The sequence below is a fragment of the Diceros bicornis genome, chromosome 1 (genome assembly GCF_020826845.1).
Source record: "Diceros bicornis minor isolate mBicDic1 chromosome 1, mDicBic1.mat.cur, whole genome shotgun sequence".
Classification (NCBI taxonomy): domain Eukaryota; kingdom Metazoa; phylum Chordata; class Mammalia; order Perissodactyla; family Rhinocerotidae; genus Diceros; species Diceros bicornis.
The window spans coordinates 32627865-32772043 of NC_080740.1; the positions used below are offsets into that span (position 1 = coordinate 32627865).

General features: G+C 36.4%; 1 protein-coding gene across 2 annotated transcripts; it reads right to left on the reverse strand.

The window, feature by feature from the left end:
- Positions 1–5554: 5554 nt before the first annotated feature.
- PJA2 (praja ring finger ubiquitin ligase 2) lies at positions 5555–76409 on the reverse strand. 2 transcript variants are annotated; one of them, XM_058538292.1, is made up of 11 exons: positions 76338–76395; positions 73145–73357; positions 60326–60443; positions 58529–58729; positions 56023–57073; positions 46663–46848; positions 30917–31102; positions 24575–24686; positions 11551–11665; positions 11047–11168; positions 5555–8797 (listed from the first exon to the last, which is right to left on the reverse strand). In XM_058538292.1, exons 3-11 carry the CDS (start codon positions 60354–60356, stop codon positions 8672–8674), a joined length of 2130 nt encoding a protein of 709 aa, XP_058394275.1. In that variant the 5' UTR covers positions 60357–60443; positions 73145–73357; positions 76338–76395; the 3' UTR covers positions 5555–8671. The 2 variants fall into 2 exon arrangements, with proteins under 2 accessions (XP_058394275.1, XP_058394281.1); XM_058538298.1 differs by lacking the exon at positions 73145–73357 and having other exon boundaries at positions 76338–76409.
- Positions 76410–144179: the final 67770 nt, after the last annotated feature.

A 144179-nucleotide genomic window follows, 5' to 3' on the forward strand; every position in this document is an offset into this window, starting at 1 on the left:
CTACGTTGCAGTGTTCCACCAGTAACGGGGCTCAGCTTCCTTCTCTCCGCTACAGCTAGCTTCCTCTTCAATCCACTCTCGCATATCTTCTCCCACTCGCAGTTTCTAGTTGCTCTTACTTTCTGCTTTGTCATCACTTCAGCATGACATGGCTACTCACAACTTTTAATATCCCTCCTCGTGCAACCCTTTTGCTTCAGCTCTCATTTCCTGTCAGGCATTCCCTATTTCTCCACAGAAATTAGCGAGAGAACCAGGCTGGCCTGCCTTACCTCAGCGTCTGGTCCCTGGCCAACCTCTGACTGGATGGGCCTTGAGTCAGGTCCCACCACCAGTCTAATCAGCTGTGGCTGGGAGGAGTGGGGTCTTGTGACCTGCAGCGTCCCACCCCTCTGGCAGGGGCTATGAGAGTTGGGAGACAATTCATGGGTTTCTTGCCTTTCTCACGTCTTCTGAGGAAGAGGCATTGACAGCTTTGTTCTGTACTATCTTTTTAAAGAGTTTGTATAGAAAAGTCTTAGAAGACAGATATATTATCCTCCCCTACCCCCAGGTCAGAGGACAGATTTGTTACCTGACCAAGATAACAAATAACTTCTTGCTCTAGGGCAAAGGTTAGGCAGACTTGCCAGCAGCCCCCTTATAAGACTGGGGTTACCTAAGCTCGAATTTTCCCATCTGTGACACAAACTCACTGTGTTTTGCAGCATCCACTGGGGCCAACCTCTGCACCATCCCCGAGGGACACAGGGGCAAAAGGAACTGATGCAATTATGAAGCTCGTGCTGCCCGCTGTACCATAAGAAATAAAACCCTTTGTTTCTGATCCAGGGGTCTCATATATTCTGCCAGAGTCTATGAAACTTGTTAGCTTGTAAGATGGGTAAAATCTCAGACCCTCTGCAGCTCTGGACAGTGAGAAGGGATATTTCTAGCAGAACAGTCGTGGCAGGCACTGTGGTGAAGCCATGTAATGCAGCCTTCTACTCTGCTTCCTCTTAATAGTCTTACCTACATATGGGTTAAATAAGCTCTAAGGGGTTCTCCAGGGCCTTATTTTGGGGAGAAAAATGTATTATACAGCAGTGGGGTTGGCAGGGAGACAAGAACCCAAAGGACTGCGCAACATTTGTGCCCTCCCTGAGAAAACCTGGGCACGCCCCAATTTGGCATCTTTGTATACCATGGTGCCGCTGTCACGTCAGGCAGGGGCTGTCTCAACACGACTGTGCATGTGCACAGCACTTAGTACCCTTGCTTCCCAGTGTGCTTTCTCATTTGGTTCCTTCAGCTGCTCTGAGAGTCACAATGTAGCAAGTCTGAGAAGTTGACAGTGGTGCTTACTTGTCAAGCCCTTAAGATGGTTTTCAAGGTATGTTAGCCCTGGTCCATCAGCACAGTTACCAAAACGTATACAATATCTTGCACCAGAGGCTACATGGCCAGCAGGAAAGCTTCAGAACTGCCTGCTTTATGTTCTACTTTCTGAGTGAAAACACACTGGATGCTTATGTGTAAATGCCTTAGAGCACAGGGAGAAGGGAAAAGTAACAAAAATATAGCACAGGAAATAAGAGGGACCGGACCACTTTTCAGTTTTGCTTCTCTCCATCCTGCTCAGCCCCATCTCTGGAAAATAAATTCTTTTCAAACTTCCCTGGTTGTGAGACATCGTGACCTGCTGGGTGCCATAGGGCACATAACCTCTTAAGAGATCATCAACCTACACATACTGCTGGATACATAGCTATAGAGCCTTTGGGCTTGAGGGTGGTTGCTGGTAGCAGCCACCTCGGGGGTGCTCAGCACTTGTTATTCTTCCTCCCCTGTTGGTTGTTTCTAGCTTGGATAAACACAGAGGGGTTCCTAAGGCCCTGTGACCCAGGCATTCCCCCGACCAAGATGAACCCTTCCTATACAGTGAATCCAGCTGCTTTGATGGAAAACACGTAATAGTCTCCTCACTACCACGGACACTCCAGGAAGCAAGGGAGTTTGGCTCTTGTTTACGGTGGTGCCAGAGTAGGCACTTGATAAAAGTTTGTTAAGTGGATAGCAGCTCAGGGTATGCAAACAGTTAATTTGTTTGGATTAATGAAAGCATTTTTTCAGTAGATTCAGGGAGGGTGCCAGGCTGATATGTCCTAATATATTATTTTCATAAGCTCACTAATTTTTATTTAAAATCTTTAAACATCTTTCAGGGCTATTTACTCATTCAGCTGTGGGCCGTAACGAAGGTGTTCTCTTGTGATTCATCATCATCCAATTTAGACTAGAGCTTGTTTTCCAGGCAAGGTTGATTCTGTAAGCTCCCCATCCCTATCCTCACCTGCCTTAAATGTGAATTTAAAGGAAAACAAAAACTGACATTCTGTAATGGCACCAAACCTAGGGTACTGCAATACCAGAGTTGAAGGATCCTTGGTCCGGGTCAAGAGCAGGAATTATTTGTTGAGCCAAAGGCTGGTATGTAATGAAGTCCCTTATAATAATAGTTGCCTGTAACACTTGGGTTTTTTTTTAACAAGAAAACGTAGACAAATAGAACTAGGGCATAGCTTAAATGCCTGGAAAGAATTTAAAATTTAAAATTTAAGGATTGAAATCGAAAGGAAACCCTCTGTCAAATGTCTATTCCTACTGATGAAACAATTTGGGGGTGGGTTCTTTGCTCTTTGGAGTGATGTCAACTGTGAAGGCAAATGTTCACAGTTTCTTAAGGAAGAAATCCAGAGACCTTGGAAAAGGGCAGGGTAGTCGCTTATAGCCAGGCATCTGCATTAGTGAGACAACAGAAAGCCACACACCTCTCAGGCCACATAGGGTCTCTGCAGAGTAATTTACGGATTCTGAATTATCAGGCAAAGGCAGAAAGTTCTCATCAGATCCTAATGGTGACTAAGAAACTTCACTAATCAGGACGTTAGAACTTCGGTCAGTGGTACATTATTTAGAGCAAAAATATCTCTTAACAATGTAGTAAAACAATATGGCAAGAAAAAAAAATATTTTTCAGAATTTTGAACAGACTCCCTTTTTTAAACTCAGACTACATCTCAAACAACTTACTTAAATATTAATGTTGATCAGATAGGTTGCTCCTACCCAGGGAGGTGGCATGAACTAGGAAGAACCCTGAGGCTCTTGGCTAAGAACCAGATGCAAGGTTTTTATTTGCAAAGTTGAGACAATACAACCTATCCTGCAGAACTGTTATGAAGATTAGCTAAAACAGAGAGCCTAATACAATGTCTAATATTCAGCACTTCATAAATGGGAACTATTCTTATAAATGTAAAAATGCACATTTTTCAATGAATCTAATTAAGACAAAATGCCGTGTTACAATCAAAGGAAAAGAAATCACAGTAGCTTGCACAATTTTTTACTGACAGTGAATGGCCAAGAGGTAGTATCTTTCTAAAAAGACAAGACCTACTCCCTCCAATTTCCACTATAAAAACTGTATATGGATTATAAACTAAGAATACAAAATGGAATAAAAATGCCATATCTAGGTATGTAGCCTTTCAGTAAAATTAATACTAATTTTATTATTTTCATTTAATAAAGTTTCCCCTGTCAAATTCTTTCAAGTCCTCAGAGGTGATTAAGATGCTTTTAAGATTTCGTCTGAAATGTCCCTCAATCCTACAACGTAGTGCTAAAACCAAACAACGATGGAAAGCAACCGTATTTCCCCATGTCCCCATGCACATCAACAAAGGACCTTTTTTTCAAACCTTTATCCATGCACAAACAGTAGCACTGAACACATAATTTAGATTCATTACTTTACAGAGAAAACAGAAGCAGAGTGATGGACTTGTCAAGATCATGTTACTTCAAATACCACAATTTTTGAGAGGGAAAGAGTAGATTCCAAAAATCATAAAAATGAGCTTGACATTGATCACTTATCAAATTCTAGGGCAGATTAATAAGCAGACGGCATGCGAACAGTTGGAAGAAGAGGTAGTATGGTTTCACTAAGGATGAGGCATTTCCAGCTAACTTCATTTCCTTTCTTGATTTAATGTACTATGCAGATTAGGGTACTTCTATAGACAAGGCAATCTGCTTGTCGGCCAAACGTGACAACATTTCTTATGATGTGCTTTTAGGAAAGATGATGAAATATGAGCACATAAGTGACTGGTAGTTGCTTCAACTGTACCCAAAGTACTGATTAACAGATCAAAGTCACCTGGAGGCCAGTCTATTAGTGGCATTCTGAAGAGGGTCTGTATTTCATCCTGTTCTATTCATCAATAACTTGGACAAAGTCACTGAATACCAAATACATGCTTCATCACAACTGGAACTGACATAAGGCTAAGAGGAAGAATCAGAATTCATAAGGACCTTTGCAAGTTAAATTTAGTATAGATGAATGCAGTCCTTCAATTAGGTTAAGAAGAAATTGTATAAGTAATTATTAGGAGTGGACTCGCTTACCAGCAATGCCTGTAAAGTTCAGCAAGAAACAATGTGATATGCTTGCCTAATAATGATGGTGATGATAATATCAACATATACCAGTCATAACAGTCATATGACAATCACTTTGAAGTTGGCAATAATGCCTCTGGACCCTGCTCTCGTCAGATCATAGAAGAATTGTGTTTAGTTCTGAGCAGTAAAATATTTTAAGAGAGGGACTGAAAGAACCAATGCCAGGCTGGTCTGGAATAGATATCATGCAAGATTTGAGAGAAGTGTGAAGCCTGAGGGAAGATATGAAGAGGTGGCCACACAGAAGAGACAGAACCTTTCTGTCTAGGTTCACACATGTGCTATTTATAGGAACACTGGGTGACACTCTTCTAACAATGAAATCTATCCCTTGTAGGGGTGCTGAGTGGCTCCAACTCTGGAAGCAGTGGCTGGATGAAAATCATATGATATAATTACTATAAAAGGATTCTAGCACTACAGAAGAGGTGTACTGTTGCTGTTTCTAGCTCTGAGACTGTATTTTTCTAGCACATATTTATTCTATTAAGGGAGAATCAGAATTCTAAACTTTCTAAAGCTTGTAAACAAAATGATTAGTTTTCTATCTAATTTAACGTGGTCATAATCTATCAGCACTCAATTTACTCTTCTGAAATGGGTGAGGTCTTTTCACCCTTTGGAAACCATGAGGAATCCTTCTAAACAGGTAGACTTGATAATACTTCCATGCCTGATTTGGAGGAAGCACTGAAGAGAGACGGGCCTCCATCCTGGAACTGACGGTTTCTGCAGTCCTGAGTCAGTGTGGAAATTAGGCTCTGGTGAACCTACAAGGTTGTTAAGAGCATTAGGCAGGAGAGGTCAGGGACTACTCCTTCAGAGCCCTGCCAGAAGGAAGTCCATCACACACTTCTGTACAGCTGGGCTCCATGTTACAGCCTTCTTAGATCACAGTTCAAGGACTATAAAATCATGTACTCAGGAGCCTATCCCAGACTTCTTTAATAGCTGTGTTCTTTGTCATTAACGCTAAACCCTCCAGGGGTTATATTATACAAGTGATATGATTGCACAATTAAATGTTAGAAATGACCACTGAGTATATCCTGTTTATTTTTTATGATTTACACAGAAAATGATGGACTGGGGTTGTAGAACAAAAAACCAATCATTACATTTAGACCTGGGCTTTTGAAAAACTTGCATTCCATTTTAACAGTTCATATATATTTAACAGCTTATATATAAATCCAGATCACAAATAATCTTAAGAATTAGTTAGCTTAAGGACAAACAATTAAGAAACACAAAAGAAAACCACATGGATCCACCTTTAAATATCAGCATTCATATTACAAGAAAGAAAAAAATGTTTAAAAAAAATAAAATTATTAGGTCAAGTCACTTAACATATAATAGAGAAATAAGAGAAACAATGTCTTTATTAATATTTATACTTATTTCTAATTTACCTTCATATACTCTTAACTTTTTCAAAAAGATCCAAGATGTGATCAAACAATATTTTGGTGTCTGAACTTGTCAGCTTCAGCTTATATCAGCTTGTTACAACGAAAATCCTAAAACCTCAATTTTCTTTTTTAAAAAAATTTTAAGACAACTCTTATTCAACTTTTCTCTTTCATAGCAGCTGTTCAGAGTAGGGAGCCAGGAATGAAGAACAGAAACAGATGGAGAGCAAAAAGTACAACAGCTTTCTTAAGCTTAGCTCTCAACACTGCTGGTTGAGTTTGGAACCAAAACCTCTTAACAACTGGCAGATAATAGCTAAATCTTAACAGGCAAAGAAGAAATATTTTCTTTGGGACAGCTGCTATCTAGGATAAGAAAACCAAGGTCCCTTAATACTGCCTAAATATAATGTGTGGCTTATTACAGAGAAATCTGTAGCAGTGTCGATTTAACCAGTAAGTGTCACAACTGATCAACACTACTTAAAGGAAATCAACAACAACAACAAAAATCACATTAGCCACAAAGTTCCAGAAACCAGAAAAAAAAAAAAATCACACTAGCCACAAATTTCCACAATATACACATGAGAATTAATTTTAATCTGATTTGACTCCTGGAAACTGACTGTTCATCAATGAAAAGATGGAAAGATCACAGAGTAGAAAACAAGCAAAGATTAGTTTATACAACAGTGACTATATACATCAGAAGAAAAACATGCTAGCTAATGCAACATTAAGGCCTGAATGTAAGCATTTCCAAAGTCACAGAAGCCCCAAAGAATCCCTAAATTACAAAGTCACCACATTACATGCATGCAATGTTCAGTTTTGTTTTACCCATAAAAGGATACACAGTATTCTGCTGTAAATACCAGACATTTACACTATATGCAAAAATCAGAATGCAAGTGTTATGTTCCTTATATTTAAGCTTCAAATGTGCCAAGAGTGAAAATTCATTTATTTTTAAGAATGGAGAAAAGGGATGAAATATAAATACTCAGAGAAATTACACAAATAAAACGTAATTTCGCATTTGGGAAACCATATAAATATTTCTTTTACGTGTCCAACCCGAATTATCAACATACTACTTGGAGAGATGAACACTCACTATGTGCTTTACTATTTTACTTGCTCAAATAAGGTATTCTAACACCCATTATTCTCTGGTGTTGACATCAAATCACATCTGTAAGTTAAATATTACATCCGTGTTTGTACATACTTGCCTACTGGGTGTGATTACCTAAACGGAAAGCTATGCAATCTTAGTTTTGGCTTATATAACTACAAATATGACACTGTGGGTCAAATTCCCATAAAAAAGAATAAGCAAAGCTGACTTCCTCACTTTTGTAGAAGCTTGTGAATAGCTCTTTTAGAGGGTAAATCTGAAGTCAGGATCTTCTTTTCTCTTTCAGAGAAAGGAAAATAAGAAAGGAATCGTGTTACATGTTCAGTGCTGTTCACACAATCACTAGGCAATCATATAATCTATTCCCTTTTCACCCATGGCTTAATTTGAAACTATCTATTTTTATTTTAGTTCCAGGTAAATAATTTTGCCAAAATAAATTAGTGTAAAGAAACAAATGCTGATAATGTAATATGAATAATCCCTGTTCAGGAATACTTTAAAGGAATAAATTATAATACAGTAAGGTTTAGATATGTTGTAAAAAGGTATGACCAAATCTGGCCTATATTCCACCATTTTTAAGCTTTATACAAGTTAGTACAATTTAATCTTCAAGTTTTCTAAGGGTTCAGATTCTTTTTTGGAATTCAAATAACTGTTTAAACACTTTATGCATGTTTTTGGACTTTCCAAAATATTTCAGAACCAAAATTACCTTAAACTAACTATATGAAATATTTATTAAACAAATGTGCCATGAGTGTTTTGAACCTTCAAGTATAATTTTAACCAAGTAGAAAGGATTTCATAAGGCCATCTAACTCATCTCCTTGTACCAAGCACTGAGCACACTGGTTGTTCACATGCTTTACTAACCCGACCGCAAGACCAGCCACAGCACAGCATTTATATGCTTTACTAACCACACTTTAAGCACACCCACCATTAAAAAAAAATAATTTACTACCTAGCCATCTTAGATTACATTTAAGACTTAAAAATTTTGTGATGCTCTAGCCAGAATTTTAGCCTTTGCTTTGGCATTCTAAAAAGTGTTAATTTTAAACAAAGATGAAGGGTAGATACCTTCCTAAAAAACCACTCAGTATTATGAACCAAGAGGTTTTGATGTAGCAAAAGCAAAGGGACCAATGAAAAAGCATGCTTTGGAATTCTTTTTATTTCCAATGAAACCAAATTTTACTACTGTTGTGATCATAGTTTTCACATTTGATGCAAACAGGAGAGCTTAATTATAATCACTTAGTGGCAGTACTTCAGACAAAACCAATAATGTGTGCCACATACATGATTATTTCTTCTGGAGAGAGTTAATTGATAAGCTTGACTTTATAATTAATATCAACATATTCAACTAAAGCAAATGGATGCACTGCTGCCAACATTCAGCTCGAAAATGTTTAGTACTTTTTGCAAACCTAAATTTAGTTTAGAAAGGTTAATATTCTCTTTCTAAACTATGGCATAGGCTATATATGGCATTTTTAATATATTTATATATAATTATTTGCACATCAGATTTAGAAGGAATCTGCAGATTGACAGACTGATCTTATTCAAGTGTTGAGGTTTAAGGAGCTTCTGCGGTACTGTCATTTGAGGGTGGGGCATCATGATCAGGCTCGGAGGAAGCAGCTGCAGATGCTTCAATAACTGCAGGTGGAAAATGACGGCGGCACACAGGGCATGTTCCCGACTGGAGGGAGAAAAAAACAAGTTCAAGCCAATGGAAAGGTTTTAACTGCCACACAAGTATCTTAATAAAGAAAAAACAGTATCATTACCCTAAAACCAAATCAAATAACTTAAAAACAAAAACTAAATAAACATCAAACCCACACAATACAGAGAGGGAAAATTTTGATGCTATTTTCTCTTCATCCTAGTCAGACTCTTAATTTCCTTGAGGGTAAACAGTGTCTCTTAATCATGTTTGTACCTTTTAGGTCACTCATCTTTCATTTAGTGAGTATTAACTGAGAGTCTGCTATACGCTCTGCTCGGCACTGGTGCTGTGGTAGAGGGTGAGCAAGGAGTCACAGAGCATGTCCTCACCTGAACTGAATTATTATGATTTATTCAATGATGCATATCTTAGCGAAACCACAGACCTATTTAATGCAAATATTTATTACACCAAATCATCCCCCCAAGACCTTTATCATACACACTAAAGCCTCAATTTAGTGTAGCAGATATGGCAAAGCAGATGGACCTCAGCCCTTCTTTATAAGCAGTACCAGTCCTTTTCAAAAAGATATGGAGAGTTGGGTGCCTTCCAAATGATAGAACAATCAACCATAGACCTGGGAAGGAAGATGGGACAAGGAAAGCAGTTATACTGAGAGTACAACATTTTAGGACCAATGGAAGATTACAGAGATATGTCATCTGGTGATAGATTATCCCCTCACAAATCTGGTGTTTTTCACAAAGAGATCTCTCTGATAGCAGAGTGAAGAAATCACACTGTTGAAGGTGACAAAAATTTTTATCTTGGGAACCTTGTCCCCAGAGGAAAGGCTTCACACTAAGCAGTTTCCTGACGAGAGAGACTAAAGAGATTATTAGGGTTATAGCAAAGGGTTACAGGGTTACAGCAAAATCAATGACAATTCAGGGCTGTGTAACATATATAATGTTTACAATTCAAGAATTTAATTCAACAAACATTTATTATGCACTTGCCATACAGATTGGGCCCTAACAGCAACATTTCAGAGTCAGATAGATGAGCATAGTCTCGATCAACCACATACTAGCTGTGTAACATTGAATGAGTAACCATCATCAGAAAATGGGAATAAGGATATCAACATGTCACAAAGTTACTGTGAGGAATAAATGGGAAAACACACGGGAATCATCTAGCAGTGATTGACACACAGCAGGCACACAAAACACTAGATCCTTCTTAAGGCTCTGATACTATCACGGGAGTTTAAAGAAAGGGGATATTAAGGATAGAAAAGGTGGAATTTAAGCTAGAGCTACCTAGATCATCTAATCTTACAGATGGTATGGGGGAAGACCACATGAGGCTAAGCAAACATGAGCAAATGTACGGAGGGGTAAATCTGAAGAGATAGGCTGGGGGCTAGATCATAGAAGGCCTTGAAAGCCAAGACAGAACCTTTAGATTTTATAAAGGAATGGTGAACAGTTCTGCATAGAAATTTTAAGTAGAGTTTTGACAAAGATGAAGAGGCATTAGAAGGGAACCAACAGCAAAGAAAGAGAAAGGAAAGAAAAGAAGGGAGGAAGGAGAGAGGAGGAAGAAAGGGAGGGGAAAAGAAAGAGAGTTGTTGTAGGGAAGAGAAGGAGCTGGGAAAGTGATTTGGGAATTTCTACTGAACTGTATGAAAATACCCTTTATGCAAAAATAGAGTTCACAGAGAAGATTTAAGTAAAACTCTTTTTTCTTAAGTAATTCAAATATACTTAAAAATTATTGGGTAAATATTTAAGGACAGTATATAAAAATTTGAATAGGAGGTACCTGGTAAGTTATTAAACATTTCTCATATACATTTTCAGAGATAATGATCCATATTAGCAGAGTATCCGTATACTGTTACAGTACTCTGAGTAGTGCCAAAGGCTTCTTTGCTTGACATACTTTTGAAAAATTTCAGGGATATGATTAAATATCTAATTACTTTATCCTAAAATGATTTTTTTGATATTTAATCATTCTAAAAATGATTAAATACATTAAGTAGTGTTGTCTATATTGTTTTGTAGACAATGTCAGTAAAGTAAAATAGTTCAATATTACCATTTATCTGTAATCATTAAAAGGTAGCCAATTTTTAACAGTGAATTAAAAAGTATTACGAAGTATGTAGTTATATAAAACAGGCTTAAAAGACACTACTATCATGATTAACTTGCAGGAGAAACTATTAAAATATTAATTTAAAAAAAAGTAAATCTACAACTTACCTTCTGTAGCCAAATTGAGACACAAGGTTTGTGAAAGAAATGGTGACAGGGTAACTCGGTCGCTATATCATCCTTAATATACTCACTGCAACAGATTGGACAGCATTGCTCCTGACCAATAGCTGAAAACAACAAATAATTGGATCTATCAATCCCATCAAGTTCAATTTTAATAAACTGAAAATCAACATATTAACTCATAGATGATACCTATGAAAAACAAAAGAACCGGATCAATTAATTGGCAAACATGTTTCTGTCTAATACATGAGAGTTTGTAATTTAATAAACGTTGCTTTTATAGAAAAGTTGACTAGGGAATATTTGTCCCTGCCTATCACTTGACAAATTAAAAATATTCTACTAGGTGAAAGTTTGTCAGAATCTGGTTTTATAGAAAATCTAATGAAAGTTTCTAAAATCTATTTTATCTTCTAGGTGCACTGATAGTATATTTACGCATGCAATGTGTCATTCGACATTCAGGAGCCACTTTGCCCTTACCAGTGTGATCTTCAAGAACAAGGGTTTCTGGAAGACCATCAATACTCTCCTTACTGGCTGGTGGATTGGCCACCTCAACATCCACTGCAAGAGACTCTAAATGTGCCAGGGCAGTCTGAAAAAGAAAAGTCATAGTTCTTTGTTAGGAAACACTTTACAAACAGTAATAGAAAACTATTTTTAAAGGTATCTTTCAAAATTATATCCACGATTATTCTCTTCCTATTAAGTTTCTTTCGCTTGATTCTCCTTGCCCTTTTTGCCTCCTTCCAAAAGGAACCATCATTGCTACCATGAAACCAAAACACCAAAAAACATACCAAAAAAAGCCCTACTTTTCACAAGTACAACAAAAATCTATCTTGTCTCAATAACCATTTACTTGTTCATTATATACATATATTTTTTCAAAGAGTGGTTACCTCTTCTAACTTATGACTTCCTATGTAGAATCAGTAACATGAAAGAAAGCAAACATTTTGGGCAGGTTCAAATCATGGAAGATAAAATGTGGCCAAGGTTAGTAGATGTTTAAGGTATAGAAAAAAATAATGCATTTCTGAATGGCTATATCTATTACTGGCATAGAGTTAGCACACTCATATTACTAGCTCACTAGTATTACTAGGTTATCTGGATTGTGAACTTTTTTAGGGGTTCAAATGTCTGTATAAAGTTACTATTCTAACAAATAGAAAGAATATCAGATCATATGACCATCTAGTATGAGTCACTCTCATCCTTTTGTGGTTTGATTAGCCCTTCTGGCTAAAATTAGATTACAACTGCAGGTAGGACATATTTGCAAGACCCAATAGGTAAAAACAACCGAAGTATCCATTGACAGATAAATAGATAAACAAAATGTGGTTGATAAAGGTAAGTATATAGTGAAATTCAGAATACTCTGATACTGTAACATAGTGGTGTGTTAATCACTTTACTCAAGTATAAAAGTTAAAGGACAAGAGTATTAAAAATAACTATAGCTACAATAACTTGTTAATGAATATGTAATATAAAGAGGTAAACTGTGACATCAAAAACATAAAAGGGATAAAAGCATAGAGTTTTTGTATGCAATCAAAGTTAAGTTGTGATTAGCATAAACTAGACTGTTAAGATGTTGTATGTAAGCCTCGTGGTAACCACAAAGCAAAAACATACATTACATTCACAAAAGACAAAGAGAAGGGACTCCAAGAATACCACTATAAAAAAATCATCAAGTCACAAAAGAAGGCGTCAAGAGAGGGACAAAGAACAAGGGAACTACAAAACAACCAGACAACAAGTAATAAGATGGCATTAGTAAATCCTTATCTATCAATGATTACTCTAAATGTAAATGGACTAACTTCTCCAATCAAAAGGCAAAGAGTGGCTGGATGGATAAAACGACAAGACCCAGGGGCCTGCCTGGTGGCACAGCGGTTAAGTGCGTGCGCTCTGCTTTGGCGGCCCAAGGTTCACTGGTTCAGATCCTGGGTGCATACCAATGCACCGCTTGTCAAGCCATGCTGTGGCAGCATCCCATATAAAGTAGAGGAAGGCGGGCACAGATATTAGTCCAGGGCCAATCTTCCTCAGCAAAAAAAAGAGGAGGGTTAGCATGGGATGTTAGCTCAGGGCTGATCTTCCTCACAAACAACAACAACAACAACAACAAAAAACAAGACCCAACTATATGCTGCCTACAAGAGACTCACTTCAGCTTTAAAGGCACATATGGGCTCAAAGTGAGGGGAATAGTCAATACAAGTGGAAACATAAGAGCTAGGGTAGCTATACTTACATTAGACAAAACAGACTTCAAGCAAACATGATAACAAGAGACAAAGAAGGTTATTATACAATGATAAATGGTCAATTCATCAAGAGGCTATAGTAATCATAAATATGCACCCAACATCTGAGCACCTAAGTATATTGAGCAAATAAAAACAGATCTGAAGTGAGATTAGACAACAATACAATTAAGTAGAGGACTTGAACACCTCACTTTCAACAATGGATAGATTATCCAGACAGAAAATCAAAAAGGAAACATTGGACTTATTAATTATACTTTAGATAAAATGGACCTAACAGACATATATAGAATATTTCACACAGCAGTAGCAGAATACACGTTCTCTTCAAGAGCACACGGAACATTCTCCAGGACAGATCATATCACAGGTGTCAAAACAAGTCTTAGCAAATTTAAGAAGACTGAAATCAGACCAACTATCTTTTCTGACCAAAATGGCAAGAAATGAAAAATCAGTAACAGGAAGAAAACTAGAAAATTCACAAATATGTGGAAATTAAACAACATAGTCCTGAACAACCAATGGGTCAAAGAAGAAATCAAAAGCTATCTTGAAACAAATGAAAATGGAAAGACAACATGCCAAAACTTATGGGATGAAGCAAAAGCAGTTCTGAGAGGGAAGCCTCCTAGAGCAGTAAGTGCCTACATTAATAAAAAAGAAAGATCTCTAACAACCAACCTAATTTTATACCTCAAGGAACTAGAAAAGAATAAACCAAGCCAAAAGACAGCAGAAGGAAGGAAATAACAAAGGTCAGAGCAGAAATAAATGAAGTAGAGACCAGAAGAACAATAGAAAATATCAACAAAATAAAGAACTGGTGTTCTGAAAAGATAAAATTGACAAACCTTTACCTAAGCTGAGAAAAAAAAGAAGACTAAAATAAAATCAGAAATAAACAAGGAGACATTACAACTGATACTACAGAAATACAAAGGGTCATAAGAGACTATCATGAACAATTATACACCAACAAACTGGATACCCTAGAATAAACTGGTAAATTCCCAGAAACATACAATCTACAAAGAATGAATCATGAAGAAACAGAAAATCTGAACAGATCAATACGAGTAAGGAGATGAATCAGTAATCAAAAATCTCCCAAGAAAGGAACGCTTAGGATCAGTTGGTTTCCTGGGAAATTCTACCAAAAACCTAAAGAAGAACTAATGCCAATCCTTCTCAAAGTCTTTCAAAAATTGAGGAGGAAGGAACACCCTCAAACTCATTTTACAAGGCCAGCATTACCCTGATACCAAAGCCAGATCAGAACACTACAAGAAAAGAACAGCCTAATAACCCTGATGAATATAGATGCAAAAATCTTCAACTAAATACTAGCAGACCAAATTTAAAAAGATCATACACCACAATCAAGTGTGATTTATCCCTAGCATGCATGGATGGTTCAACATATGCAAACTGATAAATGTGATACATCACATTTATAGGATGAAAGATAAAAATCATATGATCATCTCAAGATACAGAAAAAGCATTTGAAAAAGTTCATATTTTTATCTTTTCATGATAAACACTCTCAACAAATTGGGTATAGAAGGGATGTACCTTGACATAATAAAGGCATACATACATGACAAGCCCACAGCTAACATCATAATCAAAAGTGAAAGGTTGAAAGCTTTTCTCTAGATCAAGAACAAGGGTGCCCACTCTCACTACTCCTATTCAACACAGTACTAGAAGTCCTAGCCAGAGCAATCAAGCAAGAAAAAGAAATAAAAGGCATCCAAATCAGAAAGGAAGAAATAAAATTGTCTTTGTTTGCAGATATAATCTTATATATAGAAAATCTTAAAGACTCCACCAAAAAAATGTTAGAACTAATCAATGAATTCAGTGAAGTTGCAGGATACAAATTCAACATGTAGAAATCAGTTGTGTTTCTACACATTAACAACAAAACATATGAAAAAGAAACAACAATCCCATTCACAATAGCATCAAAAACAATAAAATACTTAAGAATAATCTTAACCAACGAGGTGAAATTTCTGTACACTGAAAACTATAAGACTGATAAAAGAAATTGAAGATACAAATAATGGAAAGATATCCCATGTTTATGATTTGGAAGAACTAATATTGTTAAAATGTCCATACTACCATTACCCAAAGCAATCTACAGATTTAATGCAATCCTTATCAAATTTCCAAAGGTATTTTTCATAGAAATAGAATAAACAATCCTAAAATTTGTATGGAATGGCAAAAGACCCTGAACAGCCAAAGCAAAGAACAAAGCTGAAGTCCTCACACTTCCTGATTTCAAATTATACTACAAAACTATACTAATCAAAATAGTACAATACTGGCATAAAAACAGAGATATAGACCAATAGAACAGAATCAAGAGCCCAGAAATAAACTGCGGCATATATGGACAACTAATATTTTACAAGGGAGTCAAGAATACTCAATGGGGAAAGGATGATTTCAATAAATGGTGCTGGAACATCAGATAATCGCATGCATGAAATTGGACCCCTACCTTACATCACTCACAAAAATTAACTCTAAATGGATTAAAGACTTACACATAAGACCTGAAACTGTAAAAGTCCAAGAAAACACTGGGGAAAAGTTCCTTCACATTGGTCTTGGCAATGATGTTTTGGATATGACAACAAACGTATAAGCAACAAAAGCAAAAATAAATAAGTTGACTACATTAAACCAAAAAGCTTCTGCATGGCAAAAGAAACAATCAAAAAAATGAAAAGCCAATCTACGGAATGGGAGAAAATATTTGCAAATTATGTACCTGATAAGGGGTTAATATCCAAAACATATAAGAAACTCAAACAACAGTAAAAACACCCAAACAGTCTGATTAAAAAATGGCCAGAGGACCCGAATAGACACTTTTCCAAAGAAGCTACACAAAACGCCAACAGGTACATGAAAAGATGCTCAACATCACTAATCATAAGGAAATGCAAATCAAAATGACAATGAGATATCACCTCACACCTGTTAGAATGGTTATCATCAAAAAGATAAGAAATAAGTGTTGGTGAAGCTATAGAGAGAAGGAAACCCTTATGCACTATGGGTTGTAATGTAAACTGGTACAGCCACTATAGAAAACAGTATGGAAGTTCCTCAAAAAATTAAAAATAGAACTATCATATGATCCAACAATCTCACTTCTGGGGATATATATCTAAAGGAAATGCAATCGATATCTGCACTCCTATGTTCACTACAGCATCATTCACAATAGCCAAGATATGGAAACAACCCATGTGTCCATCAACAGAAGAATGAATAAAGAAGATTTGGTATATATGCACAATGGAATATTATTCAGCCACAAGAAAGGAAATCCAGCCATTTGCAACAACACGGATGGACCTTGAGGACATTATGCTAAGTGAAATAAGCCAGACAGAGAAACACAAATACAGTATGTGGATTTATATGTATAAATACACTACAGTATTTAAATGTGGAATCTAAAAAAGCTGAACTCATAGAAACACAGAGTAGGATGGTGGTTGCCAGGGGCTGGGGAATAGGAAAAATCAGGAGATGTTGATCAAAGGGCACAAACTTCCAGTTATAAGATGAATAAGTTCTAGGAATCTAATGTACAGCACAGTGATTATAGTTAACAATACTGTATTATATACTTAAAAGTTGCTAAGAGAGTAAATCTTAAACGTTCTCATCACAAGAAAGAAATGGTAATTATGTGATGTGATGGAGGTGTTAACTAACCCTACTGTGATCATCTTTTCACAATATATATGCATATCAAACAGACTGTACACCTTAAACTTACACAATGTTATATGTCAATTATATCTCAATAAAGCTAAAAAAATGTGGTACATACATAACAACAGAATATTATTCAGCCTTGAAAAGGAAGGACATTCTGACACATGCTACAACATGGGTGAACCCTGAAGGCATTATGCTGAGTGAAATAAGCTAGCTGCAAAAAGATAAATTCTAGAAGTACGATTCCACTTATACGAGGTACCTAATGTAGTAAAATTCACAGAGACAGAGAGAATGGTGGTTGCCACAGGCTGGGGAGAGGAGGGTAGGGGGAGTTATTGTTCACAATGGACTTAATGCCACTTAACTATATACTTAAAAATTGTTAGAATGGTAAATTTAAAAATGGTTAGAATGGTTAGAATGGGTATGTTACCACAATAAAAAATAAACAAACAAACTGGGCCTCCCAGGTAGGAGGAGGATTCTGCCTGACAGTTAACATTGTGTTCTCTTGGATGGTAAACATAATCTTCTGTATACTCCTCAGGACCTAGCTTAGATATTTTAGCAATGAATTATATCTTCCCAAAAAGGATTTGAGATGACTTACAATAAAGGACAGGGCCAAGGCTAAAGCAGTTAGGATTAAAAAAGGAGAAAGCACAAAAGGTTCATCATACGATTTAACAAATACAGTTAATAACAATGAACACCAAATTTGACACTGGATTTGTGGAGAGATATTGCAAAAAGAAGAATAGTATGCCAGTCATTGAATTATTGCCTCTCAGTTCCAAATTCACCTTTCATTTCTGCCCTGCGAAAACAGATTCAGGCCGTTTAAATATTTTTCCTTTGTCAGCTAGTATGATCTTAGGCTTTGTCAGTAGAGGGCACTGGAGAGACATCACAGGAGAAAGGGACTTTGCTTTTTGGCCCTAGTGGGCTTGCTGGGCAGGCCCATGCAGTGTGTGAAGCTTCCCTACTGTGGGCTTCTGCAGCACAGATGGCTTCTCCAGCACCAGGCTCTCCCAGTGTGAGTGGATTCTCCAGTGGCTGGCTCCAGAAGCACATGCAGTTCTCCAGTGCTTGACAGCCGCAGTGTAAGGTGTCCAGGAGCTTCCCGTGGCACCTATCTTGGGTGGTTTTGTAGCAGAGTGCTTCTAGTTAGTTACTTCCCTGTGAACAACTTCTCCAGCATTTCAGAGGGCAGATTTTTGCCAAGTTCCAGAGGGCAGATTTCCAGCAAGTTCTGCCAGCATAGTAGCACAAACACTTCTCTAAGAACCACGGTTGTGTCTGCCCCATCACAGTCTGGAACTCAGCCTTGGGGAGTGGGTAGGTGGAATGCTGTATCTCAGCCCTAAGGCTATTCCTTAAATCTGCTATGCCTATATTCTTCAGAGTTCACTTTATTTCCAAGTAGCCAATCCTTCATCACTCTAATCCCCTGTCGTAGTTAATAATTCTTCATATTAAACTTAAATCTGTCCAAATTATTGTTTTCTCTCTTGTGACTGAGCCCAGATTGATACAGAATTGATATCAGACATGGTCCTATCAAGCAAGAATGGGATCTGGGGATTGGTTTGGTTGGGCTCAGCGCTGAGCCCAATAAAAACGGGATGCTATCAATCCATGGCCTGTAGGGGCAGCACAATTAATCAAACTATCACTGTGGCTAACTGCAATCCCAAAGTGCCAACTAAAGCATGTGTCTTGGGAGCCCAGGTGACTGCTGCACTTGATCTTATGGCAGTAATGATGACTACAAAAATTTTGATACGGGATGGATCCTTTTGAGCGTTCTTGCACGCTTACAATGAGAAAATGACAAACTCAGACCCATTAACTCTGAGAGCGAAGCAAGTATGAGAACCAGAGAGTGTCTATGACAGTCCTAAAAACACCTCTTATTTCCAAAAATCAAATATAAAATTGTGTGAATTATTGAATTAAAATGAGTTTCTCAGTCTTGTCAAGTTTCTCAAAAGTTATATCATTGATTGGTTAAAGAACAGGATTCTGAAACTTAGAATGGGGACATCTGGTTGGACTCAGATGAAACTGACTATTTTGAATCCCCAAGACACTCTGAGCCTCCTTTTACCAATAGAAGGAGATTACTCTCCAGAGATAAGCCTTCCTCTACTTGAAAATCCTGTGATAATCTCACCTAGAGTATATATCTCTTAGTACTCCTATGCCCAACAGTAAAGTTACCAGAAAACTACAGCAGCCAAAAAAAGATAGGATAATTGAGGACACAGACTCCTCAGGAATGTAGGTTTGGGTCACTCCACTAAGTAAAGAATCCTAGCTGAGATTCTTGCTGAAGGCAGGGAAAATATAGAGTGGGTTATGGAAGAAGGAAACCAGAGCTATCAATTATGGCCTGTGACCAAAAACAGAAACAAGAACTAGCAGCTTTGCCTAATTTCTACCTGCCTGTTATATGTAAGTGTTTATTTGTATCTGCTATCCATTTTCTTTTTCTCTCTCCTTCTCATTTTTATGTCATACAGCAGTTAACTTTATAATTTAATCTTATATAAGAGACTATTCAGTGTGAGTAACTGAATTTGTTGAGTAATTAATATAGCCAGCGATGGATACAATGACTCTTGGGACTGTTCATCTGTTCATTCTGGGGAAAGGGTAAAATCTTCTTCATTTTTAATAGCTGTATCTTGTTAGGTAGCAATATGGTTGTATTGCTGTTGGATGGGAGTTCAAATGTGTGTAGAAAGGTATATACGGAACCCAAGTAGTCAAAGGGGTGAACTATTACAGTCATCAATTATTGCTTCTCAGCTCCAAATTCACTATTTTTTGTCAGCTCTGTGAAAATGGATTTTGGCCATTTAAATATTTTCCTTTCTGACAGCTGTCACGATGTTAAGCTTTGTTCCTACAGGATGCTGAAGAGACAGTATAGGATGAAAAGGGCTTTGCTTCCGATCCCGGTGTGCCTGCTTGACAGACTTCTGTGGCACGCGTGGCTTTCTCTGGCACCAGACTCCTGCAATGCACAGCATCTAGCTCTTGTGATGCACACCGCCAGCAGCACCCAGTGGTCAGCAGCTTCCCCTAGTATCCACCTTGGACAGTTCTGTAGCACAGTGCTTTCAGTTAGACATCTCCCTATGAATAGCTTCCCCAGCACTTTACAGGGCTGATTTCCAGCAAGTTCTGCCAGTGGAGCACCACCGTGACTTCTCTGCCATTCGGTGAGACACAGCTGTGCCATCTCCATCACGGTCTGGATCCCAGCCCTGGAGTGGAGCAGGGACTCTTCCTTAGAGGATCTTAGCCCAACAGGTGGTGACTGCTCCTTATATGTGCTTTTTCTATATTCTTTAGAATTATCTTTATTCCTTACTAAGCAATCCCTTGTTATAGCTACTAATTCTTTATATCAAACTTTCCCAACAGAAGATTAGGAAATGGAAAGTAAGAGCCTGTTATTTGTCCCTTCTTTCTCACAAAACCAAAATCATGAATCATGAATCTCCTCCAATTCCCTGTGTACTTCTCAAGATAGACTCTGCAAGAACTCATCTGTGCTACACATAAACAAATAGAAAGGGTACTATTTATAGAAAGTTCCATTTGGGGAGGTTATTCCAGGCTAACTATGCTTTGATACACGTTTGTCTCAATGAGCTCATTATTCCTTTCTGATGATTATCTGCAGATATGCAGTGCTAATAAATATTTGGAATTTCAGATATGTAAAAATAATTTACTGCCTTGGTACTAACATATATTTAAGGTGATCTGGGATCACTTATAAGCAACAAGAGCAAGAGAGACCATTTTATAGTCACTGCTATGAAAATCTATAAAAATATAAAAATCTATCTACATCTTAGGCAGTGTAATATATTTTCAAAAGTTAGTCTAATAGTCAGAAAGACAACTAAATAGCCCAAACAGCCCATCTGGAATATATCTAGGTTTAAAGTAACATAATCCTTTCTTAGGACAAATTTAGATTCTAAAGAATAAAACAGAACTTCATTTTCGAAGAATAAAGATTTATAACAAACGATTTAATACTGATTTTCAATGACCACTGAATCCAGATTTGCTTGATGATTACCACTTGGTTGATTGCTGATTTGAATGTATCTTTGAATATAGCCATTTACTGAGAATTAGCACTGTACCAGCTATTTTGCTAAGTGCTTTAACACAATCTCATAATAACTCATGAGGTAAATTTTATTATTCCCATTTTGTAGATGAAGATCTAAAGCTTAAAGAGGTTAAGTGAACTGTCCAAGGTCACACAGCCTAAATGAATCTATCTAACTCAAAAGCTCATGCTCTCATCTTGTGTACTACCTTCCCAAGGCCTACATCTCAGTGTATATCTAAGTATGTAAAGACTTTCCGAGGGGTCCACAGGCATGGAGAATCTTAAGAGACTCAATTTCTTTTTTTTTAATAATTTTATTTATTTATTTTTCCCTCAAAGTCCCAGTAGATAGTTGTATGTCGTAGTTGCACATCCTTCTAGTTGCTGTATGTGGGACGCGGCCTCAGCATGGCCGGACAAGCGGTGCGTCGGTGCACGCCCGGGACCCGAACCCGGGCCGCCAGCAGCGGCCCAGGAGACTCAATTTCAATTAACTTTCTCATGTAATCTTTCCTCAAACTGATCTGCCTAACAATGCACCTGTAGTCAAAGTATCACGCTGGTTTCTGTCCCCACAGTCCTTTTTATACTAACCTTTTCCCTACTTTATAAATAAAAGCATACTTCTTACCCATTCAAAGGGGCAATCGGAAATACTGGAGTCAAATTGAACTCTAATGACTGAATAACAAATCTTTGTGGATGGTTTCCAATCCTCTGCTTTCAAAAACATTGAAGAAGGATCTAAACAATTTGTCAAGTTGATGTGACTTTGGCAAATATCTCAGAAGAACTGAGTGACAATGTTATGATAAACCCCTTCCATACCTATCAATTTATTTATGTGAACAGGGTTTCTCAAGCTTACAGTCATAAAGATGAAAAACAGAAATAAAATCGATGCTGAACTATGTCTCATTCTAGAAATAAATAAAATTCACTCATAAAGTAATTAGGAAGGAAAAAGCCCCCACTTCATTAAGAGATGCATTTCCAGTAGAATTTTACTTTATGTTTAAATAACTATTTATCAAAATTTATGTTTTTTTTGATCAGTTAGAATACTAATAATTTTAACTTAATCTAAATCAATTTTTTTTACATTAAATTCTTGAACATATTTTTACCGCAAAGTAGTATGACAGGATAAGCAATACTACTTAGGATTTATGCTAAAAAATTTTAGATGTCAACATAAACGTGCAAAGACATACTTTTTTTTTTTAAATTTGTTTGGGAGTAAGTAAAAAGCTTTAATATCATTGTTTCAAACAGTTAAAGATCTTAAATATTCTGCCCTATTCTCACTCAAGTTTGAGACAGAGATATGAAGCAAATGTTGTATTGCCGATATTTTCACCAGTAGCCACTACCTGAAAAGAAAGATCTTTTGTAGTCTAGTAGTGGAAAAATAACAGAAATGAAAACCACTACTGTCAAAAAGCGACAGCGCTGCTTGAGAAAAAAACAAAAGCATTCAGTTTGTCTTATTTGTTTTTTTTTTCATTTAAAGAATGTTAGTGTTAAATCTAAAAGGAAAAATAATAAATTATTTCAGCTTCATTTTTCAAAATGATTATTGAGTGCATACTAGACATAGAAAAATAAAGATTTCTAGAGAGTGATAGGAAGATGGAACTGTATTGATTCTCTAGCGGTGAAACATGTCTCAATCAAATTCAAATAAAATAAAGCAGAGCACTAAATCTGAGGAAGCTGTTAAGCTGTGGGGAAGGGAGACACAATGCCATTAATCACAAACAGAAAGATAGATGGGTAAGAATAACTGAAAGTGGCAGTGCCACTGGGTTTGCTAAGAGCAGGAGCCAACAACATGGGGACTGTAAGTTCCCTGGACATACTGTGTTCGCTCTTGCCTCTTGTATTTGTCCACTCTGCTAGAATCTTTACCTAGCATGACCTCCCATGACCAATCTCTCTGGCTCTTATTCCAAGATGCCAATTGTCACATTTCCTGTTAGTAACAAATAATAAAACTTTTAATTCTCAAAACTTCTTTTTTAAGATATCTCCATATTGTAGGATATCATAAACCACTAGCATAATAACAGAAAAGACTGTTTAAAAGCACTATGAAACCAGACTCTAGAATGGACATACTCCATTGTGGTCACTTAAAATTTATTTAGCTCAAGGAAGTCAATGATCCTTAATCTTTATATATTATAATATTTCTGATGCAAGTTATCATGTTGTGTCATTATTTCCTACACATCAAAATTAGGCAAGGCAAGTTTAAATAATCTGGGAAAAGTCCTAAGTGTATCTTGTCTCATGATGTTCTTTTGGACTTTTCTCCTAGTACATAGTATTTCTGCTATAGTCACTTTGAGAAAAACATACCATAAAGCATAATTAAGAGCAACCATCTTCATGGAAGATTACTCACACATAAAAAAACTGATGCCAAAGCAGAGCTAACTTAAGTGAGTGTGCGTGAGTGTGTAGATAGAGAGGTCTATTTATCTACCTATCTATCTATCATCTAATTTATGAATCTAAACTAGACTTTCTAATCTCAGAAAATTTCAAGATAAAATGCCATTATAATGTCCCTGAAAGCTCACTCATTCATTTTTGTTTTCTCACTTTTGACTCATTCACGTTACTACTGTTTCTCTATTTTGGAAATCACTTTGGAAATAGTGATTTAAAGAAAGACTTCTTATAACGAAATCTACCAGCACAATGGAAGTTCCCAAACGTGAAAATGCTTGGGCTTTGGATTTTAGGAAAATACAATTACGAACAAATTTTTGTGTTTTAGTTAAATAAGGAAAAGAAGGCAAGACAAACCTAGGCACCAAACGTGCCACGTTTATTAAAGTGTGTATGTGCGTGCGGATGAGGGGGAGTAAATTTTCTAACTGCATTAAGCAGTAAGATAGTACTTAGAAGCTATGAAAACAAAAGAAGTGATTTGTAACATATCCTTAGAGATTTTCAATTTCATTTCACAAATACACCTGTGCAAGTGTGTATAAAATATTCAGATTCACAGACCTATATAATTCAATAGAGGAAAAGTGTATTTTCTAAATGCAACCAAAACATTTTCCATTTTGCAGTAAGAACTGGGAAATATTGCAATTTTAGGCAAACTGGCAGGCTGTCAAGTGTGATTTATATATACATATACTGGTGGCAATCACTATACAGTAACTGTTATTAAATTGATGAGAAAATTATTCACCTTTTCTTAAGAGAGCAATTATGAAAATCTTTAATTTTTATCATTTTTTGCATCCCACCAACAAATATACACGCATCAGAGTCACTAAAATACCTCCATAGCCTGGGCTAAGCGTTCTTCTAGGGCCATGTAGGTGAGGAACTGAGGATCCACATACGAAATAGCTTCAGCAACTCCTAGTCCATCCGCGAAGCCATCAAACAGGCTGAGAAAAAAAATACAACCATGATTTGGGAAATCTTTAAGGTGAAAACATAATTATATTAGCACAATGATAAGACAGCACACTACAAGCAGAAAACCTTACAATGTTTTAATACAGATTTCATCGGGGAAGGGGTAGGAAGAACCCAAAAGAAAAGTTAAATGCGAAGCATAGGAATTAAGATACCACTACCTCCCCCCTCAACAGGCTGCCACACTGACTGCACAAAGTTTGTAAGAAAATTCTCTTTTAATGTTTCTAGTTCTAACTGCGGGGACTGCTTAACGCTAAGATAAAGGTAGTACTTTTTCCTTCCTAATTCTTTCCCATATATTTCCCCTTCTGTTTATTTTAGTTTCCAATCTAAATTTAGGTGAGAACATGATAAAGAGAATTATTGTATTTATTTTAATTCTATCATTAGTCAAAGTCTCTTTTTCTTCTCTTATCCTGTACTGCTTAATTACTTTGGGCTTGAAAATATTTTATTTTCTCAAGTTATTCTCATCAATCTCTCTTCAATTCTTCTAAGAACTAGGCATCCTTCATTATTGTTCAGCTTGAAAAATATTTAGCTCCAAAATGCTCATTTTAATTATTTTTTTCTAAAGAATTATAAGCCCCTTGAAGTAAAATATTATGTCTTAATCTGGTCATAATCTCCTTTCTCTACCCCTAGACATACACCGATTCCTCCTTTTCCTCTAGTCTTGGAAATACTAAGTTATTTCAAAATTTGGAAACCCTAAGTACATCCTTAGTCCTCTTCTTTCTAATCTTGCTCCCTTGGAAACTGCATTCAAGTTCGTGTCTTCAGTTATCCTCTCTGCAAGTAATTCCTAAACCTCTACCTAATTCCAAACTCCCTCTTGAGCTCTTGACCTACATTTTTAATTTTCTCTGGAGCACTTTACCTCAATGAACCTCTACCACCTCAAATCCAAGATCTCCAAAACTAAGCTTATTTTGTCTATCTAAAGGCAAACGTCTGTTGACTTCCAAGTTCCTATCAGAACTTGAATATCATAGTCAGAAAAGTCCATAGTTACACAAGATAGCTCAAAATAGTTTTGTTATCAACCCTTGTGCCGTCATTAAAACTACAAATCTACTGGCAAGTGATAACAGAAGTATTCTTATGAACATATTATAGCTTAGTAGTATCTAGAAATCAGCAGACATCATATGGTACAAAGGAACAGATATTCTCATAAAATCACACATTTTAGAATTAGAATTAAAACCAAGAATTAGTGAATCTAACCTCCCTTGCAACACTAGAACTCCTTCATCTAGCAGTGAGATGTAGCACAAACACAAAGAGCCCTGGAGTCAGTTAGATAGGGATTTAACTTCACAATTACCTGAGTCATAGTTAATGTGAAAAATTTCACTGTTACTCTGTTTCTTCATCTATTAAACAAACTAAATGAGTAGATGCACACAGGTGCCTGGCACAGAGATGGCACAAGAGTGGACATTTAAGAAACAGTAGAACCATTCCCTCCATGCAGAAAGTACACTGCTTTCTAAGGTGGAATGTGCCAGTGTGGGAGAGCCCTGATAGAAGTTTGAAACATACGTGAAGTACATGCTCTAGTTCTGCCTGCTAAAGCAACACAAACTATGTCTACTTTCCCTTTGCAGAAAACTCCTTCAAATGGTTAGAGGTAACTCTCTCCCAATAATTCTTTTCTTCTCCAGGCTAAATAGATCCAGACACTCAGAGCGTGATATCTGGTTGTAATTTGGTCACTGTAGAATTATCAGCTAATAGCAAAATTTGAGTATCATTCATTTGGCAATCATCATGGTAATAATTGTTTCAGACAAGAATCACTAATGATACTAAAACTAGTGGATGGAAGTTTGATAGTTTGAGAAGAAAGAGGTCATTTACAAAGTGTGTTCCTACTCAATGCCTATCAATTATAAAGGGAAAAATGGCAACTGTACAGTGAAGAAATCTGAAAGATAATACCTTAACCAAGTGATGAGAATTAACATCACCAGTAATGGGACAATTTGACATCATGAGCTTTCTGATAAGAACTAAGAAGAACAAAACATCGCTTCTATGGTGGTCCTGCCAAAAATTTGTAACTTGAATTTAATCATGACATCAGACAAATCCAACCTAAGGGACATTCTACAAAATAAATGGCCTGTACTTTTCGAAAATGTCAAGGTTATGAAAGACAATGAAAGACTGAGGAAATATTCAATATTAAAAGAAACATGTTAACTAAGTGCAATGAGTGGTCCTGAACTGGACCAGAAAAAAATTTCTCTAATGGCATTAATGGGACAACTATAGACATCTGATAGGTATGTAGATTAGATAATAGTACTGTATCAGTGTTAATTCTTGATTTTGAAAATTTCACTGTGTTTTTAAGAAAATGTCCTTGTTTTTAGGAAATTCATTTTAGACTCAATAGGTAAAGAGGCGTCGTGTTTGCAACTTACTGATACAGGGGTCAGAAAAAAATACCATAAATATAGAGAAAGAAAGGAAAAAGAATGATAGGACAATTGTGGTAAACATTAACATTTAGGGAATCTTAGTGAAGGATATATGAGAATTCTTTGTACTATTTTTGCTACTTTTCTGTAAGTCTGAAATAATTTCACAATAGTTTAAAAATTCTATTATTAAACCATGGCTATATCCACACAGAATTAATTTCTCACAACCTCATTAGATTAATAATTATAACCCCAATTTCTTCCAGAAAAACACAGAGGTTAAGTAGTTATCAAAGAATAAATAAAAGGTATAGTTGGGATTTGTCTAAATCTAAAACCACAGTTTTCTCCACATTAACTCCTATCGCACCAATCTATGAGATACTCTGGGTGTTCTACAACAGTTCTGTGACTGCATCAAAACAAGCAAACTTTTGATAGCGGACTTCTCCATTTTCCTTTAAACTAAAATAAAGAACCAAATTATATATTCAAAACATATAAAGAACTCATACAACTCAATAACAAAGAAAACAAACAACCCAATTAAAAAATGGGCAAAGGATCTGAACAGACATTTTTCCAAGGAAGATTTAAAGATGGCCAACAGGCACATGAAAAGACATTCAACATCACTAATCATTAGGGAAATGCAAATCAAAACTACAGTGAGATATTACCTCACACCTGTCAGAATGGCTATAATTAACAAGATAAGAGATAAAAAGTGTTGCAGAGGATGTGGAGAAAAGGGAACCCTCATACACTGCTGGTGGGAATGTAAACTGCTGCCGCCACCAGGGAAAACAGTATGGAGATTCCTCAAAAAATTAAGAACTACCATATGATCCAGCTATTCCACTGCTGGGTATTTATCCAAAGAACACAAAAAAACGAATGCAAAAAGATATATGCACCCTTATGTTCACTGCATTATTATTCACAACAGCCAAGACGTGGAAACAACCTAAGTTCTGATGAATGGATAAAGAAGATGTGATATATATACACGTGGAACACTATTCAGCCATAACAAAGATGATTTGCGACAACATGGACGGACCTTGAAGGTATTATGCTAAGTGAAATAAGTCAGATGGAGAAAGTCAAATACCATATGATTTCACTCATATGTGGAAGATAACAGCAACAACAACAAACAAACACACAGATACAGAGATTAGATTAGTAGTTACCAGAGGGGAAGGGGGTGGGAGGAGGGTGAAAGGGGTAATAAGGCACATGTGGAAGATGACGATGGTAATTAGTCTTTGGGTGGTGAACATGATGTAGTCTATATGTAAATCAAAATATGATGTGCATCTGAAATGTATATAATGTTATAAGTCAATGTTACCTCAATTAAAAAAAATAAACAACTTTGGTCTTAAAATCAATGCTAAAATGTTTTCCATATTAAAAAAAAATACTACTTTGAAGCTCCCCAAATTTTGGGACAATCAACAATGTCTCCAAAATCTTAACATAACAGCCATATCCAGAAAGATCACCAATGAATTAGAATCTAAAATAAAAGTTTTCAAATTTAAGTTAAAATTATACTCAATAAAGTCTATTACTTTATTACTTTTTTAATGTTACTTTTTTACTTTATTATTTTACTATTACTTTTTTTTTTTTTTTGGTGAGGAAGATTGGTGCTGAGCTAACATCTGTTGCCAATCTTCCTCTTTTTCCTTGAGAAAGATTGTTCCTGAGCTAACATCTGTGTCAATTTTCCTCTATTTTGTATGTGGGATGCCACCACAGCATGGCTTGATGAGCAGTGTCTGCTCCTGGGATCTGAACCTGCAAAACCTGGGCTGCTGAAGTGGAGTGCGCAAACTTCACTACACCACCGGGCTGGCCCCTACTATTACTTTTTTACTTTATTACAGTTACTCCTTCAAATTTTTATGTGGAACAACCTTTTTTGAAAATGATTTAGAAATATATATTAAGATGCTAAAAAATATCACTTATCTCAGTAATGTCACTTCTATTAATCTGCCTTAAAGAAATAACCTGAAGTACAGAACAAGTTTTATGGAGGGGGAAAGTCCATTGCACTATTTCAATGGGGAAATGATCAATTAAATTTTAGTGCATCTATAGGATGGAGCATCTACATAATGGAGCTGTACGAAATTGTTTTTACACAATTTTGAAAATGTGCAAAGGAAAAAATTTCCTCATAAGAAACCATAATTGCCTCCCAACATGCACAGATGATGCTAAATAGATGATTCTGTCATCTGCTGAGCACTTTAAGGAATGACTTTGCATAATAGAGAGAGAGACATCAGAATTAAGGAGGAGTTCAGTCAGAGGGTAATGGGCAGACAGAAGAGAGGCAGGAAAAGGGGAGGGGACATCAAGATCAGCAAGACTAGGACTAGGCGAATCCACTGATTTTCCATAATGTTTGGGAAGCCAGAAAATGGGTTTTGGAGAACGGGAACGTTTAAGATGGAATTACAAATTATTTGTGTGGCTGTGATAAAAATCCCACCTCTACTTCCACAAAATGGTCAATAAAAGTCTGCTCTGCACATATAATTTTGTTTTCCCCTGGAGAGAAAGAATAGAAAATGGTAAGGAGGATTTCAAGGACATGTTGAGTTTCATGCCTGGAATAATTTAGAGAAGCACAAAGAAGTAGCTACACATACAGAAAGAGAAACTGAAGACACAAAGAAGGCCTTAAAAACTAAGTTCCAGAAACCTGCAGAGTTATCAGTGAATACGAATGAGTTTTTCTTATCTCTGTTTTTCTAAATTTTCTGTAATGGAATTTTAGCTGGAAAAACAAGACAAATTCTTAAAAATATATCTGTGCAGAGATGGAAACCAGGGTTGTACTAAGCCATATTTTTTCCAGAAAAAGTAACAAAAAGGGATCAGTAGAAAGAAACATCCTTTCTACATCTCAATAATTAGCTGCTTCCAAAGGCCTACTGTACACTTGAAAGATACGTCTAACTAAAGTTAAATTCTGACCATTATATCATGAGATGTAACAATTCTATAATCCACTTAATTTATATGCTACTTTTATTGGAAGCTCACTATTCTTTCTCAGCATAAAGTAAAAATATTTTCAACATCTCTGGGAAGGTACCATTTTCCATATTCTGCATTCAGAGAAGGAAAATTACATGCTTATGATTCTTCTGATTCAATCACAGGTTTTCAAATTCTTCAAGTATTATACTCACATGCCACATAATGACATTTTGGTCAATGATGGACTGCATATACAGTGATGGTGGGCCCATAAGATTAGTATCATAAACCTAGGTGTATAGTACCATCCAGGTTTGTGTAAGGACACTCTTTGCTGTTCACACAAGGACGAAACAACAGCCTAATGATGCATTTCTCAGAACGTATCCTAGTCATTAAGCAACCCATGACTGCATTTATTAAGGATCTTTTTTAAGGATTATACTAAGTGCTATATTCAACAAATAAAGAGTCAGAAATCTCAAACCATGAGTGTATAAATAACTAGCATATAAGATGAGCTTAAAGAGAGCTAAAGGTCAAAGAAGGAAGAGGTCACTGACTGAAATAAGTAGGAATGAGTCCATGTAGGAAGTGACATCTGAAATGAGCTTTGAAGAAGACGAAGACTGACAGATGGGAAAATCAGAATACTTCTTAGCTGTCAGAGATTCAGCTTTCATAATTTAGAATCATGAACAAACTCTACTCAATTAACAGTTAAGCATGGTAATAACACTGTGCTACACACATACCTCCAGTCCACATCTAAGTCTTCACTCACACTGGAGTCATCCTCAAGGTTATTGTTACCATCCAACATGAAAGCTTCCGGCTGTGCAAACTCATTGGCAGGCTCATTTCCCTCATCACTGCTGCTTTCATTGACTTCATTGTACTGTAACCAAGGAATTTCTCCCTCTTCCAAGGATGTTTGTTCTCTAATACAAACATTTTAAGGAAATAAAAAGTGTTATTTTAAAACACATCATAAAATTTTCTTTAAAGAATTCAACATAGTGAGATTCTTTATTCTTTGAATTCTAAACTCTTGGTACTTGTATGATTCCAAAAATCTGTTGTCTTCAACTGTACAATTATTTAAAGGGGAAGTGAATTTGTTATAGGGTCATATGTATATAGAAATAGCTCCTAATTACGTAATAACCTACTTATTTGGTATACGAATTACCTATGCTCCTGTAATTCCTCTTTTTGAAGGAGGAAAATAAGAAAAATTCACCTTAGACAACCTGAATTTTTAAACACTGCTCTTAGTAGTTTCTTTTCACAGTACAATAAAATCCATATTCCTCAGCCCTCTTCTCCAACTGTTACCTCTCACCACTCTTTCCCCCCTTTACTATACTCATACTATTCTTTCTACTCTTGGAACACATGGAGATCATTACCACCTTGGGGCCATTTCCTCTACCTGAAATGTTCTTTCACTAGATTTTTGCATAGCTACTCCCGCCTTGACATTCAGGTCAGAGGAAATGTCATCTCTTCAGAAGCCTGTCTTGACCAGTCATTTTAAGTAGCTCTCCAGTCACTGGCTACCACACCATTCTGCTTATTTTCATTATAGAACTTACTTTTACTTATCATTTTCTTATTTGTTTATTGTCAGTCTTTCTCCCACCAGAAAATAAGCTCACAGGAACAGAGGCAGACAAATGAATGGTACAGATAAAGAAAATAAGAGATAAAAGAAGCATGTCAAAACAACAGGGAAAAGGATTCTTCAATAAATGGTATTGGGACAACTGAGTACCCACCTGGAAGGAGAGACGTTAAATCTCTATGTCATTATTTACCCTTAAATAAATTCCACTTTTAAAAATGCCATGTGCACCCTCTTACCATCACTAAAACAACAGAAGTACTAGAAAAATCATGAGAGAAATTTTTACAAAAATCTCAGTGTCATTCTAAGCATGATGCAAAACCTTGAAGCCATAGACAAGCAGACGTTAAATTTTACAACATACACATTAAAGAAAACACTCAGGGAAGAGTCAAAACACCAAAAATTTGGACATCAAGATCAAATGGAGAAAAATTAATTCTAATACATGAGAAACAAAAGCATTTCAAGACTGCAATGAACTGAACAAAAGGTAAGAATTTTGTTTTTATATAATTATATTGGTAGGATTTTTAAAATTCATTTTATTTAACAGAAAATATCTTTTACTATATCAAAAGGCTAAATATTAGAGCAAACTCTTGGCAAAGTCAAATTTTAGTTTGAGTTTTAAGATGAGAAATGTTATACAACAATTTATATACCAACTTTAAGAGCAGTGCTAATTAGTATTCATTCTAATGTGCAAATTAGCTTTCATTTATGAAAGAGATGTAGACAATGTCCACATAAGAATCAACACATTTTATTTTATTTATTTATTCATTTTTTTTTTGTGAGGAAGATTGGCCCTGAGCTAACATCTGCCAAGCCTCCTCTTTTTGCTGAGAAAGACTGGCCCTGGGCTAACATCCACGTCCATCTTCCTCCACTTTATATGGGACGTCGCCACAGCATGGCTTGACAAACAGTGCATCGGTGCGCGCCCGGGATCCGAACCGGCGATCACCGGACCGCTGCAGCGGAGCATGCGCACTTAACCACTTGCGCCACCGGGCCGGCCCAAGAATCAACACATTTTAAATATAGAAACAGTATCTCTTAATATACCTAAACTCATAAATGTTTCTTTAATTTCAGATCCTAAACTATACTTCAGAATAACAGGTTTATAAGATTTAGTATTCAGTATAACCAGTCTAGTAAAATCAGAGAAATTAGCGTAACAAAATATGCTTACTTTGTAAAGTTTTAATGTCTAATATATAGATTGTGGATGTTTTCTTTTCACGCACCATAAAGTCCAATGAAATTTTAAACTCCAAGTGGATTCAAAATACAAAATCAAATGAAAAATTACTAAGTAACAGATCTTTGTTTACAACTTGATGAGAGCACTTGCCACACTATATTGTAATTCTTCTAGTGACTCACTTGTCTTCTCCTAGACTGGGAGCTTCTCAAGGGCATACATATGGTACTGTCTTTCATCATTATAGCCTCACCCCCTGTAACAAGTGCTTGGCACAAAATAGATACTCGCTCTCTATGTGTTGCAAAGGTAATAATAAATCCTTGAAAGACAATGTTTAACAAAACAAATAACTTAGAGATTATGCCTGGAATGGTCCTTGGAAATTTTTATTTCTAATATACTCTTACAAAAAATACATTTCTTTTTCTTATGATATAGACATCAAAATGACTAAGTTATTCTGTATTTCAGATATATAACATAAAACTCAAACATACTGGTGAAAATCATTCAGTATAAAAAATAAATATTAATTTATGTTTCTTTTTTAAATTCAAAGAAAAGAAAACTAAAATAAGAAATTTTCTGAATCTAAATAATTTATAACATATCATACATAAGCAATTCTTGGCTACATATTTTGATTAAACATTTGATTCTGTCTTTAATGATTCATTATAAGAGTTATAGACACAGAAAATAAGTGGTATATGGCATATTGCTTTCAACATGTTACATAAAGTTCACATAAATTCCTACCATCTAACATAAAACTTACCAGCCTAGAAGAGTGGCACTGTGCTGGGCCAGAGTTAGCTTGATAGCATAACAAAAAGAATTTTGCCCTTAAAAAAAAAGATTCTGAACAATAGCGTCAAAAGTGTCTTTCATTTTGTATAGCTAAGAACAGAACAAATATCCTCATGGGAATATAAGCATATAATGTAAGTTTAAATGCTTCAAAAACCTTGAAAACCTTTAGAGCATTATCTCAGTCTTCCTTCTCTCTCCGTATGCATACACCATACACACACCACCACACACATACTGTATGTAACACATTCACAAAAATTGAGATCTTCAAGCCCTTTTTTCATTTTGGTAATTCAAAAATCAACAGAAGTCAATATAGCGGCATAAGCAGACTCTGAACTCACCTCCTCCCACGGACACAGCCAATTTACAACTACTCGTGGAAAAACTACCCGAGAGAGAACTGAAAACTGGATAAGGGGAACTCCTGCAACAAAGGACAATCCTAATTGAGGTTGAAGAGGCAGAAACTACCTTCTGGAGAGAAAAAACGCTGCCTTCAAGCTGCCAACTTCATGGCAGACCGGGCGCAGCCCAAAGGTCCGCAGCCCTCCCTGGAGGAGCTGGGCTCTGAGCCGGGGAGCGCCCCCGCTGCGGGCATTTTGTGGACCCAGCACAATCGAGACAAGTGGCATAATATCTGACTTTGCCTGCTACTAAAGCATTGGGGAGTACCCCCAGAAAAGCTGGTTCACAAAGAAATTAAAACTGGCTCTTAAAAGGCCCACGCACAAATTCACCCATTTCAGAAAGCAACCTAAAATCACCAGAAAGAAAGGTGCACAGTGCTTTGGTGAAAAGAGACTCACCTGATAGGCTCTGAGTGCACTGCAGTGAGAGGTGAGACAGACCTCTCCAGGGACTGGGACATTGGTGGTGGCCATTGTTGTGGCCTGGTGTGGGTGTGCTGACACAGATGCCATTGGAGTTCTCCCTGGGGCCTGCCAGACCCAGGGTCTGCCCCACCCACTAGAGACCACCGATTTAATCCAGCTCAGACAGGGCAGGCAGCCCACTCTAGAGACTGGCCCCACCCAACAACAAACCCTCAGGCAACTTGTGGGCCTGCATAGATTGGTGACTGGATTCTCTGTAGCCTGGTGACTCAGCCCACTTCAGTGGGGCAGAGCGTGCACAAGGAGTGGATGGAGAGTGTGGGGTGGTGGTGGAGTGTGTGGGGCTCCCGCAGTGGAGAGACTGGGTCCACTTCAGGAGGTCGGGGCGCGCACATGGGGCAGGACTGTGTTGACTGCGTGTGTGGACCTGTGGGCGGCAGGGTTTGTCAGCTGCAGAAGACTTGTGCTTCTCAAAGACCCACATAGGGGGTTTGCCCCACCTTCCAAAGCCTGAAACAATTGGGTGCTCCCAAGCCTGAGGCCAGCCACACCCAGCTGCAATCCTCAGAGAGCTGACAAGAGACCTAAAGGCTGGAAGCTTATAGCATTTGTAAGCCCCTGAGCCTAACAACCTACCACGCTGGGGGCCTATTCAATTAAAAGAAATACTGAAACACATTGGTGGTATTAAAACTTGCAGCCAACTGTGCTGGGGCTCCCCACACCAGATAAAGAGACAGAAGGGCCCACAACAACTGCAAGCAGCTGAACACTACAACAGCTGGCCAGGAGCATAACTCAGCCTCCCTGGGTGCCTACAGGGAGAGTAAACAGGCCACAACAGAAGGACACATGGAGCCCACATAGGGGTCATCCCTGGAACATTGAGAACTGAGGGAAGCACACTGCAGACCTCCTAAGGCATCACTTATATAAGATCACCCATCCAAGAGAAGGAGATGTAGCTGACCTACCTAATACGTAGACACAAGCACAGGGAAAGAGGCAAAATGAGGAGGCAAAGGAATACATTCCAAGTAAGGGAACAGGACAAAACCCTAGAAAAGGAACTGAGTGAAACAGAAATGAGCAACCTACCCGACAGAGAGTTCAAACAAAGAGTGTTAAGGATACTCACTGATCTGGGGAAAAGAACAGATGAACTCAAGGAGAATGTCAACAAAGAAATGGAAGATATAAAAAAGAACCAATCAGGAATGAAGAAAACAATACTGGAAATGAAAAATTCACTAGAGGAACTCAAAAGCAGAGTAGAGGATACAGAAGAACGGATCTGTGAGCTGGACGAAAGACTAGAAGAAATCACCCAAGCTGAACAGGTAAAAGAGAAAAGAATTAAAAAGAGTGAGGACAGTCTAAGGGACCTCTGGGACAACATCAAGTGCACTCACATTTGTGTTATAGGTGTCCCGGAAGGAGAAGAGCGAGACAAAGGGACAGAGAATCTATTTCAAGAAATAATAGATGAAAACTTCCCTAACCTAAGGAAGGAAACAGACTTCCAGGTACAGGAAGCACAGAGAGCCCCAAACAAGATAAATCCAAAGAGGCCCACACCAAGACACATCATAATCAAAATGTCCAGAATTAAAGATAAAGAGAGAATCCTAAAAGCCACAAGAGAAAGACAAGTTACATACAAAGGAAACCCCATAAGGCTATCAGCTGACTTCTCAGCAGAAACCTTACAGGCTAGAAGAGAGTGGCACGAGATATTTCAAATGCTAAAAGGAAAAAACTTACAGCCAAGAATACTCTACCCAGCAAGATTATCATTCAAAACGGAAGAAGAGATCAAAAATTTCCCAGACAAGCTATATATGACAAACCCACAGCTAATATCATCCTCAATGGTGAAAAACTGAAACCTATCCCTCTAAGACCAGGAACCAGACAAGGATGCCCACTGTCACCACTCCTATTTAACATAGTACTGGAAGTCCTAGCCAGAGCAATCAGGCAAGAAAAAGAAATAAAAGAGATCCAAATTGGAAAGGAAGAAGTGAAACTGTCACTATTTGCAGATAACATGATTTTGTATATAGAAAACCCTACAGAATCCACCAAAAAACTTTTAGAAGTAATTAACGAATATGGTAAAGTAGCAGGATACAAAATCAACGTACAAAAATCAGTTGCATTTCTATACACTAACAACGAAGGAGCAGAAAGAGAAATTAAGAATACAATCCCATTTACAATTGCAACAAAAAGAATAAAATACCTAGGAATAAACTTAACCAAAGAGGTGAAAGATCTGTACACCGAAAACTATAAAACATTGCTGAAAGAAATTGAAGAAGACACAAAGAAATGGAAAGATATTCCGTGCTCTTGGATTGGAAGAATTAACATAGTCAAGATGTCCACACTTCCTAAAGCAATCTATAGATTCAATGCAATCCCTATCAAAGTTCCAACAGCATTTTTCACAGAAATACAACAAAGAATCCTAAAATTTATATGGAACAACAAAAGACCCTGAATAGCTAAAGGAATCCTGAGGAAAAAGAACAAAGGTGGAGGTATCACAATCCCTGATTTCAAAATATACTACAAAGCTATAGTAACCAAAACAGCATGGTACTGGCACAAAAACAGACACACAGATCAATGGAATAGAATCGAAAGCCCAGAAATAAACCCACACATCTATGGACAGCTAATCTTCGACAAAGGAGCCAAGAACATAGAATGGAGAAAAGAAAGTCTCTTCAACAAATGGTGTTGGGAGAACTGGATAGCCATATGCAAAAAAATGAAAGTAGACCCTTACCTTACACCATACACAAAAATTAAGTCAAAATGGATTAAAGACTCGAATGTCAGACCTGAAACTATGAAACTTCTAGAAGAAAACATAGGCAGTACGCTCTTCACCATCGGTCTTAGCAACATATTTTCAAGCACCATGTCTGACTGGGCAAGAGAAACAATAGCAAAAATAAACAAATGGGACTACATCAAACTAAAAAGCTTCTGCACAGCAAAGGAAACCATCAACAAAACGAAAAAACAACCTAACAACTGGGAGAAGATATTTGCAAGCCATACATCTGATAAGGGCTTAATCTCCAAAATATATAAAGAACTCACGCATCTCAACAACAAAAATACTAACAACCCAATTACAAAATGGGCAAAAGACCTGAACAGACATTTCTCCAAAGAAGATATACAGATGGCCAATAGACACATGAAAAGATGTTCAACATCATTAACTATCAGGGAAATGAAAATCAAAACTACACTGAGATATCACCTCACGCCCGTCAGAATGGCTATAATTAACAAGACAGGAAACAACATGTGTTGGAGAGGATGTGGACAGAAGGGAACTCTCATACACTGCTGGTGGGAGTGCAAACTGGTGCAGCCACTATGGAAAACAGTATGGAGAGAACTCAAAAAATTAAGGATAGAACTACCATATGATGCAACTATCCCACTGCTGGGTATTTATCCAAAGAACTTGAAAACACCAATGCGTAAAGATACATGCACCCCTGTGTTCATTGCAGCGTTATTCACAATAGCCAAGACTTAGAAGCAACCTAAGTGCCCATCAAGGGACGAATCGATAAAGAAGACGTGGTATATATACTCAATGGAATACTACTCAGCCATAAGAACCGATGAAATCCAGCCATTTGTGACAACATGGATGGCCATTGAGGGTATTATTCAAAGTGAAATAAGTCAGAGGGAGAAGGTCAAATACCGTATGATCTCCCTCATTAAGTAGTAGTAGATAACAACAACAAACAAACACATAGAGACAGAGATTGGATTGGTGGTTACCAGAGGGGAAGGGGGGAGGGAGGAGGGCGAAAGGGATAACTCGGCACGTGTGTGGTGATGGGTTGTAATTAGTATTTGGGTGATGAACGTAATGTAATCTATGCAGAAATAGAAGTATAATGATGTACACCTGAAATTTACACAATGTTATAAACCAATGTCATTGCAATAAACAAAACAAAAAAAAATCAACAAAATGCCATTACAATTTATGAGACAGACATTATCTAATCATGTCTCCAAATGGCCAATTCTAAAAAATGCAATCCAGTAGATGGAAGATGTCGAAGCCTGTACCTACCACCACCACCACCAAAGTCACAGGTATTTCAAGTGGCAAGGAAAACTGCCAACTTGTCCTTCTGAGCATTTTCAGCACAGCTTGGAGGAAATGAATGCTGCCACCATGACAGGAAGCTGAAAATGCCCCATCCTTTACCCTCACAACCTACGCCCAGTCAAAATCCTAGAAGACCACCAGCATCATCTATTCTCTTAACTTCAGGCTACACTGTTACCTCAAAGCTTCAGATAAATAGACTGTTGGTGTCTTTATGATTTATGCTTTATGATTAAAGACCCCTATTTCTCAATAACAGAAACTAAATTTAATGACATTATGTGAATAGCAATATTAAAATTATCAAAATATATTAATAAACTGATACTGAGTATTTTAAAGAAATTTTCATTAAAAGGTTTTAAAATATGCTATCATATAATCATGCATCATAGTATTTTCATTAAAAGGTTTTAAAATATGCTATCATATAATCATGCATCATAGTATTTTCTGAGAAAGGAAGCAAACGAAAGGCAGATAAACTAAACCCCTGAAACCACCAACTACAGTACTCTGATTTTACAAATCTGAGTGGCTTCATTTAGCTAATAAATCAGCAATTCAAGTATCTTTTATTTGCAGCACAGAACTTTAAATCTTTGGGTTAATCCCAACATTTTAAAGGGCTGAAGCTTCCATAAAATAATCTAGCTACATTACAAGAAATTTACATTATAGAATCCTGGAGAATGTACTAAACATTCCTAATTGGTATTTAACTTACTAGTTTTCATTTTAAACTCGACACATTTAAGTAGTTGCTAAGATTTAGGTATAGCATCTTTTTTTTTTGGTGAGGAAGATCAGCCCTGAGCTAACACCCGATACCAATCCTCCTCTTTTTTGCCAAGGAAGACTGGCCCTGAGGTAACATCCGTGCTCATCTTCCTCTATTTTATATGGGATGCTGCCACAGCATGGTGCCACACGCGGTGCGTCGGTGCGCACCTGGGATCCAAACCCGTGAACCCCAGGCTGCCAAAGTGGAGCGCATGCTCTTAACCGCTTGCGCCACTGGGCAGGCCCAATATAGGCTCATTTTTAATACTTCTAATTGTACAGCAAATTTTTAAGATTTCAAATCCCTATCTTGCAGGTGAAGTACAAAGGAAAGGAACTGAAATTTTAATTAAGAGTCAAAACAACCTAAAGGGGAATTACAGCTTACAAAATCAAGGGCACCCTGTTCCATGTCATCCAATCACAAAGATAGAATCCCAGAACTTAATTTGAAGAACCGTTTCTCTATTCTAGTAAATTTAGATTTATTTATCTAAATTAATAGGAAATTAATAGGAAAGGTAAATAAATAGGAAAGGCAAAATATTTGTTAAATTTTTATTAAAAATTTTTAAGAGTATTTACATAAAATGTTTGTAAAGTAGCCAGAATAGCTGGAAAAGCCTAAAGGAAAATATACAAGTGTGATGTTACTAATTTAACTTTAAATTCAAAAACATAAATCTCAAATGCTACCATCTAGCAATTATTCAGTGTATATACCTATTAAGTCTGCTGTCCAGCTCTCTGAAAGCCTATTTCCCACCTTTGCTTCTTTCTTTAAATTTCACAACCTTCCTATCCTCTCCAACTCTCAACATCCAGTAACAACGAGAATACTGAAGTCACCAGACTCATCTTTTCTTCCACCAGCGAATCTACAGACTCACCTAACTTGTACCAACATACTACCTTTCCACTAGTTACAACGGAAGAGTCTCTGCTCCTAAAAGCCCTCTCCTTGAGATCTGGATCCCAACCCTTCTCATATTTTCAAGGACTTCACTTTATCTTTCCTATCATTAGTCAGTTACTCTCTTCTAGAACATTCTATAAGCAAATAATAATGTTTCTAGTTTATGGGATGTAAGGACAACATGTTTCTAGGCCAAACATCTACCTGTGGTCCCTTTCCTTTCGTAAAGAAATAGGTACAGTAACTGTCTCCACTTTCTCACTTTTAATTATCTGTTTTTTAACTCCTTTTTTTCCCAAATACAAAATATATGCAATCTTTGTAATTTAAATTACAAAGCATATTATACTAAACATCCATAAACCCACCACCCAAACCAAGAACCAGAATATTACCACCGACTAGCATACATATTGTGCTCTACACCTATCCTACTCCCTTGCCCTTACCCCCCAGAGAAAAGTATTTTCTTGATGCTGCTGCTGCCATTCCATTGCTTTTTGAAAGAACTTCTATTTCTGTATACTTAAACAAGATACTTATTTCAGCTTGTTTTTAAGCTCTGTGAAATAGATATCACACACATTATTTTTCCAGGAATGGTTGTTTTCACTCAGCATTGTATCTCTAAGATTCATTCATGTTTTTGCATGTAACTGTGGCTCATTCACTCCCAGTGCTATATAATACTCCACGTATGAATACACCACTAATTTTTCTCTATTAATATTTGAGTACTATCCAGTTTTATAGCCTTCATGAAAAGTACTTCAATGAACATTCTTGTACACGACTTCTGGGCCATACGGGAAAGTTTCTCCAGCGTTTATAGCTCAAAGTGGAATAGCTGGGTAGTCTACTGTGCAAATGTTAATACATAATTTTAATGGTTTTGATGTATTTCATACCTCAGCAAGCACTGTGTAAGAAGTGATTCATATCCTCCACAACACCTGACATTGTCAAATTTCCTAATTTTTGCTAATCTATCAGGTGGGTAAAACATGATACCTCCTTGTGATCTTTCTGCTCTAAGCATCTTTTGATATTTTTATTCCCCATTAACATTTCCTCTTCAGTGAATTATCTGCTCAATGTTTTGCATTAGATTGTCAGGTTTTCTTACTGATTTCTAGAAGTTCCTTATACATTCTGCACATTAAGACTTTATATTCTCTAAATGTATTCTTCTAGTTTGTTTCTTTCCTTTTCAGTTCCTCTTCTTTTTATATGTTTTTGCCTTTTAATGTTTTCCCACCATGCCATGCTGACTAAAACCTCTGCCACAATGGCTACAGAAATGGTGCTGGTGAGCACACTTGTCTTGCTCCTGATTTTAAGGAGGGGAATTTTTTAATTCTTCCTTATTGAAAATGATTTCTACTTTTTTTTTTTTTGTAGATACTTTCTATCAAGTCAAGGAAATTCTGTTCTAATCCTAGTTTCTGAGTTTCTATCACGATGAGATGTTGAATATTACTAACTGACGTTTTTCTGCATCTATACAATCTATCATATGAATTTTCTCCAGTATTCTGCTAATGTAGTGAATGACATATACAGGTATTCCTCGTTAAACTACCTTGGCATTTCTGGAATAAACTCAGATTGGTAATTGAGTTTTATCTTTAAAAAAAAAAAACCACAAATTCAGATTTCCAATAATTCTGTTTAAGATTTTAACATGTTTTTAATGGATGAAATAGGCTTATAATTTTCTTCACATACTCTTTTGGTATTAGAGTTATACTGGTCTTATTAGAATGACTTGGAGAAATAGTTCTTTTTCTATTCTCTCAAAGAATGAAGTGATATGATCCTTAAAAGTTTAGCTTAAGAGAATTCAGCTCTAAAACCATCTAGATCAATTGTTTTCTCCATGGGAAGATTTTAAACCATTGAGTACACATCTATAATAGTTATAGTAGTATTCAGGTTTCCTATTCTTGAGTGTGTTTTGATAAATTCTATTTTTCTAGGAATTTGTCAATTTCTTCTAAGTTTTCAAATTTACCAGTACAAAGTTTATAGTACTCTATTTAGTCCATCCAATCTTTATTGTATTTGTAGCTGTAACCATTTCTGTATTTCAGTATTATTTATTTGTGTCTTGTCTTTATTTTCTTGTTTACTATCCAAATGGATTGTCTGATTTTCTTAATCTTTTCAAAGTATCAACTTCTGATTTCTTTGATCCTCTCTATTTTAACTGTATTCTAATTCATCGATTTTTGCTTTATCTTCCTAACTCTAATTCTTACCTCCTCATTTTCTTTGCTTATTCTAATATTCCTTTTTCTATTTTAAGTTAAATGCGTAGCTCCTCCATTTTCAGCTCTTCTTCTTCTTTTCTAACATAAGTATCTATAAAGATAAATTTCCCTTTAAATACCAATTTCATTGTATCCCACAAATTTTGACTGGTGGTATTTTCATTATTGTTCAGTTATGAGCATTTTAAATTTCTATTATGATTTCTTCTTTGTCCTACTGATTATTTAGAAGGATGAATAATTTAAAATTAACGGGTTTTTTTAATTTATATTTTTATTTATTTCTAAAGTTAACTGCATTGTGGTCAGACAATCCAGTCTGCAGGATATTGATTCTTTCTAATGTGTTAATCTGTGCTTTGTAGCCTAGTACATGTTCAGTTTTTGTGTGTTTGTGTATCCTACAGGATACAGTCTTCTTTAAACCATACTTAAATGAGTTGTTCAAATCTGCTAAAGATAGACAAATCTTTTTATATCTATGAATTATTCGTAATTGAGAAAGGTATTTAAAAATTTCCCAATATGACAACAAATTTGTCAATACTCTCTAGTTTGCTTAAATGTTCATTTATATATTTTGAGTCTAATTTATTAGGTGCATTCAAGTTTAAAACTGCTACATTTTATTGGTAATTGGACTTACCTGTAGTGACCCTCACTCTCCCCAATGATGCTTTTTTAAGTTCTACTTTGCTAACGTTAATATAACTATTCCATCTTCTTTTAGTTAGCATTTGCCTGAAATACCATTTTCTATCCTTTTACTTTCAATCTTTCTGTATACTTATGCTTTAAGTGTGTCTTTTGTAAACAGGATTTAACTCTCAAAAAAAACCCAATTGATTTGAAGCTTTGTCTTGTACAAGCAGATATTAGGCAATTTGTATTTATTACAGGACTGTTCCTAACCTAATTTTTCATTTTTCTTTTTCCTTTTTGATGCCTTTTTCTTCCTTTCTTTACTTTTATTTGGATTGACTTTAAATGTTCTTTTTCCACGTGTTAATTCCTTTTTCCTCCTCTACAGGTTTCAGTACATATAGACTATATTTATTCTCATAGTGGTGATTCTTGCAATTTTACCATACAAATTAACCTATGTCAAAAGTTACCTTTCAACCCTCTCCCAAACAAACAATACACTTCAACTCTGATCTTCCCCCTGCCAACTTAAATACTATTGCTGTCCAGTGTTTTAGTTCTGTCCCCCTCACCCACACTTTTATGTTTTTTAACAAATTACTGAGTTTTATTATTGTAGGATATCCATGCAAGTAGCTGATGACTTCCAAATGTGTTTCTGTTTAGACTCACAAATCTCTATATCTAAGTACAATCTGGGACATTTCTCTTAAACTTGAAAGTTAAATATCCAAGTGCCTACTTGCCATCTATGCTGCATGTCTGTCTAACTGGCACTTAAAACTTCCAAAAGGAGTTCCTACTTCCCAGTCCTCTCCCTAGACTTCCCTATCTCAATGACATTAATATCTATTCAATGTTCAAACCAAAAAGCCCAGTCATAACTGACTGATTCCTCATTATTCCTCAACTCACACCCAATCCATCCTATTCTTTATAATTTGAAAATATTTTCAAACCTGTTTACCTTTTTTAATCCTCACTACCATCTCGTAGTACAACAACCTAACCCATTCCCCACTTTTTTTAGTCCCTTTCCAATTCAATTTGCACAAAGCAGTTAGAACGTTCTTTTAAAAATGTGCGTCAAATCAGTTAATTTTCCACTTAAAATCTGACTGCTCTCTGGATAAATTCCAGATGCTATATGTCCTGCATAGTCCAGTTCTTACCCACTTCATCTCATATCACCCTTCTTTCCACTCATTTGCTTCATTACCTTCAGATATGCAAGCCCTTTCCTTTTTAATACTTCTGCTCTTGTCTTTCCTTTTGCCTAGAAAGCTCTTCCTCAACTGCTAATTCTCATCATTTAGATCCAGCTCAAAAGTCAATTCCTAAGAGTTGTCCTCCCTGACCACCCTAACTAATGTAGGCCTCTATCAGTTAGTGTTTACCACTTAGTGTTTTATTTCCTTCACAATAATCATCACAGCTTGTAATTTATCATGTTTGTATCCTGTTTATTATTGGCCTCTCCGACCACAATGTTGGCTTCACGAGGGAATCTTATTTGTCTCGTTCACTGATATAATCCCAGGATCCAGCACAACGTCTGGCACATATTAAACACTCAATATATTTGTTGAATGAATTAATAATTATTATTTCAAATTACATATGAAATATTTAATAAGACAACTGAACATAAAATTAGGAAGAGAAAAAACCACCACCTCAATTTACTACTGTCAAAATCAATTATGTTTGAAAATTTCTTTCTTTACAGATTTTCTAATATATTTTGTCCCCGGATTTTCTTACAGAGTTACTCTCAAGCTGGAAATTTACACCTTTGAGAAGTACAAATTTTAATGTTAATCCAAGCCAGAAGAGTTTTTTCCTAAGAAAACATATTTACCAAAATAGATCCCATGAGATTAGAACCAACCTTATCATAGGAAAAAAATGAAAATTCAAAGAGATACTCTCTTTTACTCTCAAGCGTAAAAGGTTTCAAAAGTAAACACAACTTTTAAAGGAATAAATAAGCTATTTAAGCAATAAGCTATGTAAGCAAGCTTTAAAGGAATAAATAAGTTATTTAAAGGAATAAATAAGCTATTTAAATACCAAAGGATACAAAATGAAAAAGAAAGCATATACATTCTTGTAGCAAATCAAGTATCAAACTGTTATTGAGACAAAAAACTAGAAACAATTCACACTATGGGTCTCAATATAAAAATCTTATGTAAAACATTAGCAAACAGAATCTAGCAGCTCATTAAGACAACAATAAACCATGACTATGTGATCATGTTGGGTTTATTTCAAGAAGCAAGGGTATCTGAATGTTAGGAAATCTAGTAACAGAATAATTCCTCATGATCATTAGGTCAAAAGTGAAAAATCATTATGATCATTTCCATTGATGCTAACAAGACTTTAATAAAATTCAACATTCTTGCTAGAAACCTATAAAGTAATAACAGGGGGATATTTCCTTAGTGTGATTTAAAAACAAACTGTGTGTGTGTGTGTATATGAAATCAACCTAAAAGCTAGAATCATTCTAGAAATACTAGGGCAAGGGTTAGTAAACTATGGCCCACAATCTGTTTATAAATAAAATTTTGTTGAAAGACAGCTACACTCATTCTTTTTCATATTGCCTATGGCTACTTTTACACTATAACAGTAGAGTTGAGTAGCTGCAATAGAATGGCACACACAGCCGAAAATATTTACTATCTGGCTCTTTACAGCATAAATTTGACAATCCCTGTACTAGAGCATTCCCATTAAAGTTAGGAAAAGATAAAGATGTTTACCATTAATCACTGATTTCTGGAGATATCATCCAAGGCAATTAGACAGGAATATTAAAACTTCAGCTTTTGCAACTGCCTCCATTTCTGTGAATCAATCACCGATTTCCCTCTTGAGGCTGCCCCTTCTCCCTTGCCATTATCTCCACTGCATAGCAATGGCAGTAATTCACTCATACCTAACTCAACCAAAATCATCTTCTAAATGCCCAAGTTTTCTTTAATAAAGCAAAGTGGAAACATATACTGTATCTCAATAGAAGATACTGAAATTGCCAGCATTTTCAATTTAATTGTTCTTTGTAAAATAATATCAAAAGCATAACGAAAAAATCAGTAGGAGCTACTGGTCCTACATAGGGCTTGTAAATGCAATTAATAGCATACCCAACATTTAAATGCAATACATACCATACTTGCACAATACACATAAAAATAATAAATCTGTTAACATACCCTTCCTGAAGAGACAATTCTTGGTTTTCTTCTTCAGGACCACTGCTATCACTTTGTAGTTCAGGTTCATTCTCATCTTTTCCTGGCAGAGTCTCCCAGCTTTCATCACTCGAGGACTGATCTTTTTCTGTACCAGAAAATCGATGAGGCAAAGAAGCAGACCATTCTCCATCACTGCACTCTGAACTGCAAATTTAGAAGAGAATTAAAATAAACCACCACTACATGTGCATTTATTATGTGGAGTGTTAACCAGGCACCGCGCTATAGAGTGGACAAGTGACGCCCCACATGTTGCATCAGGTGTCAATTCAATTTTTAAAATATTTTAAAAATAAATACAGAAATAAATATATTCAGCAGAATGTAACTTTTTCAAATGAACATAGCATATAGCAAATTAAGGATTATCAATTTATTATTTTCTTCACTAAGGTAAATAATTCCACAGTGCTTAGGTATAGGTTCTTCATATTTCAGACATGTTTCTAAATAAAACTTTAAATATAATTTGGTAATCATAAACTAAATGCTATCTGGCATAAATAATAATAGATTTATTACTCACCTGATCTGACTAAAACAACTTTGTAATTACATATTGACAACTGATGACATATCCTCTAGGAATAATTTTCTACTATTACCAAGTTTTAAAAGCTTAAACTATTTTTTTCCTTCCTTTTTCATAAAAGACTTTAAAATGGACAGAGACTCAAATTCATAAAAAGCAGCACTGACAAATCTTTACTGAAGTCCTCTGGTAGGACTGTGAACATAAAATAAATTTCAATTCAAGAGAATAATTAGATAAGGAACCAAAAGGTATGGTAAAAGGGTTAATAAAGAACCTCAGAAAATTACTTTTGGTTATATTTAACTTGAGTTAATTCGATTACATTTAACTACTCTTAAAGCACTAGTCACCTTAGACTACCAAAGGCTAAAGTATTACTTATCAATGCTGAAAATAAATCTTAAATGCCTCTTCCAACCATATCAACCATCTGGTCAAGAATCCCCTTAAAGATTTCTCTGTGTGCAATGACTTTTGAGAAACCAAAAAATAACAAACTTCAGTTTACGTTTTTGAAAGGAAGTGGTAATTGGTAGGAAATTATCTTTTCTTTATGATTATGATATATTATTAATATCTAGACTAGTTAGTTCCTCCTTCTACAGGCAGATGAATCCAAGAGATCAAGATGCTATTAAAAAAAGCAGCACTAATCTGAGTTCTGAGGAGTTAGAAAAAGAAAATAAATAAAATCAACTTCCAATTTTCAGTAAATGATGGGCAACAGGGCACAAACGTCCTGGAAAAGGAATGCAAGATAGCCCTGGTGTAGCAAATAGAAGGTGTTCCTTCAGACGGGCATGAGCCCAAGTTGCTTGTAGTCTGTAAAATCTTCTGTGATCCAAAGAATAATCTAAGATCAAGTAAATCATTTCTAGACTTGTATCAGTGTCAAATCTAACAGAAAATAGTTTTAAAGGAGCTTATAGTTTCCTTGATTATGAAGCTTCTCAAATTCAAAGCTAAATTACCAACTCCAATTTTGATGTGTCTTTAACAATTAGGGTAAGTTTTCTATATTAATTTGAGGTAATTTTTAACATATTTACTTAAAAGAAAACCCCATTTTTTTAAGTATTTCACTCAGAGAATGATCCTGCCCAGAAAGATAACACATAAAACTTCTGACCTTTTCTGAATTAATAAAACGGATCGAATATTTCCAAATTCCAATATAAAAAGAATGTCTATAATCAATAGTCAATATATTTAAGAAACCTATGTCAAGGATTAGTAAACTACAGCCTCTCAGCCAAATCTGGCCCAACTGCCTGTTTTTTACGGTCTGTAAGCTAAAAATGGTTTTTTTACATGTTTATATTTGACTTTGCCTTTTAGTCAGCAAAACTAAAATATTTACTATCTGGCCCTTAAAGAAAAAGTTTACAGACCCCTGGCTTGTATCATTATTACTCTTTACACATAACCCTCACCTCTAAGTAGATAACTTTTAAATATACATCTTCAGCCCTGACCACCATACTAAGCTTTCATAATCACTAACTGCCCACAAAACACTTTTAGATTTTCATTCTCCTTTTCAAAAGTCATATTTTTATAACAAAATTCATCTGCCAGATAAGTTTCTTTCTTGATTTTCTATCTGCTAATGGTAGTACCCTGTTCTCAAGCAGGAAACCACGTATTTTTGACTCTTCACAAACTCCCCGTGTTTAAGTCCCTTCTTACTTTCCATTCTTTCTGTATAATGGCTCACATATCCTAGCTCCTTTATCACCATTTCTCCTAAAAAACCCTGGTTCAAGCGCTTTTCTCCAAACCTAGACCTAGACAGTCAATTATTAATTGGTGTCCATAAATTTAATCTCACTCCCTCAACTCATTTAAAAAATGCATTTTGACTATCACTATCACTTCAATTTATATCAAATAGTACATTTATAATATTACTCCAACAACCTTTAACAGTTCTTTTTCCTAAAGCAGTATTTCACAAACTTAAGCCATTTGCCTACTGCCCTCACAATTTTTGCTATAGTTGTACATTAACACTGTGTCCTAAGGTACCGTAGTTGAGAACACAGGTTCTGAGTCAGCTTGCCTGAATGTGAATCCACCACTCAATAGCAATGAAAAAGTTACTTAACCTCTCTGTGCTTTTTTTGCCTCACATATCAGGTGAATATAATAATAGCATCTAACAGCTCATTGAATTCATGAGGAGTAAATCAGTTAATACATACAAAACATTCTAACAGTACCTCGTAAATAATAAGCAATCAACAACTGTTAGCAAATCTTTTTTTAACAACATATTTTTTTCACTCAAATACATTTACTTATCTCCTAAGCAATATCCATAAAATTCCAAATTTGATGTGCTAACTATATTTTTTTGATTCCCATTAAAATAAACACAAATGACAAAAATCGAAAACACTTGTCTGTGTACCACTTAATGTATTTCAGCCACTTTGGAAAATACTGGCCTATAAAAAAAAAAGTTTAAACTTTGAATAACATGTATGATTTACTACAATCTAATACCAGTTACTAGTACATTCTTACATCCAACTCATCCCTTACATGAATGCTCTATTCCAAATACTGTCCCCGAAGTGTGAACTTTCACCACAACCATTCCTCTCACCATCAAGAAGGTTTTCACAATCATTTCACCTTTTTGTGCCTTCAGGATCAGATCATTCCTTCCAGACCCTCTCCTATAAAACTGCTTCTTTTGTTTTTCAATGAATTCCTGGACTAGACTTCTTGTTTATTCAGTCCAACTCACTATGGCGCAGCTGCTTCTTTAACATCGCATTTAAAGGTATTTTTCATAAGTGCAAAATCACAGTTTCTTTAATAATTACCAGAAAAGCATCCAAGGAGATTAGTCTGAATACTCGTAATAGTACTTGTAACCTCTTAGAAGTTAACTAAGACTATGCAATCGCATAACTTGAAATAGAGAACTTCTAGTGATGTTAGCTTACTTGAAAAGGGCGAACAGTTAACCCTCTTTAAAGTATGTTCCAGATATTAATACACATTTGTGATTTAAGTGATAGAAAGTAACATACGGACAATTTCCTATTAATATTTCATTCTGAACATTATTATCTATGACAAATTTTAAACAATGTCTACTACTAATTTGTAGCTCTAAAAGTGCAAACTGGCTCAGACGGCTAGTTAGAGGAAACTATGGAACTATGATTAAGATTTTTACTGTGAAAACAAAAAATCTACCATAGGCAATTACTTTCTAAAGAAACAAAAGTACTGTATTTAACATCAGGTGAGACTTCCATCTATGACAGCCTCCTTTTCACCCCTGGCGGCAGAATGCCAGATTGGTAAGAGCCAGTTTTAAGGTCAGACAGATTTGGGTTAGGATCCTGGCTCGACACCTACTAGTGATGCAAGCCTGGGCAATTAACTTCCTTGAGCTCACTTTTCCTCATCTGTAAAATGAGCTATTAACATTTACTTTTCAAGTCTACAGTGATGTTTAAATGAATACTGTTTAAAATGTTTAACACAATTTTTGGAAATGTTTAACCTAAGTTTTGGAAAACAGTAAACACTAAATAAAGGTGGTAGTTATTTCATTATATAAGCTGTCTGCTTGGACATTTCAACTGGATTTCCTACCAGCACATCATTTTCCTCTCTTCTCTACCAAAGTCTACTCTACATCCTCTGGTTACTAAATGGCAATATCAACCTCCTGGTCACCCAATCATCTCAGTCTCTGTTTATACCAGAGGTCAGCAAATTATGTCCTGGCCCATGAGCCAAATCTGATCACCTGTCCATTTTTTAACAGCCTGGAAGCTAAAATGGTTTTTTGTATTTTTAAATGGTTATACAAGTACCTCCATAATATCCTCCATTTAGCTTTTTGGTCCACAAAGCCTAAAATATTTACTATCTGGTCACCTTTTTAAAAAAAAGTTTGCAGGACCCTGGTGTCCACAGAAGATGAAGCAAAGAAGAACCCAACATAGGTCAATGGAAGAGAAACTGTGGAGAAGGAAAGGGTGAACAAACAGCTCAATAGTAGCACTGAAGTCAAAGAAAATGGTACTGAGAAAAGTCAATTGGCTATAGAAATCAGGAGGTCACTGTTAACATTAGAGAATACAGAAATAATACTGGGAGTTAGATTTCAAAGCGTTTAAGAAGAGTGGAAAGTGAAGGAATAGAAGCAGTGGGTGTGGAACATTTATTCTGAAAATTCAGCAGTGGAAGAGAAAACATAAACAGGCAAGTAGTTAACAGAGGGAGGCACACCAAGGGAAGATTTTCCCCAGGATTTAGAAAAATCAGAGTGAGAGGTAGAGGGAAGCAACTTAGGAGTATGGGTAATAAATAAGTAAGGTGTCAGATACGACTGTAGGCACAGAATGAGAAAAGTTATCTCTCTTCATTGAAGAAGAAATTAAAAATAGGAATAGATACTAACATATTCTAATATAGAGAAGAGGAAAACAAGAAAGTTCACATTTAACTATGTCAGTATCTCCAGGAAAGCAGAGACAAAGTTATCTACTAAGAGTGACAAGACTGTATGGAACTAAAAGCAAAAAGAGAAAGATTTAAAAATAACTTTTCAAGGAGAGTAAGCAACAGAAGAAATAGGACACAAAATGACCATGGAATAGTGAGGACCCATTTGTTCTGGATTATAAAAGCACATGAGTTCAACATTTTAAATTTCTCAAAGTAAAAATTAAATTAAGTACCACTTTGATTTTCATATGCTCTTTCATTAGTATTATCTCCCATTAGCATCTGGAGCTATATTCAAAAGCATACAATCATAACTTACTCCAATGTTACACTCTTTACACATTCAATTGTGAACCAAAAAAGCTTTTTTCACATACAGAATGAAATTATATGTGATTTCTAGCCAAATAAAATAATTTATGTACAAATCCTAGGTAGAAATAAGATACAGAAGTAAAACTAGCCAAAAGCAACCTCCTATTCCCTTGAATCCCCAAGGAACTGGTTTGTTTATCTTCCATGGCATTTATCACATCCATAAACCTCAACTACATAGGAGCCTAGGGAAAAGTGAAATTTTAGATGATCCTGTTATCTGACTAGCTGAAGAGCAAAAACACTTTTCGAATTTTATTGAAAATACTCTGGATGGAAATTATGTTAAAACATATCATATAATTCTCTGCATTTGCAAAGATAGTATACAGAACATAATCTAAGCAGTCTGGGACATTTCACCACTATTAATACTGAACTATGTTGTAATACAGTACACGAATAGAAGTTGTTCAAATCTATAAGGCTGCTTAATTTAGTAAATAAGGCCCAGATGGTTGCTCTTTCCGGTCTTTTCCCTTAATATCAGAATATTGTAATCTGTAACTCCCTAGCATGCCCAAGGAACAAAGCTATTTACCCCTAATTTACTCCTTCTAAACATCTATGAACTTGGAAACAAGATAAAAAGGTTAGCTAAAATGTTAGCGCATGTGCTTTAAGATCTCTGTTTTGGCTGCTCATAGATGTTTTATTTATTGGGCTACAGGGAGATCAGAGGAGCTCTTTCTTCATGGCTCTCAGCTAACTTACGTAGAAGAGGAAAGGACCTGAATTTAGTCTCATGATAATTATCTATTTTGTCTTCCTCATAAGGCTGGTGAACACTAGGGGAACGAGGATCATTATTATTTGCATTTACAGAAAACTCAGAACAAGGCAGGACACTTAAGAGGATTTCAATAAATCCTTTTTGAATATATCAAATTGAAATCAACTAAATGGCTAATATTCCTTTTATTTTCCCAACGTCATCAACAACAAAAAAAGTTGTCCCGACAGTTTTATCTTAGGTAAGTTTTACCTTTTAAGCAAGGTTAAGGCCCAGGGACACAAAAACTCTGAAAGAAATCTTAAGTGCTATAAGAAATGGTCAGAAGATGGCATGCCTCTCTTCATAACAGTTAGGCCCAAGGTTAAAATGTGCTGGCATGGCTGAATGGTTCTTTTAAACTCAAGGTCTTGTCCTCAAACAGTTACTAAAGTTCTTAGGGTATATTTCAAAAGAACAGGGTGTTAACTTTAGCTTTTTGGTCTAATTCCAAGCCTGGTAATTATATGCTGCCTATTAAAATCCTCCTTGCAGTTCTAATTTAATAAGGTAGTGCTCACTTCCTGTCAAACAGCTCAGAGCAATGCTACCAGCTGCAATGCTTATCCCGTAGAGTGTAACGTTTCAGATGTGATTAAGTGATCATTTAGAATTTTTCAGGGAAGAAGTGGGTCATGCATTCATTAAAATACTTTTTCAAGATACTTATGGTAGAGTCACTGTGTTTCCCCATTTCTCCAATCTGCTAATATCAGAACTCAGCAGGATTACAGTAAAACATCTCGTAGATGAGTAAATGGCGAAAGAAACTAAAAGGAGTGTATAGCTATTCAATTTCAACCTTTATCTGGCACCATATTAAAAGGCATTCTGGCAATTGTGATCCTTTGTAGGGAGTAAGAGTAGAGGAACCGGAAACAGTAGCACAGAAATAGAATTACTTCTTAAAATTTACAGACTCTTGAAATGAGGTCCTAAAACATATGTTAAGGCTTATAGATGCAAATATAAGTGGAATCCTAGGTAGAATCACTATCCTTGAGAACTTATTCTGTGATGAGAGTCTTAAAAAAAAAAAAACCCTAAGTGTTTCTGGCATTTCAATGTATCTTAAAGAATGCTCCAAAATTAGTTCCATCATTTAAGCACACTCCAACTACAGATTCTGTAAGTCAATATATCACTAAAAAGTCAAAAGAAAAAAAGTTTCTATTAACTATAAGTGTTTTTCTCATCTGTATATTCCATTTGTAAAAAATCTATCAAAGTTCAGAATACTGACATATCACTTAAGGAAAAAGATATAATTAAGACAATTTCCTATAACTATTAAAAGTATAGAGTCATTCTAAGCAAAGAAAAAAGTTCTACAATTGACCAAAAAAATCAATTTAAAAACCAAGAGCCAAGAAAACTACCCTTTCTCTTGAGGTTGGCAAAAGGCATAAAGATTTCATCAACTTCATTAGATTACATTAGGCCTGGCTATAAAAAGCAAACAAAAGAGGTTTTATTCTTGATTAGTGTGTCTACAATGGAGAGGGCACAGCCAAATTAAATGATTTTCCTCAAAAAAAGCAAAAATGTAACTGAGAAAAAAAATGCAACCACCTTATACTTTCAGAAAGATAAGTTATCTAAGACTCTTAAGTTTTTTTTTTTTAATAGTAACCTAGAGGTTACTATTAAATATAGTATAATAGAGGTTTCACAATCCAATCCAAAAATCTTAGGGCTAAATATGTTTTGGAATTTAGACTTTTTTCCCTGAGATTTAGAAATACTACTTAATTCCCAGTGGGGCCCAAAACAGTACCCTGTAATCAAACACTTTCATATTTCTGCAGCAAAACACATGAATACTTGGAAAAAAGGCCTCATTTTAGTTCAGATCCATATCTGCCATCAACTAAGCTAACACATCAGGTCAGGTTTTGCTGCCAATTTTGGTTTTTAGAACTTTGTGGATTTTGGATAAAAGGTTGTGGAACTAAACTGAAAAAAAAGGAAAATAAGTCAGGCAAAAGTTCTTAACTAACTTTACCCGTTGCTTAAAAAATAGTAGGTTACATAAATATTGTCTGCTAACCCTTGAAGTTTACAAACTTCAAGATAGCAATAGAAATTATATTCCAATTGTTTCTACAAGTTACTTATACTATATTATCGAAGCTTAATTCATACATCCAAAGAAAAATCAAATGTTTTATTAATTTTATGACATGAAATAAAATACATTCATATTCAAAAGGATAAATGTCTTCCTCTGTAGCATATTCTAGTTAAAAAAATTATTTCTACAAGTTAATAAAATCTTGAAATTGCACTGTAATTGAGCATGGTTGGGGTTACAACTAGCTTACTGGTACATTAAGGTTTGGACTATGGGGTAATGAAAAGTCAGCAGTTGGACAAAGAAATTCTCCATTTCTCTCTTTTTTCTGTTGTCTTACAGTTTGGAAAAAAGGAATCCAAGTTTGTAAGAGGAATCAGAAAGCTTATGATAAGAAAAGTTATATGTTCTCTTGAAAACAGTAAACTACAGTTGTCTGGAGTTAGGCAATAAGTAGATATTCAAAATTCCAGCTCCACCATTTACTAGCCTTGTGACCTTAGGAAATTAGTTAACTGTCTTGTGCATCAGTTTCTTCATCTACAAATGGGGGAAATAATAGTACGTACAACATGCAGTTGTTAATGAAAATTAAATGCTAAATAACGATATAAATAAACTTAGTGATAGGAAGAGCAGCAAGAATAAATAGAGAAACAGGTGATATTAGTAAATCTTGGCAAAGTTAATACAGTATTATCAATCAAAATTTTCTGTGATCTTTTTAAAGCCAGACTGGCTTAACAGAGAATTTTTTTGCATACAATAAATGTTTACCTTGCATCTCATTAACTGAAATACCATGAATTGAAATAATTAGTATCTCTATCCTTTTGTAATAACTAATAGTCATTATCCGAACTTATAATTTCTATAAATTCCTGAAATGCCTCAAAGAAAGTTTTTGTGAAAAACTAACCAGTAGTTTGCATGTATGGGTAGCACTTTGTAAATAAGAATATTTGATAAGTCAAAATATCTAATTCCCTGACCATCAGAGAGCCCATCCATCAAACATCATGGTACTAGAAATAAACCACTTTGCTCACTACAAATCTGACAAAGCACTGCATGAAACCTTACCTATCTTCATCTTTGTCATACAGTTGGTAATAATCTCCACAGCCATTCCAAAAGGCGTTATCCACAACTTCTTGTCTTCCTGCTGTGGCTCCACTTTCTGATGTTATTTGGTTATTTTCTGTTTCCCTCTGTGTAACCCTTGAGTAAGGTGGATCCAAGAACATACAGTCATGTTCTCCATCGTAGTCATCACATTTTATTAAGAGGTCATCTGAGCCGTTTTCCTCAACTTCCAAAGCCTCCCTCCACCTCTGAACACTTCTTTGCTTAGCCTCATGCCTATTAAAACCTGTTTCTTGGTCCACCTGGCTTGAACTTATCAGTTTTCTAACTTTGGGCCTCACTACCTGTTCAGGAGAACTTCCCTGGTTGCCGTCCCTATCACTGGTATTTTGTTCACTACAAATATGCCCTGGAGCACAGGCTGAATCTTCAGTTGAATTTTCTCTCTGTCTCTCCTGGCTAGGATTATTTTGTTGTTTCTTTCTAGCAATTTCATCTTCAGAAGAGGACCTCTGAAATTCCTGATTGTTCTGATTGACAAACTCAGTATCACCAGAACTTTTCACTAAAGGTGCTGAGTCTAACTCTTCAAATCCATCTCTTATTTCATAGTTAAAAGAGGGAACTGGTGGTGAAAGACCAGTATATGCCTCTACCTCTCCATTTTCCAACTCAAATATTGTATTTCCCAATGCTTCCTGATATCTACCACCTTCTACAACTTCTGCAGGAAGCTGAAGATGTTCATTATCCTCTCCATATCTGCCATCTGGATCATAAGAGTCAGTACGAACCAATGCAATTCCATTTTGTACACTTGAAGCATTACAAGCTCCTGGAGCATACTCTCCCTCAGAGTGATTATGAAGATTCGTACAGCTTCCTAAGGCCTCCCTGCCTTCCTCGCTACGATGTACTGCAGCAAAGGATGGATTGCTCTCAATGGTTTGATTCAATGCTGTATCACAAATGGGAATTTCTGTTTCATTTTTTTCAAATAAAAGGTTGTTGGGTAATGAAGAATGAACTTGATCCAATGGACTGGAACCTTCATAGAGAACAAAAGAAAACATATTTGGAGGAGTTAATTTAAATAAAATTTTACTTAATAATAACTAAGTAGAAATCATACCAATTATTACCTACTTCAGAATATGAGTGAATTTCTCGGACAGGTACTTCTATGCTCCCTAACTTAACTGGGAGGGCAGACTGATCACCCTATGAGTTCATTTATGCCATTGTGTAGCCTCTCAATATCCTCTCCCTCGTACATCCTTTGCAGGTTTTTCAACTAAATCCTAACACCTAACACATCCCATAAAAAACATCAAAGGGAGAGGCTGAGAGACTACACAATAAGAGGCATAAGTGAAGTTACAGGGTAACCAATCTACCCTCCCAGTTGTTGGCGTGTGCAATTCAAACTTAACTTCTTTTATTACATACAGGTAAAAAAAAACTTCAAAAGTACTTCTGATAGATATAAGAACAGGTTACAGATCTAACAGAAACGAGACTCTGTTGTGTTTGATGTCAATTCATAAAACTATACATCAGTGTCTAGATGTATATTAGATTTCTATCCCCAAAATGGACTGCTGTAATACATCTATAACAATGAGTTAACTTTAGGTATGTTATAGCCATGAATGAAAAACAATGAAAAACTCAACATGTTGATTCTCTTTACCATAGTTTGTCAAAATCTTGAGACAAGAGTACAATCATATCTATTCTATAAATTACTTTAAGCATGACTATCTTTTATCACTACATTACTAATATAATAGCAAATGAAGACATTCAAGATTTGTTGGAACAAAAATTTATAAATTATAACCGAAAAGCAGTCTTGTCATATCACAAAAAGGCTTCCTTAACAGAATGATCTTAGCTAATAATTCAGATTCTTGTATACAAATGACAGTAAAAATAATCTGGAATTATGAAGTTTGCTCAGGACAAGAGGAAGTTGTCCAAAAACGTGTAACTATAGTACATGGAAAACTGCAAATACCTTTTCAAACCAGTGAATAAGAAATTTTAATTGAATAACTAAGCATTACTTGACATTTGTATTTTATAAAATGATTTAAAAAATTCAAATTAGCCACGCTAAATTATTCAGAGGTACAATTAAAACAACCACAAAAAGCTATTTAAACGTAATACACAGGGAAAAATATACTCAGTTCACACTAAAAAAAAAATTTTTTTGATTGAAAGATGAAGATTTCCTCTGGCTGAAGGATGTGACAATGTAATGACTGCCATGTCAGTGTAGTTATATTTTAATGACTGGCCATATTCTATTTTCTTCTATGTTTAAATGCATATACTATTAACATTAAATTCAATAAAAATTTCAAAATAGATTTTCTTGCTAGGAAATGTACAGCATTTACACTCACATACATAAAACCCACTCACAATTTCAAATATTATAAGATCAATTCCTACATGCTTATTATTAGCTCTTAAATAATTCCATGTTGTATACCTGAGGAATTTTCCTTTGGAACATCATCTAGTTCCAACACTTCATAGTCATCACCAGCCCGACCTAAGCTTCTTTCATGCCTGGTCATACATGGTTTAAAACTGACATACGCGTGTCTTCTTCCATATCTCCTGCCTGTGATTGTCTGATATCCTCCTGCTGGTTTGGGCCAGGCAGCCTTGCTGGATTCTTGATCCATTGCTGAAAAACAATGTTAAAAATAAAAGATGCACAGCATTGACCTTTATTCTGCTAACTAATAGAACAGGGGTAATGTTTCAACATAAACGCTATTATTTGCCAAATTGTATGTTACTGAACATCAAGTGCACCTTACTAGTGCTATAAGATATATTTGAAAAGTAAACATGAAATACTATGTTATGAGAGGTATGTGGCCTTTTTACTCCAAAAAATATCTTTTAAAGTTTGGTTTCTTTAAAGTATTTCAGATTTTTATAATGTAACCTACCAAAAAAGATATTTCATATGCCAATTTACTATACTGCAAAAGCTCATTAAGGATTGGAGAATGATCCTCCAAATTATCTCAGTAAAGTACCTTACATGTAAGTGCTCAATACATATTTGTTGAGTCAATTACCAGCACATGACATGACGGTTTCAATTACATTAAGAGTGAATACATTCCTGTCAAAAGTAACAAGTAACTTGGGGCCGGCCCGGTGGCGCAAGCGGTTGGGTGCGCGCGCTCCGCTGCGGCGGCCCGGGGTTCGCTGGTTCGGATCCCGGGCGCGCACCAAAGTACTGCTTGGTAAGCCATGCTGTGGCAGCGTCCCATATAAAGTGGAGGAAGATAGGCACCGATGTTAGCCCAGGGCCGTCTTCCTCAGCAAAAAAAGAGGAGGATTGGCGGATGTTAGCTCAGGGCTGATCTCCTCACAAAAAAAAAAAAAAAAAAGTAACAAGTAACTTCTTAAAATGGTATCTGTACTAGAATCAAGAACCAACTGAACCACAATAAAATATATCCCAAACATTAGGGTCCGATAAAATTCTCCAAAAGAAAATAGTGATGAACCAAGTCAAACACTACCAATGGTATAGAATGGTAAGAAAAGCCCTCAACATTTGAAAAACTTGAATACTAAGTTCTGATGACTGAGGGATATTCGGTAGTACACAGTAGCATCTTTTACTACATAGGACATTATTTTATATACATATTAAGTATAAGTTTGCTTAGTCAATTAGACTTTACATATACCATACAGGAACTAAACAAAATATTTTCTCACAGTATATGGAATAGTTAATAAACGGAACAGATACATATTTTTGTTTTATTGCATTAAAATAAGAAATATAATTGCTTCCAGGTACGCAAGAAAACCAAACACGTATTTATAACATACAATACCAAGTGTTACATTATGTTACTTAATTCCCTCAAGAATCTTATCAGGTGGATACTGTATTTTACTTTAAAGATCAAAAATTTAAGGGTAAAATTCAGTATTTAAGTAATTTAACTTGTCCAATAATCCAACAGTATGATTCCAGAACTAGTGCCCTTAACAAATCCTCCAAAGGAATGGGCTCCAAAGTGGAAAGTACAAGGGAAGAAAAGGGAGTATGCAAAGAAAATATAAGAATTTCTATTTATACTTATTTTCATATCAAAAATTAGAAATTAAGCTTTACAAATAGTCAAAATATGGATTGAAACTGGCCTTAACTAAGACCATGATCACATGTCACGTATGGTATTCAAGGTATCTGGAGGGAAAAATATGAAGTCGTCAATATAGAGCAATTGAAAGACACCTTGCTTACCTGCTGGCTCTTTTTCAGTATACTGTGACATATACGGCAGTTTTCGTGTGCCTGGTTCAGCGGAATTATGAATGTGATTTAGCTTTAACTCACACAGTTGATAAGCTGCAGAAAATTCCTACAAAGGAATCATGGATTAAACAAAATATTGATAATAGAAGCACAAAATAAAAATGACAAAACTAATACTTCTCCTCTTAGTGAAATTCTTTGTTAGCCCTATAATAATGGAGAAAAATACAGTCTGACCTGACAAGTCAATCAAAAACTCTCAAAACGATCAAGACGGCTTTTGAAAGCAGATTTACATCTCTTCCTTGAAAAACCTTGTCGAAGTATGTATCATCCTTAAGATTGAAAATAACAATACACATACAATTTATAAGTAAATAAGCAAATATATTGGGAGAAGTGCTGACTGGGGTACATGAGCAAACTCTTTTGGGAGTCGACTACACTATGCTATCTTTGCTTCTCCATCAAGCTATAGTTCCTTTAGCCCTGGCATTGTTAAAAGAAGCTAACCCTAAGAATACAGACTTCATTTAAAAAATGTATAATGGTTTACGACAATTAATAACCAATGTGTGTAAATAACGATATACTTATTCTTTACAATAGTCAATTGATCATTCAGATACTTTTAAGCCCAAATAAGAACCTATTCTAAACTAGAAAAACTAAAATTTACCATATAACATATATAAAAAGATCTTCTATTGTGAAATTAATCCGTTTATTTACTATTTCAAAAGCTGCAAACTGTGTTTTTTTTAAAGTTTGGTAAGGGGCTTATTTTTTATTTAAACACCTTATTTACTTAAACACTTGAGCTATTGCTAACTGCCTACCACCAACTCACATGTATCAGAAGATGACAGTTCTGCAAATGAATTTAATTGTATATGTTATCGTTCAGCCATGGACGGCTATATGTTAATGCACATTAAGCGTACACACACACATTCTCCCATATAAATTATAAATCCAGCAGCAGGTTGTGCTCCTCTAACATATCTGAATCAAGTCAGATTGTCAGCAAGAGCACAAGCGTAAAGGAATATCAAACACATAATCTTACCATACCGGCAAAAACACAAGCTCTAATTGTTTTAATAATAAGAAAAATAATCTGAAATAACTTGAATCTTCACAGATTCACAGCACAGTACATGGCAATCTTAAAGGAATGGCCATAGATTTAAGTTCACGAGTATTTTACCCAAAGCCTTTTCTTTGGAATAAAGCTTTCTTCTACCATGCTTCAGGCACTATTTTCAGTGCTGAGGATACAACAACCAAAAAAGTGGACAAATATTCCTGCCCTCCTAAAATTACAGAACGGGGTGTAGACACTAAACAAAACAAATAAATAATTAATAGATATATGTTAGATAATACATACTATGGAACAAAATAAAGCAGAGAATAAAGAGTTGCTGGGGATATGCAATTTAAAATAAGGTGATTAGGGAAGATCTCACTAAGAAGGGATCATTTGAGCAAACACCTGTGAGAGACGGAGTCATGTGTAAATCTGAGGAAAGAACATTCCAAGCAGAATAAACAGATCCTGAGGTGAGAACTTCCAGAAGTGATCATAGCAAGTAGTCTTGGGATGGAATGAGTATGAGAGAAAGTAACAGATGAGGTTAGAAAATTAATTAGGGAGTTGGAGGAGATCACACAGGCCTTTATAGGAAAATGCAAGAAATGCATGTTTTATTCTGAGATGGAAAACAACTGAAGATTGTAAGCAGAGAAGGGATATTATCTAACTTCTGTTTTAACAGGAACACTTGGGCTACTGTGTTGAATAGACTGAAGGGGAACAAGGTCAAAGGCAGGGGAGCCCACCTACAAAGCTAGTGAAATAATAGTGGCAAGAGATCACAGTGGTTTAGACCAGGATAAAAATACAGGTGGTGAGAAATGGTCAGATTCTGGATATATTATGAAAGTAGAGCCAAGAAGATTTTCTGATACAGGTTATGAAAGAAGGTAAGGGGTTGAGGTTAACTTTCAGGTTTATAACCTGGGCAACCAGAAAAATAGAGCTGCTATTAACTGACGTAGGAAAATTTGTGGAAGATTTAGAGAAGATATCTTTAGTTTTGGATGTGTTAAATTTGAGATATCTATTAGACTTTCAAGTAGAAATGTTAAATAGGAACCTGGGGTTGACTGGAGAATTCTGAGCTGCTGGTATAATTTGGGAGTTATCAGGATATAGATAATATTCAAAAAGGCATGAACTTGGACGAGACATCTAAGTTTACTTGGAGAAGGAAAGAAGTTCAAGGACTGAGCCTTGAGATGATCCAACATTAAGAGGCTAGAGAAGAAGAAGTACCAGAAAAACTGACAGAGAGGCCAGTGAGAGAAAAGAAAAATCCAAGAATGTGGATGTCAAATGAAGAAAGTGCTTCAGACAGAAGAAGTGATCCACTGTGCCAAATGCTGCTAAAAGGTACAGTATGATGAGGACCTGTAACTGGTCACTGGACTAAGCAAAATGGAAGATACCGGAGATCCTGACAAGGGCACCTTTGATAGAATGGTGGGAGTAAAAGCCTGATCAGAACGCTGTTAAGAGACAGTGAGAGGAAAGGAACTGGAAAGAGTACAGAAATCATGAGAATCACCCTGTTTCTTAATCATACTTTTCTTTAACGTGATTCCACTTTCTTCTTAAAAATACTCTTCAGAGCCCTCCAACATCCTGATCTAAATTTAATCTACTTGTTTTCAAGGCCCATTACCTAGCTACTTCTGTGAAATCTTTTGATTGTACTTCTGAGCTGGGTCCTCTGATTTGAATCCTGTGTTCTCCTTGTTTTTTGTCTTTACTAGAAGATTCTCAAGTAATTGTTTCAGAAATTTTATGCAAAGAGGTAAAGTTTGAGTTCTTGCATATCTTGAAGTACATTCATCTTTCCCTCATACTTTGGGTATAGTTTCAGACAAAATCATTTTTCTAAACTCTGAAAGGCACTGTTTTCTAACATCTCATGTTGCTGTTAAGAAAGTGTCCTACCAACTTATTTCTCATTCTTTTTTAAGTAAACCAATTTTTCTCCCTAGAATATCTAAGATCTCCTCTTAATAAAATGGTATTCTATAATTTCACAAGGGCTTTCTTAGGGGCAGGCCATTTTTTAATTTCCCCTACACAGCTCTGGTTGGGCTGTTTTAATTTAAAGAATCATGTCAGTTTGTCTCAGAGATGTCCTCTTTTTCTCCTTTTTATTTTCCCTGTATTTGGCCCTCACAGATTAATCTTTTGTCTCTAAACTTTTCTTTATTTTCACTCTATGGAATGGTAGACTTCATCCACTTTTACCTCCAGCCTTCCAGTATTCCCTATAATAATCTTTTTTTAAATTTCTTGCAGTTTCTTGTTCTCTGCTTTTTAAATTATTATTATTTTCAATAGTAGTTCTTGTCTCATGAATAAAATGTAGACTAGTATCTCTCTGTAGATACTAATTATCTCTATTTCATCTGAGGCCAGCTACAGTCAAGTGTCCTCAACAGTGTTATCTCATTCCTATCTCTGAAGTATAAAAAAGAAAAAAGGGGCCACCCTGGTGGCGTAGCGGTTAAGTTTGCATGCTCTAGTTCAGCAACCCGGGATTTGCTGGTTTGGACCCCGGGCGCAGACCTAAGCACCACTCATCAAGCCATGCTGAGGCGGCATCCCACATAGAGCAACTAGAAAGATATACAACTAGTTGTATGTAGACATACAACTATCTACTGGGGCTTTGGGGAGAAAAAAGAAAAAAAAAAAAGGAAGATTGGCAACAGATGTTAGCTCAGGGCCAATCTTCCTCAAAAAACAAATGTTTAAAAAAAGAAAAAAAAAAGCAGAACAAAGAGGAAAAAGGATGAATAAAAAGAAATAAAGACCATAGTTGTGTGTCAACATTAAAATGATTAATTCATCAGTCCCAAATCTGTATCTAAAGTGAACTGGAAACATTCAGCCTCTGAGTTTTCTCTAAAGAGATGTTTCCTTTGCTGAATTAGTCTCTTGCTCCTTGTACTATTCACCTAATAAATAACATATGACTCCTCTCTACTTGCGACAATTATTCATTTCAAATGCTTTGGAGTTTTTACATACTTCTTACAAATTATTAAATAAAAAACTATATAAATGTGTTGCTAAGAATTAAAGGGGTGAATTAGGGAAGTATTAATTCTAGATCTTCCAATTATTGACCTAGAAGTCATCACTTATCATCTTAACTGGGATAGTACGCCAGCAGCTAGTCTAGACGAGCCATAGAAACAACCTTCAAAAGAATACAAGGAAAAGCATGGGAGAAAAAAGCAAGGGAAAGAATTTAAAGACCGGTAAATTTAAAGACAAAGGCCTTGTTTTATTTTTATTTGAATGCACTGTGTCTACTGAATGTACTGTCCAGTATATTGTCTAACATAGTATGTTGCTGAACGAATGGACAAATGAATGAATGACAAGTCTGTACTGTTTTCTCTGACGGAAATGCAGAAATATAATGAAAGAGAGGGCTAAGTGCTGGGTATACTTGGATTCAAACCCCAACTCTGATACACAAGTTAAATGAAAGCTAGTGGTAGAAGTAATTAACAAAAATAAAAATCTAAATAGTAATGAATGCAAAAGAATCTAAATAGTAATGAATGCAAAAGACTAGCAAATAGAATAATGAGTGCTCATATACCTAAATGAACACAATATACACTGAAGTTGGTACATACTACGCCTACATCTTGAATTGCCTTCAGTATCATCATACTTCTATTCCACAGAGCAGTCAACCAATAACATAGCCTGTATAATATTTAAAACACATTTATTATTATTTTTGCAATGTAGGCTAACCACTCCAGTAACATCACCATACCTCTATTAGAACAATGTGGGGATTTTAAAATATGTCCACAAATTCTTTGCTATTTCTCCCTTCAAAAAGCGAAGCCTAATTTGCTTCCCTTAAATGTGGGCTGTACTCAGTGACTTGTTTCTAATGAAGACAATGTGATAGAAATGACAGTGTGTGATGTACAAGACTAGGGCATAAAAGGCAGTATGGCTTCCTCCTTGCTCTCTCTCAGCTCACTCTCTGGGAGAAGTCCGCTGCTACATCATGAGATCACTCAAGAAGTCCCATGGAAAAGTTCACACGATGAGGAAATGGCAGTTCCTACAAAGAGCCAGAAAGAACTGAGGTCTTCTCGCAACAGCCATGTGAATGAACCACCTAGGAAGCAGATCCTTCAGCTCCAAGCAAGACTTCAGATGACTACAGTCGCAGTCATCTGAAGTCTTGATGGCAACCTCATGAGACCTTGATCTAAAACCACCCCTCCAGGCTGCTCCTGAATTTCTGACCCACAGAAACTATGAGATAATAAATGTTCCAAGCTGCCAGGTCTATGGTAGCATACCAACTTATTCTGCAATAGATAACAAATACAAATAATTTAAACTACATGTACTTAGATACTGGATTTTCTTATATTTCCACCTATTACTAGAACAAAGATTTTCTAATATCATGTCACAAAAATATATTTTTCCCCTTTAAAAGGTTTATTTATTCTCAGCATGCAAAGTGAGTATCAAAGTGAATTATACTGGTCTTTTGCTTGTTAGCAATGTCAGAACTGCTGCTTAGTACCTATACTCCGCCTATCACCTAGCAGATACTCATTAAATTGCTACTGGATCAGGGCCAGCCCGGTGGCGTAGCGGTTAAGTGCATGCGCTCCGCTGCGGCAGCCCAGGGTTCGCAGGTTCAGATCCTGGGCGCGTACTGACGCACTGTTTGTCAAGCCATGCTGCGGTGGCGTCCCATATAAAGTAGAGGAAGTTGGGCACGGTGTTAGCCCAGAGCCAATCTTCCTCAGCAAAAAGAGGAGGATTGGCGACGGATGTTAGCTCAGGGCTAATCTTGCTCACAAAAAAAAAAAAAAAAACTGCTACTGGATCAGGAACACTTACTTTTAGAATTTAAACCTGATTGAAATGAAGTTTTAAGCAGAGGGAAAGCGAAATTAGTTGAATTTCCAGAAGAAGAGTTTCAAGTGAAATCTTGAATCTATAACCCTGTGACCCATCTGCTGGGAGCCAGAAATAACTCATTTTTTAAAAAATTGAGGTATAATTGACATATAACATTAGTTTCCATTTCTTCACGTATCAGTTTTGATAAGTTGTGCTTTTCAAAGATTATGACCTTTCGTTCAAGTTACTGAATGTTATTAATATAAAGTTGTTCATGATTTCCCTATACTAACAATTTAACATCTATAGGATCTATAGCAATGCCTCCTTTTTCATTGCTGGTATTGGTAATTTGTGTTTTCTCCCATTTTTTTCTCGATCACTTCATTACAGGCTTATTATTTTTAAAAAGTCCTCTCAATTGACTGTAGAACTTTTCTGTTTCACTGATATCTACCTTTATATTTACTATTTCCTTCTTTCCACTTTCTTTGGGTTTGATTTGTTGCTCCCTTTAGTTGCTCCCTTAGACTATTGATTTTCAACTGTTCTCCTTTACTAATATATGTATACAAAGCTATAAAGTTCTCTCAAAGCACTGCTTCAGTTGCATTCCACAAGTTCTGATGTAATATATTTGCTGTTTTTCAGATCAAAATATTTTCTAATTTCCATTGTGACTTCGTTTTTGATTCATGGAATATTAGAAATATCTTGCTTAATTTCCAAACACTTAAAGCCTTTCTAATTATTTTTCTGTTACTGAGTTGTAATTAATTCCACAGTGGTCAGAAAATATGCACTGTATAATTTTAATTCTTTGAAATTTGATGATACTTCTTTAAGGATCAGAATATTTTGGCAAATGTCCCAAGTGTACTTAAAAAAACAAAAAGGCATAGTCTTCAGTTGTTAGATACAATATTCCATAAAAGTCAATTACATCCAGTTGATTAATCATATCATTCAAATTTCCTGCTCCTTTACTGATATTTTTATATAACTGTTCTGTCAGTTACTTTAAACGTATATTTAAAATCTCTAGCTATGACTGCATATCTATCTTTCCTGATAGTCATATTAACTTCTATAGTCAGAAGCTATATTGCTAGGTGAACACACACATGATTATTATGTCTTCTTGATGACTTGAACCACATTATATTTTCCCCTTTATCTCTTATAATACTTCTTGCTTTGTCTATTTTGTACAATGTTAATATAGCCACATTAGCATCTTTTGGTGAGTGTTTGCAGACCATGGTTATTCCATCTTTTTACTTTCATCTTATCTATGCCTTTACAATTAAAGTTTCTTTTTATAAAAAGATTATAGTTTGGTCTTACTTATAAAGCCTAACAATATTTGTATTTCAATTGTAGTGTATATTCCATTTACATTTAACATAATTACCAATATAGATGGGTTTAAGTATCATCTTGCTATTTTCATTTTTCTCCTCTGTTCTTTGTTCCTTTATTCTTCCTTTCTTGACTTCTTTGGTACCGATCAAATTTTTTTCTACATCCCATTTTATTTCATCTACCAGCTTGTTTGATACATTTTTTAGTATCATTATCTTAGCGGTTCCCCTAAAAATTACAAAATGCATTCTTTCAGTATGCTGGATGTTATTTCCTAGAGGCTCTAGATAACTTACTTTCCTCTAAACAGTGTTTAGGTTTTCTTCTGTCAGGCAATTATATTGCAGGTAAAGACAAACTGTGGGTTAGATGAGAGTATAGACTCTCTGAGAATTGGAGAAACATAGAAAGTTGGCACCCACTCACAGGCTCTTATCCACGGATCTCTACTGGGTGCTGAAAAGATTGGGAACAGGCTGGGAGACTAAAGAGGCCATCTTTCAGTGGTGGAAGGGAGTGACTGCCAATAAGGAAAAGGAATGAAACACTACCTGAACCCTTCAACGTTACAGAAAAAAAGCCTTAAACCATTGGGAGGAGGGCAGCAGCAAACACTGTCCACTGTGGCTAGGGGATGGGTAAAAGAAAAACAATGTTTACTCCTAGTGTAGGATTAGGAAAGAGATCAAGGATTTTAATAGATGGAAATGCAAATAAAGAAATAAAAAAACACATTAACAGTGATGAAGAATGCATTTTACGGGCTCATCAAAAAACTAGTCAAGGAAAGTATAAATGAGCTTCAAGACAGAAGAAAAGCATAAATGAGCTCCAAGACATGAGAAATTACCCAAACTGAGATACAAAGTGATTTAAAAAAAAAAAAGTAAGGGAAAAAAACCCAGAATAGAGCCTCCAAGAATTGTGGGACTATAACAAATGAACTACCATATGTAATTGGAATATCACACAGAGATGAGAGAGTAAATGGTGCAGAAGAAATACTAGAAGAGAAAATGTTCCAAAAATGAGAAATGAGAAATTTCCAAAAATGATTTAAGAAATCAAAACATAAATCTAAGAAGCTCAGTGACCACCTACAAAAAGCAGGATAAACACACAACACACACACCCACACACATTCCCCAAGACAAATCATATTCAACCTGCTATAAACACCCAATGATAAAGGAAACATCTTTGATGCAGAGAAATGAAGATAAGAATTACAACCGACTTCTCATCAGAAACTATGCAAGGCAAAAGACATAATGGCATTCTTAAAATAATGTAAGAAATACACTGTGAACAAAGAATTCTATACCCAGCAAGAAATTTTTCAAAGTAAAATAAAGTACTTTCAAGCCAATCCAAGAGACTTGGTTACCAGAAGACCTGAACTGCAAGAAACGTAAAATAAAGTTCTTCAGGCAGAAAGAATAACAGACACTTGATGCTACACGAAAATGCAGAACTCTGAAAATAATTAAAGTGAAGGTAAATGTAAAATATATTTTTTTCTTATTTTTAGTTACTTCAAAACAGAACTGTGTAAAGTAGCACTGCCTGATAGAACTTTCTGAGATGATGGAAACGTTCTATATCTTACACAGTTCAATATGAAAGCTAAAAGCTACACGTGGCTACTAAGCACGTGAAAATTGCTAGTGCAACAGAGGAAATTAATTTGAACTTAATTTAATACTAACTATTCTAAATCTAAAGTTAAATAGTCACACTGGCTAGTGACTAAGATACTGAAAAATGCAGTTCTAAAGCAAACATAGTAGCAAGGTGCTATGAATTTATGGCATATGTAAAAGTAAAATGCATGACAATAACAGCACAAAAGATAGTAAGGAAAAACTGGATATATACTGTTGTAGAGCTCTGACACTATATAAAAAGTAGCATAACACTGCTTGAATATAGACTGCAATTAAAGATGTGTAACATAAATCATACACAAACTAGTATAACTTTTTTCAAAGAAGCAAAATAAGTATAAGTAGCGAGACAATAATGAAGATAAAAGGGACTCAAAATACAGAACAGAGAGCAGATACGTTAATAGAGAACAACTAGTAAGATGGTAGATTTAAATCCAATTATTTCAATAATTACATTAAACGTAAATGACCTGAATACCTAACTAAAAAACCAGATTGTCAGGATAAAAAAGGTGGGTTGTCTACAGCAAACCCACTTTAAATATAAAGGCATAGACTGAAAAAGATATATCAGGCAAACACTAATCGACAGAAAAGTGGAGTGGCGATATTAATATCAGATAAAGCAGACTTCAGAAGACGAACTACTACTAGAGATAAAGAGGGACATATAACAATAAAAAAGTCAATTCACCAAGAAGACATAACAATCCTAAATACATATGCACCCAACAATAGAGGTTCAAAATACATGAAGCAAAAACTGTTAGAACAAGGAGAAATAAACAAATCTACAATTATACTCTGAGACTTCAACTCTTCTCGCAGTGATCAACAAAACCTCAGTAAGAAAACAGAAAATCTAACAAGCACTATCAATCAACTTGGTCTGATAATTACAGAATATTTAATATAAAATATAGAATTTAATATGGAATACAGAATTCATAGACTACTTCACCCAAAAGCAGCATAATACACATTTTATCTTTTTTTTTATTTTTGGTGAGCAAGATTGGCCCTGAGCTAATACCTGTGCTCATTTTCCTCTATTTTGCATGTGGGACATCACCACAGCATGGCTTGCTGAGTGGTGGGTACCCCAGGTCGCCGAGGTGCGGCATGCAAACTTAACCACTATGCCGCCTGGCTGGCCCCTACACATTATTTTAAAGTGCACATGGAACAACTACCAAGACTGACCATATTCTGAGCTATAAAACAAACTTTAAAGAATTTTAAAGAAATTATACAAATTGTTATCTTGTCTATAACAAAATTAAACATAGCAATCAATTACAGAAACAGATAGACAAAATCAACATAAAATTTGTGGGAACATCTAAAGTAGTGCTTAGAAGGAAAAGAAGAAAAAGCCCTCAAATTAATTGCCTAAGCTTACACCTTAAGAGATCAGAATAGAGAGGATTTAAACCCAAATCATACAAAAAGAAATGGTAAAGAGCAGAAATCAATGAAATTGAAAACATGAAAAAAAAGCAATAAAACAAAAAGCTAAATCTTTGGAAAAATTAATAAAATTGATAAACCGAGAAACAAACTACCAAAGACAAAAGAGAGGACACACTGCCAATATCAGGAATGAAAGAAAAAGACATCACAACAGATGCTACAGACATTAAAAGGATAATAAAGAAACAACTTTATGACAATAAACACATAAAATAGACAAATTCCTTGAAAGACCCAACTACTAAAGCTCATATAGTGGGTAAAAGTGACTCATATAGTCAAAAGGTGAAAGCTTTCAAGAAGAAATAGATAACCCTAATCATCCTATATCTATTAAAGCAATTGAATTTATCCTTTAAAATCTTTCAGTAAAGAAAACTCTAGGCCCAGATGGGTTAGCTTGCAAATTCTAACAAACATTTATGAAATAAATACTAACCCTGTGCAAAATGTTTTAGAAAATACGAGGAAGAAACACTTGCCAACTCTATGAGGCCAGCAAGCACTACCCTGACAAAAACTACATGAAAAGGCATCCTTCATGGACACAGATACAAAAAAGTACCCAACAAAATATTAGCAAATCTAATCCACCAATTTATAAAAATGATAATACACCATGACCAAGAGAAGTTTATCTAGAGAATGCAAGGTTGACTCAACAGTTGAAAATAAATCAATGTAATTCATCTTATTACTGGATCAAAGAAGATAAACCACATGAACATCTCAACAATACAGTAAAAACATCTGGCCAAACTCAATGTCCACTCATGATGAAAACTCTCAGCAATCTAGGAACATAATGGGAACATCCTTAGCTTGATAAAAGTTCCTATTATACTTAATAACGAAAGACTGAAAGCTTTCCTCTCAAGATCACGAACAAGAAAAGGATATCCACTCTCACTACTCCTATTCAACAACATACTAGAGGTCCTAGCCAGGGCAATTAAAAAAAAAAGAAAGAAAAAGTAGGGGAGGTGTACACATAAATTGAAAACAAAAGAAATAAAATTGTTCTATATTTACAAATGACATAATTATCTACATAAAAAAATCCCAGAGAATCTACAAAACAAAAGTTACTAGAATAAGTGAATTTAGCAAGGTTGCCAGATTCAAGGACAGTATACAAAAACCAACTGTATTTCTACATACTATCAACGAACTAGAAACTGAAATTTAAGAAAATTATCAATTACAATAGTATCAGAAGTGATAAAATACTTAGTTATAAACCTAACAAAATAAGAGCAACAATATCTGTATGCTGAAACTACAAAATGCTGATGAAAAAAATCAAAGATTTAAATAAATGAAGATATCCTGTCTTCACTGATTGATTCAACATTAAGATGTCAGTTCTTTCCAAACAGATCAATGCATTCAACACAATCTAAATTAACATCCTCACAGTACTTTTTGCAGAAACCAAGAAGTCACTTCTAAAAAATGTTATGGAAAAGCAAAGGAACTAGAATAGCCAAAATGATTTTGAAAAAGAATAAAGTTGGAGGACTCACATTACCTCATTTCAAGACTTATTATAAAGCAACAATAATCATGACAATGTGGTACTGTCAAAATGATAATTACAAGGATAGTCCAGAAATAGACTTACATATATGGTTAATCGATTTTTGACTAAATTAATTCAATGGGGAAAGGGGAAGTACACCCAAGAAATGGTGCTAGAACTGGGAAAATGAGCCTTGACCCTTATCTCATGCCATCAACAAAAATTAATTCAATATGGATGATACACCTTGACATTAAAGCCAAAACTATAAACTTGTAGAAGAAAACTTAAGAGGAAATCTGCACAACTTTGTATTAACCAAACTTAGAATACTGAAATACAAATCACAGAAAAAAAATTGACAAATTGAATAATCAAAATTAAAAGCGCCTCTATTTTAAAAAGTTAGGAAAATGAAAAAGTAAGTCTCAAACTGCAACGTTATGTGTATGCGTTTGTGTGGGTCAAAGGACTTGTATAAAAAATGTATAAAGAATTCTTACAACTCAATAAGGCAAACAACCCCATGTTTAAAAATGGGCACAAGATTTGAACAGATACTTCACAATGGAAGATGTACAAATGACCCATAAACACATGAGCAAATTCTTGGCGTCATTAATCATCAGATAAATATAAATTAAAATTACAGTGTGATACTATTACATACCCACTAGAGGGACTAAAATTAAAGAGACTGAAATAACCAAGTGTTGCTGAGGATGGAGAGCAACTAAAACTGTAAAATGGGAAATAGTTTGGCAAGTTCTTATATTTAAACATTCACTTACCGTACAACCCAACGAATCCAGCTCTAGCTATTCACCCAAGAGAAACAAAAACATATGTTCACACAAAAACTCATGAATGAATGTTCACAGCAGCTTTATTAATAACAGCCCCAAACCGGAAACAATCCAGATATCCATAAATAGGTGAAATGGTCAACAAATTGTGGTAAATCAATACCGTGTAGAACCACTCAGCAATAAAAAGTCGTGAACCTGTTAAACACACAAAAACATGGATGACCCTCAAAAACATCACGCTGAGAGAAAAAAAGCCAGATGCAAAAGAGTACATATTACATAAGCCCATTTACATGAAATCTAGAACAAATGAAAACAATTTATAGTGAGAAAAAGAGGACAAACGGGGCTGAGGGTGAAAATGTGACTTACCGCAAAAGGGCAGAAGGGAACTTTTGGGGATGACAGAAATATTCTATATCTTAATTGTGGTAATGAAAATACTCTACTCTTGATTATGGTGGTGGTGACATGGGTGTACATATTTGCCGAAACACACTGAGCGGTATATTTTACATATGCGTTTCACTGTATGTAAATTATCCTCAATAAAGTTGCTTCTTTAAAAAGGAGCTCTCTTGGAAAAACATTAACCAGACAATACTGGTGATGCCCTTATATAACCACTCAAAATATGTCAAAAATATCAATAGCATTCAATACCTATTTATGGTTTTTTAAAATGTCATCATAAATGAAAAACAACAATAAAATCATCTTGGAACGCCAAGATTAGAAGAAAACATTTTAACTTAATATTCTCTACCAGAAAGCTTCAGCAACATCATAATTGATGCTAAAACATCAGAAGCATTCCCCTTCAAGTCAGAACCACCACCAAGTTTTTAGCTATCACTGCTACTATTCAACATTAGATAGGACTTATAATAGCCAAAGCAATGAGGAAAACACCTAAGTTATAAAAATTGAAAAGAAAGCCATAAAACTGTGAATATTTTCAGATAATCAACAACTCAATAAAGTGATTAGACACATAATAAACAGAAAAAAATTCAAAAGTTTTCTTACAACCAGAGAAAAGAGAGAAATGTTACTGCACATTTCCATCCACTCAAGCAATCAAATCATAAATCAGCTAGGAATACTAAGAAGGAATGTATACATACGGAAAAAAGACTATAAAACTTTCCCTAAGAATATAAAGCAAGTTGTGAATAAAATGGAGAGACAAACCATACATACATACATTTCTGAGGGGAGAGACTCAATATCACAAGGTCAGTTCGCTCCAAATTAAGCTAAAACTTCAATACAACCTCATTCAAAATACCAAAGGATTTTTTATTTAATTTACAAGTTGAGTCTAAAGTTCATCTGGAGAAGAAATGCATAAGAAACAGTCAAGAATAATTCCGAAAAGAGTAATAAGGAGGGAGAAATCGTTACCAAAATTTTAAATGTGCATACCCTTTAACCCAGTAATTCCATTTCTAAGAATCTGTGCTCCAGAAATAATCACGTACAGACAGAAGTTTCCTGAACTGCTGACTCTTAGGATGAAGGTAGGACCAAGGGGGAAGTCAGAGTTGCACTTTTTACCTTACATTCTTCCATATTGTTTTAATTTTTAGAATTTAGAGAGATTTAAAGTTTGTAATTAAAAACCAATCAATAAATTAAAAAGTTAAGAAACCAATTAATTTAAATGTCTTTCAGTAAGGGAATGGTTAAATAAATTATAGCCCATTCAAACTAATGAAATACCACTTAGCCTTTAAAAGTATTAGGGAGACCTATATATAAAATAAGCAAATATTACAATTAAAGATATCTAAAATATATAATGAAGTGAAAAGAGCAAGTGGTATACCAATGTGTTTGACACACCCCTCTGCTCAAAAAACTTTATATGAATGTACATATGTTTAATAGTGCATTTAGAAAGATGCACAGTAAATTAACTCCAGACACTACAGTGGGACTGGGAGACGAAAACAAATGTTCACATTTTACCTAAAAATCCTTTTTCTATATTGTTGAATTTTACATCAAGCTGGCACGCCTGTAATTAATTTTTTAAAATCAAATTATTTCATATAAAAATGACACGAATTCCAGAAGACAATTACAAAAATGAAAAAAAAATAGTTTAAACACTTATTTCTGTTATCCTCATGTTTATGTACATACTCTTCAAATGATCTGTAGCCTTCAGCAAAGATGACTGCCATTTTAAAGAAATTTAACTGACCAAACAGCTCATGCTAAAAATAACAATATATGAAGCCTTTTAAAAAATCGTAAACTTCACGTAACCAGCAGACTCAAAGCAGTGTCTACGCGCACATACAAAAAAAAAATGTTAATGCTGGAGAAGGAAGTCTCCTAGATTATTCTTCCTCCCTGCAAAAAGACTCTTTACCTCCTCCCCTTTTCTTCCACTTGATCTGAGCGGCTTTAAACTCACCATTTTGAATGTGCGCAAAATGATTAACAAGCAGTAATCTTAGGGAGGCCAAAATTGAAGCTGCATCTGCCAGAGGCGTGCTGTGACCTGACATCGCTAACGGGGAGAAGCATTGACGGAAGGGTGCTAATACCCGGAGAAGAACGACTGCTATGATTTGGACAGGGTGTCTGCGTGCCCGAGCCTCGCTGACAATCGGGAAAAACGCAAATACAGCCAGTAGAGCGACGGCAACGGAAGGCTTCTCGAGGGAGGGGGCGGCAGGCCTGTGGCGTACGACGGATCAGCTCTCTGCGGGGTGACTGGACATGGGGACAGGAGGCGGGTGTGAGGTGCTGGAGGGGGGCACACTCTCACACCGTCGCGAGTGTGGGGGAGAGGCAGCGGGGTCCTTGGCCACGGCACCAAGGACAGCAGAAGCAGCAGCAGGAAAAAGCGGCCGGTGGACACCCCCGACACCAATCGACGCCCTCCGCTGTGGGCTGCGGGCCCGGCGGCCACGGACCCGAGCTAGGCCCCAGGTCCGGGCTGGCCGGGGCCCAGGAGGCGAAGAAGGCCTCTCGCAGCCTGCCATCAACCCCACCCACCATGGCCGGCGCAGTGGGCCGGGGACAGGCCCGGCTCCTTCTCGAGGAGAGAAACGAAGAAGCGGAGGAGGCGACGGCAACAACTTCCTCGCCCGACCCTCACATTCCCGACATGAGAACCAGCCAGAGTGTAACAACAACAACAAAAAAATCCCCTCACCGAACTGTGCAGCGGCTCCGGAGCGAGAACAGCGCTCGATCCTCCACCCGCCACCACCGCCTTCTTCTCCGCCTCCGACTCCTCCCCCGCCGAACGCGCCGCGGCAGGCGGCGGCGGCGGCGGCGGCGGAAGCAGAGGCAGCGGCGGCGCGTCCCACCCCTTGCACCGTGGTGGAGGCGAAAGAGGAGGGCACGCAAGCCCCGCCCCCAAACAGCGCCGACCAATAGACTTCAAGGGCCTCTGCGGGAAAAACCCACATATCCAATGGGAACCTGAGGAGTAGGCTCACGTCAGTGGTTGGGACGTGGCAGAAAAAGGGAAAAATATTTGGACTGTCTATATGCCCTGGTCCCCCTCAACTCGCCCAGGGAGGCTTCACCGATTGGTCGAAGAGCGGAAGGACGAAGCCACACTCCGCCCCGTCCCCGTTTGGGCCCGCCTCCTTTCCCTGCAGCACTGCGACGTTTGAGGAGGGGCGGGGAGCCGTGCTGGGGCTGGAGCGGTACAGCCTTTTGTGGTTTGGGCTGGGAGAAACGGGCGGGGTCTCGGGGAAAGGGAAGGGGTGTGGAGCTAAGGGGAGGACTGGCGCAGCTAGCCTTGTTCAGAAATTCTAACAGCAACCGCCAAAAGGGGGGCTTAAAATCAATCCTAATTCGACTGGAAATCTGACTAACAAGGTTTAAATCTGGCATAAAGTTCAATCCGTTGCAGTTCAGATACGGGTGGGACAAGAAAAAAGAGCAGACGGAGAAATGGCACGTTTGCCCACCTTGACTCTGCTCACCGTATAGTGCCTTCTCCCCTTCCACCCCACAGTCAGACCGTTGCCCCCTCATTTCTGATTCTACTGGGACAGAGACGGGGGCAGAGTATAGGGGAGGCTTGCGTTTTCTCTTTAGAGCCGTGGCCTGACCAGAGCCTTCCCGTTTGCATCTTGAGGCTGATAAGTTGTCAAACCGGGAAGTATCATCACTCCCATCGCATGCAACCAAAATAAACAAAACAGCTGTAGTCACTGGACACTTTGCTTAATTTAAACCCGGGTAACAGTTTAGTTAATCATATCATTGATGCTAAATTGTTTCTTCGTCCTGCTCATGTCCTGTTTTTTCATCCTGATCATGTACGCTTCTCTGATTACAGTCCCGCTCTCCTCCCATCTTATTCCCCAAAGCACCTCCACCCCCTCCACACACATGTCCAGGATCTATTTATCGCGTCGCCTCCCCCAAAAATTAAGAGCCCCACTTCTTGTGCTGTCCCTGGCAACTGCAAAACCTCCCGCCAGTGAACTGTTTTGTTTTTTTTTTCTGTTGATGAAAACAAATCCAAAATTTACTGCAGAAACTTAGGTTATGAGGATTTGCTAGACATTTCATGAAATCAGATCAAAGTCTCAGCCCACTCCTGTAGTACATTTATTACCAAGATATCATTTTCCACTTGATATTTCTCTGCTTTGCACATGTTGTTCTAGATGTTGTGGCTCTTTTTCCTTCTAAGTCTCTGTCTCTGAAAGAGAACTCATACTTTAATCGTATTTCCCTAATCTCCCTTTTGGCTGTTGCATATTGATCCAATTGGATACACTAACCTGTTTGTTGTGGCAAGGTTTCCCAAATTTCAGTCTTTTTTCATATCATATCTGTGTATACTACTCACAGTATTATTTATTCTCTTTAAGTATATTTTTTTCTTCAATTTCTTTTAGAGGGAAACTTTATAAAAGTACTATAAATGAAAAACCTTTATTACCTATCCTAAGTTGAAAAGAACTGTAAGTGAACATAGAACAATATTTTTAAATTCTGGCTGGAAACTATTGTCTGCTAAAGTCTTTGAGCCTAGAGCCCACTCCCTGTTAAAAGGGTAGGTTACTGAGCATTAGGTATTAATGACTAAGCATGCAAATAGCATTTTTATCATGATGCAATCAAATGATTGAAAAATAGAACCAAAAATAGGAATCACTTTCTCACTCTGTGAGTCATTGTTTTTAATTCTGCATGCATGTCCCAGCTAAAGTCATCCAAGGCCTCAGAAGTGATCTATGTTACTCTTTTGGAAACTGCTATGGAGGCTTGAAGCGTTCTGGAATCAAACAGACCGTATTCTTATATTAGCTCCTGCATTTATAGCCGTGTGCCTCTGGGTAATCTACTTACCTCTTTGGCCTCAATTTCCAATTTAAATATGGGGAAAGTAATAATGCCTACTCGTGAGTCGTTGTATAGATTAAATAGCCTAATAAATGTAAAGCATATCATACCTAGCATGTGTAAGTACTAAATACACATTAGCTTATGTATTGTATTGTATTAGTATATGTATAGAGAGAAAATAATGGGCATTATTGACTTATATGTATTATTAATGTTGATTCCAGAGGTGAGAAGCACTCCCTAAGGCAATGGTTAAAAGTACCACATGGTGTAATGCATTGGTTCTTAATGAACCCCCAATCCCCAGACCAAAAGCATCAGCATTCTTGGGAACTTTTTTAAAATGCAAATTCTCAAGTAGTTCCAACCTCAGACATGAATTGGAAACTAGGTGTGGAGGCCAGCAATCTGTATTTTAGCAAGTCTTCCAGGTAATTGTGATGCACGCAAGTTTGACAACCACAGATATAATAGAAGGAGGATTGGTCAAGGAGTGAGAGGACTTGAGTTCTAATCATAGCCTTAGAGTGACATCAGCAAAAAAGGAGGCATGAGGTCTTCTGAAAATTCTTTTCTCCACAAAAGCAATGAGAAAACTGGCAAAATTGTCAGAATCCACTTTTTCAGAACTCCGGAAATTAACCAAAGACTTGCAACAATCCAGCATTTAGTCAAGAAAAACAGCTGAATCTCAGTGAGAACTGCGAGCTTTGTGATATTTTGACTTGCTCTAATCCAATCTTCTCATCTCCAGCTCTGCTGTAGCATTGAAAAACAATGGCCCACGGCCCCGTAGCTTAGCAGTTAAGTGCTCGTGCTCTGCTACTGGCGGCCCGGGTTCGGATCCCGGGCGCCCACCGACGCACCGCTTCTCCAGCCATGCTGAGGCTGCGTCCCACATACAGCAACTAGAAGGATGTGCAACTATGACATACAACTATCTACTGGGGCTTTGGGGAAAAAAAAGGAGGAGGATTGGCAATAGATGTTAGCTCAGAGCCGGTCTTCCTCAGCAAAAAGAGGAGGATTAGCACAGATGTTAGCTCAGGACTGATCTTCCTCACAAAAAAGAAAAAAGAAAAACAATGGCCCACAATCTCGGTGAAAACCAGCAGCCTGGCAGCCACCTGACAAGGCAGATAGGTTGGAGCTCTTTCAAAGCATAATTCCAAGAGGATAATCGTTGTTTCACCTATCTGATGGTTCCCTAGAAGATCTCACTTGCCAAGATGTCTTCATTTGATTTGATTCAGAGCCAACCCATTGCAAAAAGCGTTTTCCGCAGAAGTGTTTGTCATAAACAATGAGAGGGAATTGATGAACTTCTTGCCACCTTAGGCAATGGAAACAGTTGGGGCAAACAAGAGGTTAACCAAAAACCTTGTAGGAAAAACTGGAGAATGTAGAAACTTGGAAAAGCTCCAACATATTCATGGGAATCTAGAAACCAACACACATGTTCAGGGTTGTGCTAAACTGTGCATACGCTCAGGAAAGACCTGAGAAGACCCTAAGCATTCAGCTTAGGGTGACCTTGAGGCTCTATATAAGCAAAGTGAAGGCTCAAGGAGAGTTGGCAACTGCCTGGCTTAGTGTTGAAACTTCCAGGCCCTTAAGCAACTCTGTCTAATTATTAGCTGAGCACTAAGCTAACCAAGCAGAATCTTCCATGGCCACACACATGACAAAAAATATAGACTTTACAAAAGTGGTTCAGAAAAGTCGCTTGACAAACTAAAAACAACTACAACAAACAGCAACAACAAAAAACCCTGGAGAAGAGGAAGAATCTGATTTTAAGAGTTTCCACGTCATATTTTTTTAAATGTCTGGTTTTCAATAAAACCAAAAGTTTGTTCTTCAAAAATATCAACAAAAGTGACAAATCCTTTAGCTAGACTAAACAAGAAAAAAAGAGAGAGGACTCAAATCACTAAAATCAGGAATGAAAGAGGGAACATGACTACTAACCTTACAGAAATAAAAAGTAATTACAAGGAAAAGCTGAAAACATTTGTATGCTAACAGGTCAGAAAACCTAGACAAAATGGACAAATTTCTAGAAAGGCACAAACCAGGAAAACTGATTCAAGAAGAAATGGAAAATGTAACCTTAGCCTTGTCATTTATGAACTGAATGACCTTAGGTTGGTCATTTAATTTTCTTGAGCCTTAGTTTCTTGAGCTAGAAAACAGAGATAATAAAATAATATCTATGTCATAGCATTTAAATGAGGTGATAAATATAGAGAGGTTATACTAGTTAAGGTAACTCTAGCCACGGTAATAAATAAAACTCTCAAGTCTCAGTAGCACAATACAAGATTATTTATTATTAAAAGCCCATTCACTCTGATGGGTGGGAAGCTCTGCTTCACATTCGGGGACCTGAGCTCTATCATATTCAATACATGGCTTTCATTATAAGTTGAGCACCAACATCCAGCCAATAGAATGGAGGAAGCATGGAGGAAAAGAATGTGAAGGATTTCTGAGGCTTTTATTGGCCTAGAATGGAAGTGGCCTAGTCATTAATGATCATGATCTGCCAGCAGATTACCTTGAACCTATGGAGGCTTGGTTTTAGGCTATGTTAGGACGAGTCTATCTCAGTTTTGTCCTTACCATTAGCATGGAGCCCTTATTGCTAGGGTGTGGCTCTGACTCTTAGAGTGTCACCCTTCTGGGGTCTCAACTGAACGCTTGGGATATTTACTAAGATCCCTCTCTGGGCAGGACTTAAATTCCTATCTTTTATTCCCAGACCATATGGCTGCTGAAATCTATGCTCAGCTCTTTATAATCTCAGTTTCTGTTTTCTGCTGGGTTTCTTGGAGTCTTACTCTTTGCACGCATCATTTAGGAGTCAGCTAACAACTTAAAGGGAATTTATATGAAGGTTTTGAGGTTCCTTCTTTGCAGTTCCTTCCTCTTGGGGATTTTTCCACTAGAGTTAAGCCACTTTGGCGACTTTGTACTCTGACCTCTTGTCTCCTCCATGTACTACAGTACCATGTTCTGCTTGAACTCTAGTCCTTGGCACCACAATTTGGTAAATGCTTTCAAGGAAAAAGCCGGGATAATGTGAAGCTCACCTTAGGTTTCACTTCTGTCAAGAATCATAGGCTCTCCAGTTCTACCTGCGTTGCTAACTCTTAAATGCCTTCAAACATTTGTTTTATATATTTTCCCAGTTATTGTAGTTGCTTTCAGTGGGAAGGTTAGTCTGATGGAAGTTAATCCATTGTGGTTGCAACCAGGAGTCCACCAGATGGTTGTTTTAAAGTTTGAACAGAGAAATGCATTTTTAGTCTAGACTCATGGTTCTTTATCAATAGAATTTCTTCCAAATCTTAATCAACTTTTGGTATTTTTTCTTCCAGTCAGTTTTATGAGTCATTAGCCATATCCAAAGTTCTTTCCTAGATTTAATTCTCAAATCTGGTTTAATTCTTTGCTTCCCAACCTCCATACCTCTCTTTCAATTTGAGGCCACCAAGATTGAGTGGGAAAGCTGTACTCTTAGACTGAATTTTTTCATAAAGATTAGTCTTAATTAGCCTGTGTCAGTCAAAACCTTTCTCAGTCTTTTATCTACAGTTTAGGGTCTAGTGGAAGTCCACTTTTCCAGTCGTTTGCAGCCCCAAACTTATGGTATTTCTCTACTTCATTTCTATTTGCATACTACCATTTATTGCCTGAGCTCAACTCTTTGATCTTATACTTTGCTAAACAGTCAATAACAACAATACAAACCTCTAACATTCTGTTTTCAAACCTTTTCCCCTGGAATTAGAGACTCTACAGGCACTTTATCTGCCTTCCAAATTACCACAATGGTAGCTATTTTTTAACCAAATGCTTTGAGACTGTATAGCATGGATCTCTATCTTTCTAGTGTCTGATATCAGTTGCTTCACCACCCACGGACCAACTGCTAAGCCAGTGCATGTATTTGTAATATTTTGTTATACGCAATCTTGTATTAATTAAGCAACAGTAAATAATATAACAGATAAAGCCTAAAATTTTATGGAGTAACTCAATAGAAGTATATTTCTTGAACACATAAGGCCCACCTAGTGGTGGCAGAGAGAGGTAATGGGGAAGAGGTACGTACTTCTTTATACCACAATTCAATGACCCGTGCTTGCCCGAGGCTGAGCCATCTTCAACCACATGTTCCAAGTTTGTTCTGAGAAGCCTCACCAAATAGATAAAGAACCTTGACCAGCTGAGTCCTGGTTGAGGACAAAAGGAACATGAAATAGGTAGTTGAAAAAAGAGATTATATAAACTCTACCAATTACAGCCTGTGACATAATTTATTCCATAGGTTATATCTGTGGTTCTCAAACTGCTGAAACTGCACATGCAGCATCAGAATCACCTAGGAAGTTGTTGTAAATGCAAATTTTTGTGTCTTATTCCAGACTTACTGAATCAGAAACATTTGGTGTGGGGCCCAGCTCTCTGTTTAATGAGTCCTCCAGGTGATTCTAATGTAGGCTAGGCTTTGAGAACCGCTGGGTTTCAGGACATCAACATTGGGTTGAGAAGTAGATACATTGACTGATGAGACTTTGGTTCTCTCCTTTCCTAGAGAGACTAAATGCAATTATATGGTAGCTGTTTTCGTGTCAAAGTTTAAGTATGAAGAGAAGAGAGTGTGTGGACTGGACTATGACAGACAATATTGATTGGCTTCTTCAGCCTTCCTTACAGTCTTGTAACATATCTTCCTACACTGGAGAACTTGGAAAGTTAAGAACTCCACTTCTTAGATTCTATTGCAGCTAGGGTTCCAGATGGGATTTAGGTTCTACCTATTAGATGCACCCACGTGAGATCTGTAAGGTGAACGTGAATGTCATAAGTCAACGCTATCCTTCTGCAGTTTTGGTTATTTCTGCTGCAAGTCCAGGTTGGAGGAATTGAATTCTTTCTATCAGCTGTGGCGGAAATCCTAATGACTGGTCTCGAGTTGTGTGGCAGTCCAGAGTTAGGGGGAGACATCCATTTTGTTGGTGTGGATTGTGTGGAGATGACTTGGTTCTGGAGCTGGGAACTACAGTGATGGTTTCTTTGAACTGCCAAACAGTTTTTGATACTGTGTTTTTCTGCTCATGGCAAGGGCAGAAGTTCCCTTGGTGGTCAGTTTTTCAGTGTGATTTTGGGGATAGTTCTTGGATGCCCCAGTTAGAGCCTATTTCATCAGCCCTCAAAGCAATTTTATATCATATAATAAATCTTTTTTCTGCTAGAGTGCTAGCAGAAAAAATCTTGCTAGAGTGGATTAAGTTTTCTGAAACTGATTTGAAATGGTACAGTAGGTGACCTGTTTCTTCTGTCTGGAAGCTTTTAGTGTATTTCCCTTACCTTTCTGTTCTAAAATTTTACAACGATTTATTCTAAATGTGGGTCTATTTTGATTCATTGGTAAAATCTTTTCTGTACAAAGAATTAAATCTTTGAGACCAGGGAAATTTTTCTATGTTATTAGATTGATAATTTCCTCTCCTCTCTTTTCTTTGCTCTCTACATCTCTTCCAATTCTTTTCTCTCACCATTTCACCCTATTTTTCTCCAACTTTCTAAGAGTCCTTAAACTTTATCTTTAATTCCTTCTACTGAATTATTTTTCCAGCCATCATATTTTTAAATTCTAAGATTTCTTCCTTTTTATGCCATACTGCTCTTATTTTTTGGATATAATCTTTTGTTGAATCATTCCAAAGATTCAACTTTATTTTTATTGAAGTATGCTTGACAAATAAAAATTGTATATATATAGAAAAGATATACAATATGATGTTTTGCTATACATATACATTATTAAATGATTACCACAATCAAGCTAATTAGCATATCCCTCACATTATACAGCTAGTTCTCTTGGTTTTTTTTTTTTTTTTTGGTGAGAACATTTGAGATACACCCTCTTAGCAAATTTCACGTATACAATACATGATTGTTAACTATAGTCACCATACTGTGTACATTAGGTCTCCAGAACTTATTTAAATTCTAACTGAAAGTTTAGACCCTATAACCAACATCTATTCCTCCACCCTGGTAACCACCATTCTACTCTCTGTTACTATGAGTTGACTTTTTGAGATTCCACATATAAGTGAGATCATGCAATGTTTATCTACACTCTTCAATGCATCTATTCTCGGATTTGAACATAGGGGTGCATTTATCTTTTTGAACTAGTGTTTTCATGTTCTTTGGATAAGTACCCAGAAGTGGAATAGCTGGATCATGTGATACTTGTATTTTTAATTTTTTGAGTACTCTCCATACTGTTTTCCATAGTGGCTGCACCAATTTATATACCCACCAGCAGTGTTATGTGGGTTCCCTTTTCTCCACATCCTCTCCAACACTTGTTATTTCTTGTCTTCTTGATAATAGCTGTTCTGACTGGAGTGAGGTGATATCTCACTGTAGTTTTGATTTGTATTTCCCTAATAATTAATGATGTTGAACATCTTTTCAGGTGCCTGTTGGCCAACTGTATATCTTCTTTGGAAAAATGTCTGTTCAGATCCTCTGCCCATTTTTTGATCAGGTTGTTTTTTTTGTTGTTGTTGAGTTTTATGAGTTCTTTATATATTTTGGATATTAACCCCTTATCAGATATATGATTTGCAGATATCTTCTCCCAATTGTTAGCTTGTCTTTTTGTTTTGTTGATGGTTTCCTTTGCCATGCAGAAGCTTTTTAGTTTGAGGTAGTCCCATTTTATTTTTTCTTTTGTTTCCCTTGCCTGAGGAGACATGGTATTCAAAAAGATACTGCTAAGACTGATGCAAAAGAGCATGCTGCCTGTGTTTTCTTCTAGGAGTTTTACAGTTTCAGGTCTTATATTCAAGTCTTTAATCCATTTTGAATTAATTTTTGTCTATGGTATAAGATAGTGGTTTACTTTCATTCTTTTGCATGTCCAGTTTTCCCAGCACCATTTATTGAAGAGACTTTCCTTTCTCCATTGTGTGTTCTTGGCTCTTTTGTTGAAAATTAGCTGTCCATAGATGTGTGGGTTTATTTCTGGGCTTTCAATTCTGCTCCATTGATCTGTGTGTCTGTTTTTCTCCAGTACCATGTTGTTTTGATTACTATACTTTGTAGTATATTGTGAAATCAGGGGATGTGATAGCTCCAGCTTTGTTCTTTTTTCTCAGCATTGCTTTGGCTATTTGGGGTCTTTTGTTATTCCATATAAATTTTAGGATTCTTTGTTCTACTTCTGTGAAAAATGTCATTGGGATTCTGATTAGGATTGCATTGAATCTGTAGATTGTTTTAAGTCATACAGAGATTTTAACTACATTAATTCTTCCAATCCATGAGCATGGAATATCTTTCCACTTCTTTGTGTCTTCTTCAATTTCTTTCAACAATGTCTTATAGTTTCAGTGTATAGATCTTCTACCTCCTTGGTTAAATTTATTCCTAGGTATTTTGTACTTTTTATTATGATTGTAAATAGGATTGTATTCTTGATTTCTCTTTCTGCTAGTTCATTGTTAATGAATGTATAGAAATGCAACTGATTTTTGTATGTTGATTTTATACCCTGATCTTTACTGTATTTGTTAATTTTTCTAATAGGTTTTTGGTGAATTCTTTATGATTTTCTATATATAAAATCATGTCATCCACAAATTGTGACGGTTTTACTTCTTCCTTTGCAATTTGGATAATTATTGTTTCCTTTTCTTGCTGATCACTCTGGCTAGGACTTCCAATACTATGTCGAATAAGAGTGGTGAGAGTAGGCACCCTTGTCTTGTTCCTGTTCTTAGAGGGATAGCTTTCAGTTTTTCACCATTGAGTGTGATGTTAACTGTGGGTCTGTTGTATATGGCCTTTATTATGTGGAGGTAATTTCCTTCTATCCCCATTTTACTGAGAGTTTTTATTGTAAAAGGATGTTGGATCTTGTCAAGTGCTTTCTCTGCATCTATTGAGATATCATGTGATTTTTATTCATTTTGTTAATGTGGTGTATCACATTGATTTATTTGTGGATGTTGAACTATCCCTGCATCCCTGGAAAAAATCCCACTTGATTGTGGTGTATGATCCTTTAAAAGTATTGTTGTATTCAATTTGCTAATATTTTGTTGAGGATTTTTGCATCTATATTCATCAGCAATATTGGCCTGTAGTTTTCCTTTTTTATGTTGTCCTTGTCTTGTTTTGGTATCCTGATAATGTTGGCCTTGTAAAATGGTTAGGAAATGTCCCATCCTCTTCAATGTTTCGGAAGAGTTTGAGAAGGATAGGTATCAAATCTTTGAATGTTTGGTAGAATTTACCAGAGAAGCCATCTGGTCCTGGACTTGTGTTTTTGGGGACTTTTTGATTACTGTTTCAATCTCTTTACATGTGATTGGTCTATTCAGATTCTCTATTTCTTCTTGATTCAGTTTTGGGAGGTTGTATGATTCTAAGAATTTATCCATTTGTTTTAGGTTATCTGATTTATTGGCATATAGCTTTTCATAGTATTCTCTTATAATCCTTTGTATTTCTATGGTATCCATTGTAACTTCTCTTTCATTGCTGATTTTATTTATTTGAGCCTTCTCTCTTTTTTTCTTAGTAAGTCTAGCTAAAGATTTGTCAATTTTGTTTATCTTTTCAAAGAACCAGCTCTTCATTTCACTGATCTTTCCTGTTGTATTTTTAGTCTCTATCACATTTAGTTCTGCTCTGATTTGTATTATTTTTTTCCTTCTACTGACTGGTGCTTCTTTTTTTTTTTTTTTCTAGTTTTTTAGGTCTAGAATCAGATTGCATATTTGAGATTTTTCTTGTTTCTTGTGGTATGCCTGTATTGCTATAAACATCCCTCTTAGTACCACTTTTGCCGCATCCTATAGATTTTGGTACACTGTGTTTTTATTTTCATTTGTCTCCAGGTACTTTTTGATTTCTCCTTTGACTTCTTCATTGATTTAATAGTTGTTCAGTAGCGTGTTGTTTAGTCTCCACATATTTGTGATTTTTCCAGCTTTCTTGTAATCGATTTCTAGTTTCATAACATTTTGGTCAGAAAAGATGCTTGATGTGATTTCAATCTTTTTAAATTTATTGAAGCTTGTTTTGTTTCCCAACGTATGGTCTATCTTTGAGAATGTTCCATGGGCACTTGAGAAGAATGTGTGTTCTACTGCTTTTGGATGGAATGATCCAAATATATCTGTTAAATCCATCTGGTCTACTGTTTCACTTAAGGCCAATGTTTCCTCGTTAACTCTCTGTCTGGATGATCTATCCATTGATGTATGTGGGATGTTAAGGTCCCCTACTATTATTGTGTTGCTGTCAATTTCTCCGTTTAAGTCTGTTAATAGTTGTTTTATATACTTCGGTGTTCTTATGTTCGGTGCATACATATTAATAAATGTTATGTCTTCTTGGTGGATTTTTTCCTTTATCATTTTATAATGTCCATATTTTTCTCTTATTATCTTTTTTGGCTTAAAGTCTATTTTGTCTGATATAAGTATGGCTACACCTACTTTCTTTTGGTTGCCATTTGCTTAGAGTATCATCTTCCATCCCTTCATTTTGAGTCTATGTTTGTCTTTAGAGCTGAGATGGGTTTCCTGGAGGCAGCATATTGTTGGGTCTTGTTTTTTAATCCATCCAGCCACTCTGTGTCTTTTGATTGATGAAGTCAATCCATTTACATTTGGGATGATTATTGATATATGAAGGCTCAATATTGCCATTTTATCTTTTGTTTTCTGGCTATTCTATATTTCCCTTGTTTCTTTTCCTTTGTGTTTCTGTCTGCTATTTCAGTTTGGTGGTTTTCCGTGATATGTTTCTCAGTTTATTCTTTTTTTATGTTTCATGACCCTGCTCTGAATTTTGTTTTGTGGTTACCATGAGGTTTGTATAAAAGATTTCATCAATGAGATAGTCCTTTTTCTGCTGATAGCATCTTATCTACATTCGCCTATACAGGTTCTGTTTTTTTCCTCTTCCCCTTCTACGTTTTTGTTGCCATAAATTATTGCTTTTTGTATTGTGAGTTTGTTACCAAATCAAAGTGGTTATAGTTATTTTCAATGCTTTTTCTTTGGACTTTATGTTATAGTTAAGTGTTTACGAACCTATTCTGGTACAGATTTTCAATTTTCTGATTCTATCTGTCTATTTATTACCTTGCTTAAAGCTTTGTATACCTTTGCCTTTTTGTTTCAGCTCTTTTCAAGATTTTTTTATAAGGCAGGTCTAGTGGCGATGAACTCCCTTAGCTTTTGTTTGTCTGGGAAAACCTTTATTTCTCCTTCATATCTCAAGGATGACTTTTCTGGATAGAGTATTCTTGGCTGACAGTTTTTATCTTTCAATATTTTGAATATATCATTCCTGGCTCTCCTGGCTTGTAGAGTTTCTGCTGAGAAATCTGCTGATGGCCTAATGGAGTTTCCTTTGTAGCTTATTATTTTCTTCTCTCAGGCTGCCCTTAATATTCTTTCTTTGTCATTTACTTTTGACCATTTTAATATAATGTGCCTTGGAGAAGATCTTTTTGCATTGAGATAATTAGGTGTCCTATTAGCTTCATGTGTCCAGTTCCTTCCCCAGGTTTGGGAAGTTGTCAGCTATTATTTCTTTAAATAAGCTCTCTGTGCCCTTCTCCCTCTCTTCTCCTTCTGGGATACCCATTATCCTTATGTTACTTTTCCTAATTGAGTCGGATAATTCTCATAGAATCTCTCCATTTTTTCAAAAATCTTAGTTCTCTCTCCTCTTCTATCTGAATAATTTCTACATTTCTGTCTTTGAGATCACTAATTCTCTCTCCTATATGGTCTGCTCTATCTCCAATGCTTTCTACCTTATTTTTCGTCTCATTTATTATGTTCTTCAGCTCTAGAATTTCTGTTTGGTTCTTTTTTAGAGTTTCAGTCTCTTTGATGAAGTACTCCTTGTGTTTATTAATTTTATTCCTGAGCACATTGAACTGTCTTTCTGAGTTTTCTTGCAACTCATTAAGTTTCTTCACGACAGCTGTTTTGAATTCTCTGTCAGTTAGATTGCAATCTTCTGTGACTTCAAGTTTGGTTTCTGGAGAATTGTCATTTCTTTTTGTGATACCATGTTACTGTAGCTTTTCATGGTGCTTGATAAGTTGTTCCTCTGCTGGTCAATTTGTAGCAGCAAGAACCTTTGTTATTTGGGTAAGGCTTTGTTTACTTTGATTCTGAGCTGCTTCTGGTTGTATTTGAGAGCCTGTGCTTTCCACACTCCACTGCCTCTGCCAGAGTTGTTGTCAGTGCCCTTGTTGGGCTTTTTATGTCTCTGAGGTTGCTGGTGCCTTGCTGCTTATGATGTCAACGCAGTCATGAGTGTTGCCACCAGGGTCCCCAGGTTTCAAGCATCTCTGCTGCTTGCAGGGTCACCTGGGTGGTGTGTTCTTCTTCTGTGGTGGAGGGTTTGGGAGAGTGGGGCAGAAGCCAGGGTCATATGTACTTCCACCACATCTGGGTTTGTTGAGTCTGCAGGCACTGCTGCTATGGGTGGGGAGACTGAAGTTGCGGGCGCTGCTGCAGCTGGGAGGGACTGGGTTTGTAGCCTCTGCTGTGGCTGTTACTTGGCTCTCTGTGGGCTCTCCACAGGCTTGGACACTGCTGCTGCATGCACCACCTGCACTACTACTCCCAAGTTTTCTGGAGGTGCTGGCACTGACGCTACTGGGGGCACTGGCTTCATGGGTGTCACCGCTACTGCTAAGTGTGCTGGGGTTGTGAGTGACACCACCACTGCCACATGGGAGGGCTACTTGGGTCACGAGCACCACGAGGGCTCCTGAAGCCTCTGGTCTTGGGTGTGGCATGGTTCCTGGAACCTCAGGCCACAGGGACCACTGCTGCTGCCAGGGATATCAGGGTTTTGGATGCAGCTGTTACTGCTGGGAGGGCCATGGTCTAAGGTGCTGTCACTGGGGGAGGGGGAGATGGAGGGGACTGCGTCATAGATATCGTCGCGGTTCCCAGAGCCTCTGGTTCTGGGCTCTGCAGTGGTTCCTGGAACTTCTGGGAGTGCGGGCTGTCTGAGTTTCTGGGGCCTCCACTTGTGGGTGTTACTGAAGTTCCTGGGGCCTCTGGTCACAGGCACAGCCACAGTTCCTGGAGCCTCCCATCTTGGGAGCTGCTGCTGCTGCTCCCCTAGTTCCACTGTCTCCAGGAGGTCCAGTCCACCCACATGCAGATGTATAGAGGTATGGATATCTCAGGCATTCTGCTGTGCTGTGCAGAGGATCCTTTGTTGGTCTATGGATATCCTATTGGTTGTAACTTAGAGGGGAGAGACAAAAGTAACAACTCAGTCCACCGTGATGCTGATGTCACTCTGTGCTATAATGTTTTAAATACAGGTCTAATATTCCTAGAAAAAAACATATGTATATTCTACATATATATGTAGTCTATACATTTTATCCCACTCACCAATAAACTCTATGAGGGCAAGACATGTGTCTATTTTGTTCATCACTGTATCCTGGTGTTTAGCAGAGTATTCATACATGTGCGTGCACACACACACACACACAATAAATTGAAAACTTGCAGCATTTGGGTAACCCTAGTTCTACTTGTAAGCAAAGACTGGCATTTATCTCTTAATGTACTGACCTTGCTTTGGGGAGGTTGTGTTATTTAGAATTTTGAATGGCACTTCAAAAAAAGTATGGTGCTATGTATTTTGCTAAATTAATTTAATCCAGCCTTTTCAGCTATTACAAAACCTTTGAACAGTCAATGTTGCCTGGACTTTCTATTGCCAAAAGTTTGGAAATGTTGACTTAGAGGTGGGAATAAGCAGCCAGGAATTGCTTTTGTAGAATACCCCCTAATTTTGTTTTGGAGAGAGACTAAGTGTAGATGAGGACACTGAGAAAGAGAGATATTTTGGACTGCAGGGCCATCATTATGTAGATAATATTCAGCTTTATTCAGACATACATCTCCCTTTCCTCTAGCCCAGATGGTGAAATGACTCATCTATTCCACTGGCCAGAAGAACAAGGGAGACGGAAGAGGAGCTGTTATAATCCAGATAAAAATGGATGATGTTTCAGAAGAAAGGGGGAAATAGTTTCTCAGCAATGATGATGGTACATTGATAGTACTTGTTAATACTTTACGTTCCTTTTCAGATTCACAGCTTGAGTTTCATATTGCTTCCAAGATTAGTAGTTCTGACCAGGAATTTCTTTTTATCTTCCTCATGTATGAAAGTTGCACACATTTTTGACCTTCAAATAACTTACTTTAGTAATTTCTATTTATGAAGCCTAAACATCAACCTTCAAATATGTGACTTTTTAAAATTACTTTCCTTGAAAATCACCTAGCAATTTTATGTGGAGCATATTCTAGCTAAGGATGTAACTGGGATGAGTTTATAATTCCTTTACTGAATAACCAGGAAAAAATGGCTACTGGCTAGAAAGAATAATGAGGCACATAATAGGAAGTCTGATAGACAAAAATGAAGAGAGTAGTGTAAAGAAGCTTTTCTGTATACTTGCTTCTCTGGTTGTCATTATGCGAGGTTATACTGAGTCTGTGTGTAGGAGTTTTTTGATATGTCATCACAGAAAATCTTGAATCTTGCCTCCTTCCCCAAAGATCTGAAGAAATCATTAATTTCTAGGAAATCAGACTCGTCTTTCACTAACTAGAAGCTCAGTTTCTAATGCAAGAGAGAGTGGAAATAAGCAGGGAGGATTTGTTCTGAGCTATTAGTGGCATAACTGAATCTCTGAATCTAACTTCCTATTCCATTTGCTCACAAAGCCATTAACCTGAGCTTCTTTAACAATAGTTCCAGTCATGTTATTCCTCATCCTAAAAGATTTGATAGCTGCCTATTCCCTGTGACATTGGGTAAAATCTTTCATCTGTGCTCTCAGGGGCAGTTCTACACAGCTGAGCCTGCTTTCCTGTTGTTATCTTGTGAGAGCTATTTACACGTTCCATACTAGCCAAACTAAACTTCTTCATAAAATATACAATTTATTATGATTCCACTAAATCCTAGCTGACACTGCTATTATTACCCCAAATACCTTTCCCTACTACAGTGGGCATCTCTTGTTTTGCCTGCCTTACAAACATTTTTCCTTATTCTGGTAATAATATCTAGATTTTCCATTGGGGAAGAACCTCCTCTCATCACATACAATCTTGGTGGGTCCCTCAATTAAAGTATGCATCCCAATTCTGGATAAGGAGTGGATACATTACTAAAGGTAAGCTAGTCAGACTCTGTCTTTCCCTGGAATTTGAATTTTGAACAGCCTAAGAGTAAAACATAGTTGGAACTGATTTATCATGGTAGTAGTGTCTATTAAAAAGATTGTCAATTATCTCCAACTTTCTAGATATCCAGAGCGGCTCTGTTTCACATCCTTTCCAACACGAAATTATTCAACTTTTCTATAATTCCATGAGCTAAACCTTTATCCACCAAATAAATTTCCACCTTCTTAAGCTAGAGACAATTTTTATTGCTTGGAAATAAAGAATACTGATGGACCCTGTGGTACGCAGAAAAATGGCTCCCCAAAGATGTCCATGTACTAATCGCCAGAATCTGTGAATACATTGTGCTACATGGCAAGGGGGAATTAAGGTTGCAAGTGAAATTAAGATTACTAATCAGCTGATTTTAAGATGAAAACATTATCCCAGGTTGGCCCAGTGTAATCACACATTACTGAAATGAGGAAGAAGGAAGCAGAGGAGACAGAAAGAGAGAAAAGATTGAGGAAGATATGACCTGCCATTCCTGGCTTTAAAGATGGAAGTGGACCACTAGACAATGAAGGTGGGCAACCTCTAGAAGCTGGAAAAGGTAAGAAAATGGATTCTTCCCTAGAGCTTCCAGAAAAACACAGCTCTGCCAACATCTTCATTTTAAATCAGTGAGAACAGAGAGAACCTGAATCCTATCAACCGACTGAATCCAGTTGACATTTATAAAGCACTCCACCCAACAACAGCAGAATACATATTCTTTTGAAGTACACAAACACTTAGCAAGATAGATTATATCCTGGGTCATAAAACAACCTTAACAACTGTAAAAGAATCGAAGTGATGCAAAGTATATCCTCTGACCATAATGGAATTTAATTAGAAATTAATAAAAGAAAAATGACAAGAAAGTCTTTAAGCACTCGAAATTTAAAATACACTTCTAAATCCATCTGTCAAAGAAGAATTCTCAAGGGGAATAAACAAAAAGTGTTGAACTAAATGAAAATACAGCTTAGCAAACTGCGTGGGTTGCTGCTAAAGCAGTGCTTAGAGGGAAATTTATAGTATTAAATACTGATATAAGAAAAGAAGTTTTCAAATAATCAAAGCTTCCACCTCGAGAAACCAGAGGAAGAACAAAATAACTCAAAGCAAGCATGAGGAAATAAAGTTAAGACCAAAAATTAATGAGATTGAAAGCACAAAAACATTGAAAAATCAATTAAAATAGAAGCTGTTTCTTTGAAAAGATTAATAAAATTGATAAATCTCTAGCAGGACTGACAAAGAAAAATAGGAGACACCAATGATCAATATCAGGAATTCAAGAGAGGACGTTTACAGACCCTGCAGAAATTAAAAGGATCATAAAGGATCACTCCAAAAAAAAAAAAAAAAAAAAAAAAAAAAAAACCTCTACACACATAAATTCAATAACTTGATAAAATGGACAAATTCCTTAAACCACAAGAAAAAATATATAATGAATAGTCCTATAACTACTACAGAAATTGAATTAGCAGTATAAAACCTTCCAAAAGAGAAATCTCCACGCCCAGATGGTTTCATTGGTCAAAGCCGGAACAGTTTGAGCAACAAAATAAAGTAGTATTGGATTATAGCCCAGAGTACAAAATAAATATCTACGAGTCCATACTGATATAAATAAATGACTAAAGTAATAAATGGGAGATGAAAGACAAACCTGTGCAGAAGAATTCCAAGTACTTTATGTAGATACTCCACCCTCAAGGAGCGGGGAGCATAACTCTCCACTCCTTAGGAGCAGGCTGTGCATAGTGACTTCCTCCTAAAGAGCACTGTATGCAAAGTGGGGGGAGAAGAGTAACTTTACAATGGAGAAATCTGACAAACACTGCCTCAGCCAGATAATCAAGGTCAGTATCAATATTCATAAATCATTTGCTGATAGTATGTACTCTTGATGCGATGTGATGAAAATGACACTTTACCTGTGTCGTCTTCCTTCAAAAAATCCATAACCCCAGTCTTATGAGTAAAATATAAAACAAATTTCAGTAGTGGGGCATCCTATAAAATACCTGACCAGTACTCCTCAAAATTGTCAAGGTCATCGAAAACAAAGTCTGAGAAACTGCACAGCCAAGGAGAGCCTAAGGAGATATACAACTAAATGTTATGTTGTATCCTGGATGTGATCCTAGAACAGAAAAAAGACCTTAGGTAAAAACTAAGGAAATCTGAGTAACCTGTGGCCTTTAGTTAATAATAATGTATCAATATTGGCTCATAAATAGTAAGAACCATACCATACTAATGTAAGATGTTACTATTAGAGAAAACTGGGTATGGGGTGCATGAAACTCTGTACTATCTTCCCAAGTTTTCTATAAATCTAAAACTGTTCTAAAACATGAAGTCTATTCAAAAAAAAGATGAAAAAATAGAGAAGAAGAAGATCAAAATCATTAGAAAAATGGGAGAAAGACAAAAATAGACAACTCATTAAAAAAGATATAAAAATTGCCCTTAAATATATAAAAAGCTGTTCAATTTCACTCATATTTAAAGAAAGGCAAATCGAAACATTTTTCTGTTTTGTTTTTCCAGAACATCTTTTCTTTTCTGGAGATTAGGCATCTTTTGTTAAAAAAGTACTCTTTCCCCCTACTACATCTCTGTGGTTCTAGTTAAAACTGTCAGTCATAACCACTTGATACTTACTAAGCACTCAGGCATTGTTAGCTAATAAATTGTTATCTGGCTTATGGCAAAATCCACACTTGAGAAAATTGTTATTCATGGATGGCTTGAAATTGAAACATAGTCCCCTCCGTCCTAGGTCTGGGAGATTGGAAAGAGGTTAATAGTCGCTATAGTGGTCATAATGGAGGCAGCAATGCTGGCAGGGGAGTTATACATATATCAGGACGTAGGCTATTGTACATACATCAGGAGACTCTATTGGGTCAGGCCCACGATATATGATACGCAGCTGCATAGGGAGGTACCTTGACTCTGCTCCCCCTTTCCTACTTGCATGATTGATTGCTGTCATATTGGCCACCACAGTGACAAGTTTGGACTGGTATTAGTTTGAGTTCTAGGCCAGCCATCAGGAAAATCTACTTAAAGACACTCACTCACTCATATATGCACACACACACACAATTTGTGCATCATAAAATTAAGAGATATGCAGAGAAGAATTTCAATTTCAAAGGCTGCTTGAGCCACATTCTCTGTCCCAGCCTCTGGGAAGATGCTCATTTGTAGGTTTCAGATGATTGGGCCATCTACATAGTGGTGGATGTTGAAATCCAGCTTGTGATATCAGCCACCCCCAATTCCTTTTTTCTTAGTAAATTGTGATTTCTTACTTTGTTTACAGGCATTTTTTTGATTTTTGATATTGTAGATGTAGTGGCTTAGTTTTGGATCCCGGTATAGAAATCTCTAGATAGATCAGTGTTTGCAAGTGGGCTCAAGGAGAGGCCACTGATAATGGTCAATTTCTAGGAGTCCTATGGCATTGATTAAACCTAAGCTGCCCAGGAGGCTGCAGGAGATATCAGAACGTGAATTTATTAACTTAAAATGAAAACTGTGATAGGAAACAGCAGATCCACAGTCAAAATGAAGAGCTTATTGTCTTCCTGTAATCAAAGTACATGTGATTAAAAGGTTATCTGGTGAACACAGAAATTTTAATCATTAGCTAAGTCAAATGTTTGTTACTGTCAGGGCTCATGTATCCATATCTCCATGGACATAGTCTTGCCATAGGGATCAGGGTACTCAAAATATGATGCCTAGGACTCCCTCTCATCAAGAACCTGTTGAGATGGATACTGCCAATGTTAGCTATCCACTATAACTCTCCTTTGTGTGTGCTGGGAAGGATCCCAAACCACCCTCCAAGACTCTCCTTTTCTACGTTCCCTTGACTGACCTAATTACAGTTCCAAAGGCCTAGAAAGTTGTCTCTTTTGCAAGAGAATTTGCCCATCAAAGATACAGTAATTAATGTTCATTTTATACTTTGTCTCATAAAGCAATCCATTTCCTTCATTTCTAAATTCTTGATGGCTGTCTCTATATATAGCTATTGATACACACCACATCTGACAAGCACAACACTTTCAGTTTGTTTCCATATGGAGAGCAACTTCTAAGAAACAAATGGATAATAGCCTTAGAAATTTATCTTTATATTATGAAATGCGATAGACAGGTGCAAAAATGTTGAGTTGCCAAGTTAAATTAATTATAAAAGGCATATACATAAAATAATCAAAGCAGAAATTTGTTCTTAGCCTAAATGGCACGCAGTCCTTTTGGATCATTCATCATGTTTCCTGTGACTTAATTGATTTTTAATATTTGATGCATTTTTATCTTAATAATTGTATAATAGTGATCAGCATCAGATGAGGATAAATTTGTTTCTAGAATACGTGAATAATGTCCCAAAACTCTTTTGTGAAGACCCATATTTGAGTGAAAGTTCTGAACATGTTAACAATACCAAGGGAATTATGTTACCAACTAAAAACTGTTCAGATGCTGTTGTCTGCACATTATTTTTCTCAAACTTTTCATGTAAGACGTAGTGGTAAATCTCAATTCAATTTTCAATTAGGTAAAGCTTAAAATTATGAAATGTCATCAGCTCATCTGCAATTTTACATTTTCACTATTTGCCAAATTAATTTCATTTCTCACATGGCCCTTATTTTAGAGCATTTCTTAAAAGCTCAGAATATGTTAGTTGTATGAAATAGCTTGTTTGCTGGTAGGACTCTGGAAAGAAAGACATTCTTCTAGCTTGTTTTTGGTTCATATAGACCAATATTCTCTGGAGTAAAACTATACTCTTGGGTCCAATGGGGCAATTGGCTCTGTATTTAAGCCAGTAACTCCTGAGCAGTCACTCTGGGGGGCCCTGGGTGGGGAAGCGGAGTGATTTAATTGATGCAACCAAATATCTCAAGCTTTTATATAAAAACTCAGTCCAGATGTAGCTTTCTCTTCCCCATCTCCATTTGTAGGTAAAGAAGGGGCAAGCCTTCCTCCCTCCTTACTCACATCTCCTAAAGTCTTTTTGTGACTTTTGTCCCCTTCAGGTCTACCCCTCAATGTTTGTCTTGACCTGAATTTATTTTTATTTCTATTTTTAATTTTTATTGAATTATAATTGAACTGCATTATAATTATACTGAATTATAATTAGTTTTGGGTGTATAACAGTGACTCGATATTTTTATGCATTACAAAATTATCATGGTAAGTTCATCTACATTGGTTCATCTGTCACTACACCAATTATTGCAATATTATTGACTGTCTTCCCCAGGCCGTACACCACATTCTCATGACCCATTTATTTTATAACTAGAAGTTTGTACCTCTTAATCCCCTTCATCTATTTCACCTGTCCCCCTACCCTTCTCCCCTCTGGCAACCACCAGTTGTTCTCTGTGTTTGTTCTCTGTGTCTATGAGTCTATTTCTGTTTTGTTTTGTTTGTTCATTTTTTTTTGTTTTTTAGGGTCCACATATAAGTGAAATCACACTGTGTTTGTCTTTCTGCGTCTTATTTCACTTAGCGTAATACTTTCTAGGTCCATCCACGTTGTCGTGAATGGCAAAATTTCCTTCTTTTTATGGCTGAGTAATGTTCTATTGTGTGTATATATATATATATATATATATCCATTCATCTATCAATGGACATTTAGGTTGCTTCCATATCTTGGCTATTGTAAATAATACTACAATAAACATAAGGGTACATATAACTTTTTGAATTATTGTTTTTATTTTCTTCAGAGAAATACACAGAAGTGGAATTGCTGGATCATATGGTAGCTCTATTTTTAATTTTTTGAGGAACCTCCATACTGTTTTCCATAGTGGCTGCACCAATTTACATTCCCATGAGGGTTTTTTTGCTCCACATCCTTGCCAACACTCATCACCTCACACCTGTCAGATTGTCTATCATCAAAAAGATGACCTGATTTTATTTTTAAAATATGGTAACTACAGGAAAAGCAAGAAGAATTAGGTAGAAACACACAAAAAATAGAAAACTTTAATACATCTCTCTCAATCCGAGATAGATAAAATGAACACAAAATATGGAAGACCTAAAAACATAAGCAATAAGATAGACCTTACAGATATATGTGTATCCTGATAGTAGAGAATAAATCTTATTTTCAGGTGCCCAGAGAACATTCATGAAAACTGACCATATCTTAGACCACACAAACACATTTCAATAAAGTCCAAAGAATAAAAATAATACAAATAGCACTTTCTAAGTATAAGGCAATAAAATTAGAACTTAATAAAATTTTCAATAATTACACTTTATTAAACAACTCTTAGGTCAAAAGAAAATAGACTAAAATTGCAGATTTCCCCCTCCCCACTATAATAAAATATATAATGCTTCTTGAAATTAAGTAGGGAAAAACTTATTCTTCAGTTTTAAATTGTTGGTATATACTAGAGAAGACCAACTATTCTGTCTAATATATAAGTAATGCTGAATGTGTTTTTTTTCTTCCTCATATTTTTAGCTAGGTTGCTCAGTGTACAATATTTTAAAATGTTTATAAAATATGATATTAGTTAAAGCAGTTCAACTATTCTCTTACTTTACGTCTTAGAGTGCAAGAAGAAATAAAGTCAAACACCAACCAAAAAATACATACATATATTTATGAGAAGCAGTGGGAGTTTGTACCACATCCTTCTTAGAACTGGCTCTGAGCAGAGCCATCAAAATTCTGGTCTTTCACCTCTAGCCGCTTTTGTTTCTCACTCTTTTCCTGAGAACCCTAAATATGTGGGTAAATCTAGAAGATAACAAGAAGGCAAAGAGCATAAATTTTTGCTACTTAAGAAGGAATGCAAAAGTTGCTCTGCCTCAAAGAAACAAACTTTTCTTTCTTTTCTTTTTCCTTCGGTTCTCATTTCACCCCCAAAGTAGTTCCTCCAAAAGAACTCTCTTCTCTCTTCCTACCTCTGTTCCTTTTGCTCCTAAAACCAAGAAGGCAGAATAGGCATGATTTTGCACAAGGCTGCTGTTCCTGCCTCAGGAGAGAGTGGACTTGGGTACAACATGGTCTAGGCTTTGCAGCTGAATGAGTCATAATTTGTAGTTCAGTGAACACCAGGGAGGAGTGTAGGTGAAGACTGGTTTAGGGGTTCAGTGGAGCCCTGTAAACACCAGGATGGGGCTTTCTAGTAGACGATGCTCAGTACCCATTCTTCCTTGATTATCAGCCCCATTTTCAGTTCACATGGGACTGGCTAAACTTCAAGCTCTAGAAGCAGGCATGTGACAAATCAGTGGTTCCCAAACCAGGAGAGCAATTGTTAAGCCTCAATACCAGACCTAGCCAGGATCAGGAAAGTTAGATCTGGGATTTTTGGCAGAACACATCAAAAGATTCTCTTTTCCCTGGAGCTGCTCTTCTGGGCATTCATCATGTTTTCTGGCCTAGTACTTTTGAACAAAATTCTTAAGTTTGATAGAATTTCTACTTTGAGGCCTGACTCACCAAGGTAGAATACAGAAAACCCAGTCTCTTTAGCAGTGAGGAAACAGGCATGTGACCTAGATGCCTTCCCCAGTCACTCAGTCATGTGAAACTGTGGAAGTCAATAACTCAAGGAAGGAAGCTTTGCGGATCCTATTTGACTGGAGAGGAGAGCTAATAAGACACATGGCTTTTGGGGTTGGCAGCGGTTGCATGGTCGAGTTTCCAGACTTGGAGTGGCTTTGGTACCAGCAGCTTTTGAGCTCTTGGAGCCAATGCAAACAAAGCACCCAGTGTTGGTGGTAGCAGTAGCAGCATCAATGGTAGTTTTTCTATTCTTGTTGGAAGCCTGACTATGGGTATGGTTCTCCAGCCTTTACAACACTTCTGTAGCCTACAAAGTAGTCTTTTAGTAAACTCCCTTTCTGTTTAATCCTCAGAATCAGAGCCTGTGGTTACAAGTAAGAACTTTGACTATAATGTAAAACTAGTAGATATAAACCTGGAAACTTCAGAGGCTCTGACATGAAGATAGCTTATCAGAAAATGAAGTTAGCATAGAAGAAAGGATGGCTGAGTGATGAAGAGTTAGAGATAGACTGAGATTTGCTGAGCACTTGAATCCAGCCTTGCCTGAAGCTAAATGAATAGATATGTAAGCCAATAAATAAATTTTTTTTCACAAATCATTTTGGGTTTGATTATCTGTCATTACAATTGAAGGCATTCTGATTAATATAGGTTCTTGATTAATATCTGTCTATATCTATATTTATGGCAGGAGTGTCAAAGATTTTGTGGGCGTTTTAAAACCACCATAGTGACACAGCTGGTCAGTGACAGAGTTGGGATTCAAACCCAGGAAGTCTGAATCTTACCTACTATGTCAAAAGGGGTCTATGAATCAGAATATGATATGTATAATTGTACCAAAAACTACAGGCATTAAAAATGATACAGAGCAGTGATTTTCAATTTTTCTTTTCAGCAGCAGAACACTTTAAACAAATAAGTTAAAAGTAAATCTGTATTTTTTTTTTTTTTTGCTGGGGAAGATTCACCCTGAGCTAACAACTGTTGCCAATCTTCCTCTATTTTGTATGTGGGTTGCTGTCACAGCATGGCCACCTGATAAGTGGTGTATGTCCGCGCCCAGGAACTGAACCTGTGCTGCCGAAGCGGAGCATGCCGAACTTCACCACTAGGCCACTGGGCATATTTTTTAAAAAGCTCCTATTGATGAAGGTGTGATCCGGGCTGGAGGGAGAGGGATGGAACTCTGTCCAGTCAGCCACACTCCAAACCTTGAAAACCTCTCCGGCATCTCAGAGGAAGCTGTAGGTCTCCTCAGACTGCTGATTTCAAACTGACTATTTATACATGAAAATCCATGGATTTGGGAAGATGTTCAATATATAGTGTTGGTGAGAAAAGCAAATTTAAAAAAGCAGTATGTACACTGTGGTCTCATTTTTGTTAAAAAATGAGCATCCTTACATATATAAGAAAAAGAGTATAAGAAACACATGAAAATATTAATGGACTGGTGGGCTTGCGGATGATTTTAATTTTTTTTTATTTTAATTTTTTTATCTATCTGAATTTACTACTATTACCTTTTATAGAGAAAACTCAAGGCTTTTTTTGTTCAACCTTTCTGTGAGATGACATCCCCTATACTTAAACCCTGATCTCACTACCTTAAAATATGTTGACAAATCTTTGCTGCTGTATCAAATCAACTTTTCAGTTATGAGTAAACAGAGAGACAGTCAATGATGTCTGGTAAGTTCTGCATTTGGCATATATTTAGTAGCATACTGACACTCAGGGGTATTTCAATCCTGCACTGAACTTAGAATTCTTCATTCTTGCCTTTTAGTCTATTGAATAGAAACCCCCAAATTGCTTCACAGATTTTAAACTTGCCAAGGAATATTTGCCCCTTTCAAAAACATGGCATTTGAATAGACTCCGTGGCTTTTAGATGCAAATAGATAATTTTTTCAATACAGAGACCTCATCTCCTCTCATCTCTTCCCCCATCAATGCCCTTTGCAGTCTCACTGAGATAGATGTTCAAGCATAGTCATTGGATCTGTTCTGGTTCAGTGGTGGACAAAATTAACCTATATGCAGATAGCATCCTTCCATATTTGCATGAAGAAGAGAAAATCATTATCAGGCCTTTATTAGCACCACTAAAGATTTTGCCTTTCTGATTAAAAACTGTAGTTTTTTAAAAGTCATTGAAATAGACTGAGAGATTCAAACTCCATTTATTTCTCCCCTCCAGTATGTTACATCAGAATTTGCATATTTAAAGATAGCTGTATCTTTGACAAAGGAGCAAGAACATACAATGGAGAAAAGAAAGTCTCTTCAACAAATAGTGTTGGGAAAACTGGATAGCCACATGCAAAAAAATGAAAGTAGACCCTTACCTTACACCATACACAAAAATTAACTCCAAATGGATTAAAGACTTGAATGTAAGACCTGAAACTATGAAACTTCTAGAAGAAAACATAGGCAGTACTCTCTTCGACATTGGTCTTAGCAACATATTTTCAAGCACCATGTCTGACCAGGCAAGAGAAACAATAGAAAAAATAAACAAATGGGACTACATCAAACTAAAAAGCTTCTGCACAGCAAAGGAAACCATCAACAAAACGAAAAGACAACCTAACAACTGGGAGAAGATATTTGCAAACCATACATCTGATAAGGGCTTACTCTCCAAAATATATAAAGAACTCATGCATCTCAACAACAAAAAAACTACCAACCCAATTAAAAAATGGGCAAAAGACCTGAACAGACATTTCTCCAAAGAAGATATACAGATGGCCAATAGACACATGAAAAGATGTTCAAAATCATTAACTATTAGGGAAACGCAAATCAAAACTACAATGAGATATCACCTCACGCCTGTCAGAATGGCTATAATTAAGAAGACAGGAAACAACGTGTGTTGGAGAGGATGTGGACAGAAGGGAACTCTCATACACTGCTGGTGGGAGTGCAAACTGGTGCAGCCACTATGGAAAACAGTATGGAGATTCCTCAAAAAATCAAGGATAGAACTACCATATGATCCAGCTATTCCACTGCTGGGTATTTATCCAAAGAACTTGAAAACACCAATGCGTAAAGATACATGCACCCCTGTGTTCATTGCAGCGTTATTCACAGTAGCCAAGACTTGGAAGCAACCTAAGTGCCCATCAAGGGACGAATGGATAAAGAAGCTGTGATATATATACACAATGGAATACTATTCAGCCATAAGAAACGATGAAATCCAGCCATTTGTGACAACAGGATGGACATTGAGGGTATTATGCAAAGTGAAATAAGTCAGAGGGAGAAGGTCAAATACCGTATGATTTCCTTCATTAAGCAGTAGATAATAACAACAATAAACAAACACATACAGAGATTGGATTGTTGGTTACCAGAGGGGAAGGGGGGAGGGAGGAGGGCGAAAGGGATAAGTCGACACATGTGTGTGGTGATGGGTTGTAATTAGTATTTGGGTGGTGAACATGATGTAATCTATGCAGAAATAGAAATATAATGATGTACACCTGAAATTTATACAATATTTTAAACCAATGTTACTGCAATAAACAAAAAATTAAAAAAAAATAAAGATAGCTGTAATGAGAAAAATCATGGTGTGTTGGAGTTGTAAGGGATTTTGCAGATCATACAGACTTGCTTTGCTGGTAAAGAAACAGACACTGCAAAGGTTGTGTCTTGTCAGGGTTACACAGTACAAAGGGGGATAACTGCACTAGAATCCAACTCTCCTCACTTTGGGGTAATTTTTGTCCAATCGTTTCATACTACTTATTATGAGAGAGCTTCCTGAAAACTTCCAAATGGGCTTGAGACCCTGGCATTTCCATTTAATGATTGTTTTTTTCTTATAGGAACATGGAATTGTTAGCTCATGACTGCTGTTCTTCAGCAAAGTATGCCAGGGTCACTGGACCCTTTTCTAAAGAGAGGCTGTATGTCTGTAGTGAGAGTATGTGAGTAATATCTGTGCATCTCCTGCAACGAAGCTATAATTGAATTTCTCACTGAGGTCAGTTTTATCACATGGAAAATAATAAAAAGAGTCAGAATATACCCTTCTTTATGCAGGGAGTCCCCCCCAGAGACTTGGATTTAGAACTATAGAAAAAAACTGTCATATACTCCCTGATTGCCAACTAAGAGACCTCAGTCTTGGGGCTCAGGCCAGCTCAGACGGGTGAAGATTCTCACCTTTAGACAGAGAACTAGCTGTTGGTTGGGAATTCATAGGGAATGAAGGGAGTATGAAATGCTCTATCTGTTGATATCCTGCTAATTCTTTCTCATTGCAATAAAAAGAAATTTAACCCAAACAGGAGGTAACTCCAAGTTTAGGAGATCCCTACAACAACTGTATGATAGAATTCTATTATTTAAAAAGCAAATTTATTTTATAGGATTCTCTTAACAGTTTCTGGGATGTCAGCACAGAGGAGGATAATGAGGTCCAGAGAAATGAAGTAATGGGATGTGATCACAGTTCTGGCTCTGCAGGAGGAACTGCTCCTCAGGCTCTTAGTCCATTGTTGATGCAGCTCCAGAAATCCTTCAGACATGGAAGCATTCAGTTCAGAAGAACATAAAGATTAAACAACAGAAAGTATTCTGTTAAGGGGAAAAATCCCTTAACCTAGATAGTCAAAACACTGTCTTCACAGGGGCAGGGGTGTTCTTCAGCTAAACACATTGAGAGTGGCTTCTTTTCATTCTGGCTTTTGGACCAGAATTTGTAACTTTGGATATGAATTTGTAACTCTCAGCTGAGAGAACGGAGTAGAGAAGTGTAAGAAAATGAAAATGTTTATTTTTTTTATTTATATCCAAAAAGGGAACAAATGCTTCTCATATCATTTAATGTGTCATTGGGGTGTTACATTAGAAAGCAACCAGGTTTTGACATGCCCTTATTATGGCTCATAGACTTAAAAGGCAGTACAACTGGAAACGAAGGTCTTCCACCCTGTGGCGAAGTGTACTTTAAAGTTCTGCTGCAAAATCTTTTATAGCACCTGGAGACAGGTTCACCGATTGTCAATCTGCAAAGCAGTCCAGGTGACATTCCTGCACATCGAGGTGACCTCAATCAGAAGGCTATGTTGGCAATAACCAGCAGATTGAGACACTAGTTTACTAGTTAGAGCATGTGATAGTTTTCACTTTTATTCATACTTCAAATTACTCATAGACCCAGTTTTTTTAGGTTTAGTTTAATCTCATTCAGTTTCTATAATTTGCATGGCTGATTTAGCAACATAATTACTTTTTTCTGATAAAAAATTTCCTTGGATAGTATTCATTCTTTCATTCAATATTCACAACAAATATTTTATTAAGTTAGATATTGAGCTGATCACTCAGTTTGAAAATGTTGTCCCTCTTTCACTATGTGTCTTTCTCTCTATATATATCTACCCTTTCTTCCATATAGAAATCTCCTTACTCTCTTTCTTTTCTAGCTAACTTCTCGTTATCCTGCAAACTCGTCTCTTCTGAAAAGACCTTCCTAGCCCACAAATTAACTCGATGTCAATACCTTTATCTATGCCCCAGTGGGAATAGATGAGATCACTCGGGAAGAAAATGTCATGTGAAAACAGAAGAATTGGTTTGTAAGGGACACACAGAAGAAGCAATGCCTGCAGGGGAGATGGAGAAGGAGTGGCTATAGATGTAGAAGAACCAGGAGAGAAGCCAGAGGATGACTGTTTCCAGGCACAGAGCATAGCGAGCCTTCCTCACTGCTGCAGAGAGAAGTAAGCCAAGAAGGGAAAACCAACCTTGGTCTATATCTGTATCCGCTCACATGCACATATGATTTATAAAAATCTAAGAATGATGGTTACCTGCAGAGGAGAGTAGGTTCTGGGCAGATGAGGAATATGGATGGAAGGCTGACTTTTATACTTCCCATACCTTCTAAAGTTTCTGAGTTTTGAATTACGTGAATGTAATACATATTCAATAAATTAAATTAATGTTAATTAGACTAATTGTAACTCTCTTATTAATGTTCATATCAAATTAGCAAAATATACAGACTTCCAAAATTTTTGTATGAAATTAAAATTGCATTTAACGGGTCAAACGATCTAATCAACATTTGCATGAAATTTGTGCAATAAATCTTTGGTGAAAATCATTATTGCATTTGTTAATTATACTGCATTGGAAAACAGGATGTTTTCCAATCCACTTGAATTGGGAATCAAAATATTCTGAAATTGTATAAAGCATTTTCTTGATGCCACAAAACTTCTGGAATTCTTTTAATTTATTTGTAAGTAGGCAAAGTGCACCAGAAATACAAGATTTACATATACCTAATGAGGAATCCAATCTTTATGTTCCTCATGGAGTTTATCTAAGAATTAAGGGTGTTAAAAAAGACAATTTTCCATTTGGGGAAATGAAGTAATGAAAATGATAAAATTATTCTGCTTATCAAGGAATATTTGCCAAAGTGTTAGTATCTGAAAGATCCCACTGGATAGGCTAAGGATTTTTTTTCTTGTTTTATATGTGGTATATTCTATCATTATGGGTTCTTACTGCTGCCTATAGAAATACTTTTTTAATGTATTGGTTACATATGGTAATTTCTATGTATTAAAGCTTTCAAAATATTTCTGTCCCATTTGTCGTTGTCGCTATCTCTTTCTGTATCAAAACTCCCTTGTGGGGTCTTGGGATGACACCCAACCTGTAAGATTCTCCTCTCTGGAATTATTTGTAGCTAAACAAGAGGTAGTTTTTCACTGATTTTAGCTGAGTAGCCTGAAATAAATTCCAATTTATTTTGTAATAAAAATCCAAAGTTAGGAAATTCCCTGAAGTACAGTAGAAACTATAGTGCCTATTCTTTTTTAAGAACTATATAAAATATTTTTTTAATATATTCTAACTTTCCTAAAACTTCCAAAAGGATTTTCTAACTTTTTTTTAACTTTTTAAAAATAAGACTTTCTTCCAATGGTTAAATTTCACACTTTTACCTAAGAGAAATCCTTAGGATGTGTAAATGGATGTGTATTATGTTTCAATTTACTAATTCCAAATGGTGATAAAGGGACATACTCTATCTTTAGAGCAATTTTGTGAAGCCTGCTAGGCATATTTGAGTCCTTAAGAAAAAAATATGTCAAAAGCCCAGCACTTGATTCATTCTCTATTTTAAGCATAATTATGACAACATTATAATCTACATTTTATTAAGTATAAGAGAAAATAAACTGATTCTCATAATTTTGTTTTTCTTTTCAAGGTAAAGTCCCAACCAAATAATTTTTTCTGCTGTTTATATTGAAAATTTGTCTCCCCGATTGAGTTAGGACAGGCTGGGCTATCCTGCAGTAACAAACTAATCCTGAGATCTCTATGACTTAACACAGCAAAGATTTATTTCCTGTTCATAAAAATCCTAATGCAAGAATGGTACTGTCAGCTATGCAATGACTCTGGGATTCTGGCGACTTTTGTCTTATGGTTCTGCCATCTCAACAGGTGGCCTTGATTGTTGCAGCAGAGGCACCTTTAACTCCACTTACAGACTACTGGCCAGAATTATTCACACGGCCACAACCTAACTATAAGGAAAGTTGTGAAATGCTGTTTTTACTTGCGACCAGGAAGAGGAAACGAAACACGACTATGTGAACATAAAACATTGCCTTTGCCACAGTTTTAGGTGTAAATTGTTTGAAAGTACTTTTTCTAGTACCAAATATCCTTGGAAAAGGAAAACTTCTCTAATTGAAACCAAATTAGAACTGTTACTCATCTCTGAGTCCTTCTGTTCATGATGGAAACTATTTCAACAAACCATGTACTCACATACAATTGACCGTCCAATCACAGGATTTGTGAACTTCCCTGGCGTATTATTGCCTTCAAGATTTAATGTCATAATTTGTTTTATTTTGACTGGATATTGCAAATGGGGAAGGCCTGAAGATGTAAGAAAGTATCAGTTTATAATATCGCCAAGCAGAGAGAGAGAGAGCTCTCCCATCATGACTTTAATTTAGCTTTTCAAAAATATTACCATCAAAAATGGTTTGCATGCTTCTGATAATAAATATGGTCTTAAAACTTTTACTGCATTAGCATTTGATGGAGTTGAGAACTTACATTAACAAAAATGAAATTATATCTAATAAAAATACTCTATAAATGTCACAGAGATAAATGAGGTATTTTCATAACTTAAAATTCTCTTTCCTCTGGGAGACTTTTTAACCTAAAATAAGAACCAAAATTTTCCACAAATTTTATAGTTATAGGCTGTTTTGGACTCTACCAGAATGAATATTTTTTTAAACAAAAGTTTCCCTTCAAAACTTTAGAGGGTAGTCAGAGATGGTTGAAATATTTGCTGTTGGCTTGCTTTATTAATGTGAAGACATCCTGGGTACAAAAGAGAATCCATGGCTATATATCTAATATATCTAGACTTTTCCTTGGCACACAGGGCACTTGGAATGGACCATATAGCTGTCATTTGAGGTCTGTGGGTTGACCTACTGGGTACAGCATAAGGGTTATATATGGTAGCTGGCCCGGCAGGTCTGAGCATTGGTACACTATTTATGAGTTCCAGCTTGGCTCCTGGACTGTTTATAGTCTCAAATAAGTAACAGGTGAAATCCTGAAAAGTAACTTTACTGTTGGAAGTGATGCAAAGTCTTACTTTAGCCAAAATAATAAATAAACGAAGAAACAAGAAAATAAACCTTTAAAAAAATTCCACAAAAGAGATTTATCTCACATTATTATTAACAACATTCTCAGTAAAGCTAACTGAGAATGAATGAGAAACATAGGAAAAAGCTCATTTTGAGCCCTTAGCTCCCGCTGACTCAGAAACAGTGAGCCAAAAAAATAAAGATTTTTGTTTGTTAATTCCTGCAGCCTTTAGTTGCAAATTTGTAACTGTGGACCAGGGTGTTAAGGGAAATTTTTGCATGAAAGAAGAAAAAGACTCAGAAAAAGTAGCTCTCTTTTGTAAGCTAGTCTTGCTAGTCTCAAAACACGAGACAGAAGACACATCTTTGCAGTGTCCTGAAACATAAGCCAGAGGAGTCATTATACCCAATGGTCAGAGCAACCGAGACAGAGCCAGCCATGGAACACTGTGTGGCTAATGCAAGTCATGCAACCAAATTGGGTTAAGGCTTCCAGTGGCCAGCATAGCCGTTAGAGTCAAGATGGGCAGTACGACCAGAGCGATTTGGGAGAAGTCTGGAAGTGTGCTTAAACTTAAGGCTTAAAGAATGAGTCATGGACCTTCTAGCTGGTGGTCCAAGGTTGAAGTCTCTTCGAATATCAGGCACCTGTAGAAGACATACCAGTTGTTTATTTTTTAAGAAATTGTATATATGTAAATGTATATTATATGCATATAACTCACAGGTAAAGTGAGATTAATAGTTAATAAGACTGTACCTAATTATTTTCTTAAACATCCTGGGGAACATATGGGTTATTTATACATAGCCATATATGTAAATTGGCAGTTTAGTAAATAATTTTATTATTTACCTATTTCCAAAATTATGAATTAAATAACCCTTTGAGGTATTATAAAAACTGTAACACCAACTTGACCTAGATGCAGCCATTTGGTAATCTAGGGTCCTGATAATGTTCCATAGTCAGGGATTGTTCCACAATTGATAACTTTAGTGAGAGAGGAGGTTTTTCAGTGGCTTCTGAGCAGACGTTAGGCCTGGCTTTGACATCTGCAGGGTGTTGCACCTGCAAAGAATGGCTTTGGTTGACCAATAATGTGGTGAGTAGGGTAACTGCCACCAGAGAGGGCCTTTTGGAAGGAATGTACTCACCCACCCACCCATCCTTTTACCCATTCAAGAGTATCTATTGAACGCCTACATTGTACAGACATTTGTATGAGTAAGACCCACTCCTTGCCTTTCAGATGGTTACAACTCAGAAGGAAAATAATTGATCAATGTAAGGCAAATGTGCAAGTAATTTGAAGGAATGAGCAAACTTAAGATTCAATTATTGAGAAAATCACATGTTTTGAGAATTCAAACAAACAAGCATGGTGAGGTGGGAAGGGTTGTGTAATCAAGGAGCCCTCTCAAGCAAGAGCTTCAAGGGCTTATCTACCACGATTCCTTTAGTGAACTTTTCCACCCCAGCAGCACTGACTACACCCAACTCTATCCCTGTTGTTCCGTGAACAGCTTTTAGTGCAAATACTTGTAATTTTGTTGTTTTATTTTGTTATTTTTTCCCTCAAACTCTTTCTTATTCATCTTTGTATCACCATCACCTAGTGTAGTATCTGTTTCTAATAGGGATTTAGATGACAGATTATTTTATCTGCCTCAGTGGTTGATATTGAACTAGTGGTTATCTGGACTTCGAGCGTGTGTTGGCTGTGAAAGTGGTTGGGATAATTATGTTGCCTGCACGTGGGTTAATGATTACTAGGATACATTTTGCATCTATTCCATAGTACTGTGCACAATGGTCTGTAAGGACATAGTTTTTGCTCAATATATACGCAATTACTTGCTATTTAGAGAAGGTAAGCCAAGTGCTAGTGCTTGCTTTCCTTGACAGCTGATGGTTGCTCTTTAAAGTGGATGTAAAGGATGTGAATAACGAGTAGACAGGAAATATGCCATTGGCTTTTAGATATATAGAAAGGATGCTCAATCTTTTTCATAATAAAAGAAATGTAAATTAAAACCACATTGAGATATCATTTTCACCAATCACTCGGCAAAGGCTAGGAAACTCAATAATAGTATTTTTAAGAACATTCAAGTGTAAAACTTGTACAAGCTAGAATAGTAGTTTATGGAAGACAATCGACTATATATCAAAATTACACATCTATATACTCTTTGATTCAGGAATTCTATTTCTAAGGATGTTAGGATCAATATTCTCATATGTGGAAAATGATGAGTCAGCAGAGTTATTCAGTGCAACATTCTTTGTAAGATTAAGATATTGGAAACAACCTAAATGTGTAGTCAGTAGGTGACTGGTTCAATAATTAATTACACTAGGTACAGTGGAATACTATGCAGCCATAAACAGAATGGGGATGCTTTCTTTTTTTGTATTGGTAGAATAATCACTAAGATATGCTAAAGGAAGATAAGAAGGTACATAATAGTGTTATAATTATGCTATTCATTGTGTAAAAGAAGGGAAAAATGAATGTGTGTGTATACACATATATGCAGAAGATATCTTTGGAAGAAGGCAGAAGAAACTAGTAACATTGATTTGCCTTTGAGAAGGGGGACTAGGTGGCTGAGAGGCAGGAATGGGAAGGAGAGTTTTCACTGTGAGCCCTTTTATATTTTTGAAATGTAGAATCTTATGACTACATGGCCTATACAAAAAATAAATAAAAATAAACACACTACAGCACATGCTGTGGTTTGTGGCCGGGAGCACTGTTGCCATGGTCACCTGCTGCAGCTGTTATACTGGTGTGGTCACCCGCGGTGACACCTGCTGCTGCTTCCCAACAGCTCTTTTAGGTCAGTGTTTTTTGAACTGCTAGTCTGAAAGTGGGCCATGAAATTAATTTAGTGGGTACAACTAGCATTCCCCCCCCAAAAAAAGGAAAGAAATAGAATAGAACTTTTCAGAGTATGTAACCCGTAGTAAAGGTAAGTCCTGTTGTGTGAACTATTTGACTTTTCATATTATATGTGTTCTGACATAGCATATCTTTCTCACTGTGCTCAAAATGTTAGAAAGCCACCATCATCAGTGGTGACCTTTCTCAGCCAATCTCGACTTCCACAGTTCTCCCTAAGCAACCAATGTATCAATAGGGAAGTCTCGAAGTTCCCATCCTGGTTGGGCCAGGATTTTCAGACTGTAGATTTGGGTTTCTCACCTTTGCTGGCTGGTCCCTCTGCTTATGTCTCTGTTACCACTGTACACGGAGTCTCTATTCATGCAGGCTCTAGGCTGTGTGTCTGCTCACGTGAAAGCACATCCATTCTCCTTAGGAGAGTACATCCCACCCCATGGAATATGGTATAGTCAACAGGGCTAGCCTATGGAGTCTAGATGGTGTGACTGGGACCAAGACCCAACCTCAGGTCCTTCATGTATCCTGAGCTTCAGCGACCCTGTAGCAACTTCCCTTCTCAGATTGACCCCAATGCCTTGGATCATGCAGCTGCACCACCGGCAATGCCCTTCTCTCCATCTCTGCTTACTCCAATCTAGCTTCCCACAAGATCCTGCCTAGTACTACTTCTTCTATGGAACCTTCCCTAATTCTCTCAGCCTAGAGGGATTTCTCATGTAGTTGTCATGATCACTTGATGGCAACTGAATGAAACTCGGGCTCAAACTGGTCTTAAATAAAGAGGAGAATTAGCTCAACTAATTGAGTAGTTCAAGGATAGGTTGGATCCACAGGCTAAAGACACCATCAGAGCTCAGTATCTCTCTCTCTCTCCACCCCCAATCCCCTTGCTTTCCTCTGTGTTGGCTTAATTCTTGAATATACCCTTTCATGGTGGCAAAATGTCTTCTGGGAGTTCAATGATTATATTCAACAAGTTGAATTCCAACAGGAAGAGAAGTCTCATTTTTTTCATGACCCTACCGAAAGTTCCAAGAATGTGTCCCACTGGCCTAACTTGGGTCATGTTCCCAACACTGAATCAATCATTGTAGCCATGAGGTTAGAATCCCCTGATTGGCCAATCTCAGATCACATAATTACCCTTGGAGACCAACCAGCCCAGTTGTGGAGAACAGCTACATAGACTGTGGAAAATGGATGGTTCCTCAAACATATACCAAAGGTGCTGTCACCTGAAGGAGGGAATGACAAAATAGGCAACAACAATAAATGTCCTTGTCAAGTGGTAATCTGTACAGTGAAAATGCCAACTACCTAAGTATGTTTTCTTATGTAAATATCTTACCTACGTGAGAATGAAGCATTTAAGATAAAAATGTCAGACAGGCAAGTGAGATTAACATTTCAATTCTTATTGAGTAAGTTACCGTATTTAATTGTTCTACTTATTTCAGGCTTCTCCATGATGTGTTTTCCCTCAGGATTCTATTTAGATCTCCCACTAACCAATTCTTATGTGGAATTGAGTAACTCATCAATTTATAAAATCTACACCAATTATAAAAATATTGAATTTGTTTTCTTTGCCTCATTGATTTTGGTCAAATATTTTAATCACAATAAAAATTTAAAATTTATGAAAGAAGACCAAAGTACACTTTGAGGAGCACATCTCTCACTTCCGCTTTTGCTCATTCATTCTCAGGAAACAGGAAATGTTTTTAAAGAGAAACATCTTAACACATCTGGTGTGATTTTCTAGTTATCCAGTTTAAGCCAAAAAAAAAAAAAAAAGTGGTATCATCTGTTTTTCTTTTATACGTTTTGAAACATGAGTCTCCGAAAGCTATTTCCCAACATATGTCAATTTAACATCTGCCAGTTCCTAACTGATAGCCAGAAACAGCCGCACTGGCAGCCCCTGCAACAGTGCCAAGTTATTTCCCATTAGAACTGTCTTCACTTTGGAGTTGTCAGTAATATTTTTACTTCAGGGGTAGGCTATTTCCCTAACTTGAAGGAGACACGTGAATTGGAAGCACAGAGCAGGAGGAATAAATAGGATGATGTATTTACAGTTATGTGGAGGTATAGCAGAGACAGGTTTCAAAAAGAAGTATTAGATAAGAAAGTTGATGTCGCAGGTCACAGATTAAACTGCTTCTCCTGGCAAAGCATGCTTCACTATACCACATCTAAATTTTTCCTTGTTACTCAATATCAAGAGAGTTTGCAAGCAGAATTAAGATGTATTAACCACATCTAAGGGTACTCAACCACGTCCAAAGCTTCTCTTACATTTCTTCTCCTTTTTAATCCTTTGATGGAATTTAAAGTGCATCAGCGAACTTCAATTTCTGTCCAGAAATTCATAGCAAAATGATATTTTGACATTTATTTTGATAGAGGGAGCCTAAGTGTTGGTCCTGGGAGAGATCAATATTTTTACCTGCCCTAAGATAATCTGGTGTTGAATTTAGCAGTTCAACAATTTTCAGACCTAGCAACTCAGGGCTTTCAAATGATTAGTGTCATTTTTTCCCTTTAATACACTCTCTCCACCCCAATAACATTATTGTATTTTATTTCATTGGACTTTAAAGGAGAGATACCACTGTGGGCTAGTCAAGGTCAAGGCTATCTGCATGTTATTTCGCTATATCCTCAATGTCAAACCCAGTGTTTGACACACAGTCAGTGTGAAATGATTGAATCAATCCCATCCTGAAATTCTGAGATCCAACATTTGCTCTTAAGGTCCTCAAATTCAAGTATCTTGAATAGTCTTAAATAAATTATAAAACCATCGTATTGACTTCGATAAAGAAGAAATGAGTTCTAGGGTTTGGACTTCTATAGAAGACCTTTAATAGTAGTTCTTTCTAAACAAATTTGGGAACTTACATGTACTCTACACCAAATATCATTTATATGGTAATAGCCACTCAATAACTTTTCAGCGAAGATAGTGGTTTTGAATATAAGTATAGGGATTGTGGAAAGAGAAGGACGTTTGGAGGCTGATGATCTGCAGTTGAAATCCTGGATCTACTCCTTACAAAGTTATTTAACCTCTATTTCCCTATCTTCAAAATAGGCATAACAATACTACCATGCAGTGCTATTGTAATAAATCCAGTGCAATAATAAAAAAAGCTTAGCAAAGTGCCCGGTACTTGTGGTCACTCACTAAGTGGTAGTTATTATGATCCTTATTATATCCACTCCTGATATCAGCTGTTCTGATATTATCTAGTACAGAGAACAGACTTAGTTACATATAACTCAAACCCTTTAAAGCTTCATAAGTTAAAGCCAAACTCTACCCAGTGATGTGTTAGTCACTGTAGCAGAATGGTAAATGGTGTTCCTTTTTCTGTCATATCTTCAGCAGCAGGACTTAGCAAGATGGAGATTTTTGGCATGGCTCTTAGGAAGTAGTCCTAATAAAAGTCACACCATGAGGCCTGTCGGCTGACCCAGATAGCATTAATGGTCATGAGAGAAGAGACGTGCTAAGTATTTCAAACCAGGTTTCCTCTGTTGGAATTACATCTTTCCAATCTATGACGTATTATCCTACAGATACAAGTGTATATTTGCATTTTGTAAATCACAGTCAGAAGCTGAGCAGAAAAGTCTGAGGTTTATTCTTATTGGGATGCAAAAGCAGGTTTCTGAGAGAACCCTCCCCCTTTACCTCCTTCTCTTCTGCTTCTCTCCCTTCATTTCTGTGTTCTTTCTTAACGTGTGTCACGCACTGTGCATACAAAGAATATTCATAGTTGACGGGATGGCAGATGAAAGAGATTCCAATATTTTTTCAGTTTTGACCTATTCTGAAAAAGGTGAAAGCTGTTCCACGAAAAGTCAAGTGCTGTGAAATACATTGACTCTTGGTTCACTAGAGAGAGCCTGTGAGTTATGGCCTTAAAACTTTTTGACACACGAAAAGATTGAATATAAATAATTCCAATTTCAACTTTACAGTCTATTTGCCGACGTCTTTTTAAAAAAACAGTTGCCATACTCCTCCTTAACAAAGTGAATGGAGTGCAGAACGCAGTTTTCATACTGAACGGGTTGATTAAAGTCACTTCTTGGAAATTATTTGACAGTATGAGCTATGAGTAAGGATGAAAGTTAAACTATTTAGCTTCATGTTATTTCAGCAATAGTTTATCTCCAAAGTTATTCATTAAAGGGACAAATTACTTAGGAGTTTACCTACTTTTAGAGAAAAATGAGGCCTACAATATTCATATGGCTACATTGCATGACAAAGTAGAGCATTTAAATGCAATCTACCTATAGGCATAATTCCAGCCAACATCTTTTAATAGATATACCACTTTTTTGTAGACAGTATGTATTGATTTCTCTAAATATAAGAATTCTCTTTTGAGACTCATTTTTAGGATCACACATTCTCACAAAAATGACCTCTGCAGGATATTGATTGGATGTACAAAATATGGAAGCCCCGTCAAACATGTCAGTGACAGAGAAAATTAAAGTTGTTTTGAATGTTGCTATTTTATGAATTTTAAGATAATTTGCTTCCTGGGAAAAATCGAAGACTAATATTGATCTGATTCATTATTTGCACAATTCATATCCTGTAAAACGTAATTATAGTATGATATCCAGTCAAATTACTTAATAATGGTCTGTTATTATTTTCTTAAAAGCTTCCTCTTCCTACCATGTATATTTTAAAATACACTTGCAGTTCACTCTAAACTTAATTGGATTTTATGGAGGTAGATATGATGTTATGGCTAATAAAGTAAACAAGACTAAATCCAAATTAAGTTTTCACTGGTCCCCAGCAATACCCTTCACACACCCAAGTTTTTTGCACACTATTCCAATCAAACGTTCTATCTTCATCCCTTTCCTTTGCTTTCTCTCCTGGAAAAAGTATTATCTTCTTGTTTATCCAGGCTTGAAAAATTAAATTTGTTTATTTTCTCAGCCTTTCTCCCCTTTCCAATTATCTATGGCTACATAACAAACTGCCTCAAAACTTGTTAACTTAAAACAACAACAACCATTTATTAATGTTCTGTTAATTGCTCCCAAATCTGCAGTTTGGGTAGGGCCCAACAAGGACAGCTTTTCTCTGCTTCATGTGGTATTAGCTGGTGTGGCTCAAAATGGTTCAATCACATCTGGTAAGGTAGTGCTGGCTGGATGCTGGGAGCTTAGCTGGGCTGTCGATTGGGGGCCTCCGTTGCCCTCCGTGTGGACCTTTCTATAGGGTTTCTTGGGTTTCTTTACATCATAGAAGCTGAATAACATGGAGTGTTCCAAGAGGCCCAGGAGGAAGCCACAAGGCTTCTTATGGGCTGGCCTTACAAATGCTACCTTTGCCACGTTGATCAAGCAAGTCACTAAGATTGCTGAGATTCAAGGTGAGGGGGAGTCTGTTGATGGAAGGAGTAGCAAAGGATTTGAAGACATTTTTAATCTACCATGTTCTGTCTTTATCCAAGTTCTGCGGAATCTACTATCATGACACCTCTCAAATCTGTTCCTCTTGCTTTCATCCACCCAAATCCTCTTGCGCAGAGCAGGCAGAGAAAAACTCGTTGGAAGTGCCAGCGGATCAGGGAAGGAGATGATGTAAGACCCATGACGCAATGCGTTGTTCTGTCTCCAAACAGCCACAAAGGCAGATCTGTATAAGTTGAGGCACCAGGAAAAGTTAAAGGGCAAAGATACTTTCAAGGGAGGTCCCCACCGTTGTCATTGCCATCTTTTTTCTTATAATAATTTTTAAAATCATTCGCTAAACTCTCCCTTCTATTCTGTGGAGTGATTCTGAATATGTATATGGATATTTATGAAGAAAAAAAGGAGGAGACGTATTTGTGGGTTCCTTGGGTTTCTTTTAGAAAACATCCGGGCCAACAAAAGCAAATTACTCTTTCCTTTGAAATTGTAAAAAGGTACAGAAAATTAATGCTGATCGAATTTATTAATTTATGGTCATTGTAGTATAGCTGAATTTGATTTTTTTATGTGCTATAGGTACGTTTGCCCACTGTGGAATCAATGTAGATGGAAGCCTCATGCCCATTTTATAGGATTTGGAGTATGATTTTTACTGTTTAAATTATTATGAATATATTTCATTGTTGAATCTTTGTTTCTAAGGTCAAGTTAGCTGGAAATAGCTACAGTTGATTTGTTTTTGTGCCCTTTATTTAGGACTATGACCTTCAGTTACAGCACTAGTCGTAAGGGGGAAAGAGATCTGTGTTACTGCAGATCCCTATATGGTGTGGTTTCCAGAAATGCCCTGTGGACATAAACAAGGACTGCTTGTACTGTTCCAGGAAGTGAAAACGATACAAATCAGCATTTGAGCGAACACTGAAATGCACCCTACAACCAACCACTGGATCAGGGTACAAGACAAATAATGATTCTAATGGAACTTGGGGAAGAGCACTAAATGGAACGTAATATGTTGCTCCCTAAATTATCTTTGTTTGTAACTCTATAGGGGGCTATTTTTTTTCCTCAATCTTGTGACAAAAAGAATTGGAGGGGACAGAAAGAACAAGAACAATTTGGCTCTCAGTGAATTCTCAATGAATGATTGTTGAATTGCATGAAGACCAATTTAATACTTTTAAACTTAATGAATGTTATTTAGACAAACGATTTTTGAGAAGTATTTTCAAGCCTGAATTGGGTAGATAACTTCTTAGACTGATCAACTTATCCCCAACTATTCCAGTAAAACATGACTGGAGCACACTTATTCGTTTTATTTAAAATTTTACTTCCATTTGGGTCCATTTTCAAATATGAAAACTTTAAAACTTTTAAATATTTACTTTTCATAATATGCTGTGTTTATCATGCAATGCTAAGTGAAAACATTATAACTAAACTATATTTTCTATAATAATCAGAAAAAGATTGTAAATAATCAATTCCATGGGTAACTCTTAGAGTATATCTAACTGGCAAATTTGACCCATAGTTAATCCTATCTTAGCATACCACGTAAACCTGAAGCTGGGAGACCCAGCTCATATTCTTCTAAACCTCAAGCCACAGTAGAAGAAGTGACATCCATATACTTCTCCAGCAAGTGAATATTCCCTAAATGCAATTATTGAAAGGAAAGAAAAATGTTATCTCTTACACACAAGCACCTTCTCCTTTCTCATTTCTCATAGTTTCCTCCTTTTACAAATTTCTCAGATAGGGAACAAAATTGGCATTTATATTTTGAAATTTTCCCTGGATCAGATCAACAGGCATGTGAATTCCATGATTTTGAGGAACAATGACACAGAGTTGATTTAGGGTGAAGATATCTAGGAAGGGATAAAAATGTCAATATTGTTTCTCACGAAATATAAATGAATAGCTAAAACTTTCCTCCATTACTTCAGGTAACTGGGGTGTAATTTATGGGATCTGAAAGTGAAAAAGTCTCTTGCAAATTAATTTTGTTTGGTGAAGACTGATAACAGCATGAGAAAAATAGCTTTTGCTATGTGATCCAGGTTCCTGGAGAGCTATGGCTAAGATTTTTTTCTACTTGATGTATAATTTAATATGATTAGTTATAAATTGGAGCCCTAAATTTATTACATAAAAATGGCAGGTAGTGAGTGTGAAAGAGAAAGAAGCATGAGATGGAGGAATCTGGTCAGCAGAACTGTATCTTGGTTGCACAAAGGGTACAATTATAATTTCTTTTTCTTGGCTTTTTCTCAGCTGGCCTGGGGAGCTGCAAGATGAGTGGCTCTGATAACTGAGCAGATAGAAAATATACTTAAAAAAAACTTCCAATGATATTATAGGGCTCTGGAAACATGGTTTTAATAATCTGCATGCCTCTAGAGGTAGAAAGAAATATCACTGCTTCCCAAGAGGAAAAACCAAAATGAAAATTCTAGTTCTTGTGAGAAAGTTCTAGAAGTAATCACTTAAAAAAAAAAAAACTTTACTATTTTCTATTAATATTGCTCCCTAAATACAAAAATAAGATAGTACTGTAAAAATGACTATAAAACACCCAAGTGACATATCAGAATGCTTTTATTTCTTTAAAAATAAAACTTGAATGTTGGAGTAAAATGTTTTCTTTAAGTGAGGACATATTTTAAATGTATAATGAATGCCCACATACTTGCTACTCAACTTTGTCAAATCTCACCATTTTCTCTATTTGTTTTAGATTTTTTTTTTTGTAAAAGAAATGAAACAGTTGACATTTCCTGTGTCTCCCTTTCCATCCTCTCCAGAAATAGCACAATCATGAATTTGATACTTATCACTTCCCAGAATTTCTTTATGATTTGATAAATAAGTAAATATCCATAAACAACTTGTTTGTCATGTTTTTAAACGTTGTATAAGTTGTAAAATAATGTAACACCATAAACATCACAGTTATGTATCCATTCACCTATCAATAGAACAGTTAAGTTGTTTCCGAATTTTTGCTGTTACAAAACATGTTGCTTCTCTATATATCTAGAAGTGGAATTGCTGGGTTGTAGAATATGAGCATCTCGAGCCTCACTTGATATTGACAAGTTGGCCTAGAGAATGATGACCTATTTACTCTACCATTAGTGTATAGGAGTTCAAGTTTCTACACATTGTCACAAAACTTGGAGTTAACAGATTTTTAAACTTTCACCAGTAGGACAGGTGACTTTCTGTAGTTTTAAATTGCATTCCCTTAATAACTGTGAATTTAAACATCTTTTCCTATGTTTATTGGCCATTTAGGTTTCCTGTACTGTAAACTGACTGTCCATTTTTATATTGGATTATTTATTTAAAAAATTTTATCTGTAAGAATTACATGTGTATTGGTATATGTGTTGCAAATATCTCAGTCCAGGGCTTCTCTTTTCTCCTTATATGTGTTATCTTTTGATGCGTAGAAGTTAATATGGGAAAATTTATCACTTTTCTTTTTGTTTGGTGCTTTTGGTGTCTTACTTAAGAAATTCTTCCCTATCTTGAGATGGAAAAAAACTATGTTTTTTTCTTAAAATTTTAAAGCTATAGTTGAAAATAGCTAGATTCTTAGTTGTCCTGGAATTTGCTTTTGGTTCATGTGAGGTAAAGATTTAATTTTATTTAGCTTTAATGTTTTCCCACATGAATAACTAATTCTGTCTTTTCTCTGATTTTTGGGTTGCCTCCATGGATTTATTTCTTGGATTTCTATTTTGTTTCATTGGTCAAGTAAGGAAAGTTACCCCCATATTATTCTTCTTCAAATTGAATAGACTATAACAGTCATGTGTCATTATGTATGGATTTAGTATCAGCTTGTTAACTTACTCAAACAATTGTATTGGTATTTTGATTGGAATTGTATCTAATATGTAGATTAATCTGGAGAAACTGACATCTTTATATTATTTAGTCTTTCCATCCATGAACATTGTATATCTCGTCATTTTTCTCAGGACTTTTTAATGCTGTTTAATAATGCTCAAAATTTTCTGTATAAAGGCCTAGCAAATCTTTTTTGTGAGAGTTATTCCCGAGTACTTTATACTTTTTGTACCTATTGTGAATGGGATCATCTTATATATTATATTTTCCAATTGTGAGTACGTATATAGTAATGCTATTGATTTTTGTAGGCTCATATTGAGAAGAAATCTTTTAAGGCCAACTTGCAATATTTACTAGCACAAATTTTTATTAAAGAAATAATTTTGACTTTCATTCCAAATCAGCTAAAGTTGTGGTTGTCTAGAGATGAGTTAATAATTACCTGCATAGGAGTGCTGACTAAAACGTTACAAATCTTTTGCTTTAAGATCATTACATTATATTGGACCCGGTTTGGTAAAGACTTACTGACCCCATCTAGTGGCAGTTTGAAGTGCTAAGTGAATTGGAAAATGCACTTCCAGCTTTCATTGGATAGCTATTTGTGTTAAAAAATCATGATAGCAATCAATATCCTTGTTGGAAATGTCAAGAAACAGCAAGGAGTAATTTGACACATCAAAATTAATTATGCTCGTAGTCTTAAGTATTGCTGACTTCAAGATTAGAATGAAGTATGTTTCCAGAGAAAATTATGTACAACCTCCCATGCTGGACCCAAGTTGTGTATGTCGAGATTTAATTTTCAGGATTGTTATTCAGGGAGTTATCATAGATCATGTTCACATAATGCTTTAAAAATAACTATCAACAGCTGGCCAGAGTCAATCCATATGACATTTATAATAACACAATCCTCAGAGTCTACCCCATGAGGATTACTCTATACTTAAGATTCTTTAAAATGAGGCCTAGTTTTATATTTTACTAATTAGAATTTTTTCTTTGTGTAGAAAATAGCAAAATTTTATGCATAATTATACTCAATTTCAAAAAATATTGGGACAACATGCTAATCACTTGAAAAAGTATATTTAAAATAAACTCACTGTGTATTTAAAATGTATATGTACACCACAAGGTTTTAAAAGCGTAAGATTAAAATACATGTAAAAGCTTATTTAACTTGAAGTGGAAAAGTCCTGTCTAACAATAGCTAGAACCTCTAAGAGTAAAGGTTGATTAAGAACTTCTACAGAAAAATAAAAAATTAAATTAAAACAAAAATATTATATCTTTGGTAAAATTTTTAAAATGATGATGGCCTGTGTTAATATAATTAAGGGTGAGGTCATCAAGAACAGGCTTTCTTATATTCCTAGTCGAGAATATATTTCGAATAAATTTTCTTAAGGAAAATTTGGCAATGCTATCAAAAGCTTTAAAATATGTATAGCCTTTGCCTCAGAAATCCCACTACTCAGAATAATTATAGGCATGCAACAAAGAAATGATTAGAAGAATATTCTTTATAGCACTATTTAAAATATTTAAAAATTATAAAAAATATAAATGTCCATCAATTGGTGAACTGGGATACTAATTAGAGTATATACTTACAGTAGAATTCTATACTGTTATTAACCCTAATGTTACAGAATAATATTTGAAGACATTTAAAATATTTTACATATTTAATTATTAACTCCACAATTAAGTGGAAAGATATTCTCAGAATTCATTAATATTAAATAAATTAATTAAACAAAATGAATTAGTATTAAATAAAAAGCTGAGAGTGTATTACAAAATAGTATATTTTCATTTTTTACGAAATTTGTTTTTATGCTTATGCAAAAAACAGAATTGAAATATTCAACAGCGGTTATATTCTGAATTGTGATGTTATGGGCTGAATGTTTGTGTTCTCCAAAATTTATATGTTGAAGCCCTAACCTCTCAGATGAAGTCAGAGGGCAGGCCCTCAAGATGGGATTAGAGGCCTTATGAGAAGACACAATAGAAAGCTTGTTCTCTCTCTGCCGGGTAAGGACACAGTGAGAAGGCAGCCATCTGAGAGCCGGGAAGAGAGGTCTCACCAGGAACCAAACTGGTCAGCACCTTGATCCGGGCCACCTAGCCTCCACAACTGTCAGGAAATAAATTTCTGTAGTTTAAGCCACCCAGTCTGTGGCAGCCTGAGCAGACTAGAGGTAATAAGATTTCTTTCTTCCTGTTTTTGCTTATCTATATTTCTAAATTTTCTCCAATAAACATACTATATTTGTAATTTTAAAAGACATTGTAAAATATATTAAATAGTATTAGAGAAAATTTCTAGCATATACAGATGATTCAGTGAGAAACTCATCATTAGTAAAATCAGTTGTTAAACCTGGTTTGTGATTACTTAGACATATCTTCATCAGTTCTCTCCATACACTAATTATTTGGCCTATAATCAGATTTAACAAAACAGACTGAATCCTTCTGAGCTATGAATGTCAAAGACTGATAAGGTTTCTAAATATACCACTGAAGAACAGGTTTATTTTCCTCCCATCTAACCACTCTACAGTTATTGTTTGGAAACATTGACCATTTTAATCATTATATTTCCAATTAGAGTGAGGGATCGCATGCCTAATAATGGTGAAAGTGTATATTTTCTTGCATTACAAGAAATCTTGCCCATCCATCCTATTTCCCTCTTATGCCATCAAATTTCTAAGAAATAATTTACTCTTTTTTCTTTTGCTACAATCATACCTGATTATAAATCGGAGGTGAAGTCATGAGTTCCTCCATGGCAATATGTGATGTCTAGTACACCTATACACACACACACACACACACACACATTTTTATCAGCTTTATTTTGATCATCTCGATATCCCGTGCTAACACCGGGTATGCTGGGGAGGGGAGGAATGGAGGAAGCAGGGCTACACGTTTCATGAATGGTAAGTTTTCTCTGCGACAGCAAAGGGTTTGAACAATCTTGGGATCTGAGAGTCCATCTCCAGAGAGCTAAAAAGTACTTGGCAGCAGGAAATTTCCCCTTAGGGACAGAAATCCACAATCAGTATATACAGAACACTCAAAATGACTAACCCTGTAATGTACATGCATCACTTGAGCTACCTCACATCTTTGAGCACTCTCCTTACATTGTGATAATTTCCCACATTGTATGTCTCACCTTCCCAAAGAGGAAGCCAGAAAACTTGCAATCCCAGATTCCCTGCATTAAGGGGCAGGCATGTGACCTGGCTTCCTCTAATCAGACTATCCTTGGGAGACAGATCCAGAGGGAGCACGTGAGGAGGCAGGTGCACCTAAGAATATTGGTCTTTCTATTGGCCAGGTGGTGGAGGGAACTAGTTCTTGCCGGCAGGGAGTGGCAGTGTTTCTGGAATCCAGTCCTGAGCATCATAAGTGCCAGGTGGTAGTGTCAGTGGCATTTCTGCCAGAAAAGGAGTGGTTGGCCATTGCTAATGAATGTTTGGATTTATTCTCGAATCCTCTGGCCCTACCAGATATTCTGTGAACTAATATCCTTTCATCAGTTCCTCTGCTGCTCAAATTCACAAAAGTGGATTCTGTAGATCGCAGTTAAGTACTCTGCCCAACATATCATCCCAATCGTAACGTTCTCTCCCTGCTCAAAGCAAAACAAAACAAAACAAAGCTGAACCCTAGTAAAATTTCATTGCTTGTTGTTTAATTACCACCAAGACCAACCATATTTATAGATATTAATAAGAAAATTTTAAATGTAAATCAGTGCTATTTATTTACAGAGCCTTAGTAGTTAAAAAAAAAACAAACCAAAAACCAAAAAAAACCCCAGCTTTCTGTCCACAGCCTCTTCTCTGTCTCTGCAGTGATCAGCAGAATTCATTCTTCCTGTTTCCCTGGTTTCACAAGTAATCCAAGGATTCAAACAGAACCTGTGAAGTTGACAACTTCCTCATTAACACATGTTTGATCTCTGCAAAGGCTCTATTCATTTACTGGGTGTTTAACCATTTATTTCCCTGTTATGCAAACATCCTGAAATTCTACTTCATATTGCATGCAATGTTGACCATCACTAGGAAAACCTAGGGATCAGCCAGTGAATGTCTTCAATGTAAACATAAACGCCAGCAGTCGAATATTTTTATTAGGAGCAATGTGTACCAGGGTGAAGGGAGGAAAGGACACAGGGGGAATCAGCTGAAACACATTTCCACATAAAAGGACTGTAATTAGGCAGAGAGGCCACTGCACTCAGGGACAACAGATGGACACCAGACTCAAGTGGCTGAAATTGGAATTTTTTCCCCAGCTCTATTGAGATATATTTGACATAAAACACTGTGCAAGTTTAAGGTGTACAACATGATGATTTGACATACATTGATATTGCAAAATGATATCGGAATTTAAAGAGATTTGTGGGTGCATAATAAGAATTTCGTCACATGTTAGAGTGGTTATATCTCAAAAATAACTTTTATTTTCCACTTGGAATACTATACCACATAAACATTTATATTTTATGAATATTATTGTTAGCTAAAATTTATTGGACATTTAGTATAGGCCAGCATTAAAACTTTGCATCTTGTGACTCATTTACTAATCCTGACAGCATGAGGCAGATATTGTCAACCCTATTTTAGAGACAAAGTGATCCCAGAGAGGTTAATTAATTATCCAAGGTAATACAACTACTAAATGACAGAGGTAGGACCTGACTCCAGGTCCGTTCCACACCAAAACTCCTTATGCTGAATTATGAGGGCTATGCAACAACATTGAAATATTGCTATGGTTTTATGTTAAATGCCAAAAGAAGAGTAGAAAATTGTATGCACACTATGGTGCAACTATATGAAACTTATACACATATGGACAAAGGCTTGGAAGGGAGCATATGTCATGTGCCGCTCGCTTTTGTGTCCGAGAAGCTAAGAGAATCAGGAAATAGTCCTTAAAAGTGTAAAAAGATTGAGTGTGTGTATGTGTGTGTACACTAACAATGGTTTTAATGGGACAAGGAAAAGTAGTTAGGAAACTAGAACTCATTTACTAAACACGTAGAATACACAGGCCCAGAACTCACAGACTCTGTTTTCTATGCAGTTGAGTACTGGGATTATCAGAGTTTTGTTTTTCCCAGTATTTTTTTTTCAAATGTTCTTGAAGCCTGCTACATTGTTTTTATAATAAAAAGTGAGATAAGAATAAGCCATACACAGAAGCAGAAAGGTTCAGGATTTCAGCCCCTGAGAAGCGCTGAGCTAGTGAAGGCTGAGGAAACTGGGGTCAGTTCCACTGCATGGCCTCCAGGGCAGCCACGAGGCTCTGCCGGCAGCTGAAGCCAAGTTTGGAGTGAGAGTGGATAAGGTCACCAAGCAAACAGCTTTAAAAGGTCATGCTGTCTCACTGACAATCAGGGACCTGCAGGAAGGTAAACATGCCCTCGTTCCAAGAACAGAACCAAGTTATTGCAGGATCCTAGGGATGAACCCTTCTATGACTGTTGAGAAATTGATGGTATAGTTTTTAAATCAGTGATTTGGCCATCTCTTCACCTGTGGGGTGCCTCTCAATTCCTCACCGTCTAACAGACTGGCTTCGAGTACTATCCCTTCACAAAGTTCTGTCAGATGAGCCTCAGCCCATGCCCTCTTGCTCTTTAAAGGGTAAACAATGGAAAGAGAGAGATACAGGTGAAATGTAAATGCAGCTCGGAGAAGGGAGCCTTGAAGGATCAGAGGAGGCTCCCTGAAGGAGCTGTCACTGAAGTCAGGCCATGAGAAAGAATATGAATACCTGGGGAAAGGGGTAGAAAGCTATTTTGAATGAATAGAGAATGAATAGAGGGCAAAGACTCAGAGGAAAGACAGTTCAAGGCAAGCATTCCTCTGAAGCTTCATCTATTGATGACATTCGTAATTATCTTTAACATCACAAAAACGAGGCTGACACGTTAGATGCTGTATAGTCAATTACAGATACGTGATCATTGAGTTCTAGTAGTTAATGCTCTTCAATAAACATATTCAGTTTACTTGGAGGAACAAACAGATAAAATCCTTAAAGTACTTATGTGATATGGTAAATGTTTTGGCTTGTGCTTTGAGAAAGGAAAACTTCAGCCCCGTTCAGTAGTTTACAATAGTTTCGCTTGGTAGGAACAGAAAAATAGAGACAAACTGGATCATAGTTATCAATAGGCTAAGCATGCACAAGAATGGCCAGGGCTGAAGACCAGTTACCCACAAAGAGGGGTGGTAGCCAGCTTGCAAGATGGGCCCAAGGCTCCCTGCCTCCTGCTATTCACACTCTTTCCACATTGTACTGCGTTGGTCTGTGTGACCAAGACTGCAAAGTAACAGTATGTCACTTCTGAGATTAGCTGCTAGAAGACACTGCAGCTTCCATCTTGATCTCTCTCGCTTTCCTGGATCACTTGTTCTGGGGAAAACCAGCTCACATATCATAAGCAGTACTTTGAAGAGACCCACACGGTGAGGACTGAAATCTACTGCCAACAGCCACATGAATGAATGTTGAAACGACCCCGCAGCCCTGGCAGGCAGTTTGACTTTGCAGAGAGCTCGTGAGAGATCTTGAGCCAGAACCACAAAGCTAAGCTACCCCTGGATTCCTGGCCCTCGGAAATTGCATGATAATAAATGTTTGTTGTTTGAGGGTGCTAAGTTTTGGGATAATTTGTTATGCAGCGATATGTAACTAACACCAGGGGAATGGTGGACGCTGTGGGTTCCCACAGGGAGTACGTTCCTAGAAGTCATCTAAGACAGAGAGGAACAAGCAAGGCAACACAGCAGAGCCATAATTTAGGGTGTCGGTAAGAGCAGGGAGGAAGCAGTGTGGCTGGGAAATCTGATTCTATAACCTCAATAATCTCTTGTTAAATGGATGAGCTCGTGTGCCCTAACTTCCCTTCATGAACCTCTTAACAAAAGATCTACTCTAGATCTTCTACCAGATTTTAAGGAGTATCAGTTTTCTGTTGTTTCAGATTCTTGATTACAAACCAAAAGTCAGGTGACTTCAGAGATTCATACCCTTGAACACCTGGACTTTGCTGTAGCCCCCCTGGAGGAGGGTGTGCGAGTGGGGAGTGCTCTGAAGTGAATCCTGACTACTGTATCTGAACACCGTTGGGCTTTGGCAACCTAGAAGCCCTCCCTGGTGGTTCTGGAGTTCCTGTGGGGACTCAGACCTCCTCTTCATACCTAATATTTAGAGTAGCTAACATTTGAAATGACTGTGCTACTGACCCTGTGCTAAACATTTCATATAAATTTTATTTAATCTTTATGACAATCTTGTTAATAGATATTCTAGTAATTCTCATTTTAGAGATGAGGAAACTGAGGCAAAGAGAGGTGATGCATTGTCCAGGGCCATACAGTTCTTAAGTGACAGATTTAAGACATGGATCTGATGGGTCTGATGACAATTCCCATACTCTAAACTGCTATGATATAAATGCCTGGAAGAAGATTTTGCCACCTGTAGACTTGCCACTTTTAGATAGCCCATTTTGGTGGATATTTGATTCTTCACACAGAACACCTCTTTCTTTCTGACTGATTGTAATATTCAAGCTAACCATCCAAAAATTCAGCTTTATCAAATTCACAGCTTAAAGAATTCTACTAAAAGAGAATGGTAAGTACTTCATTTTGGAAAACATAAGTGGGGAGAAAAATGGCTTTCTTATCAATGTCAAGTTTCCTACACCTCATCTAAAATTATGCACTTTGCTGTACCTCATGCTCTTTCCTACTGCTGTGGCTTTATGATGGAATGCTTTAATTTACTCCACATATAATATCCTTGCATCACTGTTTTCTGTAATTTATACCCCATGCTGTCCACTTACTTGTACTATTTTATTCGGCAAAGCACTTTGGATACCAGTTTATATGAAAGATGTTATTTGAAATGAAGTTGTATTGCAAGCTACATTATTATAATTTCCTTCTTGCTTTGGTCCTACTTCATCTTACACAGTTGCCTGATGTTTGATTCAGTGCTGAAATTTAAATGGAAAGAGCATGTGGAATTGATGCTCATGTATTACTTATTTAATCTGCTGTCAGAGTGATCCACTATTGAGTTCTCAGTTCTCAATATCTTCCAAGGTCTGCTCTGACATCCACCTTACTTGTTTCGTGGAAAATATCTGCACTAGGTCCATTGTTACAAGTTAGGAATAAGTGGGTAAGTTGTTTTGGCTTTGAGGTAACGTCACAGGGTACAACTTAATAACACCGATCAAGGATGGGTAGCAGAAAAGTTTGTCAGATCTCAATTATTCAAGAATAATTGCCTTGGTCCTTTGCTTCTGTTCTTTTTTCCATTCTGTCTTTTGGCCTTTTATTTATTCCAGTGTTTCACGTTAGTACTTCTAGAGGCTAGACACAAAGGAAGAAAAATTTGAACTGGTCACTTGAATGACTTTTTGGCAGATCTTGATAAAGACACAACAAAACAGAAGAAAAGATTACTTTGAAGGCAAGGGTGAAACTGGTGCCTAAAATTTGCACGCTCTCTGCATTTGTGATGCTCTCTGGATTTGAGGATACATGTGAATCATATTTCAGGGACTGAATGAATGTTGCCTGACTTTATTTTGCTAGGAGGGCTATATTAATAGTGAATAATAATAAAGATGACAACAATGATATTACTATTATCATTTACAAGAAAACAAATTCTAATATCTTTTTGGTAGAGATGAGATACGCTAAAAAGGTAGACAGCACACGAGATTTTCCTGGGTTATCATTCTTCTGTTCCTTTGCTCTAACCTCTGAGGCTTTAAACCCATCCTGTAGTTCAAGGCTTAAGGCCACCTCCCTGCTCTGACCCCCAGAGCACTTTGTGGTGCTTTTCTGGCAGTGGATGTTTATATACTATGTCTCAAACCAGAGCATGTACTCTTTGAGGGTAGAGAGAGGTTTTGGTTTATCTTTTGTTTTTCCCAGCACACTTGTGAAAAGTAGATGTCAGGAAGTACTTTAATAACTAAATTTTTATTTTATTTTTTATTCCTAATATTATACAATTTACCGGTAAAATACTATTGATATGTAAATAACAATAGATTCTTCCAGTTAGTCTTTGAAGCCAGGGAAGATAGAACTGGAAGAGATCTTAGGAAGCATCTAACCCAATCCCAGATTTCATAGTAAGGCAATTTAGAGATCTTGAGTGGAGACCTGGATCTAACATTTATTGTCAGCGTGATCTTGGGCAAGCCGAATACCCACTCTGAATTTAAATTTATTGTATTTTAAAAAATAGAAATGTTTACCTTACACAGTTGCTATGAACATTAAATGAGATGCTGGATGCAAAAGTGCTTTGTAAAATTTTAACTACTCTGTCGATGTTAATTCAGGAAACTGGTGTTGAGAAGTTAAGGGACTAGACTAGGGTATATTTTTCAGTTGGTGGCAGAGCCAGATTTCTTTAGGTGGTATAGTGTAATTAAATAAGAACTGAATTTGGAGTCAGAAGGAAGGTACATTTCAAGAAGATCATAGTTTACTTGGAGTGTACTCAGAATATCCTTGCCACTTGGGTTAGTGCTAATTTGAAATATGACAATTAAAGTTGAGAGTATTGAAAAAGAAAACTGACTTGAAGATACTGTCACCCCTCAGCTCAGCTTGTTCGTGGTGTGTAGCATGGGGATGATAAGATCAGTTCCACCTGCCTTATTCGGAGGGTTGTGTCTATCAAAGGAGATAATGCATGTGAAAGTATTTTGATAAACAGTAAGCAGCTATGTAAATGTCACTATTATTGTCTCCTGCTTCCTCCATGTAACTTTTTATTACTTTTCTCACATCAGGAAGAAGTGAAGTAATTCTCATGCAAATTTCCCATTAAGTCACTGAAAGAGCTTAGTATACAATTTTTTGGGAAATAACATTGATTGGTTTTTTTTTTTTTCCCAGCACGATGAGCCCATTAAATCATCCTTTCATGATACCCATTTCATTTTTTGAAATTCCTTATCTTATTCTCTTATTTTTCTCCCAAAGAACATTACTGTATATTTGTTATTATTTTTTGATCCTGTCCTGTCTCCTACTAACAATCTTTTTGTTTCCTGTGAATAATTTTTACTATATACTGTTTTTTTTTTCCTACTACCTGAGTAATTCTTTCCCTCTCTCTATACCCACAAACCCTATGGAATCTTACAAATAAGTTCTATGAATTAAGGCAAATTTCTTCAGGAATTCTTCAGTTGCCCCTTTGGGAAAATGGCTGAGATTCTGACATCGTGTTTCTTTTTAAGAGTATTGTTATAAAAGAAAACAGTCCTGAATCATAACTCTTACCATTCCCCAATTTATGGAGCTCCCTCTGCATAAGGAAAGAATCCTTACAGAAAGAATCTCAAATAAACACCTAATAAAAGAAATTCAGCTCACACTAAAATACTAGAATACCAGATGGTGGAGTTTAAGTATTATTCAACTACTGCTTATCCTACCCAGTGCTCATTTTAAATTCAACATTTTTGAGAATTATTCATGGAGCCACGGTTGTATTTCATGCAGATAGCAAGCTTAGTTTGGAGTGAATTACCAGAATGCACCCATAATTTCCATACTTCCTTGGTTATTGTTAATTTGGATTGCAACTATTAGTTAAAGTTGAGAGGCTTTCAAAAGCAAATCAACATCAAGCTATTGTGGACAATAATTTGTTCAGCAGTCTGCGGGGAGGGCAAATCATTAAATTTTACAGGGTGGAGAAACTCACCAAAGAATATGATGTTCCATCCACCAAAGCTGAAAAACACAACTATTTGATGAGTGTGTTTCTTCCTCTGTAGCAGCCTGCCCACTGAGCAGGCAATTATTCTTGCTTTTACCTAATGGCTGTGGTGTAACTTTCAAGTGAATATAAAATACAATTTCATCTTCCGACATCTCTCCATGTGAATGTATAAAAGATCAACAGAGCTGCCTCTAACACAGCACAACTCCCTGTGTAAAGTCAGAGGGCCCTTTGAATTGATCACTAGGACACACATTTTGGCAAATGTAGATAACTGAGTGCCTCCCAACTCCGGTTCCCAGCATACATTTGTCTTTTATTCACATTGTGTTAGGGAAAATGACAAGCTTTCCTGCTCCAAGTCATTAGAAATAATATTAGGAGACCTTTTAAAAGAACAACATCCATTCCAATGCTAAAAGCTAATGCTTTGACAGCTTGAAGATTTTTCACCCCACGTTTAAAATTAATCTTTGAACAAAAAAAGTTAAATTCGATATGACACATCCTCAATGCCTGAAAAAGGTTTTACATGGAAAAACAGGACTTAAAAATCCCCTGATTTTATTGTTGAATTTTCCAAATTTTGAAAGCAACAGAAGTTAAACGGACTTTGCTAACAATCATCCTACAAGTAAGCATTATTGCTCTCTATTATTGAGCACTTACTATGTATCAGAATACTGTGCTGGGAGCTTTGCATTCGTGATCTCATTTAATTCCTACAATGACCCTACAAGGGATTCCCATTTCACAGAGGAAACTGAGCCTCAGAGAGGTTAATAAGTATAGAGCTGAAATTTCACCTGGACACTGTCTGATTTCAGGGCTCATCTTTTTTCTACTGTGGCATACTCCCCTCCAGAGCACAGTAGGTGTGAAATTATATACAGAAGTTAATATTTACATTTTAAAAGTGACATTATAGAGAAGAAAGCACAATTTATTCTTCAAAACACCTAATGAAAAGTTTACCTTAAGTGCATCTTTATACACAATCCCACTCCTGTACAGTTTGCAAACTCACCCAGGTGCAATTTGCAACACTTTATGGGGAGCTTATGAATACTAAAACACTCCCATGGAAAAGCCAGTACCTTATGCCTTCATTGAATGGCTCCTTAAATTCATATAGTTCTCTCTAAGCTTAAAGTTCCTCATTTGTAATAGGAATAATTATAGTACCTACATCATGTTGTGAGATAAAGCTCCATGAGTGTCTTGCATTTCTGCACATCCTGTGAGCAGGGGCACTGACTGCCTTTGTTCTGAACTATTTCTTCAAGGATGTCTGTACAGTTTATAGACTTGGAAGATAGTGTCTCCCTCTGGAGCGGAGTGGCATGCTTACTGTCCGTTTTAAAAGATTCGGATTCCCTAAATTCAAGGCTCCTCTCCTGTAACGCAACCCACTGTGTGTGCATCATGTCACCTGACCTTCTTCGTGTTGTCCTGTGGGAATTTGGGCTTGGAGAACTGGCCCAAGACAATGCTGATACTCTAGTTACTGCTATTTCTGTGGGTAATAAAGTCCTTTGTCTCTGACCCAAGAGTCTCATGTTCTGCTAGCATCCATGAAACTATGATAGGCTATCTTGTTAGCTTACAAGTAGGGTAAAATCTCAAACCCTTCACAATTCTTTTGACACCTCATAAAGCTGTGACAATTAAATGAGATAATCCGTGTAAGGAACTTAGTAACCGGCACATAAAAAGTACTAAGTATATTTTAGATATTGATGCTATTACTGTCTCAGAAAAAGCCAATATATAATTGGTTCATTGATAATATAGATATTTTGGTATTTTACATGAATTAACTTCAAATTGCTTTTTTATGTGATAAACTATCTAATAGTAACAGTTCTTTGTATATGCTACAGTGAATTCAGCTGGGACTCTTGGAGGGTCAAGTCAATTCTGCAAAGACAGGGTTCATAAATTTTTTGCCTCTTATGGTTGGGGAAGCTGGTATTGAAATAAGTCTGAAGGCATATTTTAGGGTGTAACTTGAATATAGATTTTGCAATGTTATAATTGAGTGTTGAGGGAAAATTAATAAACCAATCCTACAACAAGTGGTATTCAATAGTCTGTCAAAGTTTAATGATTCAAAAACCCCCAAGCCTATGATTCTTTAGGTACTTGATCTGAAGAACACTGGAAATATGATTTTTAAATCATCTGTCAACTGTATAACTTACCGATGCAAAAATGAGTTAAGAAATACAAATGATAACGTAGTTCTGATAACTCTGGTCCATCTAGAATTCCTTCTGTTTCTCTTTGCTTATCTCTTTATCAATGTATCTCTTTATTTTAGCTCTGCCCTTGAATTATTGAAAAGAGGAGGATTTTTTCTAACTAATGGCAAATTGTTTGACTCCTTATGCCCTTTTGAGAGTGCTTTTGGTTTCCCATGCTCTGCCTTTAGCAATTCGAATTTTCTCTACTTTAGGATTATCATAATAGCCACCAATCACTTCTGGCTTTTGGTATCACTGGTGGAGTTCTCCTAGCTAAGGATTACGTTTGCCTTTTCTTTAAAAATGAGTTGTTTAGTTGGTGAAATTTAAGGAGAAATATGACATTTGAGTAATTTCAAAGTATCTCTTATTATAAGCAAATAAATATTTATTACCTTCAATGGGAAAAATAGTATATTTGTGGTGGGGAAATCTGGCAGACACACCTTAACCGAGATTGACATCACTAATAATAAGACATCCACATCACGTACCCTCTGATAGGATACAGTGATGATCAGCATGTCGATTTTGTGGTATTCTCTCTAAAAATGCATAATCTCAGTCTAAGCATGAGAAAACATGAAACAAACCTAAACTGAGGAACATTCTACAAAATAATTAACCAGTACTCTTCAAAAGCCTCAAGGCAATGAAAGACAACAAAAGACTGCGGAACTGTCAAAGATTGGAGTAGACTAAGGATGCATGACAAGCTAAATGCAGTGTGGAATCCTGAATTAAATCCTGGAACATGAAAAAAGGACGTTAGTAGAAAAACCGGTGTGATCTGGACAAAGTCTGTAGTTTAATACCGTTGCACCAATGGTAATTTCTTAGTTTAGAGATCAAGTACACTTATCTCTTTGGTTCCGTAAGGTATTAACTGTAAGGAAAGCTAAATGAACTATACACGGGAACTCTGTACTATTTTTCAACTCTTCTATAAGCCTAAAATTATCTTAAAATAAAAATATTTTTAAAAAAGAAAAAAGTGAGTTATTTATTAATCATTGTGATAAAACCCTGGTTTTATTTTCCATGCTAGGAAATAAAGTTAAGAGGTGAAAGAATACCACAGATCACTTTTTATAAGCACGAATCATTATGTAACATCATGGAGACACAGGATAGAGTGAAGTTGCTTATGGAAGACGTTCAGCAAAACGCCATCCACTTTGTTTTGTTCTCTTTTAATGTGTTGGTGGGTGGATAGGCATAGTCTGTCTCCCAAAGTAGAGTTTAAGACCTTCTACCTTTTGTTTTTCCATTGTCTAGCTCACATTTTTATACATATTAGATGTTCAATGAATGTTTGTTTTGGTTGTTGAGGATGATAACTGAGTGCTCTCTGCTGGCTCACATCTCATGCACTTTTTTTTGCTGGGTGCTGAATATCTGCTCTGTAGACTTTTCAGTTGCATATTCAATATAAGGTCTGAGCTAACAGTTTTTCTATATAAATTCAGGAAAAAATAATTTTTCTTTTACTTCTAATTCACAATTTCTTTCAGCATTACCAGAACATACACTCAAAGAGGATAGCATAACACATTTTCTTTATGTATGGACAAGAAAAATGCTTCCTTTCCACTGCTCAATTTGTTAAGTGTTCGTGTTAATGAATCAAGAGTTGAAAGGGATAGACAAGCTTTTATGTTTATAGCGATATTTTTGAGAGACTAGAAAAAAAGATGCAAATTATATTTATGTTCATACAAAGGAATTCTTATTCTGCTACCATCTCCTTCTTCAGATATATTTTTACTTAGAAACCCCGACACAGTGTTTCATCACTCTCATCAGAAGATACTTTTCAGGCATGTTTGTCCATGTCACTACAACACAGATGGGCAGAGAAAGGTGGCCCCTGACTTCAGGGCATTCTAGAATTGAGACTATTAGGTATCCCACTAGAAACCTCAGTCTCCTCTTCTGAGAGTATAATTGTGAAATGTCTCCTGTATCAAACTGTCACTGATATCTAAAATTTCACCATTGAAATTTCATTCCATGGTTGCTTCCTATTCAAACCCAACCAAAACTTAACCAGGTAATGCACTGTGAATTGTATTATTAAATTCCTTCTAGCATGGTAGCTGGCTGAAAGTCAATATGAATAGGAAGAGGTCAGACAAGAGGGGACACCAAGAAGCAAATAGAAATGGGGAGAGTACATTCACAGGGATTTTAGAATTAATAAGACCCAAAGTTACATTCTAGCTTTTCCTTTTATTAACTGGTTAACTTTGGATATATTACTTCCTCTTTTAGCTCAGTTCCTTCATTTGTTAAAGTGGAAATAGCTCACCTCCCTGGAATGTCATCAGATTTAAATGAGCTGAGAAATGTGAAAACACCTGCTAAGGCACCTGAGCTGAGTAGGTGGTGAAGGATCTCAATTTTGTTTTTTAACAGAAGAAAAACGTTGTCCTCTCCACAATTTTGACTACAGAACCAAATTTTACTAATAAAGAGACCTCAACACTATCCACAGAGGTTTAAATACAGTACAAGAGGCATCCTTCAAGGCCATCTCTTCTCAAGTTTTTGCCTTGGAGATGGAGCTCTGGATGCGCAGCCCGCCATTGTTCTGCCTGTGCAGAAGGCAAGTAAAACAGCTGCTCTCTCCTTTTCAGGGCATGAGCTTGTTTTCTTCCAATAGCACCCTAGGCTGGCTTGACCTGAAGACAGTCCAGTTGGACGAAGGGAAGAAGTTACAATGACAGAGGTCTCTGTGTAACCCAGCGCTGAGGGAGGAGCCCCAGGTGAATCACTAAGGACGACCTCAGTTGGAGAGGCCAGGCAAGGTGAAACTCCAGGGCATTCCAGAGGCTGAATAGATTTATGGGGAGTGGAGCCCTGTCTCCAGTGTATGTGAGGGAGATAATTGGCCTTTTACATGGACCTGATATAGGTCATGTGTAACAGCTGTGTCTGGCTTCTAACCACCTCTTTCCTGACCTGGAAAGATATGTCAGGTTTCTGTTTGTTCTGCCTCAGTGCAAACACCATGAGTACCCATCTCAGTGTTGAGAACAACCTCTGAATAGCACTCTTAGCAGCTGAAGGAAGCTTTTCTTGCAAGCCGCTTTTAGAATCCAATTGTGCTCTTTCTCAGTAAAGGACAATTAAAAACAACAAAAAGCAATACTTGTTTTCCCTGAGGCTTTTCATTAAGGTTTACTTTATTCATCTATGTTTATATATTTACTTCAATTTTGTCTCATTATGTAAAACAACACTAACCAGCACACACTTCTGTCATCATTGGCATGTTCTATTCTTTCGGGATTTCTTTTAATGAGTATCACCTCTGAATAATCTGAAAAAATAACCACTAATTTGAAGAAGCCACCAGAGGAAACACGTAAACCCCACGTTATCTTCCATTTGTCTTCTGTGACGGTTGTTCTCTGTGCTTATGAGTGAGGGTATAGCTGTGCTTCAAAGCCTGTTGGCAACGTACACAATCAGTGTTATTACTTTATAGTCATATTATTTTGACTCAAACAGCATCACTCAGTTTGATCACTGAACTTATTTATGGGGTATTAATACAAACTTACTTTTTCTTGATGTTTTGAGGAAACAAGAGATGAATTTTTAGGAGGTGGTCTCCAAACTCAAAGAGTTTGTAATCTATGGGCAGAAGTAGGATATCTAGTGAGGAATTTAACTGTTTCCAAAAATCAAGTTTTGTCCGTTTCGAGAGTATTCAAAAGCACAAAATGTGGGCTGCTGGTGGAAGTGTCAGTTGGAGAGAAATTTAATAAGAGTTACAAAGAGTAACAAAAGTTTTAAAAATATATACATCCTCTTTTTTCCAGAAATTCTACCTTTACGAATTAAAATAACTTCCAGGAATTGAAAGTCTGTCTCCACTGAAATAAATAGATGAGCACAACAATTTATGTACAAGGTTATTCATCACAGTCTTATTTATAAAAACAAACCGTGGAAAACATTAGATAAAGCTGGCAATAAATTATTGTACATTTGTTGAACACTATGAAGCCATTAAAATGATAGTGACAATAATATTTAATGATAAGGGGAAATATTTATAACCAATTAATTGAAAAAAATCAGGTGACAGAACATGCAGTATATTTCCAAATTTGTAAAAAGTATGCACACATATATAGGTAAACAAAAAAATAACTGGAGTATATACCCAAACTCTTTTATGATTATTTCTGAGTAGTGGGATTAATATTGATTCTGTATGTGTTTCTGTATCTTTCAAAGTTTTCAGTAAAAAGTGTGTATTATTTGTAATTCAAAAAATAGTCAAAAACTTTTTAAAAGTGATTTGGAGTTTGAAGGTGATTACAACGTGTTGAAGGTGATTACAAACATTGAAAAATGTTTTGGTCATGTTTGGGTTATTATGTAAGAAGCTCTATGTGATGATTACTTAGGACTATCTCTATGTCTTGTCAGTTTCCAAACAGGTTACTCTACAAAAAATGTACATTAAATATTTGTTTAAATATAGGGAACGTTTTCCCAAAGAAAATAGCAATCCAAATAATCTATAAAGAAGCATGTGGGTGCTTACTCTCTACAAAGCTCTCTGCTACAAGCTGTGAAGAATACAAAATGAACGGGAAACAGCTGGGCTGTCAGGGCGTGCACAGAGTAGCTGACTTGTCCAAGGTCACCCACGTATGTAGGTCACCCATGTATGTAAGTCACCCATGTATGTAGGTCACTCACGTATGTAGAGGCAGAGCCAGAAACTAGCAAAAGAGACATGTCTGGAGGCCAAGGATCCTTAAGTCCCATCGATGACTCATACCGTGTCATGTGTCTCCGCTCACCATGTGGTCATCGACCTTCTCTCTTCCCAGTGTCGTCAGTCTGGAGACACCAGGAGATGTATCAACCATCACCAACACAGATCTCTTTCCCTTGTATGCACTGTTTACTGAGGCTTGTCACTGCCTCCACCCTTGTCTCATCCTCATTTCCTTTTAGTTTTTATTTTTATTAGGGTTAATCATATACAAAATCTAAAGACTCCAATAGTTTACAAAGTTTACTATGAAATACAGCATTGCTCCCCCCTCCTCAACTTTTTGTACTCCCTAGAATTAATCACTTTCCTCTCTTTTACTTGATTATGTTTTTATTTAGCTTCATGACTCTAAGAGCCTTCTTCCTTGTTACTAATTGATTTTTCAGTTTCTAGCATTGTTAGCTCACTTCCCATCTTAAAAGATACTATGTCTCTCTCTTTTCTCCCCTCTCTCCTTCCCTCTCCACATATGCAGAGTCTTCTCATTCCCTTTTCCTCCAGTAGAGTTATATTGTAATTTTGGTTAAATTAACATTACATATTAATACATTATCATGACTATGTGAATTGTGTTTATAGCTGAGACGTGTAGTAAACTCTGAGCACTATTACTTTCCTGCACAACATTTTGTTTTCCCTGGAGTAATTATTGTTTCCATTTGCTTCATTTTTTTATCTGTTTAATCACTATTCAACCTCTCATCCTTCAACAATTGTCTGAATCTTCTCTCAAAAGTCTTTGGGAAGACTCTTCTATTGAGTTTTCATTTTTAACTATAATATTTTTCATTTGTAAAAGCTCTTCTTTGTAATCTGAATATTCCTTTATTATAGTACGTATCCTGTTCCTGTTTTTGGTTGTATGATCTCTCATCTCTCTGTAGATATTAATGCTATTTTGTTTTTATTTTTAGGTTTTCTTTTTCCTGCAAGTCTCTGTTATCTCCAAGTTGCTTTAACTCTATTTGTTTTGGTCTCTATCTTTCCAACTATATGCTGGCTTCCAATGTCTGATAAGCCTTGGTTGTCTTCTCATATTTTATAGTACTGTTGTCTTCTCATATTATATGCATATATATTATTATTATTATCTTCTCATATTTGACATATATTGTCTTCCCATATTTTCTAGTATTTTAAATAGGTCAGTGGCCACTTGGAGTGCGTTGGTGGGCTTTACGGATTGTGAATTTCATTGTAGAGTGATCAGGTTGGGCTATTTACTTGAGAAATTTCTAATGTCAGCATCTTTAGAACTTCCTCTTAAGTTAGTATTATTTTCCAGAGACCTTTAATCTCTTTCATGGATGGCGAAGGCCTGGCTACTAGCATATGGGGAGCTGGGTGGGAGAAGATGGCTAAATTTACTTAATTGTCCAATTTTCAATATAGTACTCACACCTTCAATTTTATCTTTTTGTTCTCAGACCAGAGACCCTCTGTATTACACACTTTAAAAAATAAACCTCCAGTCCTCAGTAAATATAACTGAAGTCTATTCAGAAACCTAATAGAAGATTAGAATTCGTCCAAGCATGTCTGTCTCTAATCTTGTCACATTTTGGGGAAAAGTGTGCTTCCTAAGAGCAAATAATAGTTTAATAAAAATAACATAAAAATATGGAGCATCAAACACACACATCAATTGTAATGGCTTGCATTCCAAACATACAGTGTGTGAGCTGCCAACTTCACATTAGATGAAAACAATAATGAGTATTGAAGTCCTTGCTTTCTCAATACTCAGCCCCGAGCATTCTATCCTTTTACAAGAAGGTGGCCCAGTGTGCCATGTCTCCCAAGAGCAGAGTGGCTCCATGTGATCATATTCAGTGGTCTGCATATGCAATGTGCTCCTGCTCACATTCTTTGGGTAACTGGGAATACCTTTTCAGACTACCCCTCTGACATTAAGGTGAACTTTACGTGTAAAAATAAATATTTGCTTTTGATACTAAAATAAAATTCAATCCCTGGAGTTCTTCTACAGTGACAGACTCCTTGAAACGCTTTGTTCAATAGAACATACCTTTCTTAGGGTCCTATTTGAAAAATAAAGGCATCAATGAGGGAAAAACATTTCTTTTCAACCATAGTAATGGGACTTCTTTCATGTTTTGAAAGATCTTAACTTTCATTTGAGTCTGAATATTGTTTTCTTTCTGATGACATCTGACATTTGAACAGGACTTGTTAATAAAATATAGGCCTCTTTCCATTTGACTAACTGTGGCATAATCAGGCTTTTTAACATTTTTCCCCATAAATTAAGCTTTGGAGCTTTGAAAAATATGAAACAATCAAATTACTGTTGTTTGAAATAGATACAGTGTGTCACACTGAAGTTTGGTTTATAATGGGAGCTCATTACCATACTCATTACTGTGAATTATAGGAGTTTCCTGCCTGGCCTTCATTAACCATCTGGCTTTAAACATTGATTTGTGGTTACGTATATTATTTTTAGAAAAGAACACCTGAACATCTACTGAAAACATTTGTTTCATCTTGTTCTACATATTTTTAAAGGCCATGAATCTCGCTGTTGTGAAAATCTCATAGATTCTGGTGTATCTTCATCTCTGACTTATATTTTTGTATTATTTACCCAAAGAAAATACTAGCTAAGTCTTGGTCCTATAAGCTGCTTTTCCTCAAGAAATTTCCTACGAAGTGTGATAGGAAAGGAGAGTAAGTGGGAGACAAATCTAATTCTGTAGATTTCCATTCCACTGTAGTTGAAAATTTTATATACTTGAAAGTATATAAGGACTTGGGTGCTGCAGTACTTTAAACAAGAGAACACTAAAAACATTCATTCATTAATTTAATCAGCAAATATTTACTGAGCACTTTTTAGGGAATAGAGGCTGTTCAGGTGTGGGAGATGCTGGGCATGCAACATTAAATAGCAAGGCCCCTCCCCATATAGTTGGACAGCAAACAAAGTAGAGGACAAATAAGATAAGAGTATGAAGGAGATAAAGTGGACTCTGTGATAGACAGGAATTAGAGGAGGAAGGTTACTTTAGATTTCGTGGTCAGGAAATGCCTCCCTAAGGATATGATATGAAAACTGAGACCATGTGAACAATCAGTAGAGGAAGCTTCCTGATAGAAGAGGAAGTGAATTCAAAGGACCTCAGTCTGTATAGAGCTTGATGTGGCATGAGTCAGAGAAGAGGCCTCTGAATCTAGGGCATAGTTAGTGCAAACAGACTGTGATAGGAGATGAGGTTGAAAGTGCAGGCAGGAATCTTATAGGGCTATGATAAGAAGTTTGGATTTAATTTTCATTGTGACTTAAATTTTTAAATATTATTATGGCTATGAGGTAGAAAAACAGCTCTAGGAAGCCAAAAAACAGCTCTAGGAAAGATGGAGACCACTTAGAGGGCAACTGTAATAGCCAAAGTGATAGATAATGATGGTCTAGACTAGGGAATGACATAAGAGATGGAAAGGAAGAAATGGGTGTGCAGTTTTGGAGATGGAACCAACATGACGTATTGATGCACTGAATGTGACTAATCAAGGAAGGATAGTAAACAAGGATGACTTCTAGGATTTTGGATTGAACAAATGAATGGATAGAGGTGGCGTTTACTGAGATGGGAAATTCTGGCAGAGGAAGAGATTGGTGCACCAGGAGTTCATTTTTTGCCAAGATAAATTTGAGGTGTCTATTAGACTTTAAGATGTAAACAGCCCATCAACAAAACAAAAAGACAACCTAACAATTGGGAGAAGATATTTGTAAACCATATATCTGATAAGGGGTTATTATCCAAAATATATAAAGAACTCATACATCTCAACAACCAAAAAGCTAACAACCCAATTAAAAAGTGGGCAAAAGATCTGAACAGACATTTCTTCAAAGAAGATATACAGATGGCCAACAGGCACATGAAAAGATCTTCAACATCACTAATTATTAAGGAAATGCAAATCAAAACTATGATGAGATATCACCTCACGCCCATCAGAATGGCTTATAATTAACATGACAGGAAATAACAAGTGTTGGAAAGGATGTGGAGGAAAGGGAACTCTCATATATAGCTGGCAGGAGTGCACACTGGTGCAGACGCTATGGAAAACAGTATGGAGATTCCTCAAAAAATTAAAAATAGAAGTACCATACAGTCCAGCTATTCCACTGCTGGGTATTTATCCAAAGAACTTGAAAACACCAATGTGTAAAGATACATGCATCCCTGTGTTCATTGCAGCATTATTCACAATAGCCAAGACTTGGGAGCAACCTAGGTACCCATCAACAGACAGATGGATAAAGAAGATGTGGTATATATACACAATGGAATACTACTCAACCATAAAAAAGGATTAAATATGGCCATTTGCGACAACATGGGTGGACCTTGAGGGTATTACACTAGGCGAAATAAGTCAGAGGGAGTAAGTCAATTACTGCATTATCTCACTCATAAATAGAAGATAGAAACAACGAACAAATACCTAGAGACAGAGATTGGACTGGTGGTTACCAGAGGGGAAAGGGGGAGAGGGGCGGAAAGGGGTGATTAGGCACATGTGTATGGTGGTGGATTGTAATGAGTCTTTGGGTGGTGAACATGATGTAATCTACGCAGAAATCAAAATATAATGATGTACACCCGAAATTTATATAATGTTATAAACCAATGTTACTGCAATAAAAAAATAAAAATAAAGAACATTTTTAAAAAAGATGTAAATAGCAAATAGGAAGTTGGACATATGTCTTAAGGGGTATAAATGGATCAAAATAAAGGAAGATCACCCAGGGGAAGAACGTAGACCTAGAGAAGAAGGCCCAGAACAAGTACTGCGCTAGTGATGTTCCAGGAAGGAAAATAGAAACCGTAATAGTTAGAATTACAGGGAATTGGTTATGCAGAAGTTGGAAGGCTGAAAGAGAAAAGGAGGATGCTG

Bases quoted from the DNA above. Each gene is read 5' to 3' on its own strand.
- PJA2 (XM_058538298.1), bottom strand. From the start codon at position 60,356: ATGTCACAGTATACTGAAAAAGAGCCAGCAG. The intron at 57,074-58,528 runs GTATACAACATG...TTCTCTATGAAG, and splicing joins TCCAAAGGAAAATTCCTCAG to GTTCCAGTCCATTGGATCAA. The intron at 24,687-30,916 runs GTATGTGTGTAG...TTTTTTTCTCAG, and splicing joins GACTTAGATGTGGACTGGAG to CCTGTTTGATGGCTTCGCGG.